Below are 121,896 nucleotides of genomic sequence, written 5' to 3'. Positions count from 1 at the left end.
CCCCGCCGGCGGGGCCCGCGGGGCACCACAGCCCAGCGCTCCCGGCTCCCGCTGCTCTCGGCACTTTCCGTTTCTCTCCGGTGTGCCGGCCGGCGACTTCGGCTGTTTCCGGATCTGTTCGGCGTCAGGTCGGGAGTTTCCGTGCTAGGGACTCTCCCCGTTGTCAGGGGTAACGCGAAGCATCCGCGAGCGATCGCGGCCTTCAGCTCCGGGACCGCGCCGCGGGTCTGCCGCAGGGTGAGAGCGGGCGGGGGGCGCTGGGCTGCCGCGCTCGGCCCGAGGGAAGGCGCCGGGAGCTCGCGGCGGCTCGGCGGGCTTCTTCCCGGTCAGCTGGGGCCTGGCCTGCGCGAGCGGAGTCGGCGGCGGCCGGCTTCAGGCGGCGGGGCGGCCGGGCTCCCGCCTGCGGGCGCCTGGAGCTCGGGTGGGCTCTGCCGTCGCGCCCACTCAGCGCGGACGTGGCGGGCGGGCCCCGCGTGTTTACCGAGCTGAGCGCTGCCGCGGAGCGCGTCTGTGCTGCGGGGCGCCGCGGGGGCCCGCGCAGGCTGCGGCCCGGCGAGGCGCCGGATCCCGCCCAGAGCGCGGGGCTCGTCCCTGTGCGCGTCCCCCGCCGCCGGCCCGAGCCATTAGCTTGTTTTAGTGACTGCTATTCCGCTTTTGAAATAGATGCAGTGCTGACTGAACAGTTGTTCTGCCCTTAATGCCGAAAGGGAGAGCCAGCTATCAGTGCGTTGACTGGCAGACGCAGTCCGTTAGCTTGACGAACTCACCTCTGTGAAGGGGACTGAAATAACTAAATCATAGTATAAGAACTAATATTTATGACTACAGATGCAAGGACTGCTTAACAGCAGAAGAAGGTGGCTCTAGAAAAGGCATTTACAGCTCTGGTTCTGTGTGATGAAACCTTGATTTCATACCAAATGTGGGGTTTTTCGTTTAAGCATCTCGAATGTTTATTTTAATCTGAAGTGAGTTTCTGTATTAGTTCAAGTTTGGAGCCCGTATAAAGCTCATCTTCAAATATGGACTGAATTCTTCCCCTGTTGAACAGATGAAATAAGAATGGGCACAATATTGTGGAAGGGAACTGGAGATTCTTTGATTCCAGAGTGGTGATGTCCATTAAAACTTACTTGAACTACAGCTTGAAATAGCTCTGTCTGTATGTTGATGGGCATTGTTGGTTATGAAGTACTGGAAGTAGCTTTCTGGTAAATTCTGAGATATTTCAGAGATCAGTGAAGTCGGCCAGCTCAAGACACTGGTGAGAGGGTGGTACTGGCCTACGCGCACTGTGAATCTACTGGCTTACAAGGCTCAGTATTCCGCTGCTTTTTAAAAGTCTGGCCTTTTGATGCCAGCATAGTGCGTATTTTTTCCTCAATTTTAAATTACATATCACAGAACCACAAGGTTGGAAAAGACCTTTAAGATCATCGAGTCCAACCGTTCCTCTCTGTGCTAAACCAGATCCCTAAGTACCTCATCTACCCTTTTTTTAAACGCAGCCAGGGATGGTGACTCAACCCCCACCCTGGACAGCCTGTTCCAGGCCTTGACAGCTCTTTCAGTAATTTTTTTTTTCTAATATCTAATTATATGTAATATCTTTTAGTTATCTAGTTATATATAATATCTTATATAATTATCTTATATCTTATATATATTAATATCTTACATAATTATATTATATAATATCTTCTAGTTATCTAGTTATCTTTTTCTTATATCTAATATAGAATTATAATTTTCTAATATCTATGAAGTGTGCTTACCTAGTTAATGTAATACAGCATATATATCTAGTGTGCATATAAATTTAAACATAGCTGTTAGAATTGTTTGTTCCCCTTGTACAGGTTTGCAGTCTGTGACAGCTTCTGCTGACATGGCTGTGTATGTGGGTCATCGAACAGAAGCTCCCGATTCAGTTGCCTCCCCTTCTTACATAGCCTGGCACCCCCTTCATCCGCTCCTGGCAGTGGCTTCCATCAGCACAGCGTCTGGGGGCTGTGTGGACATCTACCTGGAACAGGTGAATAATCACCAACTTGGCTTTTCAGCTTGGAACCATTTTGAAACTTCACTTCTTTTTTTGTACATATATATTTGCAGCCTTGTGACTGATGTGTAGCTGTGTGCTCCTCGAATCCCCCTCTCTGCATTTGAATTGCTATCCATGTCCCATGCTATCTAGGACATGTACAATTCACCAGCTACTCATGACATGTATTATAAAAAAGGGCCTTCGTAAGTTAATTTGATTTTTCCTTTGAAATTTTATTTTTACAGCCTTTAGGTCTTGTTTGTGACGGTTACTGATTTGCTCTTCTCATAGCATGAGAACTTCAGGCTTAAACTCTGAATGAATAAAACGTACTAAGAAATGTAAATTAAAGCAAAATAAATTCTCCACCTTGAGACTGAGCTGATCAGCCAGACACGACTTGTCCCATTTGAGTAGGCTGTTTCTCAGTATGGTTTCTGCTGCAGACAGATATTTCCTTTGCATGCCCTAAACTTTACACAAGAGGCTTGCGTAGGACTTTGGTTTGCATAATTTTCAGGAAAAAAGCGTGCTATTTAGGGAAATGGTACTACAAGCTATCTAGCAGCAGACATGCCATACTGGAAATGTTTAAGACTGTTAACATGAGTAGCCTATAAAATGTATAGTTTCCAAACTGCATTGTGAAAAATTCTCATCCAGAGGTTACAGATGGCAAAAGAAATGTGTAGAGAGGTTACAAGATCTGCCTGGTGTTACTGCAAACCAGGCACCAAGGGCTTCCTACTTGTAGGAGCTGTGGAAGCACCTCGGTGAGGTGCTGCTTTTTCAAGAGTTGAGGGTTTTTTACCTTGGACTGTGCTTGAAGCCTTCTTATCCTTCATAGAGGAGTAAAAACTTGATATTCCATGAGAGCTGCTCCTGTGTGCTGTGAGGGAAGCACTGCCTGGAAAAGCAGAGTGAGGCAGTCGTGTAACCCTGCTGTGTTTTCTTTAGCAGCTTTCAGCTGGATGTACTGCATGTTGGAGCACAATTTTATGGACATGAAATAACAGTAGAGATAATTCATGTAGCTGCTTCATATCACTTGGGGGAAGGTCTATAACATGCCAGTCCTTCATCACAAAACGGTATCTTGTTGACTGGGAAGTGGGTCTGGAGGTTTATCTGCATCCATGTACTAAGTTGGCACTTGATTTCTATTTGCAGGGAGAACATGTGTCCGAGGCACATCTTGAGAGGAGTGTTCAGGTCACATCACTTTCCTGGCACCCTTCCAGACCGATTCTTGCAGCAGGTTGGGAGACAGGAGAAGTTGTGATACTTAACAAACAAGACAAGGAGCAGCACACCGTACCACCAAGTCACAGCACCAAAATTACAGTCCTCAACTGGAGTACAACTGGTACCCACCTTGTGTCTGGGGACAGGGTGAGTAGTGGAAATGCCAAATGTGTGTTTGATGTGGAACAACATGTGGCAAGCCCTTTGGGAAGGGATTATGGGATGGGTCGATAGGGGAAGGGATAGTTGTGGAGGAGATAGATTTCCTTGCTTTAGGTGCAAATTCAAACTGCTGGGGAGTAAAATCAAATCCCAGTGTTTTAACTTTTTCTGCAGTACTCGTTGCTGTTTTATCAGTTTATCTTTCAGTGAATGTGTACCTGATCTCAGCATGTGCTGAGCAGTAGGTCAGGTTTTAAGGCTGTGTAATGGATGGGGTAACTGAGGCGTAGACAACTTGGATTATTTGCTCCTGTTTATGAACTAACTTTGTGGCAGACTCAGGAATAAAGCCCAGATGTTGAGAACCAGATTCCAGCCACAACATACTCATCTGTAGTGAGTGCACAGCAGTGCTCACTTAAGTACAAAAAAACCCCATGCTACTCTCTCTGCTTCTGCTTTTATTAGTACTCCAGAAATGAGTCAAACTTGTTGTATGGAAAATATGTTGTGGAAATACTTGAAATATGACAGTCTCTATTTCTTGATGAGCTGGTTGTCCTTTTTCTATATTAAAATGAGAAAGTAGCTATTGAATATTTAGTATTTAGGATTCAGTATTCATAGAAGATTCTTGTTTTGCCAGTTCTTGAGCCAGCAAATGAAAAATTTAATTGCTCTGGTAGTATAATTTTAGTAAGAAAGGATACGACTAACAAGCTTTTTTAGATAACTTGATTTTAAATAAGCAAATATTATATTATTTAAAATATTTTCTATGTTTTGTGGCTTAGTTTTAAGTGGGAGTAACGGTATGTGTCAACTACATGAAAGGAAAGGTGTTGCTCTGTGTTGTGGTTAAACCCCAGCTGGGAACTAAGGCCTGTGCAGCTGGTCACTCACTCCTCCAGTGGGATGGGGAACAACTGGAAGAGGGAAAGTGAGGGAAACTCCTGGGTTGAGATAAAGACAGTTTAATAGGTACAACAGAACCCTGTGCACACAAGCAAAGCCACTCAAGGAATTGATTCCCCACATCCATGGCAGGCAGGTGTTCAGCCATCCCCAGGACAGCCGGGCTCCGTCACTGTCACGGTGACTTGGGCACACACCGTCACTCTCAACACCCCCTGCTTTCTCCTTCCCCCAGCTTTATCTGCTGAGCATGATGTCATATGGTATGGAATATCCATGGGGGTCAGCTATCCCAGCTGTGTCCCCTCTGACTCTTTGTGCACCCCCAGCCCCTCGCTGGTGGGGGGTGTGAGGAGCAGCAAAGGCCTCGACCCTTTGTAAGCACTGCTCAGCAGGAGTGAAAACATCCCTGAGTTACCAACACAAAGCCAAAGCACAGCCCCACCTACCTACCCTACAGAAAACAGCTCCAGCCCAGCCAAAAGCAGCACACACTGTCAATAAAATGTTTATTTTTGTGCACTGAGTAGCTCAAATCTGGATTCTCATCTGTGTGCAAACTACTGAATTACCTGTTGAATTTTTTTCTAGCATGGTGTCCTGGTTCTGTGGAGAACGGACCAGCGGGGCAGAGTGCAGGGTCCTGCCCTGCTGAGACAGGAGTTTGGGAAGTGTCTGTCTCACTCTGTCTTTCGACTACCACCTCCTGGAGAGTAAGTTTTGTACCCCATCAGGGCACTGGTAGACCAGATCTTTCTCTTGATCCACAGAAAGAAAATCCTACTCACAAACCTTTTTAAAAACATACATTAAAAGAAGTTCTCCTTCCTGTCCTTTATTTCCAAGTTCTCCCACTCTAGTAACTCACTATCTGTGCCCTGTATGCAGCAGCAGATCTTCCTTTTGTCCAGAACTCTGTTGACTCCTCTTCCTTTAGATTTTCTAATTAGCAATGTTACTGACTGTGAAAAGGAGAAATCACGCTGCAAACTCAATTATCCATGAAATTACTGGCAAGAATAATTAAATTAGAAGCCAGTTCTTAAACATTATTTTTTCCTCCCTAAGTAAGAAATAGAAAACAGCTGTAGTAAAAAATTAAAAAGTTAAAAAAATATTGATTGTTTCAGATTTCTGTAACAATAACAGTGTTTATGGGAAAAAAAGGTGACATGATGCAAATGAATACTAATATTAAAACTTGACTTCGTATCTTTTTGGGGTTGTCCTTTTTCCAGCTAGTGTAAGAAACATGTTTATGTATCTTTGTGTTCACAATATGTTTTATTAACTCCACATCTGTATTGTGAGATGGAGAGTGCTCTGTTACGTAAGGAATTGGAAATAAAGTGTCTGTGTTTGCAGGGATATTGTACAGTTGGCAAAAGCAGCTGTGGGTGGTGATGAGAAGGCCTTGGATATGTTTAATTGGAGAAAAGCTGGAATGGGAGCACCTCTGAAAGCGGGACTCCAGGAAGGACTGTCCTTCTTTATCGCTTTGACAGATGGTAAGAGCAAAGCCAGTTTTCAGATCTGCTGGAAATTTGTCTCTTTAATGCTTCAAAATAACTCCATGTACCACAGCTGCGTTTTCATATATCCAACATCTAGAGTATATCCCTATATCCATCATATTCATATATCCAACAGGGTAGAGTATTCATTAGAGCTGAAGAATGTTTGGTAAGAAGTGAATAGTCATTAAAATCTTAGTATCTTCAAGGTGAGTCCTCTCCAAAAGGACATTGTTGGTCTCATAGTCAGGTTCCTGAAGAAGGGAGTGTCAGGAAAGTGATCTCTAGCACCTAAGTGTAAATCAGATGATGTCAACATTTGGTGCAAAGTTTCAAAACAATGCAGGTGTTGGGGTTTTTCCTTCCTAGAAATAGGCAAATGCTGCTGGGACATACCTTTACCTAAACTATTGATTAACCCTCACGTTTTGAGATGGGGCTTCAGGCTAAGGAAATAACAAACTCTGAATATGTGGTTCATTAGCTTTCCTCCTAATATAATTTCTTCCCTGCCAGTTGTGTTTTCATTCTCCCTTTTACTGTTCTGAGTACCAGTTTGCTCCCAGCTCACTTTTTTCCTACCCCAGTTGTTGTGATGCTTTCTCTCGCTCTCTGTAACCTGTTAATTCTTTGGACAGGAGCCAGAGTGTGTGTGACAAGGACTGTAATGAGTCTGTTTCTGGTAGGTGATTTCAGTATGTAACCCCCTCAATTCAAGGGTTAATTACTCCAAACCCCACACAGTTGTCCTAGTCCTGCAGCTCAACTACAGCTGGACTCCACGTTTATCACGTACCCGTCGTTCTCCCGGTGTAGCTCCCCTTCGGTTGCGGGAGTGCCGGTGGTGCTGTCTGCGGGGGGTGCCTGTGTCTCCTGAGCTACAAGATGCGGAGCACTGAAATGAGAGAGTACAGGGCGTGAAGGTGTGCGAGGCTGTGCCGGTTTGAGCCTTGCTGTGGGAGGCTGTTGCGGTGGTGCACAGCTCCACCTAGGAGCAGACTGGGTGTGCTGCAAGCGGCTCTCCCGCACACCTGGTGCGGTGTTCGGACTCCAGGTCTGCGTCAGATGACGCTGCTCCCTTCGGGCAGTCTCCTTGCCTGCCTTGGTGCGGCATATGCACTTTGGACCCTGTTCTTCATCTAGTTAGTGATCTGTTGTAACTTCAGGAGCGGTTCATGTTTTGGTAGGGTTTAAATGTGACCTGGGAATTCCCTCTGAAGTGAGGATCCTCATCTCAAACTGGCTTTATAAAAGTGAATTAAATAAATTCTTATTGCATGCTTTCACCTATCTCTAAAGAGATTTGACTGAAGACAGTAGAGCTTCTGTTAAAGCAAAACTAAATAAACAATTAAACTCCTGAAGCCTAAAACTAAATTAAAAAACCTCCCAGGTTTCACATATTTCTTAGTCTAGATATTTTTGATGCTTCCAAAACACTGATTGCCTAGGTGCAATTCAGGTAACTTGTTACACGAGATGCTTATCTGAAGAGAGAAGACTTGAACTGACCATTTTGGGAGGTTATTTTCCAACACTTTCCATGAACACAATGACAAATGGTCATTACTGACCATTTGAGGTGAGTGCCACAGGACACACCCTGAATACTGGAAGTCATCCTGATCTATTTGCTGAATGCACCCTTGTTTGTCTTCACTACAGACATACCAGGTTTCGAGTAATAATCCTCTGTTGGTGCCCTTTGTGTCCTAAACAGCATACACTTTCTGCTGCTTTTAGTCACCTGAACCTGAGAGTTATTTGCTATACTTAATTAGTTCAGATTTGTTGAAATTTGAGATTAGTCTCTAGTGTGCTACTGTGATAAAACTTTCTTAAAGTTACTCAGAAAATACTTCAGCCTGTGGATCCTTAATGTTCATTCCTATATGTTTGTGGTTTGTAATTCAATTTTTTTGTAGACTGTATTCTTTAATCTCATAGGGATTCTTCATTTGCACTGTTTTGGAATGCCACATTCACATGAGAACATTATTTGCTAAGAAATTGTTTATATACATGGAGCTTGAGATCTGTCAGATTTTGATGCCTCGTTTGTTTGTGTGATTTCAGTAAGAGCATTTGCAGGCAGCTATACTGATTGGAAGGCTTTTCACTGGGTAGAGCTGCACATGATTTATGTGATATTGCAGTTTAACAAAATAATATTGGCTTTTAAAATGTTGATAGGGACTGTAGTTGCCAAGTCACAGGCTACAATGTCAGTGTTTTAGAAAGACATTATCCCATTTGCTTGTGAAATTAATGGAGAAAAGCTCTGTTTAGTGTGTGTGGTGGAGTGTTTCTGGACAACAAAGAACTTCGTATCCACAGTTTTCTATAATCTAGACTCTGTTGTAAATCCTACCAATTCTTAGCTGCCATTCTTCTTTCACAGTTATTAATAGGGAATATTTCATAAGGCATCATTCATGCACACATATGCAGCAAGTTTAATTATAGTTTAAAATTATTTAAATGATGACATTGAAATGATTTCCCTCTGGATTTCCTAGATGGGGAAATAGTGAGTTTATTTATTGTTCTGGTCAGCTATTGTAATCTGTATCCTGAGACAAACTAGAAGACAAAGGAATTGTGGTTATTTTTACCTTTTCAGCACTTGAGGAATACTTTATTAAGGTAGAAAGGAGCAATTTTGATTTTTGAAGCTAATGACTATACCCTGTTTGTGTACTACAGGCTCTGTGCATTATGTGAATGAGAAAGGAAGGACAAGGCATGTGTTGTCCACAGAAAGTCTGGTCCAAAAGCTTCTGTTCATGGAGGAAAGAGATGTTTTAGTTGTGATAACAGAGAATCTGCAGTTGTCCTTGCATGCAGTTACTCTTGAGGGAGAGGCAAAAGAGCTCATGAAGGTGAGAGTCCAGGGTGAAGCTCCAATGTTTAATCTTTGCAAGTATTTGGTTTGGTTATCAATTTTTCGCTTACAAGTTAATCAACTCTCATTTTTGTTTCTCAGATAATACCTTAATGAGCAAATATGTGCACATTTCAAAGTGGAGGAGAGCAATGTGTTATTGAACTTGGAAAGATGGTTTTCATCTTGCCTTCCTGTCTTTTCTTAATTTCTTTCATTCTGACCCTATGTTAATCCTTTTACACTTCATTTACCTTGTCATAGTGACTTAGAGAATAATTGTGAATTTCAGTATAATCAGGTATTTGTTAAAATGTCTTGTGAATAGATACCTGATATCTGCATCCTTGGTTTTATTATCATCAGTCGCTCAGAGCTGTCTTGTTTTTCAGATTAGTAGGAGTGGTGCCTCCTCTTGATTCTGTCTTTGAGAATCTGAAAGATGGTTTAGCTCTCACATTCTGAAATTGTTCTTCACAGCTGCAAAGGCTAGGAAGCTTTTAAAAAATAACTCACAAGTTGCTGGATCCCAAATAGAAATGAGTGACCCAAAAATTATTTTGTAGGGGACAAAACTCAAACTGACCTCACCCAGGACTTGCAGTCACCTTGGCTCAAATACTGTACCACTGGGCAATACTGCTTGGGATGATGCAACACAAACCTTCACCTTCCTAAGATTTTTTAAAAAAATCTAATATCAAGACAGGACAATTGTGTATTACAGGAGTGTCCCCTTTGAATAATTACTTATTTTTGAGTAGAAGTAAGATTTTAAAGCAATCTGTATCAGGTTACAAGAGAAGATGGAGTACAAGAGGGAAAAACTGCTCCTTACCTACTGAATTAACCCACAACAAGGTTTCTTTTACTAAATGTATACATCGTACACTTCACGCATTTAGTTGTGATCACTGCTTGAGAGAAACTACCGGTCTAGTTATTCTTGTATTTTAACTGTTTAGCCAAACTAGGCAAGTCAGATGCTTACTCTCTTTCAGTGTGTTCCTCCTACCTCCTGTAAATATCTTTATTTACTTATGGTTAACAGGTGAAGCTGAGTGGGAAGATAGGTCATTCTGCAGACATCATTTTAATAGACCGTGGCCTTGTTGTTACAGCACTAGGTGAGACAGTCATCAGGTAAGAATCCAGTTTTCAAACTGTTCTGACTGTGCATGAGAAGTGCCAGCTAAAAGGTTTATGGTCTGCAATTCACTGAATATTTTATGTTTTGTTTTGGGGTTTTTATCAATAACAAAAAACCTCCCAATATTTGCTAATTTTGTTTCTTAAAATAGAGAAATGAAAAAAATCTGTTTCCCTGACAACAGAAAATACTTCTATGTATCTTTCCCTCTAGTGATTTTATTTTGTCAGGCACTGCCACAGAAATCTGTTCTTGAGTGATGTTAACTGATTTCTCCTGGAAATGAATCCATTTGGGTTTTTTACATGAATAAGCCACTTTGCTGTTCTTTCCATTGTTATTGTCTGATTCTTAGGATGGTCATAGCTTCAGCAACAGGAAAATCCACGCTTGCTTTTCAGGATGTTTCTCTGCTACTGCAGTATAAAACAAGTAGTTTGGATGCTTCTGTTCTCAATTCTTTAAATATTATATTTTGACATACTGCTGGGTTACCATGTGCTGTAGTTTTGATCTTTTTGCAGCATTTAAAAAAAAGTATTAGATTTTTTTCCTGTCTTGACTATAACTTGCTCTACTTATTTCCTCTTAAGTTTTTTTGGGGGATGGGGGTGTTCCACTAACATCAGCATTTCACTTTGTTGAGCCCTCTATCTGCTACTGTCAGACAAGATCACCTGTTAATTTTGTGAGAATGTGATAAAGACCAAGTATTAAGAAGGGATATGTTAGATGACAATGTTTAGTTCTATAAAATAACTCTGGAGTCCAAAGCACTACTAATTAACCAAGGAATATTCTTAAAATAGAGGAAGCAGAAGTAGGGACAGGGAAAATTGCAGCTTGACCTCACTTATCTTTTTTTCTTGAAGCTGGATTTGCTTCTGGCTCCTTTCTTCATAGGGGACTATCACAAAACATGCTGCAGATTAAAAAGTCAAAGGAAAAGGAAGGAGATGGTTAAGAAATTCACATTCCAGAGGCAGCTGCTGGCAATTTAATTTTAAAAACTGGATGATCTGGGCATTATGGAAATAGCAAATTAATGCCATGTACAGCATCCTATTGACTGTTCAGCAAGACACCTGGAAGGAAAAGCATTGTTAACACTCTTGTTTTGTGTACCTTAGGTTCTGGGATTTGGACCGAGATGAGAACTATGTGCTCTCCCCAGATGTGCAATTTGGCTTTGAGGGAGAGGAGTGTATTAACTGTGTTTCTTACTGCAGTGCTAAAGGTGAGAAGTAGCATGGAGCTGTGAGCTCTGGATCCTAAACCTTGTCAAACCTCAGCATTCAGTGCCTTGTAGTCACTTCAGTACGTTTGTCTTGTTATTGAGTGTTTCAGCAACAGCACATGATGTAGAAGTGTCTTAGTTCAGATGGGAGTGTGCTTTGGAAGGTACAGTGAGGTCCTTCCATACTCATTGCACTTTGTCTCTGTGGAGTTGTCTCCCAGCACACGAGCTGGATTTCCTTTGATGGTGCTGAACCAGTACAAGTACTCCTGGAGTACACCTAATGCACTCCAGTACCCTGTTGGTGTCCAGTCTGCCAGGCCACGCTAGAGCTGGTGCAAAGCAGAACTCACCACACATGCAGCATGAACGTCAGGTCCTCACAACTGGCATTTTCTACAGAGATAATTCAGGGCATTGATTCAATGAAATGTAACCATACTGGATAGATTGATGTAGGTGTAGCTTAAGAGACAATTAATATAACTTTAATGTAGGAATTTTCATGGCTTTAAGAGAAGGTTAGTTTTGGATTTTAGGAGAAAATGGTTGTAACTGTGTGAGCTGCACAAGCTGTACCTTGTTTGCCAGTGTAGGCATGGCTCATGTCTGCTAGAATGGCTTTCACTAGTGACTTGCCCATGGTGACTTCAAAACCAGCTATTAAAAAATAAATGGTTTTATTAATTTATATTTCATTTATAAATGACATAATTTTCTGATACATTTAGAAGAGAACTTCATCTGGCAGCTTAGAAAATGGGCTGTGCCACCTTAAACTTCTGGTTTGCGTGGAGGCAAAGAAGTGGGTGCTGCTGGAAGTCTTAGAACCAGAGTACCTTAGAACCAGAGCTAGGCTGCCTGCTACTTTTTTGGGTTTGTTTTGGGGAAGTTTAAGATACGAAATGCCTAAAGGATTTGTGAATGGCAGGTCTGTTAGCAGCCGGCACTAACAAAGGGAGAGTGGCTATGTGGAGGAAAGCAGCGGGATCCCATCAGAGCCTGTGGGCTTTGGAGGGCAAGGAGAAGTGGAAGCTCCAGGCACCTACAGAACTGGAAGGAAATGTCACTCAGATAAAGGTAGGACAGGAAAGAGTCTTCTTGTTAGTATGACTTTCTTTGTGAAAGTGATGAAGGTGATTGCTGCCATACAGACACGTGCACCAGTTGAGGCTGGTCGTCCTTCAGAAGAAGGAGGGAAAACCATCATGATCAAACAGCTTTTAAAGTTGAAATGGGCAGAAATATTACCCATTTGTGGCTAATCTTTGACAGGCAGTGTTGAAATACTCAGCAAGACAACACACTGAAATGCAAATATGTCTCTCTCTGGGAGAAGTTAATGGTCCTGGCACCCTTAAATCCTAACATCACTCCATTGTATGTCTCATAGACAAATCTTTTGCTTTCAGCACCTTGAAATTTTTTTCTGGAAAAGACATCATCAGAAATTTCAAATTTACACAGATTTATTAAAAAAGCAAGCAAGAAATATGATTAAATCAATGATTTTATTGGTTGATAATTTTCTTTTGTCACTTTCTCAAAGTAAAGTTTGCTCTTACTGGTAGTTGAAAAAAGAAAAGATATATTTATAACCAAATATTCTTTGGTAGGATGATCTGCCATCTACAGCAGAATGGTATATTAAAAAAAAGATGGTTTTAGCTGATTTTTTGTCAAAAAATGTTTGATGTTCTAGGTAATTTTTTGTGTGTGTGACTGTCATTAGATGCGTGTTATGAATTTTCTCTTTCAGATTTGCAGAACCAACACTTTAAAACATTTCTGCTGCTATTCAGAATATTTTTCATCCCTCAGGTTATGACAGTGCATTTCCATTCTGCCAAAAGGCAAAGCTTTTGCCTTTGAGTTGCCCAGCACTTTTGTTTAGCTTGTTACACCTTATTATTTTTAAAATTCCCTTAGAGTTTCTGTTACAACACTAGATTGTTCCATTGTGTGAGAAAAATAATTGCTATTTTTCAGAAGGACTGAACAATCAAATATTTCTGGTGTGTTTCAGGAGAAAGTAATTTTCTGTTTTCTTTTATTCTGATTTCATCTAAGAAAGGGAAGAACTCAAGTGCAATGACAGTTGTTTCCTCTGAGTTGGCACATAGGGAGGGTCTGCATCAGTCTGGCTTATAAAATGAAAATGTTAAGTGCTGTTAAAGTGGAGAACCCAGGTCTTTTGTTCTGATGCTTCAGTAACAAAAGCTCCAGGATATAGGAAACAGCGTGTGCCATGAGTATATCGTGCATCTGCTAGTACAGCAAGGGAAGGGAAGAGATATAGGTGTTTGTGTCAGCTTGACCATTCAAGCATTTTCCAGATAACAGGATATGGAGTGCTGTCCAGAAATAGCACCTTGTTCCCAATGTTTGTTAGCATAAACAAAAGCATTGCCAAACAATAGCCACCAATCACCATGCTTCTATTTCGTGTTAGAAAGCTGTCTTTAATTATGGAAACACTAGGTGGGTTTTTTATTGTAACTCTTGGGTTTCAAAAAGGATTTTATAAAATATTTTAAAAATTGTTACATGTGGAATCTTCTGGTAATTCCTAAAAATCCTTTTCCTATATTACCATGAAAAACTCGGACTAGAAAGCTGTGTGCCATGGTGAGGTCAGAGGGCAGCAGTAACTTCATTTGACTCTTTCCTTGCCAACCTCATCTGTTTTCAACCCAATGTGACAGCTTCAAGAGAGAGGTGGCTGGGAAATGTACTCTAGCTCATTGGTTGTGCAGCATAGTGTCCATTTAGTTGTATCTAAGTGCCACTAAAAAGAAAACCCCAAATAAACCGTGGAAAATAGCTTTATTTTTTAGATCATTTGTTGAATGAAAGGAAGTTATTTCCAAACACAACTATTTAAATAAGTGTTGTTGGAAAGATACGGCCACAGAAATGCCAGTATTTCAGGAAATTAATATGAAACTTCAAATAACTTGGAAGGAGGCAGAGACTTTTAGAAACCTGGCATAACCCTGGAATTTATAGAGCTTATCAGTTGTGTAGGACTGATACCAGTTATGTAAGGACAGAGAAATTCTTGGACTTCAAAGGGGCTTTCTGCAGCTCCAAGAAACTTTACAGTTTATCTAGTCAATGAAAGTGTGTCTGTATGAATGGCCTGCAGGAGATCATAAACCCCCTGCACACAGTAACCCAACCCCAAACCCCTCTGCCTGTTCCCACACCCAGCTCTGAGGCAGCTCCTGGGCTGAGCTGAATTAAGGAGCATTGTCAATGGTGTAGTAGCTCTCAAGTGACAGCCCTGCACCCCCAGACATAGTTATAGCTTCCAGACCAGATTTCTGGGTCACTTCTGGCTAACATGGTATGTGCAAAGACTGCATGTGTAGGCAGCTGGTTGTCACAGTGCTTTCTGGAGAGAATTATCCTGTGGTAGGAATAAACATAAATGATGTCAGACGTGCTTGTTTGATCGTGAATACAGAAAGAAGGAATGAAAATTGGAGCATTACTTTCTCTTTGATAACAGTCAGCTTAACATCAGCTGCTTGGTAAAAAATGTGGCTTTGCAAGCCACCTTGGAAACAGATCTCATCTTTCTGCTATGAATTTGGGAAGGGATTTCCAGTTTTAGAATTGCTCTGTGTAGGTGCTATCCTTTGATCTTAAAAGGAGAGGACAATAACCTGCATAGAACTCATTGAAGAAGAGTTAGCTGGAACTTGGAGATTCCTCCAGGAGAAGGGGAGAAGTGCACTTTTGGACCTCTTTAAGCATGTGATTTAGTACTCTTTGCTAGGGAACTTGAACTATGTTGACTGAAAGGGCTGTGAAAGCTGCTGAAGAGAACGCAGTGATCAAAAAGCCCTATGCATGCAGCTTGCTGTTACAGATCGTGGCACGGTCTAAGCCCTGTAACTATGTAAAGCCATCTTGCAGTAGTAAATGTCCAGTGGTGTGATAGTGTCTTGGGAAAGAAAAGTGGGTTTAGTTTAAAAACTACCTCCTCTCCTTACACTAAGGGAGTCTGAGTAGCTGGGTAATAGGCATAGTAATTTTAATCAGTAATGATTCCTAGCCATTGACTATAGTATTTAGCTAGTAGGATGTTGTAAATGCATGAAAAAGTTTATTGTAGCCTACCCCTTGTCATCTGACTGGGGACACTGCTGTGACTGTTGAAGATCTTGGATTAAATAGTGCTTTGTGCCTTTTATTCCCCTCTTCCCATTGTGTGCAGTGGGGCTCCCGAAAAAACCTGCTGGCAGTGAACATCATCAGCTCTGTGGTGATCCTCAGTGAGCAGGCCATGTCGTCTCACTTTCATCAGCAAGTGGCTGTTGTACAGGTGTCTCCCAACCTGTTTAATGTGACCACCTTCAGCACAGGCACCACGCACAGTCTTCACGTTGATATGAACGTTAATGGAGTCTTCGCGACGAAGGTTAATTGGTTTCTTTCATTTATTGCTTAACCATTTGCCTAGGTAGGTGTATGGAGACCAATTTTCAAAGTATTTTGTATAAGCCAACTTTGATATTCAATTTATTGTCTGATGGAAGTAATGTTATGACAGGAGCAATGATGCTTTGGTGGAGCTGACTTTCAGATCGCACAGTGACTCGCTAATTCTCTGTGGGCTGACCAGAGAACTTTTGGGTTACCAAACCCCTTCTGCATCAATATACAGAGGAACTGGTGAATGGTAGCTGTTGTGTGGAAGGGCTTGCTGTATTATTGCATCAATTCCTGTAGGATTCCAAAAGAAACTGAATATATATGTTGTTTTACTTTTTTAATCGGTTTAGGACGCTGTAGTGTTCTGGAATGGGAAGCAAGTTACTGTCTTTGAGTGCTCAGGAGATACCTTCAGAAGTGCAGGTAGGACTTACAACACCAGTCAGAATTGCAATTGTTCTCTTCCTCCAAAGTTTTATGTTCTTTTCATTCATGGTAGCTGATGGGCTGTAATCATAAGTGCAAAGTGAAAAATACTATTAACACTATTTAGACTTCATATTCCCATTTTGCAGTAGAAATATTAGGGTATAAAATCATCAACAAAACCAGACCTCAAATGCCAACTCCTACATCTGTGCTTTATTCATTAAATGTGCTGGGATCTAATGTGTGAGTTAACTTCTGGTGTTCCTGTATGTGCCTTGAAGTGTGGCAACAGACGTAAACCCAACGATGATGTGCATTTGTAGGCATTAAATTAAAATATATATATATATATCCTCTTAGCTCACATTCAGCTACAACCCAGTCCTGGAAGTGCCTACACGCTTAATGTGCTTCATTCATGGAGTTCCTAAGGTATCGAAGACATGCAGCACCAAGGAAACAGATTGGAAATCAGCAGAGACTGATGGATTGACAAATGGATTTGGTGCAAGATAGCAGACATGGAGTGCTTGAAGGCAAATGTCTTTTCTTTTTCTTTTTAAAAAAATCTGTTTGTTGTAATGATGGCTTTGTTGTTGTTGTTGCAGGCTCTTTTCTTTGTGACTCTCCAGTTCTGTCTGTGCATGGAGAAAATCTGTACACAGTTGAGCCGTATCGGGTCCAGGTTCGCACTTGGCAGGTAAGGGCTGTTGAAACCAGAAAGCACAAATAGGCTTTACTGTTGCAAGGCTGCTGTTACAGTTTAAAAGTTAAGTGGATGTTCTGTAAATCTATTAACTCTTACCTTTTTCATAGAAAACATATGCTGAGTATTTCAGCAGAAAGAGCTTTTACATTCTCTGTCCTTTAAAAAGTCTGTCACTTTAAAGGCTGCTGCACTGCAGCCAGTAAGTGTGTACAGAAGGGAACAGAATTCTGTCTGGGGATCATTTTAAGAGGATCGAAACCCTCTGCAGGTGGAGTGTGCATATGTGTATGACTGACAGGAACGTGAACAAACTGGATATCCTTACCAGATAATGACAGACACCCCTGCACGTTCTGTGTGGTACTGCAGAGTCTTTTGTTTAACCTCTGAGGTCTCTGATAGTCCGTGAGAACCAACGAGAGAAATGAAATTATCAGCGTTGATGATACGTAATTTCATTTAAGAAACAAATCCTGTATTCAGGATTGGGTGTGATTTATCACACCCAGTTAGACTGATCTATCATGTATTTGGTTTTGCAGTTGTATATTAAAGGACCTTCAGGGACTTGTAGTTCTGTATCCTTCTTAGTTGAAAAAAAAGTTGTATTGCTGAAGAGGAAAGTGGTGCAGAAGGATACCTCTGCGGTTTTTGGAGCCTGTACATCCAGTTTTCAGCCTGGAACACAGATTGCATTTGTAAAGGCCGTGTGTGTGTGTGTGTGTGGAGTTACTCTCATTTTGCTAGTAGTGCTTTGTCTAACACAGAAGTTCAGCAGTTAAGTTACTTGGTGACAAATTAAGTCCCTTCTAGTTAGACTCTAAACACACAAACCTGGTGTTACACATTTCTTCTCAGGGCACAGTTAAACAGCTCCTGGTGTTCTCTGAAGCAGAGGGGAATCCATGCCTCTTGGATGTCTGTGGAAATTTCCTGGCTGTGGGAACTGACTTGGCTCACTTTAAAATCTTTGATCTGTCTCGCAGGTATTGATAAGCCTTGTAAAAACATCTCTTCACAATTGAGGGTGTATTTTGTGGGGAGGGGGAATCTTTACTTGGTTTTCATCTGACAAAACGCGGTTGCTGCTTTGACTCATGAGGTGATGGATGCAGCCTCTGTCAGCTGATGGCCTATCCCTAAAGCCAGGGAAGAGCCACAGAATTATCAGACAAAGCATGGGATGAGTAACAATAACAACAACAGCAATTTTTAAAAGAGGAGGTTGTGAGGGGTATTTGTGTGTATTGGAAAGCGGGTAGAGAATTTATGGAGGGTCAAGACAAGGATGTCACATGTTTCTGCTGATAACTTGACCAAGACCTTAATCTCAGAGGAGCTGAAATAAATAAATAAATGCTACATCTTGTATCTGCTCATAAATCAACAAACTTAATTCAGTGAATCCATGGAGGAAGTGAACTTAGAATTGTGGACACTCTGTTCTTCCTCCTGTTTAGGTTAAGAGAGAAGTTTACTTGACTTTGTTCAGACTTTACAGTGTGTTCCCATGCTAACAAACAGCTGTGGCATGAAAAAGATACATGCCTGCCATGATCTCCACCTCAAAAAGTTCTCTGCTAACGATAAATGTAATTTTGAAAACCTGGCATACTTCAGGGGTAAAGGAATTCTGTTCTTCCTTACATAGTCACCTGAGGATTGCTAAAGTCTAGTTAGTCACCCGCTTGAGAACTCGTTACCTGTGTTGAGATGGCACAAATTCCACATGGGTGATGATTTGAAAGTTACTGGATTTGGGCAGGTTGTAACTAGCACAAATACTGGCTTATGATGTTTGCTTAACTCCTGCACAAGTTCTTGTGGCTAGTGATGACAATATACTTTCTCAAATGATGTCAGGATAGTGCTCTTGGGTTTCAGAGCAAGCATAGTTGGCTTAGAATAAATGGGAGGTCTAAACATGTCACCCAAGAATGTTGTGTTTATAGAATCAAAGATTTTTTTCATGGGACTGTATCATCGATCTAAATGACTGTCACTTCTTTTTGTCACATTGTTTTGATTCATGAGATTTGTCCTCTTTTGCTGCTGAACAATCTGAAATGCTGGGTTTGTATCTACACCAGCAGTAATGTTCTTTGGAGATAATAAGAAAAAGCAGGGGAGGAAGGGTGGGTGTTACATATGTGAATGATTTGGAACTTATGTACAGAGAGAAAGTGACCCATAGGATGATATAAATACCACTCCCTCAGTGGCACTTCTTTACTTCTGCTCCACAGTGTGTTTTCCATGCACAGAACTTTTAGGTGATGGGCTACATGCAGTGTTCATGGTGCTGTCCAACTTATGTAGGAAAATCAGACCTCTACATTAAAAAGTCAGTAGGATGTTCTTGCTGCATAGCCCTGTTTTGGGAATTCTGTAAGAGTGCTGAAGTTTAACCTTGCTGATTCACTGAGGAAAGAGTGTCTCATTAACTTCTTCCTGGAAGAAAGGCGGGTTGCAGTGATTCTCTGGAGAGGAAGCTGGAGTCTGGGGCAGTGGTGTCATAAGGTAGAAACAGTTGTGTTTTAAAAGTCTTACCCATCATTTGAAAGATGTTTTGGCTGATGTGTATTGCCAGTTGCTTGCCACCTTACAATTTCTGTTTATTCCTTTCCACAGAGAGGCAAAAGTGCACTGCAATAGCAAGAACTTCTCTGAGCTGTTTCCTGGCCTTGGGGGCATTGCATCTGTCAAGTGCAATGCTAATGGCAATAAAGTCAGCATCCTGGTCAGCAAGGTGAGGAAAAAAACCTCTTCACTTACCACCCTATGACCTGATCCTCAGTTAACAGACTGGTCTAGGTCTTGAAGATTCGCTGGTTCTTCATTGAAGACACAAGGTATACATCTCAGAAGTAAACCTGCATGTTCTGTGCAGTGTATGGGTCTTCAGATGTCATGTCCAATTCTGTAAGTGTCTGATCACTGAAGCTGAGGAAGGTATGTTAAGGTTTTGTAGATTCAGTGAGAAGAAAACCCAGAAAAGGCATCAATGCTTTAGTGACAAAAACTACTTTGTAGTGTTTCAAAGAAATCAAAGGTTAACTTGCTAGAATAGAAAAACTGCAAGACATTTTCTGACATTTCTTCCAATGAATGTTCTTGTGTGATTACCAGTAAACAAACCAGTATGAACCAGATGAGATAACCACACCATCTGAACTTTACTTTTTTGTTTGTTTTTGGCTGCATGCTTCAGCAGCTTTTGTTTTTCCTCCTTGTAGGCAGATGGGAACATTGATTCCAAGATCTGTTTTTATGATGTTGAAATGGACAAAGTTACACTCTTTGATTTCAAGGCTCAACAGGGAAATGTGAGAGAGAAGCTTCCTTCTGGACAAGGCATTGACAAGTAAGAAGCTTTTATTTCAAGAAGTATTACTTGTGGATTTTGGATAGAAATCAGCCCTATGAAGACAAGCACCACCTGGATACTGGCATTCCTCTCTCTGTGTGGGAGCTTGTATGAATTTATTTTATTTCTAAAGAATTAATTAAAGCCAGTATGTTGTATGTCAATCAATCTGCATCCCTGTCTCTGCCAGTATGTGAACTAGGAAGTATCAGATGCAGGTTTCAGAAAGCAAGCTTCAAGTAAGCAGGATGTGGTTCTTCAGAAAATGTGCAGCTGAACTGAGGAGCTTTGTGCCAAAGGATGTTATAGATGGTGAAGGGTTCATGGAGGTGTTGGATAAATTCATAGAACAGAAATATAGTGAGAGTTGTGAGACATCTGGAAGCCATATCTGGTTCAAGAGGTGTCAGAGGAGAATGATTGGGTGCTGGGATGGTATATGTAGAGTTGGCATATGACTGGAATCAGGATCATGATCTTAAAAAAAGAAAAATGCTGGATAATCTTGGAAAGCTACTATTCCATGGAGAGTTTACAGGATAGGAACTGAAAAGAGGACATTCTGAAGCTTCTCCTAGGAAGAAAGTTAATTGTTAAGTCCAATACAGATGGATTTGTATGGATAAAATCTCATTAAATGTATATTTAGAAGCAACATCTTTGTTTCCATACAAGCTGTTACATTAGAAATCCTAAGGCAACAAAATGCAGTGAACTACAAAATCTCATGGAAGTACAGTGAAACCTTAGTGTCCAAATTCCCATCTGGCTTTATAATAATTTTTCTGACTCTGTTTTTTCTTAAGAAAATACAGCATCAGACTAGAAGATAGTTTGCTTTTTTAGCAACTACCTGCTATAGCTATTGCAAGCAAAAAAAGGATTTACTTTATCACTGAAAACCAGAGGAGACTACCCAGCTTATCAAAAACTAAGGACAGGGCAAATTTAGGGCTTTATGTCTTGGTCAGTTACGCCAAGAGTATAATAATGAATAGAGAGAAAGTTGTTTCCAAGTGTAATATCTCCTGTAGCCCAACAGAGGCCACCACAATCTAGTAATGCTGTTGCACTGGTATGTTAATATTAGATGGTGTCCTCCTGAGCAATCACTTCAGAGTATCTTGAAACTGGAGTGAAACTCACCAGAAAATAACTAAAATAATCTACACTTCTTCCTCTTCTGTCCCTCTTCTCCTGAGGCAGAATATAAACACTCCTGACTTTTTTACACAAATACTGTTTTCACTTTGCAAGTAGTTTATTTTTAATCCAGTGGCATGGAAAGGACATTGTGTATTTCTGCATTCCTTTGGGTCTTTCCCTTAATTTGCCTTCCAGCCCTATTCCAGTCCTCCCCACAAAGTCCTCCCTTCAGTGGTGACAGCAAAGAAGAAAAACATTTTAGTGATCACTTTGGTTTCTGTCTTTTTCAAAGTTTGACACATATTCTGTGTTTGTTCAGAAGAGACCTAAGCCATTGCTAGAGTAGTGTGATGCTCTGTGTCTGGAGTCTGACTCCGTGCCTGGCACCGCAGCAGCGTTTAAATGCTTGAAGGAGGCAGTAAGATATTTCTTACCTAAACCACTGCCAGAGACTGGCTTTCCTAAGGCTGCAGGGGTTGTTCCTGTGCTTAACAAGTGATTTCACAGCGCCTTGGAATTCTTGCACACTCTGAAGCTCGAGCTCAGTACAGAGCAGAGGGAATGAACTGTGGCACATCCAGAGACCGAAGTCCCCCGACTGCAGATCAGATTCAGCTGCAGCTCTGGTTTCCCTCATCACTGAGAAGTTCAGTAGTTGAAAGCACCGGTCACACTGCATGCCCAGGTCTCTCTGCTGAACTCACAGTTGAGAGAATATGAACTAATTTTTTCTTTTTTCCCCATCAATTAAATCATAATTGCCTAGTTGTGATCTCCTATGATGGCTTATCTGGATTAGAACGTGAGGCACGTGTACTAGTAACTCTTTCCTGCTTCTGGAAATGCATGTCAGTGTACTCAGCTGTCTTTCACCTGGCTGGGCATTTCTAGCAGTGCTGGCAATAAGCTCCTTGGGGCAGGTTGTCAGACCCACGAGAAGACAGAGCTGAGCAGTCCCATTTTACAGTACCAACACCAGTAGCAGTTACCAAGGTAAATCCTTTGAAGGCCATTGAAGTATTTCTGTAGGACATGTAATCTCACTGGTGGCAGATTTTGGGTGTCTTGTTTGTGTTTGTGGCAGTACCAGCTTTTGTCCTACTGCTTTATGTGCTGTAGTCATGGTTAACACGTACAGAACATATACAGGATGTATAGAGTGTAGGAGGTAGGATGATGTATGTGGTTAATGTTACAAGGCAGAGGTACTAGTCTAGGTAACTGATCACCATCTGAAAATGATCCCTTGGTTACTCCTTTATTTACACTTGTGCACTGAATGGGCTGGAATGATTTTGTCTCCTGTTCTACACTGTTTTCTTTGGTTTTGGTAGGTCTCTTGCAGAGTATCCAGAGTTGCACAGTCACGTCCCTGCTTCCCATTTCTGGGACCAGAGCGAACCAACACTTTTTGTATGTGAAGCAATTCCAGAAGCAGGCCTACAATCTCCAGACCAGAAGAACCAGCCTGAGAGCACAGTATGGTCTTTTTGTTTGTTTGTTTTACCTTGCTTTGCATAAATCATCGGTCCTTCATTCAGGAGTAGGTAGCATGCACTATCTTGTATAAATACCAGTAGTGACACCATGTGTTTGATGCCCGTGGTTGGATTGTTGATTGAAACAACTTTAAAAAAAATCATGGGAAGACCAAAGTATAAAGAAAGAATGGAATATGGATGGCTCAAAAGATATTGCAAAGCTCTTCTAGCAAAGAGAACAACACTTCAACATAATATTCCTAATGTGAACATTCTTGGTAAAATGGAAATATCTTTGGCTTCTGTGTAAAGTTGAAAAATAAAAAGAAATAAAAGGAGTCCAATTTACTTCACACTCCAATTTCCATTCCTTATGCATCAGGACTTTTAACTGTGTGCTTATCCTCTAGGAAATGAGAAGTCTGATTAATTTCAGTGGGAAATAAATGTTTCATTTTTACTTCAGTCAGTATCTAAGCATTAGAGAAACTTTTTAAATGACTGCCACTTTCCTTGGGGACTCAAACCAGTGAGTGAGCTGCTGAAATTATACAATATTTAAAAAAACAGTGTTGAAAATGGTTGGGAGTATTTCTTTGACCTGAGTCAGATTTGTTGGAGAAACATCTAGAGTAACAGTCTGTGGCCAGGGACTTCCCTCTCTGTGGCCAGTGAGGCTGGTTCCTGGAAGGCAGCAGTGGAGGTGCCTTTGCAGCAGGAACACAGGCTGTTGTGTGCAATGAGTCGTTGGCTGCTTACTGTGGGGGGAAGCGTGGAGCTCTGCCCTCTCCAGCAGCTGTGTCTGAGTGTATATGTCACATTATTTTCAAGAGAAGGTTCTGCCAAGTGAATATGGAAAATAAAAACAAAATGAAAGAAGGATATTGCAGCATGAAACCAAAACAATGCTTTGCTTCCTTTTCCAGATGGATGTTTGGATTATATCATTCTTCAGTACTGAAGAGCATGGCCTTTTGCTTCAGGACAGCTTTCCATTGCCTTCATCCTACCAGGCTCTTCTGGGCCTAGAGGTGCCACATTATTACTTTTCTAAAAAGGTGAGGAAATCTTTCACAATTCTTTCCCATAAGTTCAGACTTCTCAACTTTAAATTGAGTCCAGGGTAAGTAAAGCAACTGCAGTGGCAGTTGCTGCTTCATATGTAGAATTTCCCTTAAGTAGAAAGGTCAAAGGTGCTCTGCAGAATTTTCTAATTGTTCTTTTAACACTGCTCACATGTCTCATGCTATTTTACTTTGATATTATGTCTCTATTTATTTTTTTTAACTCTGTACGGATTATTGCTGCCGTTAGTTGTTTTTTCGGAGGGGATGTGTCTATAAACCTGTAAGTATCTGCATTATTTTACTCCTCTTCCTTCATCCTCTGCTTTTCTCTTTTCTGTTTCCATTTTCTTCCCTATGTAGGTTACTGTATCTTAGCTACAAAGTTGCTTTGTTACTAAATTACTTAGTAACTAAGTTATTTTGAAAACATGATTTAATATATGCACAGGGTGCTTTAAGTACAGCCAATCAAGTTGATGTGACAAGTCTGTTTTGACCAAGTTTCAGCCCGGGGTTTTTTCCTTATCCATTGCAATGTCTTTTCAGCCCTGGCTCCAGAAATTCCCCAAATTCTAGTCAAATGTATTTGCACTTTGGTTTCTGCCTTTTAATCAATCTAATACTTTCATTGTGTAATAACATTGAGTTCTGTAAACCTTAATACTCAATTATCTCACTATACAGCTGGGGTAGAGGGTGTCTTTCATGGCTGTCCTGGTTTTGGCTGGGATAGAGTTAGTTTTCTTACTAGTAGCTGGTATATTGCTGGGCTATTTTTTTAATCATATAAGAATATTGTTGATAACACACTGATGTTTTAGCAGTGTCTAAGTAGTGCTTATATTAAGACAAGGCATTTTCAGCTTCCCATGCTTTGCCAGTGAGGAGGTGCACAAGGAGCTGGGAGGTAGCACAGCCAGGGTAGCTGACCCAAACTGGCCAAAGGGCTGTACCATTCCATGTGATGTCATGCTCAGCCTGTAAACTGATGGAGTATGAGGCTGGGGCGTGCTGCGGCTCGGGAACTAGCTGGACATCGGTTAGTGGGTGGTGAGCAATCGTCCTGTGTATCACCCAGTTTGTATATTCTATTATTTTCATCATCATTGTCTTCCTTTTCTGTCCTGTTAAACTTTATCTCAACCCATGAGTTTCACTTTTTTTCCCCCAATTCTCCTTCCCATCCCACAAGGGGCAGGGAGGGGGAGAGTGAGCGGGCGGCTGCATGGTGCTTCATTTCCATCCGGGGTTAAAGCATGACACGGCCTCAGATGGGCTGTGTTTGGCTTGTGCAAGTTTCCTGCTTACACTCTAGACAGATTATTTGATATTGATGATTGACTTCAGTATTTTTCTGGATAATGATTACATTGCTTTAGCTGCCTTTCAATGACTGGCAAAAGTATCAGTGCAGCTCCAGAAGCTCCAGAACTGCCAGTTTGAATCTGAGCTTTGGGTTTAACAAGCTTCACATGAAGCTTGGGCATACACAGTTAACTTTCAGCACAGCAGACTCATTTTTGAGAAGGGAATAACACTGGAGAAATGTTTATCTGAAATCTCCAGAAATCTGTGGACATAAAATAATGGTTGCTATGACAGTAGTAGCAGTAATAGTAGTGATGATGATGGTGACAATGATAATAGGAGGCTGCCTCTCCTGTGGGATTTTACCAATCCCCAAACTATCACAGGTGTACTGTGATTGTTTTTTATGGGATATGCTGATCTCTTCTCCGACATTCCACGTCTTGGGGCATTTTCTAGGAAGTTCTGAAACATTGCAGCTATTGTCACTATTGATCATGGTCCTGTGGAAATAGAAAACTTGGACTGTAGTGGAAATCATGTAATTAATTACAAATAGAAAGTAGTAATTTTCAACCTACTTGATCTTCAAATTGTACCATTCTGATTTTAGCCAGGAGAAGCCGAGACAGGCGAAGCAGAGTCTGACTCAATGAAGGTGTCTCAGATGGTTGCGAGAAGACCCTTGAGAGATTTCATTGGATTAGGAGACTGTGATAAGACTACCCGTGATGCCATGCTGAACTTCAGCTTCTACCTGACTGCTGGAGACATGGATGAGGCCTTCAAATCCATCAAGCTGATAAAAAGGTACTGTAATTATGTTTATGTACTTTTTTGTGGGTACAGTTCACTTTCATTAGAAGCTGGTCTGATGTTTTGATCCTCCTAAATTCACCTCACATCTTTGCTCTGATTTCACTGTCACTTTTACTTTTAACAAGATGGAATATTTTTCTTACAGACCTTGTAATTGATTCTCTGTTTGTTCTTTGTCTACAAGACATTGGAAGCTCTGTGGATTCTTTTTTACTAAGTGTGAAAAGATGTTTAATAACAAGGAACCTTTTTCCTGTGCCTGAATGGCAAAAATCTCACACTAGCACTAGAAGAAAATGAACATTCACAACTTTATTTATACATCTAAAATAATCACAGTAATACTGAGTATTACAAATTTACCGACCACGTAGCTGATTTTTAAATTTAAATGTACATTATTATAATATGGATATTGCAATATTAGAAGAAATAATATAATGTCTTTTAAATATTCCAATATTTTATTTTTAAAAACCCTGCAATTAATCATAGCATATTATTTCTAGAAAAGATTTTCCAGAAAGTAATGCAGGCAAATGAATACAAATCTTAGTTGGTTTTTACAAACCTACTGCTAGAAGAAACTCTTTGTCAGCTTTACGGTGTCCTGCTCTGATGGTCTAGAACAATGCAGTTGTTCTAGAGCACCAGTCTCTGCAGATTGTTGCTCACTTTGAACATGGTGCAGAGCAGCAGTTGGGGTTGAGTTTCTTATTACATCAGAACTGAGTGCAGAACAGAACTCAAGAGCCAGCTTGATGATCACATTTTAATAAAGTGTGGGAAAGTATGGTGGGAATAATGATGAAGAAATATAGTGTACTCAGCTGGGACCAAGACAACGGTCCTAAAGAATCTGGAACATTCACAGCTCACAGTCCTTCAAACCTATCAGTAACTGCTCAGTGTAGCATTCTTGGAGTTCCTCAACATCTGTCATGGCCTCTAGTTCCTGTATCCAAAGTGTTTCTGCATAATGGTTTCCAACCTGACGTTTTTCTTCACCTGACTCTGTGAGCCTACGTGCTTCTCAGGTCAGGCTTGGAAACATAGTGCCTATTATCACATTAAGTTAGCAGGCAGGTCTCTTTAAATCTCATGCTTAAGTCCTGTATCTATGTCTTATTCGTCAATTTGGGTGCTTGAGTGACAAGTTATGTTCTCCAGTATTCCCTGGACAATGTGCCTCAGCATTGCTGGGCAGAACTGGGTGTCCTGACACAGCTCTCATCTGGAAATGTCACAGCGAATGTTAGAGCAAGCTGGGGAGAAAAGAAGTTCATTTGGGCTGAAGTATCTCTTCTCAATAATCATTTCCAATAATGCAAGTTAATAGTATCTTTGATTATTAGGGAGTCCTGGAAACCACCTTGTGTAGGTATTTGCCCTCATTGTGACACTGAAGTAGATTGCATGGCCTGTTCTAGCTGCGTACCCTTTTCATTTTTCATGTCATGTCTGTTTACCTATAGGATAAACCCAAACCTTTGTCTCAGGATACAAAAGAAAATGCAACTTCATCCTTCTGCATTCCCCCACTTGACAATTCAAATGGCTAGAGCTGCTTTTGCTTTTTTGCTGTCTGGGCTGTGCTGTGGCTGGGGAGCAAATGTGACAGGTGATGGGAAGTTCCTTGAAAGGGGTGATGCAAAGACTAAAAATCCATGAAATCTGAACAGCTGTTAATATCATCACTAATTCTATAGTGAGTTTTCTGCTTTCTCAGGTCGCCTGTTAACTCCAAAGCTATTGCAACTGGTGTCCTGTAGCTTTTTATGTTATTATTAGGGATCAGATAACTTAATGCAGAGGAAAGGTGTTTGGCTGCCTCTTTTCTATATTCTCATTGCAGACGCTCTGTGTCTGCTGCAGCTGACCCTGCTGACATGTAGCTGTGATGCTCTGTCAGAATTCTGACAATCCAACATTCTGTGCTGTACAGCAGAGGGAGAGGGCAATATAATATAATATATATAAAATTATGTGTTTTATACATATGTATATAGATGGAGCCCATCCAAATAGTAATTGAGGGCCTCTGCCCACAAGAGTGAGCTTTGTGATGTCTTTCAACCCTTAGTTTTAAATTATAGCATATATTTATAGAAAACAACTCCAGTGCAGATCTCCTTGGAGATCTTTTCCCTTTCAAGTCCAGCTTTCAGCACGGTGACTCCACGTAGTCGTTTTCCAGGCCGCGGCGGAAGCGGGCGGTCAGGGTGCGGCTAATGACGATGACCCGGGGCGCCATGCAGTCCTCCCGCCTGTGAAGGATGTTCCATATGAGGATGGCAGCTGCCAGCGTGGCCAAAAGACAGGCTCCAATGTTCAGATAGCAAGACCAGGAGAGGTTGGTGTACGGTCCGATGCGGTAGAAAGTCACCAAGCCGATAACCAGAACAAAACCTGCAAGGAGAATGTGACAGTGGTTTTTAGTCTCTTGAACTTCTGTAGCAGTGAGATGCCACAGGCCAACATCTGTGAGCTGTAAAACCTTTCCATCCCTGTTGTGATGTGATGTGCTGTGCTGTGTGTGTTCTTGAAGGTGTATTTGGGCGTGATGATGTGTGCAAAGACTGGGTGCCTGAAAGGGAGTCTCAACAACAGGTTTAAACCTGTTTGATTTCAATTTCTCACTTACACTTAGATGTATCTCACATTGTGGGGTTTTCTCTCCCCATCCTGTTATCTCACTTACACAGATGTCCTCTTTCTTATTGCTGTTGCCAACACAGAATAATTATGATAATAATAACAATGAAAATCTTTCATTGACAATACAGTACACTTACTCTGAAATTTTACACTGTTTCTTTAAGGTAGGCTACTACTGAAAACTGCAGAGGTGGAGATTTGCTCAATATATCCCAGACATAATTAAAAATGTACAAAGAAGAAGGCATTGATAAGCACACAATTACTTTTCTCTGCCCCCCATTTGTTGTATTAGTCTCTCTCTTCCTGTTCCTACTCTCAAATAAAACTACTTTTCAGCTTTTTAAGTAATTTATACGTGAGATTAGACTGAAACAAACATATAAAGAGGCAAATATGCCTCACTAACAACAAGAAGAAAGGTTTTCTTTTTGTTCTACACTGCTTCGTTAACCACCAGCACAGCACAAGAAATACCATTGACAAATGGACCCCTTCATGAAGACATACTAGAATACACACAGGCCCATCAACAGCCAGAGGATCTCTAGATATCATCTTCCTAAATTCATGGGCAAGGACAATTCAGGAGCAAGCAAGTCCCAGTGACTCTGTGCTGGTTTCTTGGCTGGCTGCACTGTTTGCAAACACTGTTCCTACTGATACACAGTACTGCTCTAGAACAGTGGGACACCCAGCTCTGGTCCTTGATTCTCCAGGAAATATCACATCCTGAGTATGCATTGTATCATTTTTTTCCTAAAGAGAGTACTAGGGATGCAGTGAAGATGGAGAAAACCAGAAATTATATGCAGATTACAAAATAGAGGGAGGGAAATGAAATACAAATAGGAGGAAAAAATCACTAAAGTAGGGCTGACATCCTTACTCTTCTGAGAGTCAGTAATGAGAAGGATTAATCCTCCTCCTAATAAAACAAGCAATGACTATTAATTTAAGAAAGTCCTAGCATCTTCAGTTCTCATTTGTCTACCTAGAAGTCGGTTTGTAACGTCCTGCCTCCTGAAGTAGCCCTGTCCTGCAGATGGCATGTACCACAGAAGTGGTACATGTGGTTTGAAATGAGGTACCTTTTCCTAAAGATATATGAGGAGGAAATAGGTTCTTACAGGAGGAGTAGCTCTTTCCTGCTCTTTTGACATTCTGCAATAGCCTTTCCATGAAGAAACTTTAACGATGGGTTTTGTGCCCTGAAGTCACTTGTAAGGACAACAATAAATAACTCCTTGGTTTTGTCAGTAAGTCTAGTAGTTACCTAATGGTTCAGCTTTGCTATAAATGAGTAAGTTTGATTTGGGAAAAATGTGGCCACGTGGAGCACACAATCATGATCTACAGTCCCTCCCAAGTTGAGTCTCCAGGCTTGAGTAGGAGGCCACTTCAATGTGAGCAGAGTCAGAGATGGGACCCAGCACAGAGGTGCTCATTTGGCATTGTTTCAGTGTGGACAGGTTTGAAAGTTGCTTCTCAACTTCTGTTGAGAAAATACTGATGTTGAGGAAGAAAAACGTTGAAGTTGTGCTTTTGACAAATTAAGGTTTTTTTCAGTAACCACTGGACAGCACACCTCCTATCAGATTATCAAGGCTGCTTAAAATCCTGGTCTGTGGAAGCCAGGCAGCTGTTCTCAGCAAATCTAGAATCTTAAGCAGAAAGAACTTTGAGCCTGAGCTGTTTGTACCAGTGACAGGTGCCTCTAAGGACAGTTACAAACACGAACTGCAGCCCACTTCACACTGTCGTGCATTATTTGTCTGGGGCTCTCTTGGCAGAGGGAGCTGTGTTCAGGAGCCCCAGTTACATAGGGTAAGCCTGGTGCTTAATTTCCAGTTACTTAATTGTGACTGGTGCTTTCCCAGAGCAGGTTTACAGGTATTTACCTTTATCTCTAGCTTGGAGAAGTAAAGGATGATTAGTACTCCTAGATTCTTGACTGCAAGTCAGGTCTGCTTGTGCGTGTGGTAAGAGCCTTTAGGGTTCATGGTGCTGAGAGCTCTACTTCCTGCAGCACAAGTTTTGCCCCGTTCCTGGCTCATTAAACCAAGCCCAGCAGAAACTGTCCATACACATTCATTTATGGCATAGGAGGACTAAATAAGTGATGTAGGAACATTTTCACTATTTAAACTTTTTTTTCCCCAGATAACCAGCTTTCAGTTAAATTACTTAACTCTTTCTTGCTTGTGTATCGTGGCCAGTTACTGGCCTAAATGGCTGCACATCTCCATGCTACACCATGCTACATGAGCCACCTTTGTAAGCTCCCTTCCATCCCATGAAGTGATTATTCACCAGGAAAAAGCACTAAGGCTTCCTTGCAGGTCCCAAAATAAAACTATTTATGTTAGCAAGACTATTTCCCTTCGCAGGCCCTTTGCTGAACCCTGATCAGATGAGCAGCCAGTCATGCAAGAGGCTTTCTCTCCTTTTGCAGTTCTGTGCCAGCATTTTGAGTGGGGGGAACTGGGAGATAATGGGTTTAAGAGCTCCCCAACTTGGCAGATAGCAGGAATGAGTCACTGGAGCTCTTGATTCAAAAATGTAGGATCTGTTTAGAATACTTTGCTGCAGGCTAGACAGGAACTGACATTTGAGAAGAGAGAAAAACACGACCGAGGTGGGAGCTTTGGAAGCATGTTACTGTAGAGTTTCCACAATTAGTTGTACAGTTCTGCCAGAGCTCTGGAATAAAGCTGTCACTGTGAACATTCTTTTCCAGCGTTCTTATTTTGTATTAGCATGACCTGATACTGGATTTATAAATGCAGGAAATCAGGAGCAAGGGGAGAAATCTTATTGATCCAAGCAGACTGAGTTTGCCTAGGACAATGTTTAAATTTCAATGAATGCTGCTCTTGTAAAGGTGATGTTCTGTCAAAACCCCCACAGTCTGCTTAGAGAGATTTTGGCTGTAATAACTTAATCAAAATCAAACTTCTGAAGTGTTCCAATGTACCTCTTCAGGTACCACTTTGAGTAGTCTGGTGTACACCAGACAAGATTCACTTAGGATGGTACATTTAGCAGCCTGTCTGTTCTCTAAATGACTGGGCAAACACATTCAGTTGGCTTCTTTGTGCAAGCCTGGCCCTTCTGCAGTGGTTCTTCTTTCTTAGGGAAAGGAGATATTAATTTACTTGTTTTCCTATTCCTCTGTTAGGTGGCTGTACCTGAGGAGTAGTGTCTTCTGACTTTGAATGAGTCCTTACAAATAACTATGCATGTAATTTGGTTGCAAACCTGAGTCTGCTAATGGAATAATAGTCGGTGTCTGTGAGGAAACAGAATGAAACTGAAGTTTGACTGTTTTGTTTTCACTAACAGAGCTGTAAAGCAGCACACTTCAGTTGTATTGGTATCTCCTGTTCTGCTTGCTGCCTTTAATATGAGTGTTATAAGCATTGGGAAATCTTTAATAACATTTTAATTCATTGCCTCTGAGTAGCAGAAAATACTAAATTAGTTTCTCTCTTTTGTGAGAATTTAGTGTAGGGAAAACAGCACTGGACTCCAGCTGATGGTTGTGTAATGTGGGTCTGGCTCAGCTGATGCAGAATCTGGCTCTGTATTCAAGACAGTTAGAAGCACACCTATAAAAATAAACCTTGTGTTAAGAATACCTTCTGCCTCCATGACTAAAACCGAATGTGATGGCTTAAATTTTTAGGTAGATACTTGTAACATTGAGCAACACTGTCTGAATTTAGTTTCAGTATTCCAGTGGAATACCCAGGAGGGAGACAGGTGACTTCCCAGACTGAAAACAGTCAGCAAATTCCTCTACTTGCCATCAGTCTTCTAGGTCTCTTAATTAACAATACATTTTGAGGAGGGCTGCATGAGAAATATATCTTTAAGTTTAGTTAATGAGAACATTAAACATTTTCACCTGTTTTTTATTTCAGTTTTATAGTGATGACAAGACTGAATTTCCCTGAATTTCATTATGTACGTCAATCAATTTCAGATTGCTTTATTGTGTATTGTCTAAAGTCTGCACAGAGGCCACATCGTTTCTAAAACCCCTGATGAGATTACTTAAAGTACTTTATTTTCCCATAGAGCTGCTGTTTATCTCTAGTTGTTTCCCATCCGTAGCAAAACAACCCTGGATGGGGGAGGCTTTTCCGTTGGGGAAGGAAACAGATAACGAATTCACTAGGAAGACTTTTGGTTGGGACAGTATTGACTGTGTGAGTGGGGGTGGGTTGGGAGAATGTTACTTTTTGAACTTACATTTCAGATCTGTATACTGAATTTCCTGTTTGACTGTAGCTGGCTGCAAGCCAACTACTGATTTTTTAGCATTTTAAAAGAACTCTCATAGTATTTTTTTTTTACTTCTTTCATAGGTTTCGTTTGTGGGTGGATTTTTTTCCCAGACACCCCTCAATTCATGTTATTCCTTTTTATTAGTACATTGATAGCACAGTACATTATGATTTCTGGGTCAGTGGGAAGTCTGTACTGGGAGTTCTCCTCCTCTTCACAGCTTGTCATATAGGATAACTTTTGCTGCCAGGAAGAGGGAGAGGAAGGAACATAGGGCAGCCAGACTGTTGTTCAGAATTCACAACCCACACTTGGGCAGCAAAACTGCATGCATGGAGGGGAAATGTTTCACCCCCCTTCTCCATGTGCCCCATGAGCGTTTACAGGGAATGATTCAGCTGCAGTGAGTCAGAAGCCTGAATAAGCTGCTTGTAGGAGCTCAACTCTACCTATCAAAGTGAGATAGATTGCCAAAGTGTGATTGCTATAGGACTTAATGTAAATGATTAATCAATTAACACCTTTTCCTGCTGTTACAGGAGAGTTGTTACAGTGCAAGGCAAATGCAAAGCCTCCCTGGTAGTTGTGGGCTCCTCACTGCAGTGCGAGGCTGAGAGCTGTAGGTGTATTCTTGCCTTGGTTTACAATGCCCCAGTGACTACACAGCCTTTGAGTTTTCTGTTGTACTTTGCTGAGCACAATAAAAATTCCCTTCCAAGGATTTTGATAGAATTTGCAGCTCTTAGAATTAAACAAGTTATGAGTAGCAAAGCTTCTCAGGGGCAGCAAGACCCTCTTGTCCTTGACTTTTCATCACTGAATTACAATGGCTTTCCATTTGTGGTGCTCTTTGAGTTTGGCAGTCCCTCTGAGCCTTTAACCTGATAAGGTAGGAAGACTTAGTGTAAGGCAGTGAGTTCTACTTCATGATGGTTGGAAATCTTCAAAGGGAAGTGCAGAGCACCTTTTAACAAGTCTAGGTTTACTGACAGTGAACCCTCATTTCTTGCTTGCCTTTTGGAGGCTTCTTTAGAAATGACACCAGTCCTTGAACTGCAAAGCATTCCCTGTGAATTACAGGTAATTCCAGTTGGGCAGCTGTTTAATAAAGGATAAATGTGCAGGATTTCACACTGAAAGTCAGCTGCAAACATTGCCTGGCACCTTGCATTCAGAGGCAGTGGAAGATCTGCTTTTGATCCTAGTAAACTTCCTATCAGACACAGGTAGGAGCTCTTGTCAGCCTGACAGAAAACAGCAGTCCTTGGCAAGTGGTCCTCCTGGAAGTTGCAGTGAGTGTCTCTTGTGTTTAAGGATGAGCTGCTTCCATTTTTCCAGTGCTCTGTCTGTCTTCTGATGCATCAGAGAGAAGAGTTGCACAACTTTGGATCTAGCTAGCTTGAAGCTGCTTTAGGAGACATCCTCCTGTATTCACAATATGCATGTTCATAAGCAATGAAGTGAGTACTTGAGTTGAATACATGTTCATTTCACATGCTTCTTTCTGCATGATTTCTAAGGCTACATCTGTCATACACAAGCGTAAGGAACATGTTCTATCCAAACTAGATTTATTTGGTAATACTTTTCATTAACATATTTCTAATCTGAATATGTACTCTTGACATTGAGACGCTACAAAAAATTCCTGCTACTTGTATCAGTGTTTAAACATGAAGAATAGATGCAGATCTTCTTCCTGCTGTGGCTATACCTTCTTGTGAGCTACCACCCTTCCCAGTTTGCTGGTTCAGCTGCTCATGTGAACTGTTATTGTCAAAATAAATGGGATAGGCTTCCATATTTTAAAATCTTTGCAAATGTGTGAAAACAAGATCACTTTTTGGTGAGGTCTGCAGTCCACAAAAAAAACCCCCAATCATGCAAGTTTGGCACTGAGATGAAATAAAAATGAGGAGTAATGAAAACAAATCAAGCAGTCGAGGCTTTTCTGTTATGATTTTTAGGTTATTTACAGTGTCTCATTTATTCGCTTCCTTTTCAGGAAGTAGTAGGTTTACAGCTCCATAGATTTCATCTTAGAACTGATCTAGCTGGAGGGTGTCGTGAAGGAAAAAGGTGGAAGGAAGTAATACAGAAATCAGGGTCGCTTTGCTGTCGTGAGTACCTTCAGCTGTGTTCTCCAGTGGCTGCTTGGCTGGTCTGCTCTGCATTAGGATCCTCTGGATGTCAACCAGTTCAAAGTAACAGTACCCATAAAGAAGAGAGAAGGTGTATAGTCTAGCAATTGTTTGGTTTAGGTTTATTAGCACAGGAATGAGAGTGTGTGTGAACTCAGGTTTCCTGTGATGTGTTGGCGGTCCGGAGTGAAACACAGCATCAGCAGAAAGAGGAAAAGCTGGGCTGCAGCACGTGAAGTTCTAGAGGTGATTGTAATTTATTTGGCTGTCAGTGACAGGCTTAGTAGAAACACAAAACTTTTAAATCTTCAAAATATCATGTGTTAAAGTAATGCTGAAACTGCATTGGCAAGAATATTAATCATTGTATTTCAGGTTTATTCCAAGTTGGGACTATCAGAAACTAGGATAAGATCTAATATAAGGGCTATTTTGTTCCAGACCATCCCCATTATGTTTCCACATTTCACTCTAAAGTCTCTGATGATCATCACTGTACAAGATGTGAGGCTTAGCTAGACTCCTTTAGGGTCCAATCCAGTCTGGCAGGTTACTGCTTGTGGTGGTTCAATATTCTCTTTTTTCCCTGTCCTCTTTGTATGGATTTCCCTTCCCAACTCCTCTTCTGTCAGTCCATCCTATATTCAGCACACTGAGCTTGTAACTGTTTCTTGGAAAAAAACAGAAAACTCAAAAGACTCTAGAGGGAAATTTCTGAGCATTGACACAAAATTCCACATAGGACGCTGGTTCCATTTTCACTACTGCCTTTTCCAAAGCAAACAGCTTGCTTTCCTGTTAACTGGGAGGTGTGAGGTTGTGGAGCTTTGGAGCTGTGTAAATCCCATTGCTGTCCCAGGAGCAATACTGTTTCCTCTCTTCTTTCCTTCCTCTTTGCTTCCTGGGGCTTTATTTTCTGTCAAAGGTCCATCCTTTTTGAATGACTGTCAAATGCTTGTGCAGGTGGCAGAAGTGAAAAAACCAGTGGAGCCTGGAGTCATCACAGGCTCTGGTGGGATCAGAGATGGTTCATTTGAACTTGTGATAGGGTTTGGAAGTTAATACTTAGTACACTTCTTCTCAACCAAAAAGGACTTCTGTTAGACCTTGGGAAATGTTAATGAAACCCACATGTAATGTTTCAGTGGGTAAACTCTGACTAGAAAAAAGTAAATTGTAGGTTGACTTTGTGCTTCTCAGCCCATATATTCAAGTCATCCTCCATAACACTGGATTCCATGTTACCAGTGATGGTTGTGGTTCTCTTTAGCACTTGTTGGTGTATTCCAGGGTAGAAGTTAGAGATCAAAGAGCAGTTGGAATTAGAGAGGACATGAATCAAGATCACTTTTTTTCTCAGACCGCTGGCAGGATGAGCGATTGCAGAACAATTCTCTGGGTCATCTGGATTTTGAAATGGAAAAAGCAGGAGGTGGTTGCCTGTGTTTTCAATAACATATTTGAAAGTGTAATAAATAGAAACGTCCTGTCCAGTTCTGAAGAAATGCTTAGTAAGATCTAAGTATGTACATTCTGAAGTAGTGTTTGCTGTTCTCACACAGCTGGTCTGTCTGGCCTATAATAGGTTGCCTTTCACCCTTAAAATGAAGCAGGAAGGAGCTTCAGTGATTTCTCTTGGGCTGCTTTGCATGGGCAAAGTCCTTTTAAATACAAGCTATTTATTTCACTTTGAAAATAGACAGAAGGTTATCATCTCTGAACATGGAGGCTCTGAGGCTGAGCATTCCCTGTGGCTTACAGGATGAGGGGTGGCCACTCTCCTCCCCTTCCATAAAGAAATCTGGGTCTCCAGATGTCACTTCATCAGAGTGACAGAAATGCTGGACGTGCTCACAATTTGCACATGTTTTCTCTGATATCAAAGACGTTTTGGCCATGATGTATAAAATGCTGTCTCCTGGTTCTGAGCTGGGGAACTTGGTGGACAGGGTTGATTTTTGTGGCCAGCTTGAGTGGCTCAACATCAGAGAGCACATGTTGGGCTCTGTGAAAAAGGAAACAACCTCTTTTGTCCATGCAAGCTGTACTCTGAACCAGCTGTCCTGTGAGCACAGAGCCTTGGTTACCCAGGAGGGAAGCAGTTGACATACCACTGCCCTGGAAACATAGGCAGGTCTCCAAGAAGTCTATTTTATATTGGGAAAATGGTAGATAGGATGACTCCTTGTTTTTCAAAAGTATAGGTTCCAGAAGGCCTTAGCTGGTTGTTCTGGATCTCAGGAAGGAATCTGTTTAAACGCGAAACTTTCATGAAGAGAATGAGATGCAAAGTGACTGTCATGTTACTGACTGTAAGGCAGAAAACCATCTGACAGCAGCAAAGGTGGCATAACCACAACAGAGGATGGGAGGGGGCAGGGATCACCTCCAAAGTCATTGCATTATTTCTGCAGATGGAAGACCTTTGATTCATAGAGTGACTGTCTGTCTGTGTAGCTGTCACAGGCTGCCAGATCCATCTCCTCACACCTTTTGAATGCCGGCAGGCAGATGAACTCCTTGATTCAACAGCTTCTTCAGCCATTCTCATTCGTGTTTTGTTAATCATTCTGACTCTGGCTTTCCTCTCCTCTCCCCTCCCAGCACTGGGGATTTCAAGGTTCAGCTTGCATAACAGGTAATAGCAGGCATTTCCTCCTCCTGTGTCGGGATATCCTGGCGCCCTCCAGTCTCTCGCTGGCTGTGTTTAAAACAGCCTCCAGCACAGGAAAAAAAAATTAAAAAAAGGGAAAAAAGCCCAGTCTAAAATTAGCAGCCTTGATAGAAGAAAGGCACACGGCTGTCCACTGTGCTGTTTGTCAATGAAACAACACGTCTAAACAGGGCCAGAATGCATTTCCTCTCTGGGAAAAACAGACATGTCGAGTTTTGGAGGGGCTGGGAGGGAGCAGGAGTGAAGCTGGCATCTCACCATCGTGGGGTATCCAGGGTGACACAGCTCGTGGTGTACCTGGAGAGGCTGTGGGGAGGTCATGTTATGGCAGGACTATGTATGCAGCTCTTGGTAGCACTCGCTGATGCTGTGAGCTGGCTCAGATGCTTTGAGAGTAAGAGAACCTCTGCAGTCTCCTCCTCCTGTTTGGGTTTCAGGTCCATCATCCTTGATGGGTGCATAATGCCATGAGCACCATGTGTAAATGACCTAGGCTAGATTCTGATCCTGTAGCAGTGTAAACCTGAGGTCTCAGTGGCTTTTCACCATTTGAAATATTCAGAGTTTTAAAAATTGGAAATAAAAAAATTAATTTAAATGGTGTTACTTCATTATAACCTGTTGTCAAAATTAATAATAAGGATATGTTTTCAATCCAATCTTGTAAGCAACTTGAATGTCACACTCCGTTAATGACAGTTTCGTGTGTGGATATTTTATAGGACTGGATTTGGTGTAATAAATGCAGAGTGACTTATTTTATGTGGTAAAGAAAGGTAGCACTGCAGAATGTTTACAGTTTGTCGCTGTCATTATGGAATTGTGATAAAACCATTTCCTCCTTTGCTCATTCATTGCTGTGCACAGTCTGTGGCCGTGAGAATTGCTGTGGGAATTTTATTTATAGCAGCCAATGTTATGAACTGGCTTCAGCTTTCTTTGCTAGGTTGCAGATATATCTGTCTGTCAAAATCCATCTGATGGTCACTGAGTAAAATTCAGCTAAAAGCAAAGAATTGTGTTTCAAAAACTCGCTCAGCCATTCTGCTTCACTTCCCAACAGCTCCTTTGGCATAGTTTGCCCTGCTAGATGGTGGGATTGCCTTGCATCCAGTCTATTTCTTTCATGTTTGCCTTCCTGGTTTCATAGGAAATAATAAAGGCTTGTTTTTCTTGGTTGGCAGAAGACTTCTGATATAGCCCAGATAAAAGCTTCTATTCATGTGCTGTAGAATCTCATGGGGAGAGCTTTTAAGAGACAATGTGCTTACTTTTAGACTCAGGCCTTTTTGCTATTCTTTGTTGCTTGAAAGATTTATAAAGTAAGAAACTCTTTTTCACTCAGATTTAATAGCTACTATGTATTTTTTCCATTAGTAAAAACAAGTGGACTTACTGGCAAGTTGGAACACGGCAGCGATGGCCTCCTCCCACCACTGGGTATCCTGAGAAATGATAGGCAGCTCCACCAGGCCCAGGACGAAGATGAGCTGGCCAGCAGTCAGGGCAACAGTGGCGATGAGGTTGCAAGCACGCATCATGTCAAACTGCACTAGGGAAACGAAAGAGGCAAGCATAAAATCAGAGTGATAGAGGGCTGGGGAAAAGGAAATACTGGCTCAGCAGGGATGTGAAATTTGTCAGTCCATAGGAAACGACCCTCAGACTGTTCCTGCTCCCAGCATTCCCTTGCTCTGACTGCATTCCCTATAGTCTGAATGAGAAAACTTTCTTTAGGCTGAGTATTGAGTCTTTCCTTACACAGCCCCCTGTAACTATTCCTTTAGTGCTAAACAACATTGTGTGAAAAAAGCAGCTAACTTCCCAGGATGGCCCACTTGGGGTGCTTATAATTAATACCCAGAATTGTTGGGGCAGGATTGGAGTTTGTTTTGCATTTGTGTGGCACTGACTGAAATGGAACCTTAGTTCATTAATAGGTTTACAAGGCTCTAAAATAATGATCATCCTAAAGACAAATGGGAGAGACATGGACTTGATGGATGGACCATTTGGTGAATAAGGAATTGGCTGGAGAGCAGTGATGAGTGGTGTTCCTCGGGGCTCACTGGTACAGTTTAATGTCTCTGTTGGTGACATGGACAGCGGGATCAAGGGCACTCTCAGCACATTTGCTGATGACACCAAGCTGTGTGGTGCAGGTGACATGCTGGAGGGAAGGGGTACCATCTAGAGACACCTCCATAGGCTTGAGAAGTGCAACTGGGTGAACCTCATGATGTTCAGCAAGGCCAAGTGCAGGGCCCTACAGATGGTTTACAGAAATCTCAAGCACAACTACAGGCTGGGGACAAGAAGAAATACTGGGAAGAAATCCTTCCCAGTGAGGGTGGGGAGGCCCTGGCACAGGGCACCCAGAGAAGCTGGGGCTGCCCTTGGATCCCTGGCAGGGTTCAAGACCCTTGTACTTCTGTCTCTGTAATGAGAGAAACAATTACAAGGAAGATTTTAGTGTTTGGCAGCTCTGAATTAGGTGTTATGGCATCATTTGTATGGATCAGTAAAAAGCTACATTTTAAAAAAAGTTCATATATATATATATATATATATATATATTAGTGGGTGTTGTTGTGGGAATCTACTATTGACCACCCAGCCAGGACAACACCAATGAATCATTCTGTGAGGAATTAAGCATCTCTAGATCAGCTGCCCTTGTCCTTATGGGCGATTTTAACTTCCCAGACATCAACTGGGAATATCATACAACGGACACAAACAGGTCCAAGAAATTTCTAAAGCATGCTGAAGTTAACTTCTTGGTGCAGGGACTGTGGAAGCTGACTGGGAGAGGTGCCCCCCTAGATTTGTAGTTCGTGGGTGAAGTGGTGATCGGTGGTTGTATTGGTCACAGTGGCTATGAAGTGGTTGAGTTTCAAATTGTTGGCAATAGGAGAAAACCTGCCAGCAAAACTTCAATGCTGGACACAGAGAAAGCAAATTTTGGGCTGCTGCCAGTCAGTGAGGTCCCCTGGGAATCTGTGTTTGAAGGTACTGGGGTCCATGAATGCTCATCACCTCTCTTAAGGGCACAGGAGCAGGCCCTTACAAAGTGTCAGAAGTCATGCAAGTGGGGCAGAAGCCCAGTGTGGCTGAGCAGGGATCTTCTTCCAGAACTCAGGCAGAAAAGAAAAGCTTATGAATGTTGGAAGCAAAGACAAGTGACACGGGAAGACTGTTCACCACTGTAGGGAGATTTGTGGGGCCAAAAAGCAATTAGAGTTCAAGCCAGCCAGCACTGTGAAGGACAACAAAAGGGCTTTTCAAACTGTCTTAAAAAAAAAAAAAACAGAGACAATAGTAGTCTGTTACTTGATAAGGCCAGTCACCTCACAAATAGAGGTGTAGACAAAGGAGAGACACTTAATGCTGCCTTTGTCTCTGTGTCTGACACCAAGGATAGGCCCAGAGACCCTTGTAGCCTGTGTTGGAAGATCATGGCTGGGGGGAATGACAAGGTCTCAGCCACCCCTAAACTTGTTTGAGACTTGTTGCTCCACCTGGATGCATGTAAATCTATGGGGTCTGATGGGATTCATCCTAGGGCATGGGATCCAAGTCTGCCAAAGCACCAAGTTTGTCAGAATTCAGGGAGCTTCTTGATGACACTCTTAGTCATAGGAGGTGTTTTTTAGGTAGTCAGGCAGAAAGGAAGGAGCTGGACTTGATCCTTAGGGGCCCCTTCCAACTCACAATAATCTGTGATTCTATATGAAATATAAAGAACAAACACAGAAGGCATTAGAGACATCAGTATCTGGAGTCTTGGCTAGAAACCTGATTACACGAGTCTCCCAGCTGGTTACTAAATGGAATATATTCATTGCAAAGTTGGGTACTTTTAGTCAGACTTTTTTTCTGCTTTTCCTGGTAACCTGATGGATGTCCTGTTTTCATTCTCTTCCTTCCTCTCTAGCAAAAGGTGGGAATTGTAAATATCACTGTGCCAGTTCACCATCTCTTGCTAACATGTCGTTGCTATTCTGAAACAGAAGCTGCTGTTGGTGTGTACTGGGAAAAGACAGACTCTGGGCATAAATAGTCATCAGGTTTTCAAAAGTGACTTAACTGCTATATGCTTAGTGGGTGCACTGACCACCAGAACTTGATTCCTCATCTTCCAAAGAGACTACTTGGGAAGTGCAGAAAACGAACATTTATATGAACAAGCAAGAGTAAACATCACCATGGTAATCATTTAGTCCAGTCAACTGTAGTGAGTCATAAAAATGAGTTGCCTTTTAATTTCCCCTTAAAGGTGATCTTTAGCTTCCAGTGTTCTAAGTAGCAACTCATGATTTAATTAAATACAGTATGGTACCTGAAAGAGTTAAGAACTAAGTCCATTAAACTTTTTACATTGGCTAAGATGTCAGGAGAATAGCATGCTAAGTGTTTTTGGTTCTTCCTAGTGAGCTCATCTCTGACCAGAGACAAAAAATGTTTCACTCAAAAAAATAGTTTGCTGAAAGTTCTTGTGTTTACCTTTCAAAGTTGTTCTTTCTAGCTTTGGGAGCATTTAGATCTCCTGCCATATTGAACATCTACAGGTCATGAATACAGAATTCTATTCAGATGTCCAGGCTTTGAATATCAGTAAAACATTGACCATTTGGAGCATTTTTCTGGTTTTCCACTTAAATGGATTTCTGCAATACTTTGAGGGCCGATGCTTTTCAAAGGAGGAATGTTCAGAGTAAAGAGCAGGCTCACAGCCCTTGTTGTTAAGGTCCACAGAGCTATCTGCGGCATCAAACACCACCACCACAAGCTGGTTTGCAGCCATGATGAATTCTCCTGCCTGGTCTGTATATAGTATGCACGAGCTTTAAAGTAATAATTTAAAAAAGCCTCTTTTGTTATATACCCTCTAAATGCCTGAAGCACATCCCAGAAATGGGTACTACCCCTTGGCACAGAAACAAACACCACCTCTCTGCCTTCACTGTTATTCGTGACTTCTTTTTAACACTTCACTTTGCAGTAGATGATTATATACTAAAAATAGCAAGTTTATAACTGTGACTCAACTGAATTCCAGCAGAATTTGTAATAATTTAGTCCTGAAGGAATGGTTCTGTGATGGCTGTCCTCTTGCAATCGGAGAGCACAATAGCATTGTGTGTGTAACTCTGATGAGCTTTACTGCTCTGTGTGAGAACGGCAGACTTAGGGATGCTTAGTTGACTAATACACTACTCTGTTCAGAGAGATGTAGAAATGCAACTGATATTTTGCACAGCTGCTTCTTTTAACCAAAAAACCCCCAAAGGTCACATGTGGTCCAGGTTGGAACCTGTCTTCAGCCTGAAAGTGCCACTGCAGCTGACTGTGTATTCCTGCTCGTAGCCACTGTAACTTTGCAGGTTGTCAGCTCAGCATCTGGTAGCTCTGTTTTGTACACAAGCTGAGCTGCTGCAACATAAACCCTCCCACCACAAAAGGTGGTAGTTTTGGGAAGCAGCTCTGGCCTTCTTTTAGTGAAGACAACCAATGGATAAGATTGAGATCAAGAATGGGAACTGAGTGCGTAGTTCCAAAGCACTTCTTCAGAGCCTGTACCCAACGAGGATGTTTCTGATGTTCAGAAAGGCCAGGCCACGAAGTTCTTTTCCTGCTTGAATGATCGCTCAACCCAGGAATAAATATTTATGATCTCCTATAAAACTGGCTGCAGTACAGCTTTTCTAAAAGCTGTGAAATTTAGTTTTCCCTTTGTGCTCTTTTACTCTGCCTGTTGCTATTTTAAATGATATGTAAACCAGAAATTTCTCAGTAGTGAGCTTCAGTCGTGATGTGTTTCCTACACACTTTATAACTAGTATGAATGTAGGATCATTTGTTCAACCAATTTGGGCATTTCTGCTTCATTGACAGCAGCCGTGATCCCACTGAAACTCTCTGTGGCTGCTGCAGACTTCATCAACTTCAGCAGAATGACTTAGGTTAGCCACAATTTGTAAAACAGGAGGATCATAGTGATTATAATTTCTGCACCATTGGTGGTGCCACTCGTGCTAGCCACTACCTTGTGGAATCTACTGTTTTGATGTCATTATTGCTAATGTCACCTGTCTCCTGAAGTTTAACTGTGAAAGGGGTTTCCTGTAGCCAGAGGTGGATGCTTCCAGCAGAGCAGAACTGGGCACTGCAGAAGGTGTTCATTCCTTTGTGCATCTGACATAGCTGAAGGAGGGAGGACAGCCCAGAGTGTCTCTCTGCTTTATATGTACCTTCCCTTCACCTCCCTTAAGATGGAATTTGGCTTTTGAGAACTGGAAAGGGGCTGGCACTGCTCAAAAACTCTGCTCTAAGTAGACTAATATAAAATGCTAGTCTGAGTTTTTCCTTCTGGAAGCCCATCTGGATCCCAGTTGTTAATTCACGGAGAGGGTCTCCAGCTGGGTCTCCTGTACAGCTGGGGGTTCTGGCTAATGAATTGGGCTTTGTGTGAAACACAGTGATCAGTCAAGGGTCAAAACCCAAACTCCAGCGATGAGACCAATCCAAATTCCTCCTTGTCTTGCTCACTTCCTAGACCAGATGTATCCATCTGGATTAGAAATGTTGATTTGATTTTGTTATTTGCAAGCAGCAATTTTGTTTTGTTATGCTCCATGATAGCCCCAGGACTGTCTGTGCTTTGCCAGGTTCCACAGAGCGGAGAGTTACTTGCAGTGTTCTGGGGTAATGAGGAAGGGTGATCTAACTGAAAAATCAGATTATGATAATTGCTTAAAATGGAGGTTTCATTCCCCCTTTCTGTCTGCATATAGGAAAAAACTGATCACAAGTGGGAATTCAAGCTTTTGATAAAGCACAGAGTAGGAAGGAAGCTGAGTGGCCCAAGATACTTTAATATTCGTCTCAAACTTCCCCTGAGAAGCATCACTTGTGGTGAACAAAAATTTCAGAGCAAACTTAAGTCCAGCCTCTGTAAGTTTTTAAGTTACCAGTCCTGGGAAGAGCCCAGCATCACTCAGTGTGTAGGGACTGGATGGAGCCTGTGTTCACACGCTGTGCAGGGACTGCGCTGACCGAACCGCTCAGCGCGGCTTCAGTCCTGCCTGTCACCTGCACTGCAGGAGCTGACCCTGAGCGTGCTGTTCTCTCATCCCCACCCTGGGACACAATGTGTTACACTGAAAAAAGGCTATTTAAACTCTGTGATTAGGGGGACAGGAATTCATTTCATTTAGCTGCAGGACAGTACCCCCTTTAGCCTGTCGCCAACTGGATCACATCTATCAGCTTATCCATACTTTAAATCTCTTGAGGAATTTTGTTTCCTTGTTTCTTTTCACAGAATCACAGGGTTGGAAAAGACCTTTAAGATCATCAAGTCCAACCATTCCCATCCTAAGCCAAACCATATCCCTAAGTACCTCATCTGCCCTTTTTTTAAACACATCCAGGGAAGGTGACTCAGCCACATCGATTGTGTTGGTGTTGAACAGCTCCTTCACTTGTGTTTAACTTCAGTTTCCTTTTACTCAAAAGTTGCCCTTTCAGGTATTGATTTTAAAAATTATTCCACGACTAGAACTAGAGTTCTGAGTGTGAAACCTTTCCCTCCTTTACTTGCTTTTTACACTTTACTTGGTTGTTAACCTTTTTTCACTGTCAGTATAAAAAGGCAGACTGTCCAGGAGTTCAGTGGTTGCTGTGTTTGTGATGAAAGGAATTTTAAGGAAAATACTCTATTAGTGCTCTTTCCTTTTTATGGTTCTTGGGTTTGTTTGCTGATTACTTGTTCAGTGAATTGTACATTCTGAGGTGTACCTGATTGTCTTCATATAAGCTTAATAGTCTTTAGTCTGGAGAGGAGTTTCTGAAGAAGAGATTTCTGGATAAATATGGACAGAACTGGGGACACGCTTCAGTTCACTTATTTTTGTCAAAACTTGTTTCCAGTTGCTTGTAACTGTGCTAAACTTCATCTTCTTGGGCTGGGTGTCTGCAGGCTGAGATCATATTCTGTAGTTAAAATTTAATCTGACGAGGTCAGTAATTAGATTGGCTTTAATATAATCACGAGATTCTAACTGAGCACATGGTTTTCCTCTGGAACTTGACGTTTTGCTGAGGTGTTACCCTGACATAAGGGACGCATCTCCTGCTGCTCTATAAATACTCACACCAGTAAGCACTCTGGTAAGTCTTAGTGTACATTTAGAATGTACTAAGTATAACCATAGCTGACAACTAGGCGTGTTTGTCCCATCATGGCTCTGTTGTCACGGAGCAGTGGATGTGCCAGTTATTGCCTACGGTCTTTGTGTGAGTTTGTCCAGCCGCTGCGGTACCGAGCACCGAGTGCTCAGAGAGCAGGAGGTTTGCTTTGTCCCAGCTTGGAGCCCTTCCCACACGGCTCTGGTGAACTCCTCATTCCTGCCCTGGCTACTAAGCTGTTTGGAAAAGCAGCCTGAGGTATGGCTCTGCATCAGCCTGAGGGGTCGATGCCTGCCCCGGGTTCAGGTTGGGCTTGGTGCATGTGTTTGTCCAGCACAGTTCTACTTTTTCAGCCTTTTGGAGTCATTTTTAAAAAACACATTACAAGGACTCAGAGATGTAAAGAGCCAAACCAGAAAACTACACTTTTACCTAAATGGGCTTATACTGTACATGGGAGCTCTGATTGACTCAGTGCATGAAATAAAAGTGCCCCATTCTGCCTGGCTCTGTATTTAGCTTCTGTCTTGCTAACTCTTCCTTGCGGTTGTGCTGTTGATGAAGTTGAGTTCCAGCTGGAGAGCTGAATTCTTATTAATAAATAATTTTAGAAGAAACCCTTCTTTATATTTAAAAAAAAAAAAAGTAGTAAAAATCCAGTTTAGCCAAACTCTTGGCAACTAATTGTGTTTTGGATGGCAGCGTTGTCAGCTGGGATCAGATGTGCAGAAGCAGTCCCTGCAGCTGACATGGGAATCAGCTGGAGCTCTGCCTTGAGTAGAGCATCATGGAAATGTAACGTACTGCTGTGCTTCATTTTACAGCACACACATGGGAGATTCAGCCTTTGCTGTTAAAATAATTATGAGATAATAAGTAGAATCACTATTTATTGACTCTGAGTCATGCTACATCTCCCAAACTTGTGCTCTATCTATGAAGTCTCTGAACATTTCATTTCTTCTGTTGATTTACATTTCTTGTATTTATGTTGTTAACATCTCGGGCTGTTTTTTGGAGTATGAATTAGGGAATACACTGAAAGACTTCAAGTGTATTTGTGAAATGAACTAAACCAACACTGGCAGTATCTAAGCACACCTCTGCATGACTCTAAGGGAGTCTGGGGCTGGCACTGCTTCTTTCATAGATAGATTTTGATGGGCTGAATATACACTCATTTCTTAAAGGTGACACAGATCTGAATCTATTTTTTTTCTTCATCAGTTTGCACCCTTTACACACAAGGATGTTGTGTCTCTTATTGTAAGGACAGGACTTTATCCTGAACTGGAAAGTCTCTCCCTCTCTCTTTTCTTCTTAAATCTCCATAAGCAACCATAGAGCTTTCAGCTCCAAGGAATATGCAACGTGTTCTGTTGCTGAATGGATATCTTGATAATGAGAACAGTCAACAGAATTTAGCTGTCTTGGTTGCATCTCCTGAGTAGCTTTCTGAAGAATGCAATTCATGCTTTTTTTGCTTAGAAATAATAATTTTAAAAAACAGGGGAAGGGGGAAGAAACCAAACTATACCAGCACAATTAAAATAATGTTCTGATGTGACAAAGGGGTGGAATCTTCCATCCCTTCAGGCAGTTTGGAACTTTGTGACTGACCTCACCTGAGCGTGAAACTTCAGATTTGGATATTTACTTGTTAGAGGCTTTTTTTAAAGCTTAGGTAGTTACTTTTGTGCTGAAGACATAGCTATGTCACCTGGTTTTGGCATAAACAAGTGCCTGTGGTTAACTGACAGGGACCCTTCAGACTCGAGATTGTGAATAGCTTTATAGAGCGATCAGCTTTACAGAGAAGGCTGTTAACCTGTCCTGTTGAGATGTGTATGGTTTGCCTGTTTATAAACAGCTGTGTGGGGATTCTGTGTTGGTGCCTCCACTGAATGCACTTAATCTGGAATTTTCAAAAGCCCCTACCCATTTTCACTCTTAATGCCTTAATTGGATTCAGAGTCTCAACAGTGAGAGTCATCAAACATTGATCTTTTGGATAATGCTCCTGTGCAACGCACATGAGACAATACATGCTGTACTGAAGCATCCATGAGGTTCATTTTCCTACCCTGTATCCCCAAAAGGTTCTCAGCTGTTCCAAAAAGAGTACAGAGCATAGTAAAATCTGCATTAGAAGAGTAGCCAGCCTTCTTCCAACTCACCTCCAGAAGGCATATTGGCCTCTGCTGTTAAATTAGTTATTTCACTGACTTAAATAGTGATCATATTGCAGGTGTTGGGGAGGAATCACAAGCCCTGCCAGCTCTCTGCGCTGCCTCCACCTCTGTGTAACACTTTACCAGGCGACCACGTGTGTAATAAGGGTTTGGGCTTTTTTAAATCTGGTGCTTGTGCCTCCATTCTTGGTCTGTACAAGGAACATGTGCCTACAGCACGCTCAGCTCTTTAACTCAGCCTGGCTTCCAGCCAGCCAGGTTGGAGAGAACTGTGTGGACACTGGCCATGGGCTCAAGTGAGCTGTTGCCCCTGCAAGTAAACACTGGGTCCTCCCTCCCACAGCAAGCAGCATCCTGCCTTAAGCCACCACATACCAGAGTATGTCTGTGTGTGCATAAATCACACAGCGAGGCTGGGCAGGTGTTTATGTTTGGTCCCTGTGCCAGTCACGTAGTCGCTCATGACACCATGCCTCTCCCTGGCACTGGTTATACTTCCTTGCATGAACCACAGTTAATGAGAGCTATCTGGCTCTCAGCATCTGCAGCTGATGGGATGTTGGTTATGTCTTCTGGAGCCTGCAAGAACTAAGCGAAGTTTTTATATCTTTGTAAACCCCTCCCTATTCCTGCCTTTCCACATTGTTCCTAATGTTCTTTAGACAAAAAGGGACAGGCTGTGACCTCAGCTAATGAATAAATCAGCACCATCTGTCCACCCAGAGATAGCCTCCTAGCACAGTAGGGCTTAAGGGCATATCTGTACCGCGTAGCGTGGTTAAAAATATCGAAGCTGATTCCAAGTAATCTGCTGTGTTCACACAGTGCAGTGTTACTGGCCTGGTGCTGCGCCAGGGCGTAGGAATGGTGGCTTTGAGCAGGTCTGGTTTGCCCTGAGAGGGCATCACTGATGGTGTTGCTGCATGTTCTCACTGCTCAAGGTAGCTTGTGCATCCCAGCCTGATGCTGCATCACCCGCTATGCTGCATCTGCTCATGCAGTAAGTGGGCACAAAACTGAGTACTGACTACTCACGACATGCTGTCCTGCACAGAGTCTTACTAAATGTATGCTGCTGCTACAGCTCAGCTTCTTTTAAAGGGTTAAGAGAGGCAGACAGCATAATTTTCTGAAAATTTTCAACAGCTCAGAAACTGCATTTCCATAACCATTGGCAACTCCTTTCCCCTCAGTAGATGACAGGACAGTTAGGTGACCTGCCTAGGTTTCCTTGAACTGCTCTGAAGAGGGGATGTGCCCTCTGAGATCTTGGTGAAACCTTTACATTTGTATCACATAGTGGTTTGTCCATGGTAGAAAAGCTGGTGGTAACTGGGCTCTGACTCTCAGCATAAGCAAAGATTTCAGATCTGATAGTTTGCAGCCACTAAAAAGGAGCATCTCACCCACCATCCCATGTGCATCACTCCAGCCTGTGCTAGAAGCAGTACTGCCACTTAATCCTACAGAAAAATGACTAAGCAAAAAACCCAGCTCACCCCCCCACCCCAAACCTTCCACTCCAAACCCGGGTGTTTTCTTGCTGTTAGTCCTTCAAACTGTCTTACAGAAGCTGTTTAGCATCACACAGATGGTTGAAAGAAGCATGTGGGACTGCACAGTGAGGAGAGAAAGAAACAAGGGGATAAAGACAGATGGAAGGGCCTAAGACCTCCCCCTTCCAGGAGAAGTGAGGTTTGAGCTTGAAGAGAGTTGGGGTGCTTCCCTCCCAGAGCAGACACCCACGTTTCCTGTATTGTGCTTGTTGAAACAGTTCACACTGAGATGCTTTGTTTCTGTGTAGCAGTTCTAACATCATTTATTCCTGTCCCTTATTTCTAATCCTTGTTCCCTCACTGTGTCTCTCTGCTGCAGCACCTGACTTTGCATTTCCAAAGCAGCTTTTGGCAGAGATCCTCTGTCACACTGACTTCTTCTGTTCGCTCCCTGCGTGATCTCTGACTCTTACCCAAAATACACAAAACTCCAATTATTAGATGTTTCAATTGGCTGTAGTTTATTTTTAGTTTAAGCACAGGCAAATCCTGACACCGTGAGCTACTCCCATCATTCTTCCTGCAAATCGTTTTGCTTGAGCTGTGTACATGATGAGGGGAAAAACCCCACCTGGTCTTGGTGTGTCCACTGAAAAGCAGCTTTGCCACAGTGGTTTTAATGGGAGAAAGAGCTGGCAGTGTGTGGAAAAGCAGATTCCCATAGGAATTGTGCAGTTTTTCTGTTGAACTGTGAGGTAAATAACTCGCTATTGGAAGATTTTTTTATTGTATTTATTGTTCTACAGGTGGGATGTTAATTCTTAGCACTGAGGAAGAAATTTCTTTGGTCATACTTGTAGAAAGATACGTGCAACAGATTTGTTTCCTACTTAGTTTGTCTCCTACTCAGCTTAGAGGCAAGATATTTCTTTTAAATGCTTTATAAGGATTCAGAATTGGCCTTTTCTTTCCCCTTTGCTTCCAGATTAAACAGTGAATGGATTCTTTATTCCTACACAGTTGAGTCACCCGGCTTCAAAGCCCTCCTTTAAAGTAGAATTCCTAAGAGTGGATTTCTTTTGGGGGGCTTGATCATGCTGTAATCATTACTTTGGAATTTTTTAATTTTCTATCACATTTGGCTTTTTATTTGATGTCAGAAATCACTGCACCCCCAGTTCTGCTATGAAAGTGATCTGTCTGTGCCAGTCTGTGCAGCACCACCCATCTCCTGGCCTGTGCACAGCAAGAAACACAACTTGTGTCTTTAAAATGCTGCAAAATACAGACCTTGCAAAATCCATGAGTGGTATGCATGTTTTGCAAGTTAGAACATGGCTTATAAACATGAATCGGGGCAGTGATTCCTGTGAGGGACTTGCAGGCACAGATCAAGCCACTTTTTCAGTGGTCTAATCCTTTATGTAATTATTTGTCATTACAGAAGTTCTTTCAGTCCAAAAGGTTTAGGGCTTTGGAACAGTTTAAAAGTGTTCTGGTTCTGATTTATGCAGGTTTAATATTAGTAAATGAGCACAGAATTACTGCAGTTTGTTTGGAAAGCACGATATGGAGTGGGTCCACATGAAAGCATTCTTTAAGAGAAATTCCTCTCATATTTCTTGGGTTTTGTCTCCAGAGGGATGTGAGAGACTCTGAGGAGGAGCAGAGCATTTTGCTCTTTCTCCACATTTCCAACCATGACAAAAACTCTGTTGCTGATGCTGCACAGGGGCTGTTCTGAGCACTGTTACAATCTCTGGAAAATCCCCGTGGCTGCCGAGGAATGAACTTTACAGACGTTTGTTCTGCTGAACTCAGTTCCTTGCAGGGTGCAGTGGAAGGGCAGTTTGCCTGGATGAGTGGCCCACAGGCACCGCTGCTCCAGCCCTGCCTGGCACCGGCTGGGGCCGTGGTCAGTCATGGCCACGATGACCACAGGTATTCCAAGCACAGACTGCTCTGGTTTCTTAATCAAAGCAGGGTGGTAATGGTAACATTATGAATGTGATAAGTAAGGAGTATTTATTATTCAGCTTTCCCTTCTCAGCATTGGCTTACGGGTTTCATCTGACCAAGAAATGGAACTAGCTCAGTTTAAGCTCTATGTGTCCTTCAGATCCCATGAGCCTGAATGTGCACAATGAGAGATGCACCGTGCTTAATGGTTTTCACGTTCCCCCAGCAGCATCCTAATCCTGTTTTTTCCTCAAGAACAGTTGCATACATACACACATGAAGGCCTAGCTCGATTTTACATGTTTTTACCAAAACTATTTCTCTCTTTCCTGCTCCTGGCACTTTGAACAAAAGAAAACAGAAGGGAGAAACAACTTAGTGTGGCTTTGGAACACACAGAAGGGAGAAAAAACTTAGTGTGGCTTTGGAATACTTTGGAGTTCTTTGAACTTCACGGTATTCAGAGCAACTGTGGTTGGGGTTTAATGTTCTGGGCAGGCCAGGCTGTGCTTACAGAAGGAACCCAGCAGGGACGAGCGAGCAGCAGATGTCTCAAAGCTTTGGTCTTAAACTTCACAGATTATTTTTTCAAAGTGTATTGTTCCACACTGCATAAACCAGACAGCACAACACAGATTACCATTTTGGGGCTGAGGAGGAGTTTAGCTTATCATTGATTGATGTAATTATTCTTATTATCCCAAATTAATCTATTTGGGGATGAATGCTGAGATGTTTAGAATCAGAGGGTTAACAGTTATTTCAGTCTCCTGGGGACCAGGGGCACTGTATCAGTAGTGACCTAATGTAAGCAAAGACAAGGGATTGAACTTACGTTTGACAGTACTGCGCGACTCCTGGAACCCAGCTGACTCTGAACCCCAGCCCAGGGCTTCGCACTCGCGCTCCTCCCCTTGCCCGTGCCTGGCACTCGTGCTTGCACCTCCTCTGCTCTTTTCTGCCAGCCAGCACATCTTCCAGAGCCCCACGCTGCGCTTACGCCCATCTTCCAGCGTCTGGTATACCCAGTTGGGAGTAAAGGCAGCTGCGTTGTTAAGGATAAGCGAGACCAGGGCTACCAACACAGCTGTGGCTACCAGTTTCTGGACAGTCATATCTGACTGTCAGCTTGCTGCCAGTCTCTATTTGCAGAAGACACAAGGTCTCAGTCAGCTGCAGCACATTGAAATTGGACTTGCAACAGAGGCAGCTTCGCTAGGATGTTACGAATGGCTAGAGGACATCACCGTTCATTCTCAAAGTCAACTCCAGAGGTGTTTCTGATCAATGAAACAAGAATTTTGCGAGGTAGGTAGGAAAATTCCATAAAAGAAGAACACAGAGAGGCTTTCTTAGGTCCTTCCCAGCTTTGGCTTATCCACCTTCTTGTACTTTGATAAGTAATGCCAGTCCTGCGAAGAACTGAACGATAGGGAGGTCCATTCCTTGTGAGACGAGGCGAATCCAGAAAGAATCCAGTCTCGAGGCTGGAGAGCCTGAGCTGCTGCCGGGGCAGAGGCAGGGATGCTGGTCAGCAGCGTGCCAAGTGCTCCAGGTCCTCAGAGTCACCCAGCGCCGCTCCAAAAGCCTTTTTTTTCCAGGTGCAAACTTCAGAATATCCCACAAGCCGTGACAGATGGCATTCTCACACAGCCAAGCCGAACAGGGGGGAATGCTGTCCTCCCAAAGGAGCTCTGGAAGTGTGGAGAGGCTGCCGAGTTCGCTCTGCCGTGTCCCTCTCCTAAGATCCGAGCTGTGAGTGCAGGGACCGGAGAACAGCCACTGCTGTGAGGAAAAGGCCCCCCCCCCCAACCTCTCCACGAAGAGGAAATCGCTGTTTTTGTGGCTGTTTTTGGTGAGCCTCAGGGCGTAGTCGACTGCAACAAACAGAGCCACTGCCACAGCAGTCAAACATTAACAGGATGTGTTTCCTGAAAGGAAAAGACTATGGAGACTTCTAAAGTTGTACCTCCTCCCCTCGGAGAGCCCCCCTCCCCGCCTCACTCCTCCTCCCCTCCCAGCCGCACAAAGCAGGGCTGCCAGGACCCGGCTGCACATCGCAGGGAGCAAATCCCAGGTCCTCTTCACCAGGGAGAAAAGAAATGCCCAGCCTGAACTCTCGGAGCGTCGGGTCTGCAGAAACGGATTGAGGAGAGGGGTTTTGGAAAGCTTTTAATGGAAAGCAAACAAGTTTGGGGTTAGCTGTTGAAGAGCATGATGACAGCGGGGTGTGGGGGGGCTGCACTGATGTCCCCCTTCCTCTGCAGCCCTGGAAGGGAGCGTGGCAGATAAATAGAAGATATAAAATCTCAAGATCCCCAGCCTGATAAACAAACAGATCCGGGGGTGTCTGCAAAGGCAGCTGCCGGTGTTAGGATGTGAATGAAGTTGAAAATCGCTGCACTGCGACTGTGCAGGGCTGGCACAGCTGTGAGCTGTGAGCTCCCAGCGCATCCCGGTGTGCTGGGAGCGCTGGTGGTTCTGCAGTGCCTCTGGGAAGGCGCCCCGAGCACGGGAGGGAAGGCTCTGCCAGCCGCTTAACGTGTTGCCTCTGGTCACAGAGCAGTCCAGAGCGGGACCTCCCCGCAAGCCAGGACCACAGCACCGGTGCTGCAAGAGCTGCAAGGAAAGCAGCTGGAATAAACTGGTACGGTGGGGACATTTCAGACTGTTCCCGAATAGAGATGTCTCCAGAGGTGCCTTGCAGGGACCGACCAGCTCTCCAAATGGCTGTTCACTCTTTGGTGTCTCCATCTGCTGAGGGCAGAGGCTCTTCTGATGGCAGAGCTCCCTGGTGGCATTGCCCCGCTGCTGCAGCTGCCGGCTTCTCCTGCCCCCCCCGGGCCGTGTAGGCTGCGGTTGATTTGAGCCTTTCAGAATTCTTCAGCCTGGAAAACACTGCACAAGGTGTAGTACTAATTAGGATGTTGCGAGGCGAAGGTGTGACGTTCCCGTCAACAGCCTGGAGAGGGAGTAGTGAGAAATGGCTGAGTACCTGCATCACCAGGCACAGCTGCACTGGCTGACCCCCACCTGAGATGCTGGCACAGGACTCCACATCAGTGTAATTAATACAATTAGATTAGGAACTAATTTGATTTCGTAGCAGCTCTGTCTTAGCAGCAAAGTTACTCTGCCCTTAGTCAGCAGATCCGTGCGGACCCCGTATGGGTCGACAGTGGCTGGAAATTGTTTGAGTCAGTGTTTTCTTTTCCAAGACCAGGTGCTGAGAGGAGTGGAACATATTTTGGTGTGGTTCACGTTAGCTTTCAGCTCTGGGAGCTGCGTGTGCAGATCCAGCTATGAAGCCACTCATCCTCTGTGCGCTTAGTTAATTTTTAATCCATAAATGGATTAAGCTTTAGGTACTTTGAGCATCTTCATGCCCTGACAGCAGTACAGCATCTTTGGCTTCTCTCTTCCTGGGGTTGGTCCTGATCTCATACATCTCTGGTTTGAGGAGCATGGTGGTTTAAGATAAATAACATACTGGGGTCTGCCACCCCTCAAAGACATTTCCTAACAGCAATTTGCATATCTTGTAACCTGGGGAGGGGAACCTCAACCCATCCCACTCCTACCAGCTTGATGCCCAGAGCCAGGAGAAGGATCACAGGTCAGCCAGAGGGCACTTGGAGTGCAGCACAGAGGCATTCCAGCCACTGCAGGCCCAGCTGGCAGGAGTTGGGGATGTGCACACGCTGGCAGGGCTGTGACCTCATTGGCATCATGGGGCATACTGCAGCTACAGCAATTGCTGCTGCCCTGTGTTGCTCCTCAGATACTCTCCACACTGATGTACTGCCTGGGCAGGCTGCAGACAGCAGTGCTGCTGTCCCTTCTGCTCTGTAAGCCATGAGCAGGGTTCCCAGGAAAACTTCCATGTATCTAGACAGTCTTTAGGAATAATCTAGGCATATTTCTCAGAGAGGCACTTGCTCAGTATGATTAATGCTATCAAGAATCTCATTGAATCATTGTGGCTTTTCCTATATCATTTAGTTCCTTACTCTCAGCCTCTCTGAACAGGGTGACCAGAGTCTGATAAATGCCTTTGAAAAGCATCTGGTGTAATTCAGCTGCATCAGATGAAACTTCATTTGTTTGTGTCCCAAGGTTTTTCCTGGGCTGCAGGAGAACAGGCCGTAAGCCACCGACTTTGGCATTTTCCCTGTCTGTTTTGCAGTGGGTGGAAGGTAAGATCCGTGCCTGTTTTGATAGCTGTGCATAACATTTCACACAGTGCTTCTGAATGACGAGCTGTTCATCCCTGCGAGCCTCGAGTGTCAAGTGGTTTGTCTCGTTTGACCATGTCCAAGCCGTTATGGTCCCCAGGATGATGCTTTCGTCCTATCACCAGTCTGTCAAATCATGTGTATGGAAAGTTGATCATAAAGGACTTATCTGGTGAGCTTCACCTGCTGTTGTGCATTTAAGTCGGATGCCATTATTCTAACGTGTTTTTCCAAGGGTTGGAAGGTGCAGCTTTAAGCTTCTGAGATCTAGGAAAGGGATTAACATTTGAAAAATAGTAATAGATGTTGTTAATTTTCCTTAGGAAGCAGCACCTGCTTTGTCCCATCCTTTTCCTTTGACAGAAAACAGCCCCGAGCAGCACGTAGGCAGCGGGTGGAGGCCGGGGAAGGGTGGTGCCCGGTTTCTCCAGGCCAGCCCAGGCACCCGTGGCAGTAGGGAAGGTCTTGTAGCAGACGCTTTGCACTGGGATGGTGCATCCACCACGGCCCCAGTTGGCTGAGCTGCTGAGGATCTGCTTCGGACTGCGGCTCGTTTTGTGATCTGGGCATGAAGCTTCCTGGTCCCCGCCATTAGGGCAGCAAAAGCTCTTCTGCTTGCTGGATTTATTTCCATCTTTAACAGTCCAGGCTGTTCCTGAGGCACAGGGGTCACTCACCCACCCCAGGTAGAGGTATGCAGTAGGGACCTAATAATATGTTATATATATATTACAGCGTCATTGGGATATAATAATACACCATTATATATGATACTGCGTTACAGGTATCCTGTATGATACTAGCATATTAGAGCTTATTTTAGTATTCCCTGTTGCATTACACAGTAGTTTGGAATCCTGTTCAACAAAGGGGGGCCCAAACTGGAAAGAAAGATTCTTTTTTATCTCCTGATCAAGGTATTTCAAGGCAAGAGGCGAACACATGTTGAGTTTCAAAGCAGACCCCATGAAATACAGGGAGAGAGATGTTGCAGTGAGATGTTTCAGATGTACAACTCTCCAGCACTCTGAAGCAGCCCTCCGTTTGCCAGATTTTTTTGGTTAAACTTTCATGAAAAATGGGGAATGAAGAAGATGTGGGGACGGAAGGGGCTGGGAAGTCTGGCTGCTGGATGCCATGAACAAGAGTTTCCTAGAAAAACAGATGCTAAAGGTCAGATACAAAGGCAGGAGAACTTTCTCATCAAATGTCTGGTAAAACTTGTGTCCAGTCTGAAGAGGTGTCGAAGTTTGCTTCCCAAACCCACTGTGCTGGTGATGGGGAGTCTGGGGTGCGGCAGCGGCCGATGATCCACTCAGCTGGTTCGGGGGGCACATCCCCCGGCTCTGCCGTTCTGTGTCTGGGCGTCATGAAGTTTCCAGCTCCGGCTGATGAAGTGCAGATGTGAGCAGCTTTCCAGGGGGAGAAAAGGAGGAGGAGGGGGGAAAGAACAGGAAATTCCCAGCGCGTGAGCTGGGGGCAGGGCACAGCGTTTCTTGGCATTTTGTAAGCCACGGTGGGGCCAGGCCTGGAGAGCAGAGTTGCTGCCTTTTAGGGACAAAAGGACAGATTTGTCTTTCTTGCCACACTGATGGTTGAGGGAGAAGCCGCGGGTGTGCCAGGGGTGAGGCGAGCCTGCGCTGCGCTCCCATTTCTCCTTCCTTCACCAGGCCTCTGTTAATTTGCCCATATCTCAGAGGAGCAGAAAGACTGATGGGCAGGACCAGCTCTGGTGCTGGAGGTGTCTGTCCTGCTAGGGAGGCTGTGGCAGGCCAAGGCCAAGGTTGGCCTTCTTGAGACACAGAGAAACGTGGAAGTGTGTTGTGTTGCTAGTGCTTCCTGACTGTTCCTCTGAACCATCCCTTGCCTGCAGGCCTGCCCACTCCTGCCAGCAAGACTGGAAGCTTTGCAAGGGAAATCTCTGGAAACCAGAATTTGGTGTTATGAGAAGTGTCTCTTCTCTCTGAGAATGTCTTCTCAGGCTGCAGGCAGGACTGGGATCCCCATGTGGTGGATCCTGTGGTGGATCAGGCCCTGTGCCCGGGCCCTGGCCAGGTTTGGGAGTGCAGCTTTGCTGTGTTATCCCCCTGTGGTTTCAGTGAGATGGAGTCCATGCCTAGTACGAGGCCCAGTCATTCCATGCCTGAATGATCGTGGGCTAACAGAGAAACTATCTGCAGATTTTGGACCATGTTGCCATTCAGGAAAGTGTAACGCAGCCGGTAGCTGATGGGTAGCACCTTCTAAGCCCTGCTGTGTGTGTCTGCACACTTACCCTTTAATCTGGTACTTTGAAATACACTCTTTGGGCTGTTTCCATTCCAAAGGTTCCCCTCCCTGTGGTCTAAATAAGGTTTCTCATCCACTTGCCTGTTCCAGGCCATGAACTCTCATCTTCTTGCACTGAAGGAACTGAGACCTGTCGAAGCTGTGAAAATGAAGATTTTGATGTCCTTCCACAAGCTCGCTGTCACTCAGTTTGCAGAGCACAGCACAGGGGGCACTCCTTCCCCCCCAGTGAAACAGCTGTTGGCCACTTCTCCAGATTTTGGAAAATGGGTTTCTTTCCCTTGTGCATCATAAAGCGCAGGCATGCTCATACACATGGGATTGCACATCTTTTGTAACAACAGAACTCACCATCCTTGTTGACACTAACACCACCCAAACCGTCTCTAGAGGCGCTTTTCCTGCTTTCTCCAATTCTGGCACTAAAGGAACCAATTCCAACTTTGCAAAAATGAAGATGGTTGTGTCTTCTGACAATAGGTCAGCATCTCTGTAGTGAGCAGAGATGCACAGCCTGGCCCTCAGAAGGATGTAGCACTGCAGTTGCTGGGAGGCCTTTCCAGTTGGGAAGTGACTGCACTCCAGTGTCTGTTTGGCTCCCCAGTCCGGGGAAGCTGGCTGTGCTGGAGCAGGGCAGGAGGGGAGGCTGTTTGAACCACATTCAGCACAGACACACGGATGGAAGGAATTCAGCAAGACAGACTTGCCTCTGGTTTATCCCTTCTGATCCTATTCTACTGTCTCTGTACGTGTTTAGGGCACGTGTTTGTGTTGATTGCTACCTGAAAAATGTATACCAGTCATAAAGGATGCTCGAATTGTAAAGGAACTTGGGAAAAGCATTTTTCCTCTGTGCTGCTTCGGTGTGTGTGTTTGACAGCACGTCGCATCTCCTCTGCTCTGCCGCTTCCCGGTTAGTCACTTTCCCCTGTTTGTGCAGGGCTTTCCCACCAGACTGGGAAGAGAGAAACAGTTTAATCATAGGAGAACTGGAAGGGGATTTGCTTGTGGATGTGAGACCAGAAGTGTTGATCAACTCTCTTTTTTTAAAGCATTTTTTCCCCTGGTTTTATCACTTAGGTACTTTCTTTGTGCTGTGGTGGTGCCTGAGAACTGCATGGGCATCCCATGAGCCAGCAGGTTCACACACACCGAAATAAACCAAACCCATACTTTGAATGGTTATGGTTTTTATTAGTCAAACAGACTGTGTTTTATTCTGAAGAGCCCCAGGCATGAACAGAACCTAGGAAAACCTTTGCGCATCACCCCAGGTGCTGGGTCGGTCCTCTGAGCAATGCTGCTGCTGAGACCTGATGTTCCGGCATGGGAGCGTGGTGCCCAGCCAGCCCCCCCCTGGATTGAGATTGGGCTTTGCAGTGTTCTGGGTAAGCCCTTAGCCCAGAGGTGTTCACAGTCTGAGCATCACAGTACTTTCCTTAGTGCTGCTTTTTATGCAGGTTTCAAACTGGGACGTGACAGTTCGGTCAGTTGTTCCCGTTGCCACGTGTGGCTGTTGGGCTTCTAGTGGTGGGTCCATGTTTGAGCTGTGTGGGACAGTGGCAGGGCAGTTCCAGCACCAGGTTCATGGATGTAAGACTTTCCTTGTGGTTTTCCTTTTGAAGTCTGAGCATTGATGTGGGGTTATTGTGAATGTCTACACATTGCAGCTGCAGCAAGAACCACCGTGATGGGTGTATGGTGGATGTTTCCATATTGCTTGTGTTCAGACATTGGTGTAAACCAAACCCCACAGTATCTCCACAAGGCTGTGGGCATCCAGCTCCAGAACTAACCATTGCACTTCTGGCCGAGTTCTGTTCCTCTTCAATCTTCACGTAGCAGCTGGAGCCTCTGTTCCATCCAGCAAGTGCCCAGTGTCCTCATGGTTTTCCCTTGCAGGCTCTCCTCTTCCCTTGTCTCTTAGCCCCCCAGCCTTAGAGGTGACACCGTGACAGCTCTCCCTCTCTCTCCCATTCCCCGCAGCCAGGCGGTGTGGGAGAACATGGCTCGCATGTGTGTGAAGACGCAGAGGCTCGACGTCGCCAAAATTTGCCTCGGAAACATGGGCCACGCCAGAGGAGCCAAGGCCCTGCGGGAGGCCGAGCACGAGCCGGAGCAGGAGGCCAGAGTGGCAGTGCTGGCCATTCAACTGGGCATGCTGGTAACCCCCGCGACCGCCCGCACCGGGACTGTCCTCCCAGCTAGGGGCAAAAATGAGAAACTGATCTTGTTTGTCAAAGTCCGAGGTGCAGAAACCTTGGAGAGGACTAAAGCCTATTGCCAGCTTTCCAGGGGTGATGGAGGCCAGACAGGACATTATTTTCCTGAAGTTGGGTTGTTACCCTAGGGAAGGAGGCGTTTCCTTCACAGCACACCCCGTGCTGCACGGTTCCTGAGCTGGGGCTTTCCCTGAACTCCAGAGGCTCCACAGTACCCCGAGCCCTTTTCTGTTCCTCAGGGAGTGGATGAGACTGAACATGGCAGGATCTGATGCCTGGAAGTGAGAGCATGAGGAGCCACAGCCACGTCAGGGGGTGGCAACAAATCAGTTCTTAACTGCTGCACAGAACTGATGCTGGAGTTTTGCTCCCATAGGAAAAATTGCTGAACAAAGGAAAGCATTGAGTGTAGTTCAGCATCTTTTAAGGATGGTTTGTGTGTGAAGCATGAATCAGAAAAGCTATTTTCTTGGGGCATAATTCTCACAAGCTCAATCATTGCTGGTTTGACTGGATTAAACTGGGGTGGGGGAGTGGGGAAGAGATGTACTTTAAAATAATCTAGCTAAAATGTTTCAAAACACATGTGGGAAATGTAAGTTCCATTTTGACCTGCTTGTTTGTAGAGTGAAAGGCTAAAGCTGTGTTCTGCCAGAGAGTGAGGGCTGGCTCAAGGCATTTAAGCTGTTTAGGCAAAATTGCTGTTTTCTGTGGGGGAAGAGAGCCCTGGAGACTCCCATGTGCTGCTCGTGCTGTCCCAGGGATGCCAGCTCTACTTCAGTTGCCAGGTTCCCATCCCGGCCTCTCCCGCTGTGTGAGCAGTGGCTTTGCCTGGCTCCAGCACAGCTGGAGGATGTGGTAGGGCTGTTCTACCCATAGCTTGGGCGACTGTCCCTGGTGCATGGACCTGGAGCCTGCCCTGGCAGCCAGTACATGCCAAACTGGAGCTTTTGCTTCCCACATGTCTTTACTGTAGTCTGAACCCACCGCCCGTGGCTGCCAGTGGAACTGAGATCTAAAGTGGGTTTGAAACCACTGTGTGGATTGGAACCCCACCAGAGGGCCATTCAGCTGGATGAAAGATTCCACATGTATCCCACTCAGTTCACTGTTATTTAATGTCTCCATCAGTGCTCTGTAAGAAGAGCAGAGATTTTTGGGGGTTGGGAACCATAAAAGCTGCAGGCATACACTCTGTAAGAGGGAAACACTGGGAATTGATGAAATACCCCAGAGTTCATAGGAAAGCAGGAATTAGGTAGAAAAATGGCAAGGTGTGCTGACAGCAAACCAATCTGTTTGGGGCTGTGGCTGATGAGACACCACATCCCAGGGCATCAATCGGGAAACTTCTGTCTATGCATTTGTGGCAGCTACAGCTACAGCACCCTCTTCCTCCCTTGAAGTATCTCATTGCCAGAGAAAACGTTGCTCAACTGGAAGAAGTTCAGAGAAAATCAGTGCAAATTGTTGAGCTCTTAGAAAGATTTCACAGCCAAGGAAATCTTTGAGAGATGAATAATTAGAATTGGGTTTAAAAAGGTGTTTAGCACTTTGCAACTGCTTTAAGAGTATAAATTAGAGAGAGAGAAACTATTCTGGGTTAAAGTGAAGAAGAAAAGGGAAATTCAAACCAAATGTTGGGAAAAAATCTTCCTGGCAAAGAAAGCTGTGAGTGTTGTTAGTCCTTACTCTGGAGAGTGAAATCTGGAGAAGCAGAGGGGAACTGGAGCAAACTGAATGCAGTTCTGGTTCGATCACAGGGGCTCAGAGTGCAGGCAGCTTCCATCTCTGCTTTCTCTGCTTTTGGAACTTGAAACAATAAGAGACAGAAACTATTTTTCTGTCTTGGACAGATAATCCCGATTTACTAAATATAGAGCTCAGCTGGACAGCAGTTGGGTGGAGCAGGAAAATGCTCCTTCCACTGGAGCACCTCTCAGAGCGTAAAAATAATGGCTCCAAATTTGCTCACCCTTGCGTCAGCGTCGGCAGAGTCCTGCTGGGCCAGCCCTGCCTCCACCGGGCAGCAGCTGCGCCAGCGACGGGTCTGGGTGTCCACAAGGGCAGCGATACCGCTGAGACCTGCCCAGAGTCGCTGCAGGTCCCCTGGCACATCACACCTTGCCAAACCCCCGAGTTTTGGGCTGGGACCTTCTCCTGGGCCTCACCTCTGGGTCGGCTGTTAAATGTCGCCCCACATGAGCGTACCCACCCTCTGTGACACGGCTTGTGCTCCCCACGGCAGCGCTCAGTGTGCGTGTCCCCCCGGTTTCTACGTACAGTACACGCCAGGATCTGAGTGCTTTCCTTATTTTCACATAAACATCCTGTTTCCCAGTAATGTGCTATTCCAGGCCACGTATATTTAGTCAGTTAAACCCTCTGCCTGAGTTACTGTTCCTTTAATTGCGTTACAATGACCTGCACTAATAAACTACTCAGCAGCGCAGTGCCTGCTGTGGGTGGCACCTGTGAACCAGACCTAATCCAGTGTTTGTACATTCACCCTCCAGGAGGATGCAGAGCGGCTGTACAAGGCTTGCAAACGCTACGACCTGCTGAACAAGTTCTACCAAGCCTCAAACCAGTGGCAGAAAGCCATTGAAACGGCTGAAGCCCACGACCGGGTTCACCTACGCACCACGTACTACAACTACGCCAAGCACCTGGAGGCCATGGGGGAGCACAGCCTGGCGCTCACACAGTAAGGCCCAGCCCACAGCACCTGGGCATCCGCAGCCTTGTTCTTCTGGGCAGACTGGAGGCAGGCTAAGGAGGATGTCTGGTGATGACTCTTAATGATTAATTGAAGTCTTTTCCTGTTTCTGGTGCTTTCTATCTCACTGGAGGGGAAGCACTGTTAGGATAAGCTTCCCAGCACCCTCCTGGGCTAATAAAGCTTAGTGTCAGAGAAGGGTTACGTGTGCTGCCGGGGCTGACAGTTGAACCCCACTAATAGCCACCCCTGTGCTCATCTCTGGAAGACCACTGCCCTCTTTTCCTTCCCTTTTCCACGACAAAAACACTTGTTCACAGCTCCTGAGAGGCCTGGACACAACTGCTGTGACAGAATGTAGTCTGACTTGGGTGCCTCTGGTGCCTGGGCCTCTCCTGTGACCAGTGAGTCCCTGGAGAACTAGGGGAGCTGCTTTTTCATGTGTCCTATTCATTGTTTGAAGTCTCATTTTTCTATGAGTTGTACCACATGAGGTGTCACAATATAACAGTGACTCTAACAAGGTCAATGCAGAGAGCTCTGATGTGATCAGACAGACCTGTTAGGTGATCATGGTGGACTGAGAGGTGAGAGGAGACTCTAACAGGAGATGGTGACCTAAGCACAGTCATCTCCTGGCAGCGGAAGCAAGGCTGGCATTGCAGTGGCTGGCAGGAGGACCAGGCAGGATGAGGTGCCCAGGGCTCTCATGACCGTTTCAGATCACACAGGGATGTACTTGCTGTTTGGGAAGGTTTCTGGGGTGTTTTATTTGGCCATTGCTGGGGCTTTTTAAGTATTTAGTCTCCTGTGATCACAGTGCCTCCCCAGTTCCAGGTGCCTTGCAGGACCACAGACTGCAGCTGGTCTCACTCTGAATTTAATAGTACCAATTACCAGCATTACCAGAGCTCTCACAAGGCATCAGATGGGTTGTTTACACAGGAAGGGAGCTCATAGGAAGGTAATAATTTCACTTCTAATATCTTCTTCTCTACAGCTATGAGAAGTCAGACACGCATAGGTTCGAGGTACCCCGAATGCTCTCTGAAGACCTACAAGCCCTGGAGAACTACATCAACAGGATGAAAGACAAGTAAGTGCTGTGCTTGATCCTTGTCCCAGAGGGGATGTTCAGGTCTGAGATACAGCTTGTGGTGAGAGCAGGGAAGGAGGAGTACCAGCCTTCTCAGCCGCAAGCTCAACCCCCACCTTGTCCACTACAGGCCTCCTACAGCTTTCCCGGGATCATGCTGCATCTCACTCAAGAGCTGCCACATTTAATGCCTTGGCCCTTGCAGCACCACCCCCTGACCAGCCCCCTTGAGGTGGGGGCAAGGCCTTGCCTGCATTCCAGAAAATTTAGTATTTAGTCTTGAGTTCAAGATCTCCAGGAGTGACAAATGCCACCCTGGGCAGTTTCTGCTACTGCAGTGAATCTTGTTGCTTTTCTAGGAGCCTGTGGAAATGGTGGGCGCAGTATCTGGAGAGCCAGGCAGATATGGAAGCAGCACTCAAGTACTATGAACTGGCTCAGGATTATTTTTCCCTGGTCCGCATCCACTGCTTCCAGGGCAACGTTCAGAAGGTAAAGCAGCCTCCTCCCAGCTGCCTCGGGGGACTCTCCCTGCCGGGAGGAGTCCAGGCAGGAGGTAAAGCTGGAAGCTCTGTGCTTTCCTTCCCAGGCCGCTGAAATAGCGAATGGAACGGGGAATTGGGCTGCGTCCTACCACCTGGCCCGGCAGTACGAGAGCCAGGAGGAAGTCAAGCAGGCTGTTCACTTCTACACCAGGGCACAGGCGTTCAACAACGCCATCCGCTTGTGCAAGGTATGCGGGGCTCCGGCCGTGTGCAGAGGCCGAGTGGGGCTCCAGCCTGGGGCAGCGCGCGGAACGGAAGGGGCACGAGTAGCTGCACCCACCCTCTTGCCTTTGCTTGCTGCGATACAGCCCGCTACAGACATGCTGCCTGCACCTTCTGCAAAAGGCATGTTGCTAAAGGCTGGGCTGCCTGGGACGTTATTTTCCTGTGGATCTCAACAGAAAACTGCCTGCAACAAATTACAGTCATTGCAGCCCAAGTCACTTGGCTTGGTAATGGTCCTACAGGGAAGGGGGGTGATGGGCTGTTACATGACAGCACAAAGCTGCAGGCCTGCAGAAGGCTGAGTGATGACATCTGTTTGCTCTTTGCTCTTGAATAGGAGAACAATTTAGATGATCAGCTGATGAACCTGGCTCTTCTGAGCTCTCCTGAAGACATGATAGAGGCAGCCTGCTATTACGAGGAGAAGGGAGAGCAGATGGACAGAGCTGTCACGTTGTACCACAAGGTAAATGTGCTTTTAGTAAGAAATACCCAACGTTGCACTGAAATGGGTCCTACAGCAGAGCTGCATCTTTGTCCGTTCTTGATGGTGGGTGATGCATCGTTAACCCCCTCTAGGTCATTCTGCTAACTGCCTCTGCAGTGCCCAGACTCCTCCTCCCTTTCACAGGCAGGACACTTCTCCAAAGCACTGGAGCTGGCCTTTGCCACGCAGCAGTTTGGGGCACTACAGCTCATTGCTGAAGACCTGGATGAGAAGTCAGACCCAGCTCTCCTAGCTCGCTGCTCAGACTTTTTTATTGAACATGCTCAGTATGAGAAGGCCATGGAGCTGCTGCTGGCAGCCAAGAAGGTAAGCTCCAGCTCCTGTGGTGCCCCTGTGCACAGGTAAAGAGGAGCACAACAGGGGCATGCACACAGACATACATTTATCCTCATTGGTAAACAGATATGCAGAGACGTGTGTAAGGTTTAGTTTCCTCTCATGCCAGTGACTCGTGGGGCAGCAGTGCTCTGGCTCAACCCCAGGAGTGGATTCCTAAGTTTTGAATTATTTCTGGCTTAAGCTTGGCAGATTTTGCACTCTTGGGTGAAGAAAAACTCCTCCTGTATTTGGAAACAGGAAAATTGTAACATCATCAGTCAAAAAAACCCCAACAACCCCCCCCACCCCAAACAACCCATGCTGTTGCCACAGTGCCAGTGGTGGTTAAGGCCCATCATTTCTCACCAGAACTGTTGTGCGGTGCCACCGTGCCCGTGTTACTGTGCTGGCAGCCCAGCCTTGCCCGAACGCTGGGTACAGCAGCTAGTGGCACACGACCACCCTCAGAAAGCAGGGGAGAATCAGCAGTAGATGTGTTCCTAGCAAACAGAATGGGGTGATGTGAACTGCCCCAGTGTCCTAGAGCAGCCACAGCTGCTGGCGTGTGTGCCTTCATCCAGCCTTCAGCTGTGGGTGACACCACACACGTGAAGTGTCCCTGTACTGGCCACAGCCCCTCACTGCTCTCTCACCTCCATTAGTACCACGAGGCTCTGCAGCTTTGCCTGGAGCAGAACCTGACCATCACCGAGGAGATGGCCGAGAGGATGACGGTCTCTAAGGACTCCACGGACCTGTCTGAGGAGTCCCGGCGAGAGCTGCTGGAGCAGATTGCCGACTGCTGCATGAGACAAGGCCAGTACCACATGGCGACCAAGAAATACACACAAGCAGGGAACAAGTTAAAGGTCAGTCTGGCGAGGTAGAGAGTAAGATCACGTGAAGAGGCCGAGCCTATGGCCTCCCAAAGATTTCTCAGAACAAGGGTGTTTTGAGAAGCCAGCCTTGGAACAGCCTTCATACAGCAGCCTGTCCAGACAAGGCTTCCTGCCCCCTTTGCATAGCTTCTGCTTCCATCCACAGTGCTATTTTCTTCCTCTCCTTCCCTCCCTGCCCCTCTTTCCACAGGCTATGAGGGCACTGCTGAAATCTGGAGATACAGAGAAAATTATCTTCTTTGCTGGAGTTTCCAGACAGAGAGAGATTTATATCATGGCAGCCAACTATCTGCAGTCACTGGACTGGCGTAAAGATCCCGAGATTATGAAGAACATCATTAGCTTCTACACTAAAGGCAAGGCCCTGGACCTGCTGGCAGGCTTCTACGATGCGTGTGCTGAGGTACAGCCCCTCCTGTGACAGCTAAAGGGGTTTGGTTCACCGGCTCTGGAGCAAGGCATTCACCTCACTGCTCCTCCTGCAGGTCGAAATCGATGAGTATCGGAACTACGAGAAGGCACAAGGGGCACTGACAGAGGCGTGTAAGTGCCTTGCAAAGGCAAAGGCCCAAAGCCCCCTGGAACAGGAGAGCAGACTTGCACAGCTGCAGAGCAAGATGGCCCTGATCAAGCGCTTCATCGGCGCCCGGAGGTGAGCGGCTGGGCTGGGCTGAGGGGCTGAGCTGCAGGGCCAGGCTGCAGGGCCGGGCTGCAGGGCTCAGCTGCCGCCAGAAGGAGCAGAAGAAAAGCTCTTCCAGTAGCTACAGTTTGGTCATTTGCAGACTCGCTGCTGGAAGCTGCTGATCCATTTTTCTAGCAGGGAAACCATCACATGGCTTCACAAAGTGCTGCTGACACTCGGGCTGTCAGGCAGGCTGAAGCGTAAGGAGGTCCATTGACTGAGGATAGTGTCCCTGTCAGGCCATCAAGATAGAACAGCATCTTTCCTGTGCGTCACCTGAGGAGCTGAGTCTCTCCCACAGGCTGGTAACTGTTTCCTTCTGCTCCTACTAGGGTTTACTCTGAGGATCCCCGGGAAGCCGTGCGGCAGTGTGAACTCCTGCTGGCTGAGCAGGATTTTGACAGCGCCGTCCGTCACGGCGACATCCTGGGATTTCTGGTTGAACATTATGTACAGGCAGAGGAATTCCACACAGTAAGTTAATTCTTCATTCTTCCAACCCTCTGTGCCTGTATTTACACACACCACTGCAGCTTGGTATATAGCATGGCCTTTTTGGATTGAAGATGTTCCATAGTCAAGGCTCCTTTACAGGAGGTGGAGGAGGGAGTGTGGACCTCAGGATCTACATCCCAACTAATCTCTTTTCCATGTCATGGGAGCAGCTCACACAACATACAGCATAATGAGCAGTTGGGGTGGTTTGGCCCTGGCAGAGGCCAAATGCCCACCAGAGCCACTCACTCCACTTTTCAACCAACAAGGGAATAAAATATGTATGGGAAGGCTTAGGATCCAAGATAAGGACAGAGGGATCACGCTGCAGCGAGTGTCACGGGCAAAACAGACTCCACACAGACTAAAGGGAAGTAATTTATTACAACTGCACTACACACCCAGTTAACCAGAGTTGGGTAATGAGAAGTAGGGCCACGTCTTAAAGCACCTTCACCCACCCCTCCCATCTCAGTAGACTGTACTTCATTCATGATTTTACCCCTACATGGTGTGGGTAGGGATGGGGAGTGGGGTTCCAGTGGTTCCTCACAAGCTGCTTTCCTTCCCCAAATCGTAACGCTCCTACTCCTTTCCCCCACCACTCCCCTGGCCTAAGTAGAAGAGATCTGTAAACTCTCAGTTGTCTGAGGAAATGGGGCATCACCTCCTTTGGGCAGACGTGCTACACACACACATCAGCGTTGGGACTGAGCTGCCACTGTCAGGAAACACAGAGAGGACAGTGCAAGTCCTCCAGCACAGCATGAACTGGGGCATCTTTGTATTTCATAACCTTGTTTTTAACATGGTGATTGGGCAGCACATCAGCTGCCAGGAGAATATAAACCCAGCCTTTGAGAGCCCTTGTTTAAACTGAAAGAGATAAAATTGACTCAGGTCACCTATGAAAGGTCATCACATCAGCAAAAGCCACACCTCCCACCATAAGTTTTGGCCCCCTCAGTGCTGGGCTCCTGTCCAGAGCCCCACCACACACTGCGGGTGTTTTGCTGGCACTCACACAGCAGTAACCCCAGCAGTGACCTCTGTCCATTTCTTTAGGCACGTCGGTATCTGGAGGAGATGCAGAGGAGAGTTCCAGCCCCAAACCTAAGCTACTACCTGACTCAGCAGAGCATCGAGGCCGTTCACCGGGGAACGGGAATCCCTTTGAGCCGAACCCTGGCTGCAGAGCAGACTGGCCACAGCAGGATGGAGCACAAGGAGGGGGAAGAAGAAGTGGCTGATGAAGCAGAGGACTCTTGATAACTTACTCTTAGCAAACACCACGTTGACTTTAATGCCACGTCGCTGGTTGGGTCTCGGGGGGGGGGGGGGGGGGTGTCACCACCACGCGCGGCTCCCACGAGGCTTTTTGCTTATGACCAAGAAATTTATTTTTCCTGCTTGACTGTCCAAGCAGCAGCACTGAGGGTCACGTGTCAGCTCAGGCTGCACACACAAGCCACAGCTGCAGCCTGGGAAGAAGCCAGGGTTGGCATCTGAATAAATCTGAGGGGTGGAAAAGTCCCCAACTGGTGCATGTTGTAACGTCAGGCCCTTCTCCAAGTACAGGAAAGAGCTGAGTAACCAAGGGGGAAACGCCTCCGCTGACAAAGTTTTCAAGTATGTCTGATCTGCCAAGATCCCAAATTATTTGTTGTTCCCCAGAAGTCAGGACTTGTAAACACAATCGCTGTCCCCTCTGGGCAGGAGCTTGGGTAGAAGTGAATCACTCCCCTACTGCAGAATCAAGGGCGACTTCCCCAGCCCAAAGCTTCTGTGTTATATTGCAAGGTCATGTAGGCTGGAGCTGCCATTCCCAAAACCCTGGACTGAACCTGGGAATCAGAATGGTTGGGGTTGGAATGGCCCTCAGGAGGGCACCTGGTCCCATCCTCCCTGCTTGGGGTGGGTCACTGAGCCAGTGAAGCTTCTTTCCCAAACACCACGGTTACACCAGAGCTACTCTGCCCGAGTCAGATCTCAGGATGCAGATTTCTTCCTTGGCCCACAAAGGACCATGAGAAGAGAAGCCCAACATCAGCAACCAAGGTTCTGCTCAGCTTTCCACCTGTTACCCCACCCCACAAAGGTGTATTTAGAGTCACCCTCACACCAGCCCTTCAGCTTGCAGGGATTTTTCTTCTTCTCACTTTGCAACTTGCTTCAAAACTCGGGACAAATGTGACATTCAGTGGTGCTTCCAGGGGAGAAGGGGACAGTGGGAATAGATTTTAAGGCAAAAAACCACAGGACATTAGTTACTCTTTAAAAAGAAACTTCTGTCTGTACTGAGATTATACAGAAATAGTTCTGGCTTTATTCCTTCCCAAACATGGCACAACTCTAGCTCAAGCCTTTAAGGTCTGGCACATTTTCAGAATGTCAGGGGACCTACTGAGCTCCTGCAGCTCAGCAGCACCAGCACTGCCTCCAGCAGACCCAGAGCTGCTCTGCCATACCCCGACCACTAGAAGCCACAGGAGCCTTTGTTATGGGCATGTCTCAGGCTCAGCCCCGGGAGGTAAGTGGCCTTCTCCAGCCCTCCTGTTTTTCTGACAAGAAGTCTGCTATGAGATCGTCCCAGTATTTTTAGCAGAGCACTCAAACCTGCCAAGGTTATAAATAGCTGGGGGTGGGGGCTGGGGAGGTGTGGGGAGGATGGCAGCACTAGCCTACCTTCCTGCATCTGTACACGCCGTACCGGATAGCAATAGCTCACCAAATTGGCTTCCACTACAAAGTCCAGATGTCAAGTCAGGTTCGCTGGCTTAAAGCTCTGCACCCTCCCCCCTTCTTCCTCTCCTCCAGCCAGGTGACTGCTGAAGAGGCCCCAGCAGTGCCTACACACATCCAGCTGGCAAGAGTATGAGGTAAAGGTCATTTCTTCTACCCTTCAGCTAGGAAGGGGCAGTTTCGAGTTTCTTTTTCAGGTTCTCCATGAGCAGCAGGTTCTGCAAGGCCAGCCTCCTGCAGTCCCCATCTGGGTCTTTCTCCACCACGTCTGTGAAAGAAGCAGGCACTGTCAGTCAGAACATGGGAAAAGCTGCCCCCTCCCAACGCTCACCCTGCTCCAAACACAACAGCAAACACAGTGAATCCCAGGCCAGACATCAGCACCTTCAGGACTGGCACCAGCCTGGAAGGCAGACACACAACCATTGTCACCTTGAGCAGTCAGAGCGTAGCTGAGCCCTGACTGTCACACTGCCAACCCTCACCTCATTCTTGCAGCAGAAGGGGTTAGTCAGGTTCAGACAGTGCAGAAGCTGCCTGACCTTGCATCCCATGGGATAACCTCCGGGGCTGAATCCATACTGGTGCCCTTGAGCTGCACATAACCTTTCTACAGCTGATATACTGGTGTAACTGGGGTTTGCAATTAGAAACCCACTTACTCAAAAGCCTAAAGTCTCCGTTGTGCCAGTCCCTGCAGTCTAAACGAGCGCTCGGTGCTCCCTGCGAGCCTGTGGCCACGCTGCCCTCCAAAGGGGGTAAGAAAGATGCAGACCCCAAGTTTCAGCACATCCTCCGTGCTGATCCATTAGCCTCCCAATGAAGTAGCAATTCTTCCACACCTTATGCAGCATGTAAGGGAGGGCACAAAGCTGCTTCCAGCAGCTGTTATTTCAGGGGCCCTTAATGGGCCTGCAAAGTAAAAACCAGGATGCACGCAGGATGTCTGAGCAGGGGAGCCTGGAAGAGCAGAGAGGCTGAGTAAGGATATCCTGTACGCACGAGCAGTGTGCTCGGAGCTCGGCGCTGTCGGCCCAAACACATGACTCACTCAGATGGAGTAGGGCTATTTATATGCCCAGGGAGAGCTTCATGACGGTGTTTCCATACTCCCCCTGCAGAAGGCAAAAAGGGGGAGGCTACAAGACAGATCAGGACAAGCCCAGAAGCTGGTGTTGGCTCTGTTTCTAATTGCCATGAGCATAGACCTTGAACTGCTGCCACTGCAAAGGAGGCACCAGGCACCAGAGTACCATTCAGGTCCCTGCAGCAATAAGTTTACCTATGACATAGTTCTAGGGCACTTGCAAGGGGTGGGGAATTCCCTCAAAAGCAGCTGCTGAGGAATCCAAGGAACTGTTTCCTAGAAATGTTTAGGTATTCCCTCCCTCCCCTGAGAAAGACCAGGCTGCTCAATCCCAGCAGGGCATTAAGGGCAGTGACAGACAAGTACAAGGTGGATCCCAGCCCCTCTGCCCAGCTGAAGTGCCCCAAATCATCCACCCAGCAGTCAGTACCATGACAGTGACCCAAGGAACTTCTTGCACCACCCTGTGAACACTCTGTAACAGGGAACAGTTCTAGTTACAGCCCAAAGGCTGAAGGCAGAACAGTCAGTTGCATCAACACAATTAACTACAGCAACCAGCCTGGGCTGCGATGTACCAACAAACAGGAGCAGATTTCTACTAAAAGCTTGGTGGATAACAATTCCCAGCCCCTGTTCCTCACTGTGCTTTAGTGATGGCAAGAGAAACAGAGAGGCTTTAAGCTGACACCCAAAAGGGTGACTTCTGGCCGACAGGCATGGCAGGAGGTAGCTTGCATGACTGACAGCTCATCATTTCTCCAGGAGATCTAATACATGACACCTCCTGCAAATCTTGTCTGGAAGAGTCATGAGGCAATAGCAAGTCCAAACCACGACTCAGTCACAAACACAGGTTTCCAGTGACTGACTTCACCTGTTGGAAAGAAAAGGAGCCCAGCATCTCCATGCAGTAGCTGCTTCACCAGCAGCCTCGCAGCAAAGAGCGAAGGCACAGCCCAAGAAGCTGGTGGGTTTCAGGAAGCAGCTCCAGAAGCACATGGAAGTTTTAAGCTGCATTTAAAACTTATCTGACCAGCTGTGGAGCTGAGTTAATTCTTTAAGGTTTCTGAATGGCTCTGAGGACAATTTTCCCTCCTGTACTATGCACACAACTGTGTGGTCTTATCCTGCTCTCATTCTCACCAGGATCTACCATGCAGTCTTCATGCAAAAGCACTGCATGTAAAGAGATGACTGTTACACTACCTACAGGAATAGAGAGACACTACTAGTTCTGTCATCATCCTTCTCCCAAAAATAAGTCCTTAAAACCTGACTGTGCAGCCCCTCGTGCTGAAAACATGCCTCACATTCCTGGAAAGGCTTCACTTGGTAACAGCATGAACTGCAGAGACCAGCAGATTCCTCAGCACACTCCATGTCATGGGAAAAGTGAAGATTCTGGCCCCACAAGGCAGCTCTCTTCCTTTAAAAGGGCACAGAGCTCCACAACCTGCAAGGATCAGAGGCCGGCTGTGTCAGTGTCGCTTCCTGCCTGCTCCCTGTGGGAAGCCAACTCACCAAGGGTGAGAATGGTGAAGGAAACCAACCCAGGGAGTCACATGAGGTCCCTCAGAATGCAGCAGAGGCTTCAGAGCTACAGAGCAGCCAGTGTTGCTTCCTCTTGCACACTGTGCTATGTGACCACCCATCTGTGCAGCAGAACTGCCTGCCCTAACCCTCAAACACAGCTTGGGTTGGTGTGAGGCACGGAGGGTACAACACACAGCATCATCTGCTGTCTTTCACAGGTTGTCCTTTCCATCAGCATGAGGATGGGGCCAGGCTCCTCTTCCTCCTACCTTCAGCACTAATGAAGCACACATTCTGTGTGTAAACACAGGCCCTGTGTGTCACTGCTTGGATGTGAAACACAGCACAATGCTTTCTGTGGCTCCCCCAGCCAGGTGGTTGGGTACTTGGAGGAACAGTGCACACAGTGCAGTTTGGGACTTTTCTGGTTAGCCTGAGGTGAGGACAGTCACACTCTGACATGCATCCACAGCTCTCAGCTCACACTTTATATACCTCAGTAACAGTCTGTACAGCAGGCAGGGTGGGCTGGTATTCCTCCCAAACTGCTGGTGCACAACACCAGACATCACTGTTCCACTCACAACTGAAGAGACACTGAACAAAGACAGTATCGCTACCTGGGAAACCACGGGCTGACACCCCCACATCTCACCTCCCAGCCAGGACTGAGCCTCCAAAAGCTCTTCTGTCATGTCTTCCAGAAGACGCTCTGTGGGGACACTGAGGAGCAGGGAGGAGATGCAGGACAAAAGCCCCTGGCGCACGTACCTGTGCAGGAAAGACCGAGCTGGTTAGAGCCGGCGGCGGCATCGCTGCTTTAACGTCCTCACCACAGCGGCTCTACCCTCCCAAGCAGTAGGAATATGGCAAATGATGCACCAGCTGGCAGAGTGCTCACAGACAGAGCCCAGCCACACTGGGGTGCAGGGAGTCCAGCACAGTTCAGAGTCCTGGACACGTCCTGAGATCAAAGCAGCAATCGGATGCTCGCAGCACCTGGCTACACGTCCTCATTTCTTTCCATGTTGGAATGCTGAAACTGAATCTAAAGTTCTCAGAGCTCCCTGAGTAAACACAGATGGAACTATCACATGGGCAGCTGATCAAGAAATTTGTCATGCCATCTATAAGCAATGACTACCTCCACACTAGAAGACCTTAGCCAAGTTCACACACTGGTGTGGGGTGAAAGCAATGCCTTTGCAATGCTCGGCCCTAAGAGCAGAAGGCCAGAGAAGAGCAGAGCTACCACACTGCCACTGACACTCAGTCAGGGGCCAGTCTCAGACAAGGAGAAACCAGGCTGAAGACTGGCTCACAGCTCATCTTTAAAAACAGAAGTATAAAACCATAACTCACGAGTCAGTGTGGAAACGCAGAGCCCAAACAAACTCCAGCAGCGCCTTTCCCATCGCAGTAGCTGCCTGCAAAACAGGATGATGACAGCAGCAGTGAATGCCTCCACATTCACACCACCCTACAGAGCTGGACCCTGAGACACACTGCTGTGAACATCAGGGTTATAACTAACTGTATTTTAGAGATGAGGAACCTTAGGCAGCAAAGTGAAATGATGCACCTAACCTCCCACAGAAGGTCACAGTTTTTATACCAGACACAGCAGAAGATGGTGCAGAGGCATCCAAATCCCCTGTCTCCTTTCTGACCATTATTTTGCATCCCTCTTCCCAAATTCTCAGCACATGAATACAACTCACTGCCAGCCCTAAGTGCAGCAGGCCCCAGAGCACACCCCTACTTCAGAAGGCACCTCTGGGCTTGCAGGCTGGAAGTCCCTCCTGCAAGCCCAAGCAGCCTTTCTTACCATAGTGTTGACAGCCAAGTACATCAGGACTGCTAAAGTGTGGACCAGTCTTCCAAGGACAAAGTGATCTTCTCCCAGGAGATCAAACGTTGTCAAAGGCCTGTAAGTGCAAGACACACACCCCTAGCAGTGAGAAGGCTGGTCAGTGTGTCTTTCCAACAGGTGTGGTGGTTACACAGGAGGAACTGTCCCCCACAAGCCTAAATCCTTCTGACAACAGTCATTCCCAGTTTAACACGGGTCACTGCTGTTTGCTCCCAGACCAGCAATACCCTCTACTCTTACAGCAGGTGCCACATTCTCCCAACAGGTTTTGCTTAGGAAGAACCACGTGCCAGAGCTGGCAGCACAGGAGACTATGAACCACCCACTGAGACCAGCATTGGGAGCACCTTGATTCTCCTGGAATCGATTACTCAGCCTTCCTTAGGGAAGCAGAGACTCAAGTGATCGACAAGGAACTTTGTCATGGCCACAAGGATCAGCCCAGGTGACAGGCCCAAGCCTGAGACAGTTAACTCTGGATAAGGACTGCAGTTCCAGTTCTGTGTTTCCATGGGAACGTCCCGCTCAGACAACTGTTTTGGTGCTGCCAAAGCCATCTGCCTGTGATCCTCCTCCTGGGTTATGAAGAATAATGGATCTGCACCTCTGCAGGGTCTGGCATACTCCTGCCCAACAAGGCTTCACAGGCTAAGTGCAAGACATCACAAACCCTTCCTCTCTAAGCTTCGAGCACAAGCCAAGCATCAGTGTGGTGCCACTGGACTCCCACACTGCTTCTGGGCTCCAGCCTGCTGCTCTAAGGCAAGCAGGACGTGCAGAAAGGTGGCAGCTGCCATGCCCACACCCCAAAGTGTTCACACTCACCTGTCAAACTGCTGAATCAGTGGGAAAAAGAAGTGCCCAGCAACAGAATTGAACTCATTTGGGCCAGAAGCCGGTTCCACTTGAGACTGACCCTGTCAAAGAGAAAAATGAAGTCTAGATTCAGGGTGCAGCAGACTCCTTCCACTTCACTGCACACTGGCAATACTGTGGATTCCTTGCAGCCATCCCTTTGTCAGCCACTACTTGCCTGCACGACTGCACTGCCAGTTTACAGACTGGATGGCTCAATTCCCACTTCAGATCCTTTCACACATCCCAATATTTCAATACAATACAGTTTAGCACTGCTGGGTTAGGTATAAGAAACAAGAAGGGATAAAGGAGTTTTGGAAAGCAAGTTTTCTGAAATGATCACAGGAGAGTTCTGGGAACTAGGAAACTGTCCTCTGTTTATCTCCCTGCAAAATAGGAAGGCTGAGGCAGTCCAGACCAGAGGCAGCTTGTCTGCTGAAGGAGCTCTGGGATCTGAGAGGTGCAGTCACAGCTCCCTGCAGTGGCCAGACAAGTACAGAACAGCAACAACTACCCCTAAGTGCAAGGCAAAGAGTGGAAGATTTTCCTCTCCCTGCTGAGACAGAACAAGAGTTGGTACTCTGCACTGGAAGATTCAGCCAGATCCTAAGATAAATTTCTGTGTGAAATTACACAGTCTTCCCTTTGGATTGGGCTAATTTCACAGGAATTTTTCTCTTTTTGGATGGAAGTACAGGGACTCCTAGTGTCCCTATTTTTTGGATTTAACATTAGTTTGTTTCTGTCCTGGCCTCACCGTGGCAAATCTCCGAGTCTTGCTTTTGATCCTCTCATCAACAATTCTTCTCCAGTCCTTAGAGCTGTCACTTTCAGAAAGGAGCTGGACACAAGGTTTTTGGGCACCAGAATCCTTGATCTTCCCATGGGACTTGGGATAGGACAGTTCCTGAGCTGCCAAAACCAACACCTAGAAGAAAAAGAGGGGGGTTCTATTAAAAAAGGGGTAACCCTTGCACTAGGGAAGAGCAGCAACAGTTACTTGCACCCAAGCTGACAGAAGGCTGAAAGGCACAACAGGTTTAGAATGGAGGACAGCAAGGTACTTGACCTCTGAAGAGCCAAGTCACTGCAAGGTACTGACCACGGACTTGGTCACTTAGCCCTGAAACAGAACAGTGGACCCTTCCTCAGACACAGTATGTGAAGTGAGATGGGAGTCCCCACAGGCAGATTCCTGTGCATCAAGCAGAGAGAAAGCAGACTACTGATGGGTTAGGAAACAATGGCTTCTCCTAGGCAAACGACCATCACGTGTTTTGCATTCCATGGGGAAGCATCACTGTGTAACTGGGGTGTAGCAGGGCTACAAACAATGCCAGGCACAACCACCAACGTAAGAGATTGACATGCATCTGCCTCTCCTATGAGGAACAAAAGGCAGGACCATTACACCTCAGGGAAACAGCATCAGAGCAGCAAAGGCACAAGGAAAGTGGGACCTGACAAGAAGGACACTTACATCAAGAATGTCCATGCGCTGACGGAGACTGTAGTTCAGAGAATAGAACTGGGAGGTCAAGTACTTTGCTACCTGTAGGAAAAACAAGGCACAGTGAACACAAACCCAGGCTGGAAACAGCCTTCCCACTGACTCCAAGGGCACTCCATTGCAGAAGTGCTGCTTCTTCACAGTTCAACAAGCAGCCTGCAAGGGAAGAGACACACTGTGCAAACAGGGGGAACTAAGGCACTTCCACTTCAGATTCTCCCAAAAGTAGTAAATGGCAAACAGGACTTTGCAGTGGTTCTCTCCCTTCTATGCAGAGGTGCCCGAACAACTGCCATGCTGGCTTTGGCATTTTGAAGAACACCTTACTGTGGCCTTCCAAAACTTAAAAGGGAGCTTAAAAGAAAGACTGAGAAAAGACTTTTTACCAGGGCCTGTACCAATAGGGCAAGAGGCAATGGTTTTAAACTGACAGAGGGTAGATTTAGATTAGGTATGTGGAAGAAATCCTTCCTCAGGGTGGGGAGGCCCTGGCACAGGGTGCCCAAAGAAGCTGGGGCTGCCTCTGGGTCCCTGACAGGGTTCAAGGCCAGGTTGGATGGGGCTTTGGGAATCCTGGTCTGGTGGGGGGTGTCCCTGCCTAGGGCAGGTGGTTGGAAATCGGTGATTTTTAAGGTCCCTTCCAACCCAAACCATTCCAAGACTCTATGATTGCAGTCATCAAGTCTTCTTCTAGAGAAGCCGTTGTCTCATTTTCCCTCCATGTGAAACAATCTCCCCTTCAGTGCAAGACATCCATACCTAATTTACCTTGTCAGGCATACTGCTAACAGTCTTCAAACCATTCCTCCAGTCCATTACAGCTCTGACATGGTTTTCTCTTTCCTGTTGTTTCAGTCAGCTAGTGCAGCTTCTTCAGCACAGAGTCCACCTCTGCACAGATGCTGTCAGACATGAGCTAGCTATTCTACCACATTCTGACAGCTGCTTGTATCAAGCTAGCAAGAGACTAGCTGCTCACATTTCTGCCTGTGCCTTCACTGGGAAGAGGAAAGCAGTAAGGGGAACTCACAGGTATTGGATCTGTGGTTAGAACAGCTACTTGTGCTCTCTGACGGATCTCCACAAAGCCTTCGACACAAGTCTTCTCCTCCAGATGCAGCAGTATCTTTGCCAGCTCCACACTAACCTGCTCAAAACATGGAAATAAGGCATCAAACCACTGCAGGTGGGGTTTTGTTGTTGTTTTTCTTTTCCCCTCACAGGGTTCACACACCATTTCTAAAGTTTGAGCAGACAGGGGTATGGAACACAGACAATATACACACCACTTGGGAGGGAGAAAAATCACATTAAGCTAAATGCCACCAGGACAGATTTCTCAAAACACTGAACCACCTCCAAGCCAGTTTCTCTGTCCACATTCACTCTGGCTTCTGGGAGAAGTGGTGGCACCATGATATAGGGCACTTATCACTGTAACTGATTGGTTCAGGGGTACTGTACCACACCCAAAGCCCATCCAGCTCAGCAACACATCTGATGAGGAGCAGCAGCAGACTGTGTGTTGTTTATCAGGCTACACACCTCCCCTTTCCCACCGTGGCTTTGCCACCTTCAGGTGTTCACTAACAAGTGGAGATGAGCACTCACCATGCTGGTGACCTTGTCCCAAGGTTCCCTCACCTGAGCTTTTCACCTTGACCAGTACAAGGCAGCTACTGCCTCCAGAATACATGGTGTTTGTACAAAAAGTAGGGAAATCCATTTGATTCTACACCCCTTTTTGTTGAGGAACAGTTACATTCAATTTCAAGTAAACAATCAATTAAACTCAAAATGACAATTGATTGTTCTGCAGAAATTGTGGCTGCTCTACCAGCTGCATGTCTGATGTTTTTTCTGCCCAGCACAAAGCGTGGAGCCTCTCCAGCTTCCTCACATGACTGGCATGCTGCACTTGCAACACACTTCATTTCAGTGCCAGAGCTGCCAAATGCCATCCTATTGCTTGCACCTCTGCCTGCTTCTCTCTTCCACGTTGTGGTCTGTAGCCTCACCTCCACAGCAACTATCTCCTTCTATTTCCCTTCCCACATAACAGCTCTAAAGCCAGGTACACGTTAGCTTGGCCTGCTGCTCTGCTCACAGTCTCCTCAAGGGGATAACCCTGGTTTGCAGCCTGTTGGTAACTTTGCTCACACTATTCACCTCTCTTGCTGCTACGGGATTCTTCCGAACCAAGCTCTCCAGAGCCTTGACTGCAGCTTCCCATCTGTCCACATCTTCAGATCCTGTCAGGACTGAAGGTAAAAGACAAACAAAAGCTATTAACAGAATGGCTGTGCTCAGGTATATACCCCCAGTGGTCTGTCATGTCACAGACACGTGTCACTGACCATGTTAGGACTGGCATTTACAAACTAAATTGAAATTGCTCAGAAAATCCAGCTCAACACTTGAGCCCAGATGAATGAAGCCCTACAGCTCCTTCAATTAGCTCAGAATAAAACCAACCCTGCAGAGATTACTCTCCCCAAACCCAGAGGAAATAAAGACTCATCCCAAAATCTCCTACCTTCAATACAGTCTCGGATATACACAGGAGCCTTAGTCTTTAGTTCTTTATCCTCTGACATGTCGTAAGGCACAAGGTCGTCATCGCTGTAAAAGAAATAAAGGCAGGAGTTAAGTCTTAAAGGGTACACAAGTTCTTCCCTCCCCCAGCTACCCACACAAAAGGGAAGAATCAGCACACACACACTCTGTAACACTGCTGCTCTCAGGTCATCCAGCAGCAGAGCTGAAACCTAGCCTGAAAGGGTTCCTTTCAGGTCTATGAGTACTCTGCAGCTCAGAGAAAGAGCAGCTCTGTGACCAGATCTGGAACTGGATCTCTTGGTCAAGTGCAGGAAGGAGTCAGGTGACCAAAAGGTTAGAAGCTGATTCTCAAGATCTCTTTATTTATTGGCAGTGACAGACTATGGCATGTCCACTATTAACCTGGGCAGATGTATCCACAGCCCAGGCAACACGTACCTAAGTCCAACAGAATAAGTCCAGTGTTGTACACAGCATGGGCTTTGCTCCCACTACTGACTAGTATACTTGTGTGCTACTTCCTACACAACGTCCTACTCTGCCACCTCCCACTCAGCTGAACAAGGTCAGAAAGCACAACATTTCCCCAGAAATACAGCTACTGACAGCTCACTTCTCCCAGTGTCAGCTCTTAAGAACCTGACATTTATTTTCCATTTCCTCCCAGCTTCTTGGCCCGTACCTGTCAAGCTCAGCATCAGATTCCTCATCTGGTGTCACAGGGGCTGCTGCATGTGATTGCTTGTTACCTTCTGACACCAGTGGCAGTGCAGCATCTGCTTTCTCATGCCTGCTGTGAGGAACCAGAAGTATTAAACCCAGTAAAGTAGAAGTCCTTGCTCACAAGCAAGAAACTACCCACACTATAGAGCCTTGCCACCCAAGCAGAACGGCAGGTCATTATTTCCACTGCACCTTCCCACCTAAGCTTGGCCAACACAAGGAATAAGGTCCTGAGAAGGAGAACGGGGTAAGGGGAGAAGAGAAGCAACACATCTTAATGGAACAGCAATGGATAATAAAAATAAAGCCAGCTAATTTGCCATGTTCCCCCTGCACTAGCTTGAACCTAGAACCACTAAGGAAAGGCTTATCTGTGGTACCTGTACCATACCACCCTGTGCCACGTTTCAATCTGTGAATGGGGAAGAAACAGGCAAGAAGCAGCTTTAATCATTGCTAGTGGGATGAACACAATAATGAAGATTTATATTTCTTTCTACCTATTTCTGTGGACTTTGGCATTGTCCTTTCATCTGTCTGCTTTGCAAATGGCTGTCTCAAACAGCTGTCTATGCTGACTGGGCCCCTAAAACAGAGGGAATAAATCTTCTGTATTTCACCAGAGTGCTGGACAGCCTCATTTGCCAGTCACATGAAGTGCCTCATTCATCTGCTGATAAAGCTAAGTGCTTCAAAGAGCTTCAGCAGGTGCTTTGGAAGTTAAAAGCACCACAGAACCAGTTCACAGTCTGACAGCTATGCTAAATTCTCATCATGGATGACTGGGCTGGGAGCACATGGCCCAAATGCCAGATCTCCCAGATGTGAACAGAAAGGCCCATTTGATCCTACTCTGGGTCACACAAAGCCCCTAGAAACCACAGCAATTTCAATGCATCCTACCACTTGGATTATAGATTTAACATAACTACACCACACTGTGAGAATAAATTGGATTATAATGCTTAATAATACATAAAACATCTTGAATACTGTGCACAGTTCTAGCACGTCAGTGAAAAATAGGTATGGGAAAGGGCATAAAAATGGCATGGTGATGAATAGAAACAGTATCTTACTCATCATCTGGAAGGCTGAGGACAGCAGAGAATGGTGGAGTCTGCACCAGAAGGGACTTCAATTCTCTTGCGTCATCATCATCTTCATACTAGATATTAGAACAGTAATTGTTACTGCACATGTGCCCAGCATTCAACATTCAACCCTTTGGCTGTGTGCAAACAGACTGAACCAGGAGCAGATGAACCCAACAAACCCCACTTGTTTCAATCACTGTCTGCCCAGCGAGCAGTATGTGCCATCCTGAATCTCTGTCCCTCCTGACCAGACTCTGCCTGAATGCCCCTTACAATCTCTAAAACATTTCATAAACAGCACTGCAACACAAGAGATGATGAAGGCTTTTAAAGAATTAATGTGATTTGATCACATCATTCTTACAAACTCTACTGCAAATAGCAGAGCATATATCCCCATGTCAGTCTTGAAAACCTCACCCCTGAGCAGGTGTTCCCCCTGTGTCAGGGCCCGAATGGTCACCACTGGTTTAGGTTTCACCCTCCCTCACAAATCCAGTTCCAGTTCCCTCACACAGGATGATCACCCTCTATCAGTCCTTATGACACTGAGCTTTGCCAGAAGATTATGCTTAGTCACCTGGCTGAGATCTGTATACAACTGTTTTCTGTGAACAGACAGCCTCTCTTTCTGAAAGTGCTACTGCCTCTCCTCACGTCCAGATAACCATAAAATCACAGAACAGTCTTGGTTGGAAGGGACCCTTTACATCATCAAGTCCAACCATCACTATAACTTGCCATCCACTACTAAACCCTGTCCCACAGCACCACATCTAATTGTCTGCTAAATACCTCCAGGGATGGAGACTCCACCACCTCCCTGGGCAGCCTGTTCCAGTGCTTGACAACCCCCTCTGGGAAGAAGCTTTTCCTAACATCCAATCTAACCCTACCCTGGTGTAACTTGAGGCCATTTCCTCTTGTCCTATCACTTGTCACTAGGGAGACAAAGTCAGCCCCCACTTCTCCACAAGCTCCTTTCAGGTAGTTCTAGAGAGCAATCAGATCTCTCCTCAACCTTCTCTTCCCCAGACTAAACCACCCCAGTTCCCTCAGATGCTCCACATAACATTTATTCTCCAAAGTAAGTGTTAGTTTGCTATAATGCTCTGGATCAACTGGTCTACAGCTTTTATCTCCTTAAGCCCCTCACACCAGACAAATTCCATTATAACCTTCACCTGAAACTTGAGGACAGGGCCATCAGTGTTTATTCTGGAACTAATGCTCTCTGCCACAACCATTCCCAGGCGCCGCACTTGTGGCAGACTGCTGTCCAAGTGGCACTTCACACCCTCCATCATGCTTGCAAGAAGCTCTGGAAAAGACCCAAAACCAAACTGTGCATGAAACAGTGACAGAAACAAACCTCCATCTTCATGCCAGTTCCCTGAGAGGGCATTGGTAGCTGCTCACCACTTAGTGATGACTAGGAGGCCAGGAAGGGCCCATCCAGCTGGGACCTGTCTCTCTACCATGGCAGCACTGCCCCTCAGCACCAATACAACAAACCCAAGTGTTTTCATGGTCAACAGAACATTACATTACCTTCTAAATTGGGAGTATTTTGATTGTCACTGAAACAAATAGGGATCTTAAGTCAATCTTCAGCTTGGTTGCAGAATGCTTCAAAGACACTTAAGTGGAACATGACATTTGGAGGAAGCTACAAGTTCTGACCACAGAATTTCTCAACTGTGGAGGGAGAAACTTCCCTCACTACCTAGATAAGCTGAAACAGGCAAGTAGCACCAGTGTTCTCAGCCCAGAGAGAATGATGGTTGCCAGCTCTACCAGGCAGACTTACTGACCTACTTCAACTCAGAAAAGCTTATCTTTCCAAACGCTGTTGGATAAAAAACCCAGCCAAATTATAAAACTACAGTACTGTAGTACAGCACAGTACTCCCCTCAGCCTCCTCCCAGCTAAACACCCCCAGCTTCCTCAGCTGCTCTTCATAAGGTTTGCCCTCCAGCCCCTTCCCCAGCCTGGTTGCCCTTCTCTGGACACACTCCAAGATCTCAAGGTCTTGCAGTGACTCGAAGTCAGATATTCTGTTAAACAACCTTAACCCCTGCTTCTCCCTCTGCCTCACCTTGTCTGCAGCTCTCAATTTCAGGCTCCTTCAGGTGGGAGAGGCAGATAAGGATGGCCTTGCTAATGTATTGCTGCTGCTCAGGTGGAGAATGTTTCACAGCACTGCTGCTGCCCCAGGTCTCCAACAGTTCCTGCAGCACCTGAACCAGAAAACAAGTGGATTTGAAATGATCCCTGTATGATCTAGAAGTAGTAATCTCCTTTTAGAAGCACATTTTTGAAACATGCTTTCATACAGCACACTGCATATTCTGATGGCCCTCTGGTTTTCAAGAGCTGCACAGTCCCTACTGACAGAGCTGTTTGTTTTTCAGGGCTCACAATGTATTGCACTTGACCAACTGAGAATTCCACACCACCTTCATTTCATACATTGTTAAATACGATGGGTTTTTTATTGAGAACTGATAAATTCTATGCAGAGCAAGAAGCATTATTGTCAAAATACAGTTTGATATTATATGGGTTTAGTCCAATCTTATACAGCTGCCAGTACTTCTGGGTAATGGGGATAACAGAACAAACTAGCACCAAAAATACTTTAAAAAACTGACACCACAGTAGAGGTTTCCAGAGATACAAGTGTCCTAAGTGCCACCACACTGCTGAGTTGGAAAGTACCTGCAGCCCCACTGAGGAAAAGGTAAATGAGAGAGGTTGTGAAGCATCAACCATTTATCTCACAGATAGTTCTCAACCAGCTCGACACCTTACTGCCATCTGCCCAGCCACACAAACATGGGATGGCAGAGGAAGCCAAGAAGGATGGAGGACATCTGTCAGAATCCAAGGCTCAGCAGTTTTGCTACTTGGAAGACAATTTACCAATTAAATAGGGAAACCTAAAGCCAGCAGCGCAGAAAGTCTTTGCTTTGTAGATCACAGTTTCCTTGTGATATGGTAGGGCTTCCCTCCTTCTCATGAGCAGCAACAGGGGCGTCTCAGAGAAGTACCAAAACTGCACCCACAGGCACAGGGAGTGGAACACCTTCCATCAGAAACCTCACCAACAATACCACTAAACCTTACTTTGACCAGGAGAGGCCGCCGCTGGCCATCCAGGGACAGGTAGCCGAGGAGGCTCTGGAGCACTGCTGTCTGCAAGGAAAACCACAAGTCTTGCTTTAACTGAGCATAAATCTGCCAACCAGCAACAACTGTGTATTTTTACAGCATTAAGCTGTTCATTCTGAGGGACTGGTTAACAACACTCAAAAGACACAAGCGCATGCTCATGCAAAAAAACCCACCCCACACACACATTGGTCATGGAATACATGGAAAAAGGGGGCAGGGATGCAGCATGGCATTTTTACCATCAAAACCAAATCAGCACAGTCCCAGGCAAACACAGAACACCAAGTCAAGACAGCATCCCTCACGGGAGCATCACAAGCCACAGAATGTTTCCTAGCACCTTGTGACAAACTTAGGGCACAGATTTAAAAAAATAATAAATCCCAGCCCTTGTCTCATCTCTTCAATCTAATTCTTGTTCCTGAAGGTGGGCCATGGCTTCTTCAGTCTCTTCTTTCAGATTCTAAATTAACTCCCCAGAACACCAGAATTATGTGCTAATAACCACTTGGTTCTGGAAAAAGAGTAATTCTGCTAATCACCATCAGCCCTGAGAGAGCACATGAATCCCATGGCTTCAAAGCAACTGTTTACTACTCCCTCTTCGGTACAGTCAGCTGAGGGGATGTAAGTGAACAGCTGCACAGCTCAGGTACATGTGGAGACTGAGGGCTCATTTCAGAAGGTGTTAAATCTTTCTCAGAAAGACCTGGGGCTCAGCTAAAAACCACTGGCACTTTGGAAACAAAGGTGTTACCCTACCACTGTTCAGCGCAGGGTCCTTACCGTGTGGCCATACTGCAAGAGCAGCAGCTTCTGGGTCATCACAAACTGAGCCTTCTTGTTTTTCAGGACCAGGTTCCCCAGCAACCTAGACAAGACATCTGCCCTAGCAAGACAGGGCAACAGCAACACATTAGGAATCCATGAAATGCTGCCATGCTGCCACTAATCACGGGAAACTCTGTGAGCAGGTATTTTCAATGAAGTCTCTAAAACACCTCTGTACTTCAAAGGTGAGTCAGTAACCACAAAGAATGTTTTCACTTCTTTTTTTCCCACTAGATAGCACTTTAAAGAATGTTCCCCCTCAGGCAGAGCCTGCACCAATCAGCTACAATCCTAAATTCTGAGGGCATGGCACTGTAAGAAACCACCTACACAAACACACACACATCAGCATCTCTCAGAAACCCATTCTCCAAGTATCTGTGAAAAATAAAAAAGCCAGCCTTTGCTCTGGACCAGGGAGGAGAGCAGAGTTCTTACCCAGGTGTTGCCTGCACAAGCCCAAGGACCACTGCTTCCATCCAGCGGTCGGGCACACATTCAACCAGTCGCCAGCACATTCTCTGCCAGATGCAGTCTGACTTGGTGAGATCTGTGAGGTGGGGTACCAAAACACTCAGGATTTCCTCTGAAGTGGAAGAGAGAAACAGGTGAACACACAAGATGGACAGGACAACGGTACTCAAGGTCAGACTGCAAGATCCTTATAAGACAAAGATAAAGTACAGTTTGCAGTTTTGTTCCTGTGGTAAAAGCTAAGCTTAACAGCCTAAGGAACTTGCAAATATTCATCACCACAGTAAACAGCTTGAAAATCTTCCCTCTTCCTTCCCAGTCTTGTTAACTACTGCATTCACTGGCTTTAAAGTCCTAAGCAAAGCCAGGCTGAAGGCTACTCACATGAGAAGGCTATTACACATGGGCTGTGATTTATGCTGGGATTTACAAGGTACCTATAGACCACTGGCTGAAAAGCACTCAAAGAGCATTTAATAGTCCCTAAACAGCAGGATGGGAAGGCTCATAACCTCATCAGTTTTTGAGAGGAGAACAGACCAGAGTCATGTGAGCTGACAGAAAAGCACTGGCATCTATCAAATGCTAGGTGAGTAGCCTGGGAACAGAGAGGAGCCTCTACAGCCCAGCTCACAAAGCCCCAGAGTATTAACTGTTCACTCTCTGACTCTCCTTGGTCATCAACAGTTTTCCTTCCATACCAATACACCTGAACAGACTCTCCCCCTCCCCAAAAGAGGGCTGTAAAACACTCACTTTGTCTCCCATGAACGCAGACCTTCCCCAGGACGTGGGAAACAAAAGAGATGGAGCAATCCAAGCCACCTGAGATAAAACAGACACAAGCTTAACAGGAGCATCCCTGGCATCCTCCCAACAACCTTCTACAAGTAGTCTAAGTCTGAAAACACAGATTAACTTTTCTCTTCAAGCATCATCACTTCCTCCCTCCTCCACCTGCCTTCAGGCACAAAACTGCACCTGGTATTTATACACAGTGAGAGTCAGAAGACTAAGTAGCTCAGTCCCACTTTACCACAACAGCAGCAAAGCCACTGGCTCGTTCAGTACCATTTAAATCTGCCATACAATCACTTCAGCACAGACCAAATGATGACAATTAAGTTCTGACAGCAGATTACACTATTTGACAGCTTGTAGGATTGCAGCTTTCAGTGGGATTTTAAAAAGCCTCAGCCATCTTCCTCATTCCTAATACCTCATGCTTTTAACCACCACACCCTTCATCCTGAAGGAGGAACCTGAGGCTCTGCAATACCCGTTATCTGCATCTCAAGCATCATCCAAGGGGGTCCACGCACAAAACACTACTTCAGAAGAGCCATCTCCACTGCAGTCCTGCTGCAATCTTACCTCTTAGGGACTCTGAGATCTTCTGCAGCACCTGGATAACTGCACCACCCAAGAGAGGAAAGTAGTTCTGTGGGAAGAACACTGGTGGGTTTTTCCCCTGGAGTTCGTTGCTCACATGATCTGGCAAACATACAATCCTGTTGAGCAGGGCCTCCTGCAGCTCAGGTGGGCCCGTCTGGGCTTGCTGCTGGCAGACCTCCCACATCAGAGCCGAAATCCGTCCCTCCCGCAGGAACCGCTCCAGTACCTCAACGACCTCCTTGGGCTGGAAGCCAGAGCTGGAAGGAAGTTACTGGAATAAGCCCCCGTCCCTTTAACCGGTAAAAAGGAGGCGCACGCTGTTGGGTTCTTTGCTGTAGGCTCATCTGCTGCTAAATCGTTAACTATTTTAATCAAAACCGGATTAAAACCGAAGGTACTTTAACCCTCTGTATCCCTGCAGTTTCCTTGGCTCGCTGGGGGTACCCGGCGGGCCCGACTTCAGACAGCTCCTCGGCGGGAACCACCAGCGCTGCGTGCGGCCCTAGCAGGGGCCGCGGGGCCCGGGGCAGCGCAGGGCCCCGCCGCGCTCTCCTCCCAGACACCCTCCTGCATCCCCAGCCCCGCTCTGGCGAGGCCCTGCCCCGCCCGGCTCTTCAGGCCGCCCGCCCCTCCCCGCAGAGCCAAGGAGCACCGACCCCGGGCAGCCGAGGGCTTCCAGCAGGACGCAGAGGGCGAGGCCGGGCGGCCCCTGCAGGAAGCAGCTCTGCCACACGCCCTCGGGCCGCGCCGCGCGGGGCAGGCGAGCCAGGCTCCGCAGCAAGGCGCCGCAGAGAGCCCGCTCCCGCTCCCCCAGCGCGGCCGCGCCAGCCGCCGCCGCCACAGCGTCCCGCACGGCGCCAAGGGCCGCCTCCGTCCCCGCGCCGCCGCGCTCCAGCGCCGCAGCTGCCTCCCGCAGGCTGCGCTCCAGCGGCGCGGGGGACGCCATGACACCGAGGGGAGCCAGGCGGAGACCGCGCTTCGCCCGCCCCCGCCGGCAGCCAATCAGCGGCGCCGGCCAGGGTGACGTAATGACAGTACCGCTTAAAGGGACAGGCACCGTGTGCGGGGCAGCCCAGGCGGGACGCGGGGCGCGGGGTTGGAGCCTGGAAGCCCCGGGTGGAAGAGCCGTGGCCGCGCTGCCTCTGGGCCGGTTGCAGGCCAGGAACGGGCTTCAGTCCTCAGGCCGTTGGTGTGCAGGTCACGGCTGGGTATCCCGCGCGTTTCAGGGTGAGCGCTGGTGCGGTGCTGGCTCCTGTGCACCCCCACGGTAGCAACGGGGACCCGCTGCTCTGCAGCCTTCAGCAGCCCCACAGCAGCGTCTTCTGGCAGTCGGGGCCAAAGAGACGCTTGTTCAGGTTCTTCTGTCTCTGAGGCAGCTATCCCAAAAGCCCACCGGTACCTTTTTGGGTCTTTGCAGTGCCCTCTCTGGAAGAAGTCTGTGCCCAGGATGCACGGAGCCTCTGGGTCAGTCACAATGGGGTGCTTTTCCCAGTTAGACTCACTTCAGCTGCCAGTCAACTGCTGGGATCCCCCTGTAACTCCGGAAATACAGATGGGCTCAGACCCTGCACAGTTCAATGGCATTAAGATACTCTCTGAGGCTGACAAACACAGATGGCATCTTGTCATAAATCAGTATCACACAGTACAACAGAATTAGGGACCTGACTCCCCTTCCTGAGGTGATGAACAGCTGGGCAGGGATTACATAAGGTGGGTACAGGTTCACACACCAGCCAGCTGAACAGACAGAACAGAGGGGCTGCTTGTGGGCTACACGTGGAGGTTTCAGGCCACGTATGTCTTTCAGTCCTGGCTCCTTTGGTCTGGGGGCTACTGGTGGATGTTTAGCATGTTTGCATGTGAATGCTGGTATTGCTGGAATTCAAAAGGCAGCTGCCATCCTCACCCCTCCTGCACGGGGCAAGGGGCTGGCAAAGGAGCGAGGCAGGCTGGTTATTCTCAACCCTACTGCTTTATTCAATAGTCGCTTGTTCTACACAAGTACAAACACAACATGGCCCAAAAGGCTACAAAGTTATACAAAACAAAAATCTTTATAGTATTGACTGTACAACAGGTGGTAAATTCTTTGCCTTTCCCTATGTGAACCCCAGTCAATCCAGACAGCATCGTGGCCTCAAGCCTCCCTCTCTGCCTTGCAGTTTCCAGAGGTTGATGCTCAGTCACCCATTGTGATTTGGAGAAGCAGAAGCACTCACACCGTTTCACTGGGGGATTGCGAAGGAAGTTTTTACCAAAACCCTTTAAGAAAAGGTAAAAGAAATCACTTATGGGGGCAGCTACAAACCAGTTCTTAAGATTTCCAGCTTCTTTTCTCAAGTATCATGTTCCTTAGGCTGGAGCATTGTTTCTGTGGTGAATGCCTGGTATATGTGTCACAGAAGAGCTTAATGTGCAGAAACTAACCTTCTGTTTGGGAACTGGAATAAAGCGACAAGTCGGTATTTAAGTCTCAGGCAGATCTGGACTCCAGCTGCTCCAAAATATCCTGTGCTGGCACCTAGAGATCAAGTTAAATGCCTTCCCATCTTACTATACAGGGGTGCTGAAATAGCTCAAGATTTACATGCTCATCTGTACAGCGTGCTAAGCATTTAGAAATCACCAAGCAGCAGCCTGCTAACTGGAGAAAGAGAGGCTATAATATCTTTCCTTCTATTTATCTGGTAAAGATGTTTTTGCAGCCTTTAAAAAAGAAAAGAAAAATCAAAACCATTTTTAAATAATTCAGATTCAATGCCAGGAAATTAGAAGCCCCACAGCAAAGGCTGTCTACTGGCCGGGCTGTTGCTCTCTCCTCCTCTTAGGTTGCCCTCACTGCCAGAATTCTCTCTCTCTCTCTCTCTCACTCCTCACCCAGACCCATTATAAAAAAAAGATACAATATTTAGTCTGATGGGATTTAAGTTAAAAAATAAAAAGCTGTCCAGTCTTTTTGCTTTATCGTGAGGAGTTGGAGCTGGAGCGGCTGCGATGGCGCCTCCGCCCGGGAGATCTGGATCTTGATCGCCGGCGGACAGGGGATCTGCGCCGAGGAGACCGGGACCTGACAGAGGAGAAGCCTCTCGTTAGCAGACAGGGACAGCAGGGTTCAGTCAGTCATTTATCAGCTTGTCAAACAGCTTTTCAAAAACACTTCCCGACATCACCCCCCAAAACCCACCCATCACCCACGGTAGAAGAGCTGCAGCAAAATACAGCCAGCTCCAGAGAGGAAAACGGCAATTCAGACATCGACTACACAGCAGGAATATTCTGGCTACGCTCCCTCTGCTTCAGGAAGTTGAAAGAATGGATATTATCCAAAGAACAGGCAAGAATCTTGTCTTCTTCCTCAAGTAAAACAAGCTCAAGTTCACTCTACATTAGATTCTCCTTTACTTGAAGTCATCTTTGAGTCTTGCTCAGGGGAAGGATCGACATGAGCCCTTTCAAATCACAGGGACATTTCCTAGAGGAAGCCTAACTCTAAATAGTTACACTTCAAACTCTTCAGTACTGTTATCAATCTGTATGGCCACCAGCATGATGCCAAGGTTCCAGCATGTTTCTAGTTGTTGCCAAGCAATCAAGGACTCTTTCAGGTGTTCATACTTCCCCACTAATGAGAAAGGAAGGGACACAGCCAGGACAGGTGACCCAAACTAGCCAAAGGGGGTATTCCATACCAGTTATGTCATGCTCAGTATAAAGGGGGCTGGTGGGAGGAGGAGCAGGCGGCTCCAGGACACGTGGTTTTTGGGGACGTTCCAGTTCCAGGACGGCTCTGGGCTGCACAGCCTGAGTTGTGTGGTTCAGTGAGAAACTGCATTGTGCATCACCAGTTTCATGTATTTTTGCTCTAAAGTCCTGTTATTATTGTTTATTCATCTTTCTGCTATTCTAGTAAACTATCCTTATCCCAACCCACAGGGTTTTGGTTTCTTTTTCCTTTCCCTTCCCTTCCTCCCCCTCAACTTCCCCTCCACTTCCTTTTAAAAAACAAGCGATTGCGTGGTGCTCGGCTCTCAGCTGGGGCAAAACCATGTCAGGAAGAAAGCAAACAACAAAGTGGGAAATGCCAAATCTAGCATTTGCTGGACCTCAGTAAAAGGCATGCTTAAAGGAGGCCCCACAGGCAGCAGATCTCGTGCCACAGTGACTAGTTCTCATTTTTTAAACTTGCTGCTCAGGCTTAAAGTGGCTCAAAGGGGACACACTTTTACTAGCAACAAGAGCTTATGGAGATATCCAAGACAGAAGAGTCCATCTAGATGCTGAGAAGACTCCAAAAGACTTGTTTGAGCATGTTCAGGTAGCCCCAAGGTGCACAACAGTCCTGTGCACGTCAGGTCCCATCTTGCAGAGAGAGGACCACACTCCCCTGACACAGGACTGCTTTGTGGGCATGTGCCCATTCATGGACACAAGGCAGCAGGGAGGTGCACAGGCTTCAGAAAGGGAGCAGGCTGCCAAAAGCTGTCTGCCATTCCCACTTCACCTCAAAGCACTTATGCAGGAGAGACTCCAGGGAACAGCTGGAATGCACGTGACATTTCCAACACGGTGTTCAGGGTGCAGACCAGAGCAGGTCACCCTGGTGCTGAGTTAAGAAGAATGATCCAAGTTCGACTAATGTCAAAAGGCACCAATGTCATTGGGAGGGGAAAGTCAAGCCCAACAGGATTCAATTGTCCCCATGCAGAGTCTTCCAGTGGCAACATGTTACAGAGAGAAGGACAGAGATTGTCACAGCTCTTACCTTCTCCTCATGCGAGGGGGTGACCTGCGCCACATCGGTGGTGGCGGCAGCATCCTCCTGGGTGGGCTGAAGCGCCTGGGAGGCGGCCGAGGTCGTGGTGCCAGCACAGCTGTGGCAGTGATCTCCTGACCATCGATCTGGCCTTTTTAGGCAACAAGAGGAAGAAGCAAGTGTTCTCCAGTGCTAACATCCAGACATCCCATTACTGCAACTCAACAGTTTGGTCACAAGCAACTGAAGCACGAATCAACCTACAGTCCTGTTCCCAGCACCCACACAGGCGTTATTTCGACAAAGTCCATGTACATACCAAATCTTCATCTAATCTGCCATAAAATTGCAGTTTCACATGTTAACCCGGGAAGATTTTCACAGAAACAGAGAATTTTCTTACTGTTTTGAAAAAACTCAATTTTTATAGTTCTATGATGGTTTAGCTTTGTCCTGAGCCACACAAAAGCCAAAGCCATTTGGGCTGAAAACAGCCAGTCTATCAGACGGCTTCCCCAAAGGCTTCCTATCACCTCTAACTCAATTATAGATCAAATCCCTCTGCTCCAGATTTCAAAAGCACCCAGCCTCCTTACAGCACTTGATACCTACCTCCATCCATGTGTTTCAGGGCTTTCTCAGCATCATCTGGGTTCTCAAACTCCACATAGGCATAACCTTTAGAGAGGTGTGGATTTAGCCTGTCAACTGGCATGTCAATCATTTTAATCTTTCCATAAGTGGAAAAAATTTCCATGATGTGATCCTGCAGAGAAAGAGTGAGTCTTAGGGACTTGGAGCACACTTACTGACCAGGGCTGGCTGGTGCAGAGCAGTAAAGACATACACAGCACTGGATTAGCTTTAAATCAATGCCACCACCAGGAAGAGACGTGTTCCATTGGAAAGGATGACCATTGCTTTCTCTACTGCTGCCTATTCGGTTCCTCCTCAGCTTTCAAACCTTCAGGTGCAGCAGCATTACTGCTGCATGTCAACACTGGTTACAGAAACACAACTAGTGAAAAAACCCTCTTGGGTACTGAAAAGGAAACTTACACCCTTGTTGCAGTTTTGCGAGGCTGTGCTGCAGAGATGGTTTTTGTAAGCAGCAGTTACAGTTTGCTGCCAGCCTCAAAAGTGTAAACTTCAGGCAATTCAAGGCCAAGAGATAGTCACAACACCTCTGAGAATCACATAGAGGGGAAAACAACCTGCAAGCAGCTGCATTTTGCCACAGGAGAAGGGAGTGAGATGTAACGAGCTGTGCAGACACCAAGGCCGGGGGAGGGCGGGGGAGGAGGCGGCCCAGGTGCTGGAGAGAAAGATGCCCCTGCAGCCCCTGGAGAAACCCATGGACAAGGCCCAGACCCCACCTGCAGCCTGTGGAGGGGCTCCGTGCTGGATGGAGCAGGTGGAGACACAGAGGAGATGCTGTGACCCTACGTTGGAACAAACCCCTGCCAGCACTCGCAGCCATGAGGAGAAACAGAGACAGAGAGATGAGAGAGAGAGAGATTTGCACTGGAACAGGTTTGCTGGGGGAGGCTTATAACCCTGTGGAGGACCGGGACTGAGAGACACTGTGATAAAGAGATAAAGCCCTGGGGAAAGGATTCAAGTTGGAGAAGTTTGTGGAGGACTGTCTCCTGTGGGTGAGTCCCCACAGTGCAGCAGGGGGAGGGTGTGGAATGAATGCCCCCCACACACAAACCTCCTCCCAGCTGAGAAGGGAGCCAACTTGCAAGGGACTGACCGAAGCCCCATCTCCCAGTCCCTGCCCCCCTGTGCTGCGTGCGGGGGAGGAAGAAGGGAGTGAAATCCTGACTGAAGTCTGCTGAGAAGGGAGTGGTGGGGGCAAAGTGTTTTAAGATCTGTTTGTTTTTGTTTTAAGGTTTGGTCCCGTTCCCAACTCCGGTTTTCACTGTTCTTTTTACTGCAGTGTAATAAGTTAGATAGTTTTCTCTTCTTCACTCTGTGTTGAGTCTGTTTTGCCCATGCCGTGGACGACAGAATGATCTCTCCCTGTCCCTGCTTTGACTCCTGAGCCTCTTAATATTATATTATTTTCTCTCCTGTCCAACTAAGAAAGGGAGTAATAGACTGACTTTGGTGGGCGTCTGGTCTCCAGTCAGGGCTAAACCACCACAACCCTCAACTGAGAACTCTTTAGTATTTGTAAAAACATACCATTTTCTTCAGCACTGTAAACCTTTTATCTCTGAAGACCTTTTAAACTACATTCTAGCCAAGACAACTTGATCAACCCAGCTCTCTCCAGATCCTTTAGCAAGAATCTCCAGATACCCTTAATGCCTCCAAGGTGATTTCAGCTATTGTCCTGACTTCTAGTTTCTTTCTAGAAATAAGGCAAGATACGAGGTCTGAGATACTGACAAAGCAGCCAGACCTCTTGCACACCACAGTCTCAAGTCTGCACTGTATCTGATCCAGTAAAATGCTTCCAAAATTTTCCTCACTCGACAATTTAGACACAAAACCAGAGTTTCCAACAGCAGCACGCTAGCAACAAAGAAGCCTCGAGAGCTTAAAGAGAACCACTCATGTCCTCACAAAAGACACACAAGCTTGATATTACAGGGGAGCACAGCATTACCTTGGTCACGTTTCTAGTGAGCCTTCCAACATGAACTTTTGTAGGTCTGGGTGATGGGCTTCGCCTCTTCCGCTCCTTTTCATCTCTCTTGGGTGGCTTGGACCTGATTTTGACAGAGAATGTGTACAGTTTTCAGGAAGAGTGCAAGGCAAAATGAATCCAGCTATTAACACATGTAAGTAAGTACAATCTTTCTTGGGAGGGCACCTTTTTGCTTGAGAAGTTACAGGGTAGGAAGTGCTGGGGTGGTGGCAGGAATATTCCACTTAGAAACACCTCAGGACTTGCATTTGCCATGTCTGCTTTTGCTTTAGAACCTTCTGGAATTTGAGAACCTTTTTTTTTCTTTTTTTTTTTTGAGTTTTCAACTTTGCTGCAACTAGGGTAACAAACACAAAATTCAGCATTTCTTCAAAGTTGCTTGCCCCAGTTCAAGAACTTCCCAGTTGCTAAAACAAAAAAAATACATTCTTTGCCTCAACAATTAAGTAGACCAAACGAGGACTTCACACTCAAGGACACCACAACCAGGCAAATTAATGCATTCCATGACTTGTGTTTCTATGTCCTCTGCTCACTACAGAGGTCCAGAAAAGTCATAGTTAAAAACCCCAACTATTTAAGTAGCTGCACATCACAATTTCTTTACAGGTTAAAGCCCAATAATCAATCTGGAATGCAATTTTTATTCTGTAAAAAGTTTGGTACACAGAAAATTTGTATTTCTCCTTCCTCTTAATCATACTGTTTGAAAATTGAGTGATGTGCTAAAGAAACACGCTGATTCAGCAGATTTTATGAGTCTTAAGCACCTTAGCTACAGAATTACCCAAAGGATGAACTGTGTGGACAATAACATAGCTTGATTCCTACCCCTTACAGGGAAATGCTTCCTTTGCCTCCCCCTCCCATTTTACTTTTTTTACACATAAGAATATACATATCCATGTGCACACTGTTTGCAGCTCTGCCTTTTGTGTTAGTCTTGGCTGCAATTCACAGGAACCAAGGAGCTTTTACTCCATCTAGTACCCATACAACTGGGGAAACACTGATTAAAACTGCCTCTACAAAACACAGTATTTAAAATTACTCTGTAAAATAAGATTTTTAATCTTTCTTCCTACAGAGCATATGTTTTGATTGGAAGCAAAAGGAGCACACCCATCTGGTAATTCCTAGAAGGCAAATAGCACTCACTTGGAGCGAGAGCGTCTCCTGTTGTCATGTCTCCGTCGGGAGGGACTTGGAGATCCAGAGGAGCTGCTGGAACTGGAACTGCGTGAGGTGCTGGAGCTCCCAGAGCGGCTTGAGGCAGAAGAAGAACTAGAGCCACTGCTAGAACCAGTGCTGGAACTGGACCCTGAGCTGGAAGTTGAGCTGGAACGGGATCTGTTGGGGAAGTGTGTTAATAGGCATGAATGGAGCACCCAGAAAAAGAAGGGTTGAAAATCTTATGATAGTTACAGAGAGTGGAACTGAGAGATAACAATGGAAACCGATGCTCCACTGCTCACTAGACAGCCAAAGGAAATTCATGCCTAAAAAAATAAACCCCTAGAGTGAGGCAAAACTGCACTGTGACTAACACAATGTGAGCTTTCACAAGTCCATGACACAGGGAATGAAACGTACCAAAACGCAAGCTGGTGGTTTCTGAACACACTGTTAGTTTGTTACCTCCTGCACGAGTAACTACCTGGTGCTGCTGCTCCCACTGGAAGCACTGCGTCTCTTGCGTGTCTTATCTCGACCACGATCCTTTTCACCTGATTCCTTAGTGGCTCCTTTATCCTTGGACCGGTCCTTTGATTTCTCTTCAGACCTATCCTTGCGCTTGGTTGGTGAGGGAGCCCTTCAAGAACAAATTGCAGAAGATATTCTTTAATACAGAAAAATACCACCAACAAAAACCAACCCCATCCCACACCCAAACAAAGAACAGAACAGCAAACACAACACATCAAACTCCAAATGTAACTCAAGATCACCATAACTGCAGAGTTAAAGCATTAGGCAAGGTTGGACTTTACAGAAAAGGGAAAATATTTTACATTACAGAGCAGCTAGGAAGACAGCTATAGCATACAGAAATTCTCACATACAGAAATTCAGGCAGAAGTGGTACATTTCCAATTCCTCACCCTCACTGGGAGAGCCCTAGTACCCTGTAACATCCCAACTTTCGTTAAGCCTAGAAAATTCGGACAGAATGATTACCTAGTGTTGGATTTTTTATTATTTTCTTTGAGTCCTAGCAAACTCTTCTTTTTCAATCCTGATAACTCCATTTCCCCTTCGGAGGCGTCCAAAGCAGCACCGAATGGGCCTCACTTATCTCAAATCTCACTTCTAACTCCTTGATTCTGAGAACCGATCCCTACTCGAGCGCAATAAACTCCAAAGAACAGCCTAGTGACAAGATAAAAGGGTTTAGAAACAAGAAATTAACAGATAGGCATAAAACAACAAACCCACTTTGCAGCAATGGCAGCACACTGGGCATCAGCTGCCGTCTACAGAGTACCTCAGTTCTGTGTACTGGTACGTGGCCTTTACCAGCCAACCCCTGTGCTGCTCACGTCGGCACCGTGCGCCTCGTGTAAAAGTCCACATCCACATGCTGGTGTTCACAAGAGTACAAAGGACCTTATTTATTCAGCAACCAAGAAATGGCAGGCAGAGGACACCCGTTTTCTCTTCAGGATGTGCACGCAGCTCATGCCTTTTGAGAGCTTTCTCTCCGAGGGAGGAAGCACTGGTTTTGTCCAAAGCCAATCTGTGCCATGCAGCACGTATCTGTCAGGAAGAAGGGGGTGTTGAGAACAAGCCCCCCAGTGAATTATGGCTGATTTCAGCCTCACCAAGCTGCTTCCAAAGCTCTGTCAAGACCAGATTCAAGGGCCCAGTTTGCTGCACTCCTGCAACAGCAGATTCTACTTTTAACTTCTTAACAGAAAGTCTAAACTGGATTCTGACCTCAGCTAGCCCAAATCCTTTCTCTCTTTACTCTGGAGACAAATTTAACACCCCACTACTAACACTGAAATACTGGGCACTGGTTGAATTCCAGGTGTTTCCCATGTGAAGGCTGCATCCATCACACACCAGGATGTCTACACAAGCAGCTGCATTTTTACTATTCCATGTGGATTGTTCAGCAGCATTACAAAGCTGCCTCCAACATCAGGTTTAGATAACCACTGAAAGAGCATGGCAGATTTGCTCCAGGGTAACACTGGTTACCTACCTATGAATGAAACATGCAAGAAATGGAGGTGGGGACAAACATGGTTTATCTGAAGTGGCACTGAACATTCACAGTACTGGACGATGTGGGAAATGTCTCCATCTCCACAGGCATCACAGGCAAAATCAGTCAACAAGAAAAGGGAAACTATCCAGCTCACTGCATCCAACAGTCCTGTTTCTATGCCTCTGGTGTCAGATTCTCATAAGCAATTACTTTACTCTCTAAATTATAACTAAATTTAGAGTTTGGGAAGAGATCACTTCTGAAAAGCTGAACTCACCTTCCTGATTTTCTGCCTCACGGTTTTCCCTAATACAACTCCAGAACTGAACCCAAATGAAAACTGGCAAGCCCAGCTCTGCAGATCCAGAAAGTCAGGAAACACCCATGTCTGTCTGCACAGAGACCAAAAAGCCCACCACACAACCCTGGCAGGGGTTGCTGGGCAAGGAAATGTCCTCTCTGACACCAGTGGCAGTAAGAATGCAGTCCATAACGGCTGCAAAGGTGATGAAGGAAAGCAAACCTGTGTCCATCATCCAGCTGAGTGACCCTGTGAACCAGCTCTGTGCCTCTCGTGCAAAGGGTGAGGGTTGCAGCTCAAAACTTGACAGCCACCGTGAGAGACCCGCTGCCTCACGTGGAAGAGCAGAACACACAAGGTTCTGGATTCACAAGACCAAAAACCTTGTTTTCCTTTCCCACCCTCCTTCTCCTAAACATACCACAGCCAGGTTTGTGCCATCTCTTTCACCTGCAGACTGTCACAGCGATGCTGCTCATCAGCTCAGCCACACAAAACTCTATCTGTTGTTGTCTGACAGCTGCCTCCAGTTTTACCCACACTGGAAAGGAGGGAGGGAGCCCAGATGAAGACCAGCACACAGCAGCTTCATTGCTATCCAGCCTGCTGCTGGGGTAACTCCAGCCACTGCACTAGCGCTGCTCCTCAGGACAGGCACTTACTAGACAAACTAGCCACATGATGTTCACACATCCTGCAAGCTTCCAGATGATGTCACACACAATTTCAGTGGCCTAACTAACCAGCACTTCCTCTCATCAACATACATGCACCTCGCTCAAGAACACCACTTGCCTAGCTCAGTGCAGCAGGAAAGCTCAGCCTATGAGACACAGCCAGTGGGTACACTGCATGTGTTCGGACATTCACTGGAGGAGGTGGCAAGGAGGATGTGTAACGACACACTGAGTGACAGGCTTCTTCCCTACAGCTCCCAAACCTCTCAATCCCTAACGAGTCAATGCTTTTCCAGCACCCACCCCAAACCAGAAGGTCTAGCAGCAATCTACAACAGGCCAAATACTCATTTCACACACACACCTCTCCGCTTTAAGGAGCTGCTCTGCACTCCTAGAGAGCTGCAATTCTGTAGCAAAGGAAGCAAACTCAGCTCTCCCCCGGACTTGCTGCACCGCGACAGGCAAGTCCCTTACTGGCCGTTTGCTTCAGATCCTCATTTATAAGAGGGGGGAAAGATTTCCTCGTGTGAGGAGAGGGCTCAAGGCTCGGCAGTTATCTGCAAATCTACGGCCGCCCGCCCAAGCTAACTACAGCGAGCAGGGCCGGAGGAGCGCGGGGGCAGCCAGCTCCGCGTCCCGCTGCGCACGCCAGGGGGTACGTTACGGCGCCGGGCGGACCGAGGGCTTGTCGCTGCTGACCGCACCGTGCGTGTTGCCATACTATGAGCGAAGCCAAGGCGCTGGCTGAGGAACAGGGAGAGAAAAGCACAGACCAAGCACAGAGTCGGTTCAGAGCAGAGCCCGCACCCCGGGGCCCGCGCCGCCCGCCGCCGCCGCCAGGCCCGGCGCCGCCGGCCCGCCCGCCCCCGGGCCCGCACAGCGTTCCTCCCGCCGCCCCGGCCGCAGGGAGCGCCGAGACACCCCCCTCGCCCCGCCGCCGCCCCCCCTCCTCCTTCTCCCCCGGTCCCGGCTCCCCTCCAGGCCCCCGGCCCGGCCCCGCCCGGCCCCTCCCCGGCCCGGCCTCCCTCCCTCCCCGCCCCCGGGCTCGCTAGGCCGCAGCGCCGAGGCTCCATCTTTGACCCTCGCCCCGCCATCTCCTCCTCGGTGGCTCCGGCACGCTCCCCTCGGCACCCCTGCGCGGCGGCGAGGCCGCTCCACGCCGCGGCCGGGCCGGATGGACGCCGATCCCCCGCGGCCCCGGCCCCCGCCCCGGCCCCACTCACATCCTCGGCGCCCGACTCTGCCGCCGCTCTGGGCCCGTCGCGCGCGATGGACGCAGCGCGGGCGGGAAGGGGCGCCGGGCGGCGCGCTCTGATGGCGTCACACGCCAAAGGAGGGGTGGGGGGGCGGACTTAAAGGGACAGGGCGGGAAGCGCCGGTCTGGGGGGCGGCCCGGGACGGGCGGGCCTGGCTGGGCTGGGCTGGGCTGGGCTCGGCTCGGCTCCAGAGCCGCGAGAGGAACGTGGGGAAGGAATCGCAGCGTTCAGGGGGCACCGCGCCCAGCGGCGTTCGCGCGGGGAGGGCCGCTGTGCCCGGTTTGGGGGGTCTCTCCAAAACCCATGCGCTGTGAGCTCAGCAGGAAGCCCGCGGCCCCGCTGGAGCTGTGGGTGCCCTACCTGGGCCCTGCGACCTCCTGACCTGGTCACGCTGGACCCCATTGTAGCGCAGGAGAGCGGGAGCGTGCTCCGACCCCGGCCCTAGCACAGCCCCTGAGCACAGCACCTCTCCAGGAGCAGCCATGCCAGTCAGCTGAGGCGGCATCACCCGTCCTTTCCTTACGCCCCCAAGACGGGAGTCCTTGCTCTCCTCTGGGAAGGGAAGGGGTTGCAGCTCCCCAGCGCAGGGCCAGGAGGTGCCCTGGCTGCTTCCCTTGCAGAATCCGAGCGAGAACAGGGTGAGCACCCCATGCGCAGCAAGCAGAGCTGGTTTCTTTTCTGCAGCAAAACCCAAGGGGATACTGCATGGATGTAATTCTGCAAGGTTTAGGAGGAAAAAGAAAGAGGGTTTTCTTCATAGCAATCTTGTTAAAGGGCCGATTTTCCCTGCCATGGGGTGTTGTAGCCTACTCCATTTACACGGGTTCAAACTGGACAATGCCAGTTGAAAGACTGTCATGATAAATACAGAATGATTCAGGTTGGAAAAGACCTTTAATATCATCAAGTTCAACCGTTAACCCAACACTGCCAAGCCCTCCACTAAACCATGTCTCCAAGCACACATCTACACGTCTTTAAATACCCCCAGGGATGGTGACTCCACCACCTCCTCGGGCAGCCCTTTCCAGTGCTTGACAGCCCTTTTGGATCAGGCCTCCCTCCAGCATCCTCCAGACTAAACAGCTCCAGTTCCCTCAGCTGCTGTTCACGAGACTTGTGCTGCAGCCCCTTCCCCGCTCTGTTGCCCTTCTCTGGACACACTCCAGCACCTCAATGTCCTTCATGCAGTGAGGGGCCCAAATCTGAACCCAGCACTCGTGATGCAGCCTCACCAGTGCCAAGCACAGGGTACGGTCACTGCCTGGGTCCTGTTGGCCACATCATTCCTAACACAAGCCAGGATGCTGCTGGCCGCCTTGGAAAGTCTCTGCTACACTGGGGACAGTGTGCTTTAGGAAGTGCTACTGTGTGCTTACACTGCTTGTATACTCTGGGCAAGCACCTGCTAGTCAGCCTGCTAGAGACAGGGTGCCTACCCAGAGGAGCCTGGGGGCTGGCCCAGCATGGCTGGTAACTTACACATTTTAACTACTGTAGCTTTCATTCTCGAGCTCACAAAGAGAAGCCATGAGTCTCAGCTGCCCTTACCTGCAGGACCTGTGGCTTTCAGCAGGTTGTACTGTTCTGTCACAGCCTTTGCTTGCTCTACCCTAGCACAGCCTCCACCCTCAGTACTACTGCAGAGAGAAGGTCTTGCAGGAGATGTGCTTCCTTGGGCAGGAGGTCTGGAGGGCAGGAGATGTGCTTCCTTGGGCAGGAGCTTGTTCCCAGTGCTCTGGGCTCGCTGCTGTTAGGGTTAGAGCACGATGTTTACATTTTTAAACTGCAGCAAAGGTGTAGTAGCCAGCTGATCCCAAAGCCATGCACACCCTTGTTCTCATGCTGCCTCTCGTTTCTCCAGTAGTCAGGTGAGTTCCCTGGACCAGCAGAAAGGTAACATGACTGGGAAGGCATGGAAGTTTGCTGCCAGCCATGCCACAGAGCTGTGAGCAGGAGGGGCAGCCACAGGACAGCCTGGCAGGGTGCAGGGGTCTGATCTCAGTGGCTGCTGGCAGTCGTCACGACTAGGCCAAACCTGAGCAAGAGCAGACATTTGAACGTCTCATTTGGAGGCAGAAGCAGAGGTGAGAACAGCTCAGAGCATGCATCTGCTTCAGTTTCAGAGCAAATGGCACTGTTGGGATCCTCTGCCTCAGGCCAGCAGCTCAGGCTGGCACAGGGCTGCCCACCATCACCAGTCCTGCACAAGGAGCTGGTGCTTCCAGGCCTGGACAGGACCCCTAGGGAGGCCAGCTCTGCTCCCACAGGGCTTCTCCTCCACACTCTGACACAGGGCCCACGGCCACAGCCGACCTGCATCTGGGCTGGGACTGACAGCAGGTCTGCACCCTGAGACTGCAAGTGTGATGTGGCTTCTGGTGGCCCTGAAGTGAGCCTGCCCCGAAAGGGTTAAGAGGAGGGCTCCTCCCTCCCAGTACATGTCTCCTCCTGGGTGACCTTCCCGGCAGCCTTTGCTGGCTCTGCCCCAACCAAACAAAGAGGGCAGGAGCTTTTCAAACAGCAGCCTCCCAAAAAGTTGGCTGCTGCAGAGCTGGGCTGTGCTGGGACCCTGGCTGGCCACAGCCACCGGAGGATGCAGCAGCAGTAAGTTGGTGCCATGGCCTGGGAGGATCCCAGCAGTCGTCTTTGGTCCCTGTATGTGGATGCTCTGCCTGTTTGCTTCTGTGCGTTGAGCTGGTTTGGGTGCTGGGAGACCGATGGGGAAGGATGGAGAGAAACTTCTCGCAGTGTGAGTTTGAGGGGGATGTGAGCAGCAGGGAGGGGTGGCAGGAGGGCAGTGTCAGTGAGCTCCTGCCGCCCACAGTCACCCCGTGCTGGGCAGGGTGCTGCTCTGGGTGGAGCAGACAGACAGGGGACACGCTGGAGTGGGGATGCAGAGGTCTGGTGCCAGGCTGAGGCTCAGTGTCACAGCTGCCAGTGGCATGCCTGATCTGACATGCTGCTCCCCAGCTGAAACCTGCCTGGCAGTTTCCTGCAGAGGTGCAGACCCTCTTGAGGAACTGCTTGTGTGTCAGCAGACTGCTGGGCAGTGGATTTAAGGCAGCAGTTGATCACAAAGCTGCTCTAGCCAAGAGGCACAGATGGGCTGGAAAGGAAAGAACAGAGGTCTGTGAGTGCTGCGTTTTGCTGTCCCCTCATTCCTGCACCTCCAGGCTGTTGATGACAGCAGTGCTACTTACCACTGTCTCTGCAGGTGACCTGCTCCACTCGTGGCTTCTCTAAATATCCCAAGTCTGAAAAGGCTTCTCCTGTGTGTGGCACCATCTTGCCACTGGGTGCTTCATTTTTCCTTCCTGTTCGTTGGCTTTGGGTTGTGAAGCTGCATCAACATGGTCCTGTGGCTACAGAGAGCTCCTCCTGAGCCCCTGAAGACCCAGGTGGTCAGTGGGCTATCTTGCCCGCAGCAGCACTATACCACTGCTGTTCGTCTGCTGCGGTGAGGTGCAGGGTGTTGCTTGCAGGGATTGTCCTGCAGCACTGGCTCAGCCTGTGACCTCTTGATGCCAAACTTGTCCCTTTGCTGGAAGAACTTTGGTCTGTCACTGTGTTTGGTTGTGTTGCACCTGCGTTGAGTGGGGTTAGATGTGTGCCTGGCTTCAGAGAGCAGAGTCTGTGTCGCTTCATTAGAGGCATTGGAGGATGGGGATTTGTCTTCTGAGGGCTTGGATACTTTTCATTCTAATACACACTAACAGCCTTGGTTACCTCTGCAGAGAGCTGGGATTAGCCTGAGATTCCAATGTCTGCACTAACAAGTAGCCAGATAGATTTGGAACAGCAGAAAATCACAGAATCACAATTGGAAAAGACCTTTAAGATCAAGTCCAACTGTCCCTGTCCTGTGCTGAACCATATTTCTAAATCATAAATCATTTGGGTTCATCTCTAGTCTGCAGAAGGAGATGAAGTTAGCAGTCTAGCTGAAATGCTTCTCACTTAGCACGAAGCTGTCATGGCATTGCCTGGGTCAATAGCAAAGTATGTGTAGCATCCTACTCACAATTTGTCTTGCAAACCCCATTACTGTTGATTAAAGAAACCTGGCAAGGACCCAATCTTCTTCCATTTGGAAGTCTTGAGGTAGACCCTTTACATTTTTTATTTTCCATTTGAGGATCTGATTGTCAAAGTGTGGCCAGGCAGGGGACTAACTCCTCAGCTGCTCTGAAAGCAGAGCCTAAAGGAACTGGCCAGTTATCAAAGGAGACAGATCAAAGCTCAGTCTGGGGTCTGACTACCTCACTTCCAAAGCCTGGGCCAGACATGCAATCCTTTCCTCTCTGCCATTCTGAGGGCTGAAGTGCAGTTGATTAAAAAGCTTTTTATGGGGTTATCCCTTTGGGGGTGTGGGGGCAGCATGGCTCAGGTAACAGCAGCACCATCTAACTTCAAACCCTGTAACAGAGCTGCTCCTTCACCAATTCTGCAAAGCAAACCAGGGCTAAGTGACACAGGACACAGTACAGCTGCTAGCAGTTGATGTTAAGACAACATCATTGCTGCCACAAGGCTTGACACATCCCACAAAGCCACGGCACTGGTGACACCTGCAGCCTGGGAGAAACAGCCTTTCTCCCCTGGCACAGACCTTCCTGCTTTGGCAACACTCCAGCATAGGACACCCAATACCATTAACCTTCCTCCAAGCTAAGCACCATTAAACCACATTGCCAGTTCTTCCTCATCACCTGTCTCCACAGAGCCAAGACTTCCCACTCTGTTGGTACAGCACTGAAACTGCTGCCTGGGTGCAGAGCTCAGAACCATCCGTGTCCCCTCAAAGCTGTGCTGGGCAGCCCTGAAGCAGGACCCCAAGGACAAGAAAGCCAGCAGAGCACTGCCATACCAGCTTGCCTGTCCAGCATGGCTCACTGCATTCAAAGCACATTGCTCTGCAGGGCAAGAAGGAATCGAGCCTTCCCCAGCAAAGTCCCTTCCCCAGCACCCTTGTCTTTGTTCCACTTGAAACACGTCTTGCTCTTTCAGTGGCACAAAGTTCTTTCCCACATCCAAGAGCAGGCTAGCAGCTGTGAGACAGCAGGGAGAAATTAATCCTCCTAGACATGAGTCAGCTCTGTGGTCCCACAACTAACAATTAACTCTTGGGGACTCTGGCATCCAAACCCTGGTCATCAGGGCTGCAGAAAGCGTGGGGGAAACAGGTGGTGATGCAGCTGGTGCACGTGTGCAGACAGGGATCTTTAACCCAAGGGGCTTGCAGGATGGGCAGCTTCTCTTCCTTGGGTTCACCTCCTGGAGCTGGGGCTTGCACTGGCACAGAGACAAGCCCTGAAGAGGAAAAGCCTGCTGCTTGCCCTGAGGGTAAGGGTCAGGTAACCTCACCTGGGCTGTGGGAAACTTGGACTCATGCTCTTCCTCCTCAGACCTTAAATCCACCTTGCCCTGAAGGGAACTCTGGGGTGTGCACACATGTTGCCTTCTTTCTCCTTCTGTCTTGAGGCTATTCCATTCAGCATATACTATTTTTCAGTCCAGAGAGCAGGAAAGCTAAGGAGATAATCCCAGCAATGAGAGGGTTGCTCCAGACTCTGATCTGTGCTTTGGTGTACACACAGCTATGGAACAGAATATTACCAGCAGTGATACCTGGTTAAAGAAGCTCTCCCACCTAGAGCAAGGGACTCAAAGGCTTTAAGCATTGCAAGGGCTGAGCAGCAGCTGAGGAAAGGGTGGATGTGAAATTTGGACAGACCCCTTAACTGGCAAGCTGAGGTGAAATTCCTTTTGCAGGTCTGGCTGTGTAACAAAACATGCAGCTGCTCACACAAGTGTGTGAGTCCAACCAGCTGGGCAAGGGCTCAAAAGCCACCCCACCAGAGGGTGAAACCCGGAGCCCTTGGTGCTGGGTGACAGCCTCTCCAGCTGTAGCTGTCAGTCGAGTGTTCCAGCCACTGCATCTTCCCCTGTGAAAACACATCCCACTGCAAAACAAGGGGTGTGGGTGGGGGGAGGACACTTGTAGATCCACGAGGAGTCACGTTGAATCCACTGCAGCTCACAGGGGAGTGATGCTGTGCTCACACAGGCACGACAGCAGAGTCAGGGCTTGCAGAGTGACGTGTGGCTGTGGCTGGCACACAGGGTGGCAGCCAGGATACAAGATGTGTTTTCAGAACAGGGGGCTTGTGGTGCCCACACACAGCTCACCGTGGCTCTGCTCTGTCTGGAAACTTCCAAGCCAAGCAGACTTCACAGTGCTGCTCTCTTCCAGAATTAGCAGGGGCTGAGTCAGCCCAGATGAGATTGTTCCAGGGCCTTTCTGGAGGAGATGCAAACTCTGCAGAGGAATGAGAAGAGGTGAAAGCAGCTCACAGCTGCAGTGCTGTGAGCCTGCTTCCACTGATGCACTCCCTCTTTCTGATCCCCTCAAAGCCACCACCCAAATTAACTTCTGACTGGTGACAGAAACCTTCCAAGGAACCACAGCACCTCTGCAGCCTGGCCCTGGGAAGTGGATGGAGCTCTGGCCCTGCCACAGCCACAGGGAAATCCCTGATTCTTTCCCACTTGTTGGAGAGATTTTTTTTTCCTTTGTGCAGCAATTATTGCAGAGTGTGATGGTTCAGCCCCAGGCAGCAGCAGAGCAGCACACAGCCACTCACTCACCCCTGCAGTGGGATGGGGAAGAGAAACAGCAGAGAAACAGGCAAAGAGCAGGGCTGGGCAAGGGCAGCCTCCTGACACAGCACAGGGAAACCACAGCAGAATCTAGGACAGAATACACAAACAGTGATAACACAAAGCACTTTACCAACCTGCTGAACAGCCAACAGACCATCCTGAAGCCACACAGACCTACCCCTTCCCCACCCAGCCCCCATTTATAGGGAGCATGAAACCACATGCTCAGCTCACCTGTGCTGGCTCCTTGGGGATGTTAGCTCTGTCCTGGCTGACACCATGCAGAGAGGAACAAATGCCTTGCAGACCAGGTGAGTGCAAAGCTCTCACCTTCATAAATGGTGAGCAGCTGTGTACGTGACACAAGCTGCAGCTCCACTGGGAAAAGCCCCTCTGGAGAGGGAGAAAGAGGATAAAGGGATGGGCTCAGCTGTGGAAAGGGGGAGTGGGTTTACTGCAGGGAAACTGCAAGTGTATAGCAGGACTTGGCTAAATAAAGGTGTAACTAGAGATGGAGGCAGACCTGAGCTGCCAGAGGGGCTGACTGTTGTGATCTTGGAGGGAATTACTGGAATACTGTATTGCCTGGAGGGGTGATGTTGCTTTCATTGGAACCCTTTTCTCCTACCCAACAGGGTAGTCAGGAGCTGCTGTGTGCTTTGTATGCTCTCATGATGTAAAGGAGCAGGATTTGAGCTGGATTTCACCCTGCCCTTCTGCCTGTGCTCTCCTGCTTGCCAGCTGGACTCTGACCCACACTCTGCTTTTCAGGCTTCTTTGAAATAGGTTTCCAGGTCTCAGTCTATTTCTGATCAGCAAATATATTTTTTTCAAAGCCCCACTTCAGAGGCAAGTGCTGTTCTTGAAGAATAAGGAGCCTGGATGAAGCTAGCTTTGAGCCCTGGAGTGCTGATGGTATCTCCATGGAGCTGCTGCCCACAGGCCTGCCCTGCTGAGCCATCCTGCTGAGCCCTGCTGCAGCCAGGAGCTATCCTGGCCAGACTCCTCCTCCTCCTGCTGCCCCTCCAGCAAATTGAGGGGCTACAGGGAATTCCTACCCTGAATTGGGAATTCCAAACTGATGTAGGGTTAGTGGGGCAGGGATGCACTGTGCCTCCCATGAGCTGTCCCCAGGCCTGGGAAGGCAACACAGCAGGAGCTCTGCAGAGGGTGGGGAAGGTCCAGAGGTGATGAGCAGGTGAAGGAAAGTTGGGATCTGGGGATGGTATAAAGGAGTCAGTGCATCTCCAAGGTGCTCTCATCATCCCTCCTCCTGTCTGAAGGCTGCAGGCAGGGGATGCTGGCTTTCCTGGTATTTACACAATCCTTATGTTTCTGTCAAGCTGTTCAGAGAGCTACATTGCTTTGCATTTGCTCTAGTGTCCCCTGGCCAAGTCTTGAAACACCTTGGGAGGAAAGCAGAGTACCTTGCCAGGGCCTGAGCTCCCTCCACCTGCAGCCACAGGAAGCTGGAGGCGGTGGGCTCCTTGTAGCATCTCCCCTGAGCTGTTCCTCTCACTCTTCAGTTGCAGTGTCTGCAGCCAAGGACGTCAGGTTTCCCATACCCACTCCCCCAGCTCTTATCTACAAGGTGCTTCATGCACATGGCAGGACACGGGGTGGCCCTCAGGTGTAAACAGATCTGGATCAAAGTGCAATCTACATCTCTGGAGTTAATGGCTCCTTCTTTTGCCATGGAAGAAGTAAAACACAGAAGGGCACAGTTCCTGTGTCAAATTAAGTGGCTCCATTTCTCCCTGTGCTTTTCTGTGTCTGATACACAATAGCCTCTGTGCCTCTTGGCCAACAAAACACATTATTGTCCACATGTATGATCCACATGTGCCTGGGGAGATGGGGTTTGGAAAAGGTTCCTATATCCCATCTGCTTGGCAGCAACCACTTGAGGAACACGCCTTTACACATCGCTGATCCAAAAAGTGTTCTGCTGGGAAATCCCAGAGGCTGTTTATTTTGGGGAGGTGAAACCCAAAAGTACATCCTCTAGGCAGCAGCTGCAGCACAGAGAGGCCAAAAAACACCTACAAATGAAGGAAGCTGATGGGAAGTGGAAAAAACCCTCCCCCCAGCTGTATACTTACACCCACGTGTAGGTGTGCACATACAGCCCCATGCAGGAGGATATGTACACATACACACACAGACACAACCCCGAGCACTGTCCATCCTGACCCGGCCCCACCGTGGTGCCTGCAGCAAGGGAAGGGGCTGGTCCTGCCACGTAGCCCTGCTGGGGTTGCAGCCTAGAGGAGATGCCTGTGCAAGGGCCATACCAGCAGTGTGGTCCCTGCTTGGCCACACACAGAGTGTGACCACGTCCTGAGCAACCATCACAGAATCACAAACCATCCCCACTGCTACCACCAGCCAAGGCTGTGCACATGGGGGGAAGGGGAAGCACCAGATCTACAGTCATTACACTTACAGCCATGCCTCCTGTACAGCTGCTGTATGAATGTTTGCTTTTGCTTCTCCCAAAGGTACAGGACAGTGTCATCTCCAGACCTGAAGGACAGACTCTGCAGCACCGTTTCCACACAGTAGCTGTCAACGTGGCCATCCATGGTTCTGCTTGCCATTGTCTTCCAGGCCACGAAGCAGATGAGCGGCTCTGGGGGCACCTGCTAGCCTCGTGTGATGAACTACTTACCTGCCAGGATTGCTTCTGGGGTACTGACCACTCCTGCTTCCTCCCTGGGGTGCTGGCAGTGAGGAACTGATGTCCAGGTGGGGACACTGAGCAGAGCCAAGCCTGTTACCATCCTCTGTGCCACTGGCAAACTGGGGGACCAGACTGAAGACCCTGATCTGAGGGTGCCCCACATGTGTGAGGGACAGGTTATGAGCTGTCCCTAGTTGCTCCAGTGGGAAGAGCTGCCTCCTTTCTCCTCTTTGGCTGGGGACTGGGTCACCGCTGGGAGCTGGGGATGGCACCACAAGGACCCACCTCCGGGGCCAGCAGCCTGGTCACAGAGCACTAGCAGAGCCCCAGCACCATTGCAGGGCTCAGCGCTGCCTGGGGGGGCTGCTGGCGTCCCTGCAGCGGCTGCACTCTGGGGATGTAGGCGCTGGGACCAGGAGGGGTGCCGGAGCCATGGGCCGGCTGGACGACCGTGCCAAGAGGAGGATTGTGGAGCTGCGCAGGGCTGGGCTGAGCTTCCGCAAGATCAAGAAGGTGCTGGAGCTGGATGACATCCGTGTGACACCGCAGGCCGTGTACCTCTTCCTCAAGAGGAAGAGCGTGGAGCCAGGGTCATCATCGTCTGGCTGGGACAGGGACCAGCCCTGGCCCCCACCGCAGGGGCACGAGGCTGAGCCGCCCGAGGCACCGGGGGCCCAGACCCCCGCCATGCCCAGCGGGGGCCCCACTGGCAGCCAGGACACCAAGGAGGGCATCCAGACCATCAGTGTGGCCCCGCTCTGCAAGGACGGGGGGCAGATTGGGGAGGCCCTGCCTGTAGGACTGGCCCCTGGGAACGGTAAGGCCCGGCTCCCCGGGGGAAACGCCACCATGGCCAACTCCCGGCAGCACTGGGCCAGGGAAAGGGCTCTCAGTGCTGTGCTGGGAAGCACCCAAGGTCGTCCTTTCAAGGCATTTTTCTCACTGTCCCTTGCAGGTGATGACAGTTCTACCGGCACCCCCTCAGCTCTGGGGAACTGCTCCCCTCAAGGGAACCCCTCTACCCCCCCACAGCCCCTGCCCAGCCGAGGACGGCTGGCTATACCCCACACAAGGAGACCGGCCCTGATGGTGAAGAAGAAGATCGTGGACAGGGCTATCCTCCTGCAGAAAAAGGTAGGATGGTGGGATGGGAGAGCCCATCTGCCCCGGCCAGGGTCTGGTGTGGTGCTGTCCACCAGGACAGCCCCACACAGAGCCCTGCTGCATCTAACCCATGCAGATAGGGCAGGCCATGGGGGAGGAAGGGCTCCTGAAATGCCCCCAACCTCTCCAAGGTTCACTCTCCTGTGATGGCACTTAGCAAGCTCATCTGGAAGCCCACCCTGCCCCCTGGGGCTATGGGGCACACTGCCCACCCACCTGCAGCCAGCACTAACTACTGCCCTTGGGCCGTGCCAGTTTCTGCCAATGTCTGTGTCCAACCTGCAGCTCTCAGACCCCCTCAAACCCTTCTCATGCTACCCATTGCAGGAGCAGTGGGTTATGTTTCACCTTCTCTTCTCTCCTGCCTCCCGCTACTCCAGGTCAGAGATGCCAGCACTCAGACTGCTCTTCTGAACCCCGTGAGCCCTGGAAATCAAAACCCAGCTTGGGGTGGAGCAGTGCTGCCCCCAGCTCCCAGTCCCTATGCCGTTGCCGAGAAGCTGGATGCTGTGCAGACAGAGCTCCAGAAGCTGAGCCAGGCCCTGCACACGGTGCTGGAGAGGCAATGCCGCCTGGAGCGCCAGCAGCAGCAGCAGCAGCGGCTGCAGCAGGAGGTGCTGATGACGCTGCAGCAGCTCAGCTCCACCGTGAGCCACGGCACTGTGCCAGCCAACCAGCCCTGCGGGCCCTGCGGCACCATGGCCCAGCCCTCCCCCAGTGTGCCCAGCTTCAGCCAGTTCAAGATGGAGCTCATCTGACCCGCTGCAGCTCCAGCAGCTCGGCCCCGATGGGACGGGAGCCGGGAAGAAACCCCTTTCAGACAGGGCTGTGCGGGGCACCCGGCACAGAGGGTCGCTGGTGTTTTCAGCCCCGTTACCTGAAAGGGGCTGCCTGGCACAAGAGACAGGGCACTGGGAAGCTGAGGCTGTGCTTCTCCTGTGCTGCCCACCCCAGCTGGCGCTGGAGCTGGCTGGGGGCCCGTGGGCTTCAGCAGCGCAGGCAGGGGCCTGCGAGTAGGTGATGCAACTGGGGGAGACACAGGAGGGGGTGGGTGTCAAAGAAAACGTGAGGCTTCCTCACACAAGGGTCAATGAGTCACGAAACGCCTTGTGCCCTCCCTCTGCTGAGCCTTCTTCAGTAAAAATCTATACACACCATGGTCCAGAAATGGTGTGGGATCTGCTGCTTCACTTTACCCACCCCTCGACCCACCAGCAAGCAGGCTGGATCGCTCTTGGGTGCTCACACCAAGATGGTGCTGCACAGGCTGCTTAAACCCATGAAGTGAGACCGCCACTCCACATACAAAGCGTGCTACAGCCACCATACTGCTAGGGTTGTATCACACTGGTGTAGGACACAATCTTCTACTGAGCAGATGCCACCTACATCACGCTCCTCACCCCAAACTCAGCAGAGCTGGAGTCTGGCACTGCTGCTGCCCACTGTCTGACCAGGATATGGGCAGGACCACACAAGGAGGAGTTGCATCTGGGCATGAGCTGTGCATTTGTCTCCTCTAAAGCTTTCTTCTGGGCATGATGTCCTCATGGTTGTAGTCCCCAGCAGCAAGGGCTCTCCCTGCTGCAGGCTGCAGATGCTCAAGCAGAGTGGGGCACGATGCTGAGAACCACAAGGTTCAGGGGAGGCTGATGTACTTCCACTGCAGCAGTGGAGTCCAGAGCCATGAGAAACTGGACTTGCCTGCTGGGTGGACAGGTCTGCTGAGGGTGGCCTTGGTTCACCCCCAGCAGTGAATCCTTCCTCTGCATCAGCCCAACAGGCATCTGTCTGTCTGGTCACCACACTTTGCCTAGAAGAAGTCCCCAGCCTCTTCCTTTGAAGTCTTTTAGTCTGAGATTAAAAATTTAGAAGTGTAGAAACAGTTCAGGTGTGTGTACACATGGAGAGAGCTGCTCACACACAGGCACACTCCTGTACACATGGGGATGTGCACCTGGGTGTTTTGCAGGTCCTTGCAGCAACCCCAGTGCAGTGGGGAGCTGGAAACCAGCCTGCCCCCCCAGAGACATGTGCCTGGCCCCAGTGGTGTTAGACCCTGCTGCTGCAGTGGTGCCCAGGAGCATCAGAAGTCTGCTGCCACCTCCCCACAGTCGTTCATTTCAATGTTGGTGTAATTTTGGGGACGTCTGAAAAGCAACAGAGGAAGACACAAGATGAGTAGCTCTGCTCTCTCCCACCAGGCAGCTCATGTGCATCTCTGCTCTGTGCTCAGGGTGCAGGGGCTGGATGACCAGCCTCCAGCAGGCACAGATTTACTAAGGTCTCTGTTAATGTTTTGGGGAAAAAAATGGAGTAGAACACCTCCCATCACCTGGCACATGTTCATCAATTGAAAGCACCCTGATTCCCTACACCTGCCTTACAGGACTTTTTTAACACCTCCCCCAATATTGAGTTTTCTATTCCCCAAAGGCATTTGAAGACCTTCCCTCATTTCTAACACTTGCACCTTCATCCAGTGATGAAAGACCAGTAAAAATTAATGGAAAGAAATCCCTGGGCTGGGTAAATAACCCATCCACTGAAACACCTGCTTCAGACACACAGCCTGAGGGTTAAGCTGCTCTTTGCCTGCTGACAACGTTAGGGAATGCCAAGTAATTGTGTGAAGTGGCATCATGTTATAATGTGGAAGCTGTTTCTCACCAAGGTAATCCTGAGGTGTCCACTGCTTCCACCCTGCTCTGCAGAGCAGCTCTTCCCGTGGCCAAAGCTTGTCTCTCACTGCTCTCCTTCAGGCCACCAGCCTGGAGCTCTCTGCTCTCCCACCACAGGCTGTTGTAAGATTGTTGGCCTTTACACTGTGCCCACTGACATGCCTATCGTTATCCACAGCCATCCTAACCTGCCATGGAACCTGCAGCCTGCCTCATCAAAAGCATTTGCTGCAAGATGTAGGAGCAACACATCAGAGTGTCTGGGTGCAGCATCTGAATATAGAAGTGCACTTGAGTGAAGGGGCCAGTCCCTGAGCAGAGATCAGAGAGCGAGCACTAGGGCAGGAGAGGGCGAGAGACACGAGGCAGATGGGAAGGAGGTTTCTCACCTTCTGATGAAGTAAAATGCCAGGCTGACCAACAAGAGCACGAGCAGGAGAGAACCCAGGATGAACAGGGCGATTTCCCAGCCCTGGAAGGAAGCTGAGGGTTTAAAGGCAGAGATGGAACGTTGTACCATGACCTCTCCTAGCACAGGGTGCCACTAGGTCACAGAACCCCAGACCGGTTTGGGTGGGAAGGGACCTCAAAGCCCCCTCAGGTACCATCCCCCACCATGGGGAGGGACACCCCCCACCAGCCCGGGGTGCCCAAAGCCCCATCCAAGCCACAGCTCCTCTGGGCAACACCAGGTTGGGCTGTCACAGCCTCCTGACTGGGAGAGCCACTCTTCCACCCCTCCTGGCTGTACCCCTGCAGCGTGCCAGTTCTGGCTGGCTCCAGCCTGGGTGCCAGCTGCTGTTCCAAACAATTGGGCTTCTGGGCTGTGTGTCCAACAGCTCCAAAAGCAAGGTGCTCCCTGCTGAAGCCCAGTCCCATGAGAAGATTCAGCCACCCAGACTTCCAGTGGGCATCCAGGGCTGACTCCCTCATCACACTGGAGGAGCCGACTGTCATTACCTCTCGTGTGACAACCCACCAGCTCCTGGAAAGCGTCTGTGTTTGGGAAGCATCACCACACGGCCCTGCTGGCTTGCCCTGCATTGCCCCCTCACGTGGAGACGTGGCCTGGCCCTGGCCCCAGCCCCGCTTGCTGTGCTGGGAGCAGATCACAAAGCTCAGCTCCTCCTCCTACTCACCGCTGCTGTGCGACCTGGACAGTGGGTTTTGTGGGGTGACACACCCAGGGCTGGTTTTCAGCACACTCTCCTCCACAGAGAAGGGGTGGGGACTGGCCATGAAGTCCTGGTGCCAGGTCTTGATCAACTGCAGCTGCTCTGGAAGCCGAGCCCACACCTGGCCCCAGACCTTCACCAGGGAGTCCACACAGGTCAGGTTCAGCTCTGCAGAGAAACAACAGCAGGAAGGTCAGAAACCCTCCAGCTGCTGCCATCAGTTCATGCCCTGCTCCAGTAACACCCTCCTGCTCCCATGCTCTTCACCCTCTTGCCCCCACCTCTCTGAAATCACACTGCCATGACGTGCCACAGGTGAACACATGCTCACCCTTCCTTCTGGTGACAAAACGGACTTGGAGTTGTCCTGCCAACCCAGCAGAACACTTTGTACTGTACTTAGTAACCTCATGATGTCTACTTGCTGGTGAGAGTTGTCTGAAATTGTTCAAAGGCTCAAAAATGTGTTTGGGTGAGGGACACAACCCATGGCTGCAAAGCCTTCATTCCCTTACAAAACCAGCCAAAACTCAAACTCAGACATCTTTCCCTCCCTCAAAGCTGCCAGTCCCCAAGACTTCCAGAAGTGAGGCTTTGGTCAGGTGCTTCAAGCACAGGGCACGGAAGGAGTCTGACAGAGAACGAGCTGAGAACCAGAGCTCTCTCGAGTGCAAACAGCTTCTTGCACTGCAGGTTTAGGATATTCAGTTCGTCTGGCAGACACCCCCAGGCACCACCAGAGACCATCCCTCCAGCTTGCCCTTGCTGCAGTCAGCAGCTCGTGTCAGGCTCTCTCCTTGCTGAAATCCCACTACCCACTACCAGTCCCCCTCACACTGGTGCAAGCTGGTGAGCTTGACGTGAGAAGGGACCATCCCGAGAGGTGGGCAGGTGAGGGAGGAGGGCACCAACCTTGCAGGTACAGCTCAGAGGCGTGGCAGGAGCACTTCTCTTCCAGCGTGCTCAGCAAGGCCCAGCCCAGGCTCTGCAGCGTGCTCCTGGGGCGCAGGCTCCAGGGGAGGCAGCCTAGGAGGAAAGCACACCCGAGTTCCTGGGCGCAGCTCGGGGCTGTTAGTGAGCTCGCAGCTGTCTGCCCCTTCCAGCACCCCTCGCCTCAGGCCTGAGCTCAGGAGGAAAGCTCCTCCAGAGCCTGCATGCCACCCTCCTCAGCATCCCACCCTCCTCTGCATCCCACCCTCCTCAGCATCCCACCCTCCTCTGCAGGGTGAGTCTTCACTTCTGGCCTTCTGCCATCACATCCACCCGCGGGTGCCTGTACCAGCTCTCCCCCAGTATGTCCTGTTTCGTGACTGGGAGGCAGCAGGGTCCCCATCAGCACACCCCTGCCATGCCATGGGAATTGGGGATCAGCTCCCCACCCCCCCAGTCCAACCCTCCCGTCCCACACCGCTGTGGGCACACCCAGCTCCACTCACTGTGTGTCAGGAAGCAGAGGTGGAGATCCACTGCGAAGGCGTCCTGGGGACAGCTGTTCTGCAGGCCAGGGGTAGGGTCTGAGAGGACAAACTGCAGCTCTGTGCTGGCATTGCCATGGGTACAGCGGCTCAGGGACACGGGCCTGGCCCTAGAAGAGGAGTTGGAGAACACCAACATGTCATGCACCAAAATGTCTTCCCATCTCCAACCACAAATCCCTCCCAGAACCCAGTTCTTGAGCTTGCTGGAGCTGGAACCAGCTTTAACAAAGCCATCAGAGAGATGGGTCCAGCCAAGCCCACCATTTGGAGGAGACTTGAGCTTGGCTGGAGCAGACCTATTTGGTATGACTGGCTTCTGTAGGAGTAAGATGTGGGGCTGTGCTCTGTGCACACATGGTCATGGGGCAGGCTATGAACACAGAACCTCCTGTCATACCAGATGGGACAGGGAAGCAGAGGACTTGAGGGCAGATTTAATTAAGAGAGGTGATCAAGTGGACAGGAGGAGCTTTGCAGTATTCCCACCAAGAGAAGGGCTCAGCCCTCTTTGCTGAGTCCATCTAGGAGCGAAGGGATGCTGGGTGTTGTTCTGTTGTGCTGCTCACAGGGACATCCCTTCTCATTTGGTTTGTTGCCTGGGGGGTTTTGGCAGAGGCATGTATAGATCTGCTGTGTGGGCTGCATTCCTTCAGGTGATGCCAGGCACATCCCTGAGGGATGCAAGTTAAGGGAGCAGTGGAGGAACAAAGTTCAATTCCCTACACCAAGGGCAGGGAAACATTTTCCATTGCAACGTGCACCCCACCTCTGTGTTTTACACCCTGGGGCCAGTGAACACGCTCAGCTGTCCAGGAGGCAGGAGAAGGCAGCCAGCTCAGTGCCATGCCAGCTGGAGGCTGGGGGCACAGGGAACCCAAAGACATTTCCCCAAAGAAGCCACCTCACCTGTCATCCTTGCAGGGCAGAGTGTAAGATGGCCCAAGGACGTCCAAGCGTCCTCCAGCTCTGCCGTGCGCACAGGTGTAAACCAGGGCATCCACCAAGCTCTCTGCCGTTGCCTCCATGCCCCCAGGAATCCTGCTGGTGCCGTACACAGCGAGAGCGCCGGAGCCTCCACTACCAGCAGAGATATCCTTGAAAGTCAGGTTTGTCCCATCTGGAAATGCCAGGGGAATAAGTGGTGTGAACATCTGGCCAGTGTCAGCCTGAGCCTTGAGCCTGACAGGACAAGCGAGTAATGAGGAGGATTCCAAGAACAGAAATGGAAGATAAAATAATGGTGGTGATGGGGCCCAAGTGGAGCTGTAAAGAAGCAACTGCTTGTTGTGAGCTCAAGTTCCCAAAAAGATCAAGGTTCCTCTAAGGTGCAGAGTCCTCTTCATGCAGCCCAGACAGAATTTAAAGTGAACAAAAACTAAATCAAGAGAAAGGAATGTGCTGAGGAAACACCACTGCAGGACCAGGAGGAGGCAGCAGCACTGCAGGGCTCAGTGAGCATCAGTGAACACGGTGTCAGTGAACAACCTGACAGTCCTGGTGGACCCTGGTTCTCCCAAAAGGTCCCTTGTCTTGGTACTGGCAGGAGGAGCTTTCAGTGCTCCCAGTCCCTCTGCCCTGCACAGGGAGCTCAGCTGAGGCACGGAGGAGACCTGAGGACCTTCTCAGCTGGAGTGTGATGGAACAGCCCAGGCAGAGCAAAGAGAAAAACACAGGAGTGAAGGACAGGAAAGGCAAGGAAGAGTTGCTCCCCATTCCATGCACCCTCCTCCATCGCTCTCCTCACAGCAGCACAGCCACCTGCCGTTAGTTTGAGGACAGACCACACTCCAGGCCCGTGCCCCCAGCCTCACCGTGCCCACGCCCTCCGTCCAGTGCAAGCACAAACAGTCCTGTGGCTCCCACAGTGCCACTCAGTGGGATGCTGCCATGTGCCTTGCCATCCTTCCCAGAGAAGAAGACTAGGCTGAGGCTTTCCAGGCTGGTGCCAGGTTTCCCCTCCAGCTCAATGAAGCGGCAGGAGGTAGCACCACCGGCCAGGCACAGCTCACTGATGTGGACAGGAGGACCCCGTGCTGAGGAGCTGCCACACAAGTTCTCCCCCAGCGGTGTCACTGCAGTCACCTGTGGGGAGACACAAAAGCTGCTGCCATCACTGGCTCCTGTTTCTTCAGGCGGAGTGATGGCTGCTCAGTGTTACCTCTTCCTCACACTCCCCACAACTCCCCAGCAAGGCTGGAAGAGGATGTGGTGGTTCTGCCTCTCACCAGCTGCTCCTCTCTCCCACCAACCTGTTCAGGGGTTGTTCTGACTGTGGGGTACCATCACCACACATCCCCCTCACTGCCTTCACTCCCACCCTCGGCACTGGGAACAATTCTCCTTCCCTGCTGTTGGGAGCTCTTCCACACTTACATCTCCAGTCCATGGCATCACTTCTTCACAGTCTTTTCCCACTGCAAATTTATCTCCCTTCTACCTCTTCTGCTTCTAGGACAGCTTTATTGCCCCAGGTTTGCACCTGAGCACACCTGTGTGCTGGCCTGACTCCAGCAGGCATCAGGCATGGAGCAGCAAAGCCTTCCCTTCCCCAGCTTTGTGCAAGACAAGCAGACATACTGCCATGTTCCTTCGGGGGGACTCTCTGAAACTAGACATTTTGAAATGTACAGGAACATCCAGGTGAACTAACACAATTCAGCCACACCAGTGGTTGAGGCATGTCCTTCACACACTGGTCCTGCAGAAGCTGCATTTCAGGGACGTGACGTGCTGCACCACACATCCCAAAGGTGGCACCAAACAAGCAGAGGTGAAGATGTGACTCTGCTTCTGGCTTGGGGTAACCTGAGAGTCCAAGATGCTGCCTTAAAGCAGACTCCCTGGTTCTGGGGTTGGTGGCATGTGAGCTGTCTTCAGGGATGTCCTGGTTCTGGATCACACTGCACAGGACAGAGGTCTGTTACCTGGCCAACAACAGGCAGGTGAGCCAGGCAGGGAGGTGAGAGCTGGTGAGAGCATCAGCAGATAGCAGGAGGTAGATGTGTCTCACCAAACACCCACTGTCCCAAACAAAGGCCATTCTGAAACTCCACCTCTGCCCTCCCAGTGACTGTGGGTGGAGAATGGATATCTGCCAGCAACCCACCTGGAAGCTGCTCTGGAGGTTGGTGCTCAGGCTGTGGCAGCGGCTCAGAGACTCGTCCTCAGTGCTGTGAGAATCGTTCTCATACAGGATGCTCTGCCCTGGCACCAGCACTTCGAGCAGCTGGTCTGCCCGGTCCAGCCGGCGGGATGTGTACACCACAGCGTCCACCAGCCCCGCCGCAGTCACAGCCATGCTCACCGCGTAGCGGCTGGTGCTGCTGTAGTAGAGAGCCACAGCATCTGCCCCATTCTGGATGGTGTTGGGGGGCAGCCCGATCATGGGTGCTGGGCTCATGGCACTGCTTCCCACCAGGAAGTAGCCCAGCGGATCGGTGCGGTGCCCAGCCAGGTCCAGCACCCGGTAGGCCTGGCTGTTCTTGCCGTTGTACAGGACCAACCAGTATCCCCGCAGGTCAAAGCGTCTCCGGCCAGTGTAGAACAGCTCGATGTACTCTGCATCCTCTGCTCCCCCAGGGTTGTCTGGGTTCACCTCGTTGATGAGCAGCTTGGCCACTTGCACAGAAGGTTTCTGAGTCCCTCCTGGTACCTCTGACGGAACACCGTGAAAAGCAGAACTGTCACCAACACAGGCCTAAGCACAGAGCCCCAGGAAACACACAACTGCCACACTGCTGTCCTGGGGAGAGACCAAATTGGCCAGAGGACCGAGGATGCTGGCTCAGATTTTAACACCTGTGGGCTCCACACTCCTCAGAAGAGCCCTGGCAATACACTGATCCCAGCTGCACCAATGGAGCTCTCTGTCATTCCAGGCAAGGAGCAATATGGGCTCTAGGAACAGGATCAGTGGAACTGCCAAAGCTGGAGAGAAGGAGGGAGGGACATCTCCCTCCTCTAGGAGAACCAGACCCACATGTCCACCCTCAAGCACATCATATCCCCCAACCTGCAAGAACAATGACTGGTACCTGTAGGCAAGTCTGGCACATTCATATCCTTGAAGCAAGAGCTCTCTGCTGTGATGTTCCTTCTGTCAAAACTCCCGAGTCTTGGCCTCTCTAGGAATGTCCTGAAGGCTAGGAGCAGGCTGCTCAGCTGGTCCTCTGACTTAGCAGTTAGCAGGGTGGTGAACACAAGCCCCAGGTCCTGGCAGGTTGCCTTTGGCTCTGCAGAAGCAAGCAGAGGACTGCCTCAGTTTCCCCATGCTGCCAAAGCCCCACTTTCTCCTGGAAGACACCCAGAACTCACCAGCTCATCTCTACCACTGCTGCCCTCCTGGTCAGACTGACCCAGGGCAGCTCAAACCAGCTGCACAATGCTGTGAGCTCTGCCTGTGCCAAGGGCATCCTGAGACAGTCACACAGAACACCCAGACTCTGTCCTCGTCCTCCTGAAGCCTTGTAAGCCCATCTACAGAGAGTGGTCCCTTTGCAGGGTGGCTAAACACAAGCTGAATGTAACGCTGCTCATGATGCAGTCATGGCTCTTCTGCCTGTGCTCATCACCCTCACGCACTAACCCAGTAGGGACATCGGGAAACCAGCACAGCCCAGTAAGGCCACTTGCATTTCTGCTGCAGCTGGGCTCAGTCCATATGGATCATAAGGGTCAGAAGGCAGCAAACTCCTGTCAGCCCTGAGGCCACAACTGTCTGACTGCAAATGCTCAAGGCCAAGATAGCCAGTGGCCTGCAGATGAGCACTGATGTGTGCTGGTGCAGCTGCAGATGTGTGCTGGTGCTCTGAGGACACGGAGGAGCAGCACCGTGCTCTGCCCCACGCTCAAACTAGCTGGGATCCAAGCCAGGGGAACGTAACACAGCAGGGAACACAGGAATGAAAACCCAACGTGAATGGGACTTAACCACTGGTACTGAGGGGCCAGCCACCCTGAACTGCCCCGCTCGCCCCTGCCCAGTTCACCTTTGAAGTAAGCAGCAGAGACTCCACAGCTACAGGATTCATCAAGGGCCTGGACCAGAGCCATCAGGATCAATTCTGACTTCAGGAGCCACTCCTGGCAATCTAGGAATAAAAAGCCAACTGTTACCCAGACAGTGCAACCTGAGACACGAGATGCAGCTCGTTCTGGGGTGGGTGCAGCTCAGCACTCAGTCCCAGACGGCCTGAAAGGGCTTCACTTCACCCCGAGCAGCTGGGTGTGGGGATGAAGACTGGAGCAGCTCAGCTTGACATGGGCTGCCATAAGGAAAGAACACTGCAGGAAACTGTCACAGGTCCCAGTTGTGTTTCCCTTAGTGTTAAGTTCACACAACCCATCACGACCCTGGGTGGTCTTCCTGGACTGCTCTGGCTTTGTGCACGTGCTCTTGGCCTTGGGAGGTCCTGCCTACAAGAGCAGAAATAACTAATACCCACCTGCCACATGGAGGCAGAAGGAGAGAGTCTGTCTGAAGCGTTTGCTGGGGCAATCGTTGAACTTGCCAGGGGTGGGTCTGCTGAGGACGTAGGACAGGGAGTCCCGGGTGACAG

The 121,896-nt window shown here is 47.7% G+C and overlaps 5 protein-coding genes across 6 annotated transcripts; 2 read left to right on the top strand and 3 right to left on the bottom strand.

Moving 5' to 3' along the window:
- Nucleotides 1-1,888: 1,888 nt before the first annotated feature.
- On the top strand, nucleotides 1,889-69,295 carry IFT140 (intraflagellar transport 140; the record flags this gene model as incomplete). Its single annotated transcript, XM_084270959.1, has 29 exons — nucleotides 1,889-2,035; nucleotides 3,218-3,439; nucleotides 4,961-5,082; nucleotides 5,735-5,877; nucleotides 8,590-8,765; nucleotides 9,819-9,910; nucleotides 11,048-11,154; nucleotides 12,086-12,234; nucleotides 15,380-15,583; nucleotides 15,948-16,020; nucleotides 16,635-16,726; nucleotides 17,594-17,721; nucleotides 19,367-19,484; nucleotides 19,972-20,099; nucleotides 22,583-22,727; nucleotides 23,656-23,787; nucleotides 25,718-25,914; nucleotides 60,040-60,217; nucleotides 62,792-62,982; nucleotides 63,995-64,090; nucleotides 64,450-64,582; nucleotides 64,680-64,823; nucleotides 65,198-65,326; nucleotides 65,492-65,674; nucleotides 66,349-66,555; nucleotides 66,776-66,988; nucleotides 67,071-67,237; nucleotides 67,600-67,741; nucleotides 68,828-69,295. The coding sequence occupies 29 exons, from the start codon at nucleotides 1,889-1,891 to the stop codon at nucleotides 69,029-69,031; spliced, it is 4,362 nt and encodes a 1,453-aa protein (XP_084127085.1). The 3' UTR covers nucleotides 69,032-69,295.
- TMEM204 (transmembrane protein 204) lies at nucleotides 28,088-52,750 on the bottom strand (the record flags this gene model as incomplete). The annotated part of the gene is made up of 3 exons (XM_084270961.1): nucleotides 52,365-52,750; nucleotides 39,086-39,241; nucleotides 28,088-28,332 (listed from the first exon to the last, which is right to left on the bottom strand). Exons 1-3 carry the CDS (start codon nucleotides 52,642-52,644, stop codon nucleotides 28,088-28,090), a joined length of 681 nt encoding a protein of 226 aa, XP_084127087.1. The 5' UTR covers nucleotides 52,645-52,750.
- A 686-nt stretch (nucleotides 69,296-69,981) lies between the features above and the next one.
- Nucleotides 69,982-88,571, bottom strand: TELO2 (telomere maintenance 2; the record flags this gene model as incomplete). Its single annotated transcript, XM_084270960.1, has 20 exons — nucleotides 69,982-70,772; nucleotides 73,783-73,898; nucleotides 74,490-74,554; nucleotides 74,956-75,055; nucleotides 75,826-75,917; nucleotides 76,616-76,786; nucleotides 77,339-77,410; nucleotides 78,399-78,515; nucleotides 79,538-79,629; nucleotides 79,905-79,990; nucleotides 80,610-80,720; nucleotides 81,730-81,818; nucleotides 82,932-83,068; nucleotides 83,847-83,988; nucleotides 84,878-84,946; nucleotides 85,712-85,814; nucleotides 86,195-86,342; nucleotides 86,987-87,055; nucleotides 87,605-87,882; nucleotides 88,282-88,571. The coding sequence occupies 20 exons, from the start codon at nucleotides 88,569-88,571 to the stop codon at nucleotides 70,669-70,671; spliced, it is 2,451 nt and encodes an 816-aa protein (XP_084127086.1). The 3' UTR covers nucleotides 69,982-70,668.
- A 1,985-nt stretch (nucleotides 88,572-90,556) lies between these two features.
- Nucleotides 90,557-100,478, bottom strand: RNPS1 (RNA binding protein with serine rich domain 1). Of its 2 annotated transcripts, none has more exons than XM_084271311.1 (7): nucleotides 100,459-100,478; nucleotides 96,698-96,853; nucleotides 96,199-96,390; nucleotides 94,999-95,101; nucleotides 92,994-93,147; nucleotides 92,391-92,532; nucleotides 90,557-90,695 (listed from the first exon to the last, which is right to left on the bottom strand). In XM_084271311.1, coding segments are annotated over exons 1-7 (855 nt in total). In that variant the 5' UTR covers nucleotides 100,461-100,478; the 3' UTR covers nucleotides 90,557-90,589. The 2 variants fall into 2 exon arrangements, with proteins under 2 accessions (XP_084127437.1, XP_084127438.1); XM_084271312.1 differs by lacking the exon at nucleotides 100,459-100,478 and adding an exon at nucleotides 97,219-97,366.
- Nucleotides 100,479-110,007: 9,529 nt separating this feature from the next.
- Nucleotides 110,008-112,153, top strand: LOC311197415 (uncharacterized protein). The gene is made up of 3 exons (XM_084271170.1): nucleotides 110,008-110,657; nucleotides 110,796-110,974; nucleotides 111,385-112,153. The coding sequence occupies exons 1-3, from the start codon at nucleotides 110,273-110,275 to the stop codon at nucleotides 111,760-111,762; spliced, it is 942 nt and encodes a 313-aa protein (XP_084127296.1). The 5' UTR covers nucleotides 110,008-110,272; the 3' UTR covers nucleotides 111,763-112,153.
- Nucleotides 112,154-121,896: the final 9,743 nt, after the last annotated feature.

Source organism: Gallinula chloropus, assembly GCF_964237585.1.
Source record: "Gallinula chloropus genome assembly, chromosome: 15".
Taxonomy (NCBI): Eukaryota; Metazoa; Chordata; class Aves; order Gruiformes; family Rallidae; genus Gallinula; species Gallinula chloropus.
This window is presented reverse-complemented; position numbering and strand designations above follow the sequence as displayed.

Bases quoted from the DNA above. Each gene is read 5' to 3' on its own strand.
- LOC311197415 (XM_084271170.1), top strand. From the start codon at position 110,273: ATGGGCCGGCTGGACGACCGTGCCAAGAGGAGGATTGTGGAGCTGCGC. The intron at 110,658-110,795 runs GTAAGGCCCGGC...TGTCCCTTGCAG, and splicing joins AGGACTGGCCCCTGGGAACG to GTGATGACAGTTCTACCGGC. The intron at 110,975-111,384 runs GTAGGATGGTGG...CCGCTACTCCAG, and splicing joins CTATCCTCCTGCAGAAAAAG to GTCAGAGATGCCAGCACTCA.
- RNPS1 (XM_084271312.1), bottom strand. From the start codon at position 97,289: ATGGAGTTATCAGGATTGAAAAAGAAGAGTTTGCTAGGACTCAAAGAA. The intron at 96,854-97,218 runs GTAATCATTCTG...TTGTTCTTGAAG, and splicing joins AATAAAAAATCCAACACTAG to GGCTCCCTCACCAACCAAGC. The intron at 95,102-96,198 runs GTGAGTGCTATT...TGTCAAAATCAG, and splicing joins AGGAGACGCTCTCGCTCCAA to GTCCAAGCCACCCAAGAGAG.